This window comes from Ammospiza nelsoni, chromosome Z (assembly GCF_027579445.1).
Source record: "Ammospiza nelsoni isolate bAmmNel1 chromosome Z, bAmmNel1.pri, whole genome shotgun sequence".
NCBI classification, from domain to species: domain Eukaryota; kingdom Metazoa; phylum Chordata; class Aves; order Passeriformes; family Passerellidae; genus Ammospiza; species Ammospiza nelsoni.
In genome coordinates, this window is record NC_080669.1 from 36,183,401 (window position 1) to 36,327,579 (window position 144,179).

The 144,179-nt window shown below is 39.3% G+C and overlaps 2 protein-coding genes and 1 long non-coding RNA gene across 5 annotated transcripts in view; 1 reads left to right on the forward strand and 2 right to left on the reverse strand.

Moving 5' to 3' along the window:
* The first annotated feature begins 5,638 nt into the window (after positions 1–5,638).
* SLC24A2 (solute carrier family 24 member 2) lies at positions 5,639–110,870 on the forward strand. Of its 2 annotated transcripts, XM_059492391.1 has the most exons (10): positions 5,639–6,571; positions 59,509–59,547; positions 60,533–60,641; positions 76,693–76,743; positions 84,111–84,206; positions 85,839–85,924; positions 99,416–99,547; positions 107,677–107,766; positions 108,186–108,352; positions 110,395–110,870. In XM_059492391.1, exons 1-10 carry the CDS (start codon positions 5,639–5,641, stop codon positions 110,642–110,644), a joined length of 1,953 nt encoding a protein of 650 aa, XP_059348374.1. In that variant the 3' UTR covers positions 110,645–110,870. The 2 variants fall into 2 exon arrangements, with proteins under 2 accessions (XP_059348374.1, XP_059348375.1); XM_059492392.1 differs by lacking the exon at positions 76,693–76,743.
* On the reverse strand, positions 83,187–102,305 carry LOC132086590 (uncharacterized). Its single transcript, XR_009420428.1, has 4 exons — positions 102,216–102,305; positions 100,104–100,162; positions 83,464–83,603; positions 83,187–83,380 (listed from the first exon to the last, which is right to left on the reverse strand). It is a non-coding gene; the product is annotated as an uncharacterized LOC132086590 (long non-coding RNA).
* A 31,796-nt stretch (positions 110,871–142,666) lies between the features above and the next one.
* ACER2 (alkaline ceramidase 2) overlaps positions 142,667–144,179 on the reverse strand; it is a 19,050-nt gene continuing 17,537 nt past the window's right edge. For both annotated transcript variants that reach the window (XM_059492914.1, XM_059492915.1), the window contains exon 6: positions 142,667–144,179. This exon is cut by the window's right edge and continues 1,924 nt beyond it. The gene's annotated coding sequence lies outside the window, so the exon portion shown is untranslated.

The window sequence follows — 144,179 nt, forward strand, 5'->3', positions numbered from 1 at the left end:
CCCAAGAAAGCAGACCTCCATCATATGTGATGGTGACTAGGGAAAACAAAGACAATCACTAAGAACATTTCTTGTTTGTTCACACCCTGCCCCCCCCCCCCACCAGCTCTGTATGCTCAGCATGACACCACATAATCTGGGATATCTTTTGGGTCAGTGGCATTCAGCAGTCTGCATGTTTTCCCTTCCAGCTCCTTGTGCGCCCTCAGCCTTCTTGCTGGTGGAGTGGGGTGAGGAACAGTAAAGGCCTTGACGGTGTGTAACAAAACCAGTAATAAAGCATCCTTGACTTATCAACACTGTTTCCACCACAAATCCAAAAGATAACCCCATAGTGGCTGTTACAAATAAAATTAACTCTATCCAAGCTGAAGCCAGAACCAGTGTTTTAATTGAACCCTATGTTGTCATCTTTTCTATCCTGTTTCAGTTGTTAAAAATGGCAAAGTGTGAAATAATTTTTATATTTCAAATGTCACCTGTTCCCAACTGCAATTAGCATTCAAAAGCTTAACATCCATTTTCATTCAAATATGCCGCCTCTGTAGTCATGGTAACTTCCTCATCAGCTTTATCTTCCAGCTTTAGAAGGTACTGCTGGGGTACTTAGAGATGTTATTATTTAGGATTTCTCGACTCCCTCCTCCTTCCATTTCCAACACAAAAAACACTTCTGTTCTTGCTTTCACCAAGTTTAAGGTTTATAACAGCAACAAAACAAAAATCCTCCTCTAAAAACAAAACAAAACACCAAAACAAACAAACAAACAAACAAACAAAAGTTTTACTTCTTGGAGCATCCTGTAAACAGGAATTGGTAAAAAACAGTGGCTTATGAATTCAGACGACTCCTCACATATGATGCAGTAAACAACAGATAAGGTATTAAAAAGTCTATATTCAGCACAAATATAAATAAAAATGAAAACCTAGTCACACCCTCACATGTGAAAGAGTAGAATCTAAATACTTAGCAGAGGTACCTTCTCTCCTCTCTTTAAAGCAGAAACATTGAACAGCTTTGAGGTAAATGTTGTTCCACTCAAATAATTTAGTTGTTCTATCTAAATACTTAGCAGAGGTACCTTCTCTCCTCTCTTTAAAGCAGAAACATTGAACAGCTTTGAGGTAAATGTTGTTCCACTCAAATAATTTAGTTGTTCTGAATTTAACTAGGATATACTCTAATGTTTAATTTTGTGAGAAAAAAAAAAAAAGATTAATTTTATTGCTATTATCCTTCTTATACTAATGTAACTGTGCTTATTTAATTCTCTCCTGATTAGTAGGCAGCATTTATATGAGGATGGGTCAGCTGATTCAAAATGCTGAAGTCATTGGTAGAGATACCCATCTGTGAGCCACATAATTTTTGTTACAGATATTATTGTCCCTGGCTTGCAACACATTTTTACTGTTGGAAGAAAAATCTTTGCAAATACAGAGAAACAGATAGATACTAGAATTCAGTATCTATCTGTGGAGTTTCAGATAGTAGATAATATCATTATAGGGAATAAAATAGCATTACTATAGGGGATTTTCTACATATTCTCCCTGTGGTCATTTGTAAAAGTCACCTACTTCCAATTTTTAATTCATAAATTGACAAAATTGGGATACTATGCACATATCTCAGCCTGCCTCTGGACCATCTGTGAAGCTGTAAAACCATTTTTGATATTTTTCAAGTGTCCACTTCTCATAGACTGCAAGCCAACAATTCAGCAGTCACAAGAAATTTTATAAGCATACCTACCCTTAATCCCTGTCCCACTGTATAGCAGGCACAGGTTGAACATTTAAGATGTATCTACTTTATTTAGGTCTTGCATATGTGGATACAGAAGTAAATCTGCATTTTAATTAATTCTTATCTATGTGGAGTCTAGAAGCACGGTTAAAAGCAATCTCTACATGTGTCCTTGCATCCTCCTGAGACTCAACAAAGGCAAGTAGTGATAATCAACAAGCCCCTCCACCAACTGCCGGCCACTAATGACCACCTCCCAATATGAAACATGAAATAAAAGTACACTGCACAAGCAGACTCTGCCCTTAATGCACACTTTGCCACTCAGCTGTGGCTCTACCTAGAAACCATTGAAATTTTGGCAATATCTCTGTAACCTTCTACATCTCTTTTGTGGCCACTTAATTTCGAAGATGCCTGATGTACTTTGGTGTTTCCCATTTTGCCATCTCCTAAGTCTTTAGAACTTATGAATTTCCCATTAATGCCAAGGGCAAACCAAACAGCCCAGGTCCTACAAAATGCCAGTGTAGAAATATAAACAGACTGTGCATGCCAGGCTTACCCTAACAGTCTTTAATTTTTATGTGATGTCCTAATAATACCTATAATTTCAGTGTATTACCACTTAAGATAAACTCTTACATTTTTGTATTCTTTGTGAAGCACCAATTAATAGTTATTTTCTTTGCCATAGGATGAAATAAGAGTTCAAGATGAAGAAAGTAGACACTGTAAGAGGTTATTATTTGCCCCAAAGAGACTGAGTTCACCTCTTACAGTAGGGCTTTTCAGAATGTGCAAAGTATGTCATTGAAAGCAGAGAAGTGTTAGTGAGCTCTTTACCAAACTTTTCCCAGACCTCAACGGCTGTTCTTACCCAGCCGAGAGCAAATATCCTTGCTCTTGTCTGGGCACTGCATTTTCCAAGGACTTCCACATGAAGTTCTTCTTAAACAGCCCTGAACCAATCAGGGTCTTCCTGTGATGTTGGCCCGCCTACACTGGATTACTTTGGTTTATCCATGGATTACCAAATAGGTTTTTTTAACAGTGGCACAGAGGAGGAACGCAACTGGTATGTCAAAAGAGCATCACCTGTGTACTCTAACAGATCTCCAGCATACGTCACAGGAAATTAGCTACGGCTATAGAGCTGCATTTGTAACTGTTCCAATGTTCGTGAATTTTGAAGCATTTACTTAATGAAGTGCAGCTTATTGGGAAAATACTAATGTTGAAAACAGAAGATTAAAATAGAAGGGGACAGCTCTGGCTAAGGAATTGTCCTGTTTTCTCGTGTGTAGAGGGCATCTTTATGGTTCTCTTCAGCAACTTTGAAATGCAGTTTAAAGAAATTTCTGTTCAGCAGTAAATTAATCATAACAAATAACTTAATCATGGATATGTTGTCATCCTTAAATCAAAACCAAAATGAAACGTCCTTATCTTTCTTATCCTGATTTCCTTTCATTTGGCATAAAGGATATTTTGATCAGAAGGCCTCACCTTTTTAAAAGAGCCCCGCTCTTCGAGGCTTATTACCTTTGCCAGATGCGCTAAATTTTACCTCGCTTAAAACGGCGCCAGCTAACCCAGAACGAAGGGGGAAAATGAAATAAATAAATTCCGTGCCCCCCTTGCTCGGCCAGCGACCCCAGTCCCGCGGGAGCGCGGCGGGCGGGGGCGGGGCGCCGCCTGCCCCGCCTGCAGGGGCGGTCCCGCTGCCGCCGCCCGCCGCAGTCGGTGCCGCGGGGCTGCGCTCGGGCCGCCCGTGCCCGCGCCCGCGCCCGCCGCGCTCCTCCGCGCCCCTGCCGAGCGCCCGCGGGCCGGCGCGCAGCGCAGCGCAGCGCAGCTCCGGGTGAGCGCCGGCCGAGCGCGGGGCGGGGGCTGGGCTGCGGCGGTGCGGGGACTCCCATCCGCAAATTCCCGCCTCCATGGGCGGCACCGGCTGCCGAGTAGGGGCCACCGGTGCCCCGAGCCCCCGGTCGGTGCCTGCGCGGCTCTCCGCTCTTGCGGCTGGATCCGCTCCCCTTTCGGAGGTGGAAAAAGTTTGTGCGGCGTGGAGCGGAGCGCGGCGGAGCGGTGCGAACTTGCGCTGAGTTAGGCGAGGCGCTGCGGCATCTCCGCGGGGGCACGGGCACGAAGGCGGGGCGGCGGGGGCTGCGCTGCGCTCCGTCGGGTCTGGGCTGGGAGCGGGGTGGCCGAGCGGAGTGCCAGGGCAGGGCACAGCCGGAGCGCTTCTCCTGTGTCCCGTTCGCCTCACGGCCAAGGGAGCGCCGACACCGGCCCGCGGCCGCCGGCCGTGCACGGCAGCGGTGCTGGTGCCGTTCCGGTGTCTTTCCTGCTAAATGTTTTTGTGGCAGTCCGTCGAGTGTTAACTCTGGGGTGGGAGATAAATACCTCTGCTGTGCTGCTGCATCTTGCGGATGAAGTATGTCTCTATGACATCTTAGTGTGGAAACTGTTTGAAAAAAATCAGGAGAAACTGAGAATGACTTAATAAGTTCTAGGGAGATAACTGCATGTAGTAACTGTAATCCTGTATTTGGGAATACAAAGTCAGTTATTCTGCTGATTGATAGAATGTTCAGAATTCAGCTACTGCTACAAATTACTTGAATAAGAGATGTAACAAAGTATTTTTGGACAGTAATTGTAAAGACTAACATTCAGTTTGATTCAGAAAGTATCGTACATTTTGTTTCATATAAAATAACTGTGAAAGACATATATATGTAACTAACTTCTGTATTACAAATCTTCTTCAAATTTCTTCAGCAAAACACCTATTATCTACAGATATTATTTTTTCCTGTGTTAAAAGTGCTGTTAGTCAAGAATGCTCATCTCTGGCATATATGAGCTGTCATTCTTGCATAATTCCTTACTGTTTCATTTCTTTCAGGATCAACTCTTGTGTAAATTTAAACAATTTAAACAAACTCTTGTCTAAATTTAAACAATTTTCTTAAGTATTAGTAAGAGGAGCACTTTTAAAAGGTACCACATAGGTATTCTTAGTAACATCATACGTTTATTTCTGAATGCATGACATAAATCAAAACAGAGTGAGGGGAGACTTTAAATTTTGTCTTGACTCATCCAAGACAGTGTCCTAGCTCTGATCAGAAGGAAACCAAGTTCTCTCTGTAAACCTGAGCTGATTTTACAGTGGAGCTAAAGAAACTCCCATTTCAGTCCTGTTCCAGCATCAGAGTATTCTACTTGCACATCAATGACGGTTGCTCTGTGCATACGTAACATTTCAATTAATGCTGCCTCAGCTGTCTAAAGCTCTGATGAGATGCTTGTTAGCACTTTGATTGCTTTTCCTGGCACTATTGTCCCTGCATTTGGGATTTGGACATTACATGTTCATAGTGGAAAGTAATTACAGCAGGTAATAATCTTTGGTGTATCCATTAAAATAATAGTTTCTTCATTTTTGCACAACATCCGGGGACAGTTTTTACCTTCCACTAGGATTTTTTTGTTGTTGTTGACACCTGAGGAGAGCAGTGGCTCAGAGGCATATGAGAAGCATAATATGAGTATTGGTAAACTGTTATCCACAGGGTTACTGTTTAAACAAACATATAATTGCTGTGTCTGGTGGGATGTGATAGAGGTTTATGTTACATATTCTGCTTCAAATTTTAAATGTAACCCAGTCTGTAAAATGCTTTCATAAGTTTCTAATCACTTCCTGTTTCACTAATGTCAATGTTTGTCCTTTTAAGACGAATGAAGAAAATACGTCCTGTGAAGAGTGAAAGTACTTGATTCTGGGAAGACTCTTACAGTGCTTCTAACTTCAAAGCTGGAGGAAAGTATGAAGGAACAGTCTGTCTGACTCCCTCAGCGTTTCTCACAGAACACAAAATGGCTCTTCAGAAAAAAACTGTTGTTGGTGTCTTGGAGGAGTGGTGTTTGGCGGAACCGCTGTTCGGTTGCAGGTGGCACCAGAATGTCAGGAAAAAACTGAGACTGATACGAATTGTAGGGCTCCTTGTCAGTGTAGTGGCCATTAGTACTTTCTCACTTTCAATGAGTGCCTTTTTCAAGATGGAACCACATAGCATGGCGCCGGTCAGCAGCCTAGATAGCCAAAAGCTGGTGCATGGGCATCAAAGAACTCTCTTGGATTTCACAGAACAGAATGACAATGGCACTCCAGATCCACATGCTTCTATGAAACATGAAGCTGGGCAAGACAATGAAACAGATGATCATACGAAGGGAGAGTACCCCAAGGACCTTTTCTCTCTTGAGGAGAGAAGACAGGGAGCAGTGATCCTCCATATAATTGGAATGATTTACATGTTTATAGCCTTAGCCATAGTCTGTGATGAGTTCTTTGTTCCTTCCCTGACTGTCATCACTGAAAAACTGGCCATTTCCGATGATGTGGCAGGGGCAACCTTCATGGCTGCTGGTGGGTCAGCCCCAGAGCTCTTCACTTCTTTGATAGGAGTGTTTATATCCCACAGCAACGTTGGCATTGGTACAATAGTGGGATCTGCCGTGTTCAATATCCTTTTCGTTATTGGAATGTGTGCTTTATTTTCTAAAGAGATCTTGAATCTTACTTGGTGGCCACTCTTTCGAGACATGTCCTTTTACATCATTGACTTGATCTTGCTAATCATCTTTTTTCTGGATAACTTCATAATGTGGTGGGAAAGCATAACACTCCTGACAGCATATTTTTTCTATGTGACATTTATGAAGTTCAATGTCCAAGTAGAAGAATTGGTGAAGAAATTTTTAAACAGGAACAAGGTTGAGAAGGTAACAACAGATGCTGAAGGAAAGGTTGGTCAATTTTTAGTTGAATTATATGTACTAATGTCCTTATAAGTGCTAAGTCCTTCTGTAGCATAAGGGTTCTAATACAGTACAGTAGTCAATATAGAAAAGTTGCATGTTTTGCTCAAATGTCTTTTTGTTTAATCAAACCGATATTGAAAATAAAAAAGCAAGCAGCCTTCTAGCAAATCAATAACTTTTAACTCCAGAATTATCCTGATCACACAGAAAGCAAGAATTAAAATGGCAGCAAAAAGACATAAACCTTTACTCAGCATTTTGGCACATTGATGAGGTCAGAGCTATTTTTTCCCTAAGCTTTTGGATTAAGCTGTGACAGTATCTGGGGAGGATCTTGTGACAAAATTTGGCTTTCTAAAGACTTTCAATGCACTTTTTTCCTCAGAGAAGGTGCAAATAATTCAGAACAGTGTACAAAGGTATTTTTATACATGTTTTTCATCTACCCATGCTGATAATGCAACATTAACTTCCTGTTGTAATTAGTGGCAGTTCCATGAAAAAAAACTCGTGAAAAGAGTGACCGCTGTGGCAAAAGTCATAGGTTCTCTGTTTGAGGAGGGTGGTTTCCCATATGCTATTTGCAACTGTGTAAACTAATTTTTGTCCACAAGTAGATAATGAAATTAATGCACGGAGGGCTTGTTGAGTTTTCAGCAATTACAATAATCTTTTAAACAGCTTTCTTCTTAAAGCAAGCAACATTTAAGGGACCTATGAAGCTGAGCTCGTTAATACTTATGCATGTAGCAATGTGTTGGTTGGAATGTCTGCTTTTATATAACTTTGGGTATGTTCATCAGATAAGGATTTATAATGCAGTAATTATTCAAATTATCAGGGACCTAGCTGCTCACTGTTCTGTTTCTTTTGTTTAGCAGTCATATATAAAGTGGTTCAGAAGAGGCACAATCCCGCGCACAATATAAGTGAACAGGCACATAAACAGGAGGAGAGAGACATATCAGAGCTGGATATTTTAAAAGTTGTGACAGACACATTCAGTTTCAGGGCAAGCCACAAACAACCAAAATTAAAGCCCAAAAAAGTCTCATTTTTTCCCCTTGTATTCTCTAACCAGGTTTAACAGCTGTACTTACTTGTAACTTTATCTTTTCCTTCTTTTTTTTTCCAAAATCAGCATGCTCATCTTCATCTTTCCCAAAATGTATTATTGGGATTTTATTAGTAAATGAAAAGAAAGGTCAACACCAACAAAATACTTACCCTAATTAGCAAGGGGCTTCTTTAACTACATTAGTTGGTTTCTAAATAATCTAAGAGTTCATAGTGCACTGTAAGTCCTTTGACAGTTAGTGCTAAAAATATGTAATGATAGAAAGACTATGGTACATGTAGCCAACTTCATCTTTCCAAAACTGGACAGAAAATATAAATCAGTAATGGGTCTGAAGCAATTATCAATATGAAAAGCAACTGCCTTGTGTTGTCCAGGCCACAATATAAGGGAGAGTAGCTGTATATCAAAGTGTTTAATTATTTTTCGCTGAACAAAAGAATAAATAATTTGTGATCCGTATTGAACATTAGTTGTATTTGAAATACTCTAGATGGACTTGATTTTAAAAGGATACCTTTAGAACCACTCATTTGTTACTTAACATTTTAATTACTTAGAGTTTGTTTATAATACAGGTACACAGATTTCAGATGGGGTGAAAAAAATCAAAAATTGGCTACTGTTCCTAAAAACACAAGGTTTGCATGATATGTTTCATGAAAATAATTTTCCTGAATTAAATTCAATTAAAATAATAAAATAATGTATTCATAAATCATTGAGGAGTGAAGAAAGATGAAAGATGTTCTAATTTTGTTGCAGTTTAGCAAATACGTATTTTCTGCTTCTTGGGAAAAATAGCTTCTCAAGGTGTCAGACCATGTTTTTACTCTGTAAGCTATGCTGTAAAGGCATATTTTTTAATATTACACTTACACTTTGAAATTATAAGTCATTATGAATTATTTTATTCTTCAGTTGAACAGCATTAAGCAGGATGAATGAAATTATTTTCTTATAGCAATGATGTCACAGATTATGTTCATTGGATAATATCTCAGTGAAGTTCTCTATTAATTTTCTTGCTATTATTAGATTGCTTTTTAAATTAAAAAATAGCAAAAAAACCCAAACCCCAAACTATTACATGTAGTCCTAAGCCAGATAGAGATGCTTAGGACTTGAAGTTATTGTCTAAAGCAAAGAATAAAGTGCTTTTATTGTCTGAGGTCTGGTGCCTTGTAGTGAATGCAATGCATATGGACGTTTATTTCCTAAACATTGAGGTTTATAAGTATCACAGAAAGTATAGTCTTGGCTTTTGGTGGCAAAAAATATTTAATTCCTACCGTGTTAACTGTTAGCCTAGATTGCTTCCACTCATCAAGAGTGTGTATGTACAATTGTATGTATCAAATTAGTATACTGAACACAGAATTTGCAATCTCTGTTGTTTCTGATGGAGACTTTTTCACTCTTTTTTCCCCCACTGAGCCAGAGAATTGCTAGGCAGCTATCTGGAACTGGGTGTGTTAAAGTCTCTTGAAATATTTTAATTTTAAGAGAGTAGAGAAAATACTCTTTCCTCTAACCAAAACTCCCTCTGCCTATCTGTTGTTGATTCTGCTGCTGCCAAACTGGCAAGTATTCTGCTAAAAGAGCGTGTGTGTTGTATTTACCTTTAAGGCTGTTGTAATCTGAAAGCAGCTCAACAAATTTGAGAAGTCTAAATAAGGCATCATAAAGCTGGATAGTGAAGGGTTAGGTGGCTTATTAGCAAACGAGTACCAAAGAGTAGAAAACTGATCAGATAAGAAACCTCTTCAGATACTAAAATGTGTTTTAGTGTTAATTTCCATGCTTTTATTCTCAGTTGCCTGGAGAGGTTGAAGAAAGTTTTACGTTCTCAAGGACAGTATTTCCCATGAGTAAAGGCTTTACATATGAGCTGATTTTTTTTGTCTAGCTTTCATTTGTTCTAGGTGTATTCATCAGGTTGCTGGAATGCATGTGTACCTCTGTAGATGCCTTTTAGATTTCTATCCTATTCTTAAAAATTAAAGTACATCTTTCTGTGCTAGAAGACTGCAACTATTTGAACTTCTGATCTTATTTTCTTTAGTGTGTCGGTCGCTTGTACAAATGTGAATGCAGACAGAGTACTCTATATGAATTTCATTGTGCTCACCGTTTTCCTTCACATGCTTTCAAATATATGTAGTCTGGATTATTAAAGTGTCAGGTTGAGAAAATCTGGTAGCTTCAGTTTTCGGAACAATTTTGTGGCACTGGTGAGAACAGATTACAAACCTTTTTGCATTTAGAGTTCATAGGGTTCATTGGCAAGGCTCTGTTTGAACTGTGGATAATTCTGTGCCTCATGCCACTCCCTAGGAAGCCTGATGGCAGTCTGATACTGATGAACTCCAGAGATCACTGTGAAAAGGATGAAAAAAAAGGAGGATAGATGAAAAAACAAGACAGGATTAAAAGACAATATAAAAACCAGATGGCTGAGTTCTACAGTGTAGGATGGCGTATGGAATATGCAGATCAAGATGTGTCCCTAACAAGTCACACTGAATGGGCCCTACAGTAGTAAGTGCCATCCCACTGCTGGATATCCCCAGAAGTCCCTTCCAGCTTAACCTATTCTATATGGTATGATTTTCAGATTTTATGTAGCTATCCTGTGAAGAACAGATAGGTAAGGACTGAGGAATCAGCTGAACAAGGATATTTAAAAACATAAGACTGAAGTTGATTATAATAGGCAGGAAGAGAAAAACAGAAGAAGCTGATGGAGACAAACATCTTAAAAATAACACTTTTAAAAATTTTCTGCTAAGATTTCAGTCTATTCTTCATCATCTGTGTTGGTGAGGATATGTTGAATATATTAAGTCACATTAAAACATCATGTGGAACTACATTTCAGTTTTAAGTACTCTTTTTCCTTTAATGTAGCATGAAAATCATTGCAGAAATGCTTGGATCTGATTGTTCAGTGAATAATTCAAAACAGTTCTGTTTGGCAACTAGGACAACAGAATGTGGGTGGTGCAGGGATATTGTGCAATGACATCTGTTTCACTGACAGTACCATTTTAGATGAATAGCTTATGGTATATACAAGACAGTTGCAGTTTTTCTACATTTACAGAGAGCTACGTTTGGAAAATGACCTATTTTTACCAACACAGCGTAACTATTATTTTATTGCCAATTTTGTTGTCTTAAGAAACTTGAATAGCTTGTGTGTGATATTTTAAGATCCACAATGATCTCAATGTTGCCACAGTGTACTTAATGGCAGTATTTGCATTCTAAAGGAAAGTAACAGTATTTTAGGTACTTCTCTGCTTGGTGGTTGTATTAGCACTGCACATGTACATTCACTATTATAACGTCTGATCTAGTATGTGTTAAGGTAAAACACAAATGACCTGCATGCATACAAGAGAAACTGAAATCTCCTTTTTCAGGACTTCTTCATTTTGAATCCACAGACCTAGTAACTGTAACTCTATCCATAGAATAACTTTCTTTTCTTTCTTTGTTTTCACTACCAAGAATTTTTTTTTCTCATAGCTTTCATTGTTCATAGTGTTTCACTGTTCTTAGGAAGATCTGAATTTTATTCCAGAGACATTTCTCAGTCGGTCTACTTGTGCAAGCATGTGTGTGAATACAGAGCTATGAGTATCTGGATCTTGCAAGATAGGTGCATTGTTTTAAATACATGTTTGAAACAAAAGCCTCAGCACTGACATCAAACCGTCTCTTGTTTAGATCAATGTCTGGTTTTGTGTCCTGTTTTATCTGCTTTTATTCTCTCAGAAAACTTTCAATCTACTTCTGTTTTAATTTAATGTTACTACAGTAGCAGTTACTATGAGTTAATTTGCCTTGAGTTTTTAGCATTGTTTTTTCAATTTAGGACTATTAACTAACAGAACCATAGGCTGATACTTTGTATCTGGAACCATTAGTACAGTGAAATGGATACTATCCTCAGTTTCTTTTAATGCTTCTTAGTAATTTATTGACCACAAATCAATTATTATAGTTTTCACCCCAGGAGTCTCTTGGTTTTTTACATATGTACTTTGGTAATGAGCAAAAAGTGACAGCGTGCAAATGTAGTGTATATTAAATGCTCTTAACACATGGCCATCCACTTAGATGCCACCCTTGTTAAGTATGATAGAAAAAAGATGTCTAGAGGAGTGCCACCATTAATTAATAGCAGGGGGACAAAATATCCATCAGTATATTTAAAAATAAAAAGCATATGTAATTAAAAAGAAGTCAAATGATATATCTTAGAAGCTGTGTTGGCAAATGTTCACCATGCTGTGTTTCAGAACTCCAGACATGTTGGATTTGTTGTACCAGAAGCTGTACAAAGAGAGGATATCAGGGGACTTTATAAATGTTTTTCCCTCCATCATCTCAGTTTTGAATACTTTGTTCCAGATCCCTCACAGAATGAGAGCTATGGGAGACTGTAGGTGGAATGTCACCCCAAATCGGCATACCAGACCTCAGAATATCAACCAGTTTTGGAGTGCTTAGTCTCTGGAGGAGCTTTACTTTAAAATCAAAAAGAAGTTCAGAATCTGTTTCTTGCTTATAGGCTTGTTCAGAAATGCCAGACACAGGTGTAGCATTATGGTACAGCTTTTCTGTCTGACCCATATTCCTGTACTTTCCCCTCCAAGATAGTTCTCCAAATTTACCTCTCAGATAAATATTTAACAAAATCCAAAGGCTTTTACAAAGTCTTGATATTTTGGGGATGGGAGTGCTCAACCTTTATGAAATTACATGCAGATCTCCCACATTCATGGCCCATTTTAAGTTGATGTTGCACTCCTCATGTAGAATTTTTGAGAGGTAGGGCACCGCTGACTCCCCTAATTTTCTGGTCTTGTTTTAAGAGGCAGTAGTGCCCACTCCACAATATACGTTTTAGGCTGGGGATGTGGGATGTGGAAGCTGCCCTAGGGCAATGCTTGTTGCAGTGTTGAGGGTGCCACATTTGGAGTGTGTGATGCTCTGAGCACTGCTGACTTCAGAGTGACCTTGGCCTTTCTGAGTGGTGACACTCCCCAGGCAGCCAGCACTACACTGCCAGGGCCACAGGCCAAAAAATTAAGTTTGATGAAGTGCTTTTTTCCTGCTAATGATCTGCGGTTTTTTTGGTTTTATTAGCAGGAGTCAGTTCTCCACTGCTGTAGAGGTGTGAAAAGAGGCTGTAGTGTGTCCTTTCTGCTCTGATTTTTTTCCCCCAAGAATTAATGGATTTTGCTTTTGTAACTAAGGAATAAGATTATAACAAATTTGAATTTTTTAGTGGTAAGGGGTAGTATGTTCACAACAAAGAGAGCCCTGCAACAAAAGCGATAAAGAAGTGGAGATCAGGAAAGTTCTTAAAAATAAGGTATGTGTCCATGCTTCTCTTGAAAAGATCTGTGTGGGATGAATGAGTATTAAAAGTGTTTTATACTTGGCATATAGAACAGATGGGAAGATGTATCAGAGATGAGTGTAAATGAACAGCTGTAAAACCTTAACTCTTAAGACATTCTATCTAACAACCTCGTTTTACTGTTTATAAAATAAACTTCAATATAAGAAATAAGACTTCCTTATTTCTCCCCAGACATGTACCAAGTTTTGTCTAACCTGCAAATGGTGACTAGTGTGATGTTAATAACTCTGTAGAAGAAATGGTGTTTCCTCCACCTTGTCCTAGATCAGCCATGTTCTGTTGTTTTTCAGACAGCTTTTATTTAAACATCACTTTTTATTATTTTCCTTAATGGCTGCTTCCATTAATCTTTGCAGCTGTACTCGTGCTATTGGCACAAATCAGAGATTAAAATGCTTTTTTGGCACTGACAAGTTTTTTAGAAACTACAATGACATGATTGACCAAATACTGGGTGATTATAATTAATTTATCGTGCACAGATATGTATAATGAGATATAGGTGGCTTAGAAAAAGAAAGGTGACTGGTTTTGTGGTTTGTTTTTTTTTTTTTTTAAATTCAAAACTGCTCATTAAGTACTCCTGAAAATCACTATCTTCCTTTATCAGTGGAAACAAAATACCGTAATAATACTTAGCTGTCCATTTCAAAATGCTGGAAATTTGATCTCTCAAGTAGAATGCCTTAAAGAATGCTCCTGACGCTTTTTTGTTCTGAGACAGGCACATATTTTTCTTACTATTTTTAATTTTCCTACCACAGTAATGAGATGATAACCTGGTCTCCCCTAGACTAGGTGCTTGGATAACTGTTGGAAATCACAGTTTCCTTCCTCAGTAGACAGAAACTCGTCATGGGAAAAAGATAAATGTGATTCGCAGTACCTGATAAGTAGAATATGATTTGTCATGTATACAGCTTTATGTACATTACAGTTAGCATACCATCAGTCTTTTCCTCCTCACCCAAGCTGTCATTGAGTTGCTGATTATTTATTAAACATAGATGTCCAAGAGGTGATTTAAAGAAGTAGTTCATTTCTCTGTATGAACTTGCAATAGATCTTTGCAAGTGTCATCAATGAAATATCTGGTAGAAGGCAGCACCTTTTTGTATTACAGGGCCTAAGTCAAAACAGTACTGTTGATACTCTATTTTGCTTTTGGGGAAAATAGTCAGATCAGATGGTTTGGATTTACTCTGGTCTTGTTGTAAATTTGTGTATTTGAAATTCTTGCTGTTGTATTGTTAAGTGCAGGTCAGTGTCAGAGGCAAACTGAAAATCCTAAGTTAGAGCAGCCTTAGGGCATACTTTTGGCAAAAAATTGCATCTGACAGAATTTATATTCTAGTGCCTTACCACATTTTGTTATTTTGCAGGCAATACCTGTATCATTGAGGAAATTAGTTATTTGCTCTCATTGGTGGTTTGTTCATTTACCTGTGTTCTGATCTGAAAAAAGGAAATGAAAAAAAATGCTGTGTTGTAATAGCAACCACTGCCTTGCTGGCAACAAAAGTGGGCCGCAGGGTGGGGGAGAGCAATGAGAATTCAGTGTGTTGATCATGCATTTGTTTCTGCAGCAGGTGGACGTTCAGAGCTCACGTTGGCTCCGAAGCAGCTTTATCTGGTGGTACAGTACTGCCCTGCCCTTACCACTCATTCACTTTGGGTGATTTTGCTGTCCCTGTCAGGTACAATTTCATCAAGGCAGCTCAAAGAACAATTACTGCGAAGTTACTGTGTTTTGCACTGTTCCATAACCATTCCCTTGTCGTCCATGTTGTGATTTACATGAACAGCCATAAATAGCTGTGATCTTGGATGACTTCCTTTAAGGTGAGGGTGTGAAAACAGGCTTAAAGGTGTGTCTGTGCAATGATATTAAAATTGCTATGAAGTCCGACTCTCAAGAGAATAACAGATTGGTGCAGAATGGTTTTTTGTATGAGGAAGAATAAAGGTAGCAGGGAATTTGTACTACAAACTATGCTGACAAATTAATAAAAAAATTTCCTTGGGAATTAATCCTGCTTTATCACCTCTTAACTGCTTAATGCTGCGAGTCTAGTCTGAAGTCAGCAGTAATACCAGTGACATTTATTGCATAACCAGCTAGTGTAAACTCTTCACCCTCTCACATTGCTGTAAAACAGCTCTAGCTGATACAGATCGCTGAGGAAAAGGCACGTCTGCAGTCACAGCCTGTGTTTGGTGACCTTCAGGGCATCATTTGAGCCCTGTATAGTTATGTAGACTTTTGCCCAAGGGAGAAGGTTGAAGTTTGCGGGGTTTGTAACATTAGAGGATGAGCACCTCTTTTGGGATTAATCAGACGTTAATTTTGTTGTTTGTTTGTGCTGCATGCTTTTATCAAATTACTAATTAAAGTCCTTCTATTGCTGCCAGCATAATCACAAAGTTATCATTTAACTAAAATTTATGGCAATCAAATGTTTGAGTGGAACCCCCAGATTTAGAACTAAAAAAATTTCTTTGTCCAGGAGTTGTTTGAAATAATTCATATAAGTTACTTATGGATTTTTAAAGTCAACTGAAATAATTTGAAAGCATCATGCTGTCTTACAGCTAGTTTTGTTTCCATACATTTTTATTTAAATGTTTCTGGTTTTCTACTTTATTCCTAGTATTAATTGTATTTATTTACTACAATTTCTTTTCATTTAGAATGTTTCTGGATAGAAGCATATTCTGTTTGAAGTCTTCATCTTGGCTGGGTTTTTAAATGCTGCAGTGATATAAATATTATTAAATAGTCTGTAAAGTCTGAGCTAAGAAGTGGTTAGTGTTTCCTCTTTATATTGCAAATCCTTTGAAACTGTTAAGTTTTCCAGATCTGAGTTAATTTTTTGGAAGCAGATACAGCAATGCCAGTTTCTCTCCAGAAGTCACAGGCAGAATACCTGAGTCTCCTCTCACAACACTTGGCAAAATTCCTTTGAAATTTAGTCAGAGAATGATCCTGGGACTATATTGCAGAGGAATATCGCTGTTGTTTTTTGAGTTCCATTTCTGAAATAAAATCACTACTTGCTGCTGCTCCGAACCCTACTCTGGACATTATAATGAAGTGATTTTTTAGCCTTTTGATTGCCTCATTGTCGGTGTGTACTGGAGCCATGTCCTGTTTGTGTGTGTGTAGTGGGCACACCTGCATGTGCGTGTGCATGTGCGCATGTGTGCGTGTGTGCGTGTGTGCGTGCGTGTGTGCGTGTGTGCATGTGTGTGTGTGTGTGTGTGCGTGTGCATGTGCATGTGTGCGTGTGTGTGCGTGTGTGTGTGTGTGTGTGTGTGTGTGCATGTGCATGTGTGCATGTGTGCATGTGCATGTGTGCGTGTGTGCATGTGCATGTGCATGTGCATGTGTGCGTGTGTGTGTGTGTGTGTGTGTGTGTGTGCATGTGCATGTGTGCGTGTGTGCATGTGCATGTGTGCATGCATGACAGCCTACACGCTGTCAGTCTGAACGGCGCCACACAGGAGGTGAACCAGAAATGGTGCTGCTCTCTAGGATGGACATTCTCGTGCTTCCTTCACCATCTCACCTGTCTTCTGCCTAGCAACCCTTTTCCGCAGGACTCGCTCAAATATTTGGAGTTGGTGAGCAGCACGTTCCTCATAGGATTTTTCCAGATTAGTTATTCAGAGAAAAATGTCTGTGTTTTCTTCTTAAATATGTTCCAAGCAACAAACAACAATCCTGCCTGAGGCCGAGCACTGAATGTACTGAACTATGGACATACTTTACTGTACCTAATGTATCACATTAATGATTCTCTATCCTGTACTTCTGCAGAGATGGAAACAGGAGGTCTACATCACTGTACTGGAGTGATTTCTTGCTTTACAGTGAGGTAATCATGATTTGATTGTATCATGGGAATGGCCTATGGTGCTATTCTTTGCTACATGACATTTCGTGCAGAGAAAAGGCATTTCTTATTCAGGTGAAAGGCCAACAGCTGTAATTACAGTAACTAAAATTTGTTACATATAAGTAAGAAACTGTGCAGAAAGTTAGAGTGATGATCTATTACTTTCTTCATTTAAAGTTGCCTGTAAAGTGTAAGTCCTTTTAAGCGAGGTAATAGAAATGTTTCTGCACCCATTCCTCAATTATCTCTTGCAATATGTTTGCAAATATATTAGTAATTATTTACAAATATAAATCTTAAAAGTCAGTATTTTCAAATAGATCAGTATTGAAATTACTTGCCGAACTTTTTGGATAACTTCCTGTGTCCATTTTGTCCTTGCAAGAAACACCTTAAGTGTTTCCATAAAGTATAGTGTTTGTATATTTAGCATTAACAAAAAAGCCCCATTAAACCCAAAACAAAACACCCAGCCTCTTCTTTTTAGGGCTGTGGGAAATAAACGTTGATTTATAATCTCATACATAGACATGTGTGAAGAAATGCAGACACTCATCTTAAAATAATAGCAATAGGCTTAGTAACAGGCTGGACTGAATTGCTAACTCATGCCTTAGCTTTGGATCTAAGGGTCAAGATGTGGTTCTCTCATTTAATTGTCTTAGAAACCTGTGGTTTTCAAGCATCATAGAACATTGAGCACTGTGCTGTAGGAAAGTTTTATTTCTGGTTCTTTGATTAGATTACAGTATGCAAGATAAAAAAAAAGATCAGCATATTGATGGCAAAATGGTCTTGAGGCAAACCAAGAACACAGTGGCATCTGAGAAAGTGATGGTCAGGCTTGGTGGAAAGAAACCAGATAGCATACACGAGGCTCTCATTTTGTATCATGCTGGTTTTCAAGCATCTTGGTAAGCATGTCCTCTTTGCCTAAGCTTTAAATGTTAGTACATTTTCTGCTTAAGAATTCTTCCCATCATTAGCATTATTGCCCTTCCTTAAAATGTAAGGAAGGATAGTAGGGAAAAAAGTCAAATGGAGCTTGAATAAATCCTATATGTGCAGATTTTTATAATTTCAACATTTACTTTTTCTTCTTTTGCGAGGGAAAGGACTAAACTCAATGAAAGGTATCTTTGAAATTGATGACAAGTTTTCCTGTTGATTTTGATGAAAGTGAAATTAAGCCCAAAAGTCAGGACATTGAGATTTATGATCTGGATGCTTCTCTGTTCTCTGTGTGCCACTGTATGATTCCAAGCTTCTGAGCTGCTCTCCTTCCATATTAAATCACCCCTAGCAAACAAAGAAAGCAATTTCTTTTGCACTTGTAGCAAGGAAAACTGGCTTTATCAGCTTTCTTTGCCCTTGGACTCAAACTGGAAAAGGGCATTCAGTGTTTCACAGCATGATCTGTCCTGTCATGTGGATTATTGATAAATATCAAAGCAATTATTGTGTGGTGAGATGACAATAGTCTTTTCCCAGACCACTGCTAGAAACCACTGCTGGTTTCATCATTCTTAAGTGGTGTGTCTGTAAAGGGAAAGAGTGGGCATGGGAAAAGTTAGTTAATTCCTTTCTGAAAGGTAGGAAAAGCCATTAGCTGTTTTGTTAATTAGGTACACATACAGGCACATTTTTGTGAGTGATCAAGTGGAAGAAAACTTTTCTCTGTGAATTATGTGCTCTTCATATAGAAAAAAATATTCTGCAAAAATACAAAGACTAATTTCCAGGTTTAGTTGATCTGCATTCAAAATATCTAATGAGAAGCTCAAGATGTAGACAATTGAAGAACTCAGCTCTTGGCCGCAGATTCACCTGGCTTAGCTGTGCTGCCTGACCTATGAATATAGTCTCCTCATGTTACTTATGTAATCACTACAGAGAAATGGGCATTTTTATAGTGTCATAGATTCATTGAGGTTGGAAAAAGCACTTAAGATTACTGAGTCCAGCTATTAACATAACATTGTCAGCTCTACCACTAAACCATATCCCTAAGCACCACATCTACACTGTTTTCAAATATCTCCAGGGATAATGGAAGGCTTTCCCAGGCATCCTGTTCCAATGTCTGACCACCCTTTCGGTGAAGAAATTTTTCTTAGTACTCAGATGCAACTAGAGGCCATTTCCTATTGGCCTATCCATTGTTATTTGGGAGAATAAAACAGTCCCCACCTGGCTACAATCTCTTTCAGGCTATGTAGTGAGTAGTAAGGTCATCCCTGATCCTCGTTTTCTCCAGACTGAACAACCCCAGCTCCCTCAGCCACTTCTCACAGGGCTTGTGCTCCAGACCCTTCCCCAGCTCCGTTGCCCTTCTGTGGACACCCTCCAGCATCTCAATGTCTGTCCTGCAGTGAGGGGCCCAGAACTGATTTTGAGGTGTCTCAAAATTTGAGGTGTGGCCTCACCGGTGCTGAGTACAGGGGCACAATCCCTGCCCTGGTCTTGCTGATCACACTGTTGTTGGTGTAGGCCAGAATGCTAGGAGCCTTCTTGGCTGCCTGGGCGCTGCTGGCTCATATTCAAGTAGCCGTGGACCAATACTCCACCAATAGGATCTTTACTGTAATGTTTGATCCTCTCCTGACCTGAACTGGGCAAAAATCTGGGCTATCACTTGCAGCAATAGATTGGTAAAACCTGAAAAGCTGTCTCCTGTGCTTTTATTGCAATACCATGAGTAATTACCGTTGCTGCCTTTTCTAAAACCTGGAATTACATCAGGTTGTGTGAGGGTGATAGCCTGGTCTCATTTAGCACAGGGTCATTTAAAGTTACTGTTTTTCTATGCCAGCAAGCAAAATAAAATGCTTACATTTAAGTGTTAATCTAGTCTGTGAACATTGAATTTGCTCTCTTTCTACTCAGATCAGTATGTAGATATTACATATGGTTCCAAACAGGTACTTAGGGCAAATGAGCTATTAAGTGAATCTTACTGTTATTTATAGAAAAGTTATTGGCACTGCAGCCACAGATACTGTTAACATACATGTTTCATAGCAGATTGTTCTGGATTATCTATTTTATAAAATGAGGCATCCTTTTAACATTCAGAGAATTACAGTATTGGTTAACTACTTAATCCATTCTTTAATTGCTCAAATTTCTAACCTTCCATGTGGATGATGGAACATTTACAACAAATTAATGAAATTGCATAGAGCTCCTAAAATAGCAAGGAAATCCTTGTTAGGATCCAGCAACTCCAGCTTCCAATGGAAAAAAGAGTGGTTAATTATAAAAATTCAGATTACATTGTTCTTGTTCCATCTGCTTATAACTGTTTTGGGTGTTTTTTCTTCACAATTAAATGGTAATTGTTGTTTTCAAATATTTCACAATTTAGTGCGGGAACAGAGCCTGCTGTAAGGAGGTGTGTACATACAGTCCTTAACAAAAGGAAATCAGTTTGCAGTCATGGCTCTTTCAAGCTTGCTTGTTGAATTTCAGCAAGTAATTGATTTCACAATGTCTCGGATCTCCTCACAGTTGTAAAATCCTATGCCTGCCTTATTCATTTGTGAAAAAGAACCCAAACCCCAAATGTCCTTGGATGTCGTCCCATTAAAATAATGAGTGTTACAACATCTGCGTGAAGCAAGAAGATGGTGGCATTTCACTGATGAAATGTAGAGCATCATCTGTTTCTTCCTGTTGCAGTGGTTCTGACCATCACCCTATTTTGACATTATAAATGAATGTCAAAGTAATGATTACACTGTTATATCAGTGTAAGGGTAAAAGAATAAGGCGTAAGTGTAGGAGATTATTATCGAGAAATGGTATTTTTAAAATGCAAATTTTCTTCCATACAGTAAGGATTTCATGCCACATTTCATTGTTATGCCTGTGTTACTTCATCCACTGATACTGTTCCATACATATAAGTGTCCATTTGTTGTGGAAAACCTAAAATGTACTGTCTTTCCTTTGCCAATCACCCCTTTGAGATATGAGTACCTTCCTTCTAAATGTAGATGATGTGGTATGGAGGATTGGCCAGTTGTAAGCCTCAGTCCCTGCTTCCTGACCTCTTCTAGGGCCAATGCTGGTTGCAATTTGTTCACCAAGCCTCTTAGAGCGAGGGAAGAATAAAGAAAACCATCAGGTTCTCGACAAGGAGCCATTACCTACCTGATTTCCTAATATGTTGACGTTTCTGCTCCAATATGTCGGTTTTGTTGGGTGCTGTCAGGGACTGAGATTGTTGCATTGCTCTTTCCCAAAGTGTGGGCCAAGAAACGCTTTCTGGCAGCCTGTGAAAGACCACATAGCAAAGTGCATCTTGACATCAAGAGCAAAAGAATCTGTTTTTTCAACTCCAAATGTCAGCCAGAGATTGTGCACTGTAGAGAGCTGAACAGCTGCATGGGACCAGCTTTCTGTTCACAGCAGATGGATATCAGCATTGTTGGTTTTAATGGGTTTTAGATAGATTCAAAGGGCTAGAAGGACTTTGTGTAATTGCAGCTTATTCTGTGCAGAAAGTGCTGACCATTATGATGTCGTTTGACATCAAACATTGCAGAAAAAAGGAAGCAGTATTTTCCAACTTATAGTGATGTCCTGTACCTTTCTGAGGTTTTTGTATTGGAGGGGAGCTGTACTGCCCAGTATTAATCCCTCCAGCAAGGAGAATTTTGATAGAAATACAGTTTTTCTAGACTTGAACTATTACTATAATTTGCAGTGCTCCTGATATAAGAAACTTACTTAAGTTCATGAAAATATGTGGGATAAATATAAAGCTGAGTGTTGAGCAGAACTGCTAATTTATATGATCAAAAATAACTACGGAATGTATCTGTGTTTATGAATTTTACTTTTGGTAAAATGCAGCACCATTTCCTGTGAAAAATGCTGCTGCCTTTTTCAGTTTAATTCCAAAATATGGTGCTGTTACAGTGTCTGCTGGGTGAATTTATTCCTTGTAAAATGCAGGGCTCTCCCAGGTCTGTGGTGGATATTCTGTTGCTTTTTGTTAGTTCCACTTGGGTACTGAATGTCCAGGGAAACATGAACTCTCCAAACTGGAATTTAGGAGCAAACCTTTTGTTCAGATGACCAATAATATTAGATACAATACTTAAAAGCTAGGCTCCTTATCAGCACAAATAGTCATGCTTCTGGTGTTAGCCAGTGTTTTTCTTCAGCAACTTTGCTAGCTTCCCCAGTGTAGCATGTAGGCCAATAATATACTTGTCATGAAGTAAACTTCTTTCATTAATTCTGCTCTCACATGAGTCTCATTCAAGATTATGAAAAGGTGACTCGATTTTTTCAGAAAAAAATCAGTCAACCTTGTGCAGGTCAGGACTTCTTGTAACAGTTGGCCATTTTCATCCAAAGTTCATGGCCTGTTTTTTGTCCTGTTTCACCATTTATGAGTTTGTTGAAGTATAAGATATAGTTAACAAAAAAATTGTGTTGTGAATGGGATATGTGAAAGCAAAAGAATAATTTACTAAGTCTATTTCTTTATTCTGTGAGTCAGGAAAGAACTGTTAGGCAACTTGTATAAGCTTTCAACAAAGCTGTATCTGAATGAAGCTAAAAAGCATCTACAACCTTGAAGCATTAGCAAGTCTAAATTACTATTTCAAATTATGCTTCTTACAGGCTATAGAACTAATCATGACACACATATCAGGGGATCACAGATTAGTAGCCGTAGAAATGAGCAATGGTTTTCTGTTGTAAAATACATATAAAATACATATCAGGAGTTGTTCAGAATATTTGTTCATGCTGTGGCAATTAGGAGTGTCAAGGTTAATATTTCTGCTCATGTTGTTAAAAGATGAGCTGAGGACAATCAAGAGAGGTTCAAATGCCAGCTTTCACAGTGTGCAGTATTTTTCTGATAGGTGTGCAGATGCATTTTAATTGGGTCCAAGAAGCACCTTGGATATGCTAGCTGTCTGTTAGTATAATACAGAAAAGTATTACAAGTATGCCTAGGGCTTTTAATCTCTCTGCAATGACAGCAGAGGGTTTCTCCTTACCAAAGAGGAAAAATCAGCATAGGCAAATGTGTGTGTGTTCCTGCTGTGATGTGCTCCCATTACATGCTAGTCCTTGAGCAGAGAAATGCATAAATAACAGAACAGTCCGTACCTTTCCTCTTTTTATGTCTGTATTTAAACCTGCAAAAGAACATCTAGTTCTCAGAAGACAGTTCCTCTGGAAGAACTTGTTACAGCTGCAGAGATTAAAATCGAGATGCTACTTGTCACACTTGCCCCAAATAGATGTAATGCTACAGTAATGATAACACCAGTTCTTCCACAATTAAAAACTTTCTGTGTGAATTAAGAGACTGAAATCAGGATGACAATGTGTAATAGTGCCATCTGGTGACCTTCTTCCAGACTGTGCAGTGAAAATATGTGATTCAACATAAGACATTCCACTTAGAAATAAAACAAGCCTTTGTTTTTTTGAATTCAAATTCCTGTGAAATTCGGAGTTATTGAGAGGATATTTTATCAGCCCATTAGAGATAAATGAGGTTACGCTCATGTGTATAAAAAATTAAGCACGTGTATAAAAAATTGGAGTGTTTGTTTCTCTAGTGATACTGATATTGAAAAAATACAATTTTTACATATCCTGATGGGTGTATGTGTCTTCTTGCTTCAGCTGAGAACTGTGCTACCCATTCAGTTTGATGAGGAATTCAGATTATTCTTAATGCACTGTTTCTTCAGCAAGTCAAATGACACCTCCTGTACAGGCCAGTCCTGCTGTTGCTGATTAGAGCTGATCTGTCATGGCATATGTCATAGGGCTTAATCTCCTGTGGGAGCAGCAGATTCTGCACACTGCTGCAAGCCGTGTGGCTCTCAGTCTCTTGCTTGATCCTGAGATAATAGGGCTGAAGATCCTTTTTAACTTCTCGGCTGCAAAGAGCCACAAAAAATAAAAATACAGCCCCCTGGCTTTGCAGATGGATCACCTGGAGATCTCTGAAGTACTCCTGCTGGGCCTACTTAGAGACAAGATAAGAAATCTGATAATGCAGCAGCTAATTGCTCGGTAGCAGTTGGAAAACAAAAGATCATCTTAAACTTTTTCCTAAATATGTTTCCCATTTTCTCACCTTGTTTCTGAGGCAGGGCAGAAGTAAAGGAGACACGGTTGATGTGTAATAACATGTACACTGTTATTACTATAAAATATGGTATCATATTTCCTGCCCTGTAATTGTAGTCATTTGTGATAGGAAATGTCATTCACCTGTCTTTACAGATATTTAGTTATCCATGCTTTAGGCCAGAAAGCATTAAGTCCCATCACAGATCAGTCATCAGGTGTATTGTGTACAGCAAATAAGTTCACATAAAGGCCCAGATGTATGTGGGGTGATTTTCAGTAGGTTACCAATGTTGCAAGTATGAACAGAAATGTACAAATAAGAACTTTTAGCAGGCAAGACTGTACTCACAAACACTATGGTATTTTTTATGGCAGCAGTAAAAAAAGGTACGCACTAGCAAAAGTATTTTATCCTTCAAGTCCTTAAATTCTAGAAGTCAGACACCTTTGTTAAATTTTGTAAGCTTGAAAGACAAGATGAATGTAAGTTCTATTTTTAGCTTTCTTTTGTTGCTGAAGGAGTTTGATTGAATATATTGCCCTTCTGAGCACAGAGACTGTAAGCAAGCTTATTGAAATGAACAGCTTTCATTAAAGTATCTCTAATGAGGTTCTCCATTTAGAATCACACCTGGGTTGAGGCTTACCTACCTCTGGAGCTTGTGCAGACTCAGCCCACCTCAGGCAGCTCAGCTACTATGGGTCATGTTGGGGCCATACCTGGTTGGACTTAGGAACCTCAAAGGAGAGAGGATCCCCCACACTGCCTTAGGAAATCTGTACCCATGTTTGACCACCCTCGTAGCTCAAAATAATCTTCTTCCAAAGGTTAAGAAAAAATTTCTTGTATTTCAGTCTGTGCCATTGCTTTCTGTCCTTTCCCTGGGCACTGCTGAGGGTGTCTGGCCCCTTTACACCCTCCTGTCAGGTACTTACACACATGTGAGAGCTCTCCTTGAACCTGCTCTGCTCCAGACAGACCAGGCCCAGCTCACTCAGCCTCTCTTCCTATGACATGATCTGTTCTGCCTACTACCCTGAACATCTAGAATGGGAGCAGGCAATTATTTTTTCTTTCCTATGGGCAAATTCAAGAGTTCGGCCTTTTTCCTGAGGCCAAAAACTGTCAGTATTTTAAGGAGTTATTTTCATGTCTGAGTATTCGTTTTCTGTGGTGTTTCGATCCCAACATTAATTTTATACAGAATCCCCTCACATTTGTTTTATATTTGAAATTAAAAGGAAGCAAGAAGGCAGATTAGGCTGAGTTACATGCACTTCATCAAAGTAACTAATTATGTATCAAGCAGAATTCTTGGTGGTAACCTCCAAGTCCAAAACTTCTACATTTTTAGCCAGGGCAACACCTGTTCACATATTGTGTATTAAGTGTTATAGATGCTCTTGCCTCAGGTCAATGTTTTAGATTTTGCAGAATAAATTCATTTCAGTATATTTCAGCTTAAATCACTTTGGAAAGGGCTAACTTGCTCTGAACAGCATGAGGTTTGGGGGAATGATATGGAGAGTTACTTTAATGTTGATCTGGACTTCTTGCTGCCTATTTGTGGTATCGTAGCAAAAGCATCAAAAATGTGTCTATGGAGAGGCGATAAAAAACCTCATTAACTGATGTCCATGAAGAACATGACATAAGCCAGAGGCGAACAGGTTGTCCTTCTGGTGCAGATGGAATGTGGATGAGTTGGGAATGCAGTACTTACAGGGCCAATAAGTAAAAGATGTTTGTTGAAAATGCTTAAGACATGCTGCTTTTTAATAGCACAAACCTATTCCTGCGGGTCACTTTGGCTGTCGTGTTTGGGACAACCTCATGGCTTTCTCTTGCTGAAGAAACCTTGAGCAGTGCAGAGATGAATTGCTGAAAGGGGTTGAGTTGAGATTGAGATATTGATTTTTTGAACAAAAAACAAGGTGCCCTAGAGCACCACTAATGCCAAATTCTAGAACATCTGGTGTCCATTATAGAAGTCGTTTTATATCTCTGATTTCTGTTGTTCCATGAGCCTGGTATGAGATATCCTTGCAATTATGACAAAACAAGTTTAACTGAGACTAAACCTACTTTTATTTTTGTTTGTGTGGTTATATTTTAAACCAGTCAGCCTAATGGCATCATTTTGCCTTTTTTAATTGTAGACACTTATATAAAATGGCAACAGTTAACATTTTGCTTGCAGAATCATACCTTGCAGATATGGCCATAGGAGAAAACAGATGAAACAATGATGAGCCTGTGTTCTGTGAGCAATTTTTTTACCAACTCTCAAATCTTATAGAAAAATGTACTGATCTCTGGTGAACTTTTCTTCAGGCACAACATAAATAAGAACTGAATGAGTTGTTTTATTACCTTGTACTGTCACGATGAATGTCGCAGTGAAAACCAAACGCTTTCTCTGTAAACAATCTGAAGTAAAACTAGGACTAACTCAATGGGTCTGTTTTCCATAGAAATGACATCTCATTGAAAACTTGGACTTCCAAGCAGCTCTAAACAGCATTAAAATTCAGATGTCTGCCCAACCTTCCCCCCATTTTTTTTTGTTGAAATTACTTGTAGAAGAGCTTGTTCCTGAGAAGCTGATATTTTTCTTATGATATGAAAATAAGTTTATTATCACCCTTATCAACTGTTTCTTCCTCAGTGTATTTATCCTCTGAGCCTCACAGATTAAAATACTTTATACTGTATATGCTAAAATATTTATATAAATTTAAAATACATTATATTTATTCACAGTTACAGCAGCATTTAATTTTGTAAAGCAGTAAAAATACATAGAAAGCCACATGTACACTAAGATGAGATTTATCTGGCATAAGACTCTTCTGGTATGGATATTATGACCTGACTCTCATTATAGTCCATGAATAGAAGTAAATGCATCTGCAGTGTGTATCTAAGAGAAAAAGTTCTGTGTCGCACCAAGGACGTGGTTTTTTATTTTGTGATGTGTAAGGAAGCTATAAAGGTCCATCAGAGTTTATTACTACATTGAAACTATCTCAGTGACCTGAGCAAAGTTTGTCTTTAATTATGTACTCTCTGCAAGGAACAAAATGTAAATCAATTTCAGGGCTAACTTCAATTCATTGAATTGCCCTAGTATCACCTGATTTCTACTTACTGGACCATGTCTGACAGTCCCTAAATGTCCCTAAACATCCTTTGAAAGAGACAAATAATCAAGCAGATATTTGAGACATGAGGTGGGGTGCTGCACCCCCCTTTTTAAGGTCCACCTTATTCCCCAGGAAGACTCTTCAGACATGGCTTCAGAAACAGTCCTGATCAAGGTTGCTAATACAGGATTGACCCGTGTCTGGGATCCTTTTAGCTAGCAACCAAGATGGGCAGGTAGGACACGATTTTCTGGCTAATGTGTGGCAGGTATTAGAATCACATTGCCATGAACCCTTAAATCAGACTGAATTTCAGTTATTGCAAGAAAGTGGTGAGTACCTTCAGTATCTAAATCACAGAGCCACAAGGATTTCAAGAATTCGCAAAGATTTACCATCCCCTTTGCTCCCCAGCAGAAAGCACATCACCACATCAGGAGTAGAAAGGATTAAAATAATTGACTGACTGCTGAATGCAAATTGTAAATTATCAAGATGTGGAAGAGGGAGTAGAAAAATCAGCTGGTAGATTGTTGTAGCATTGCTATTTTCTATCTTCTGTATGCTCATGTTAGAAAAATATCCCTAATCTTTGTGAAAATATAACTAGTTTGCTGAAGAGTTAAACAAGATGAATGGCAGCCAAAAGGGTTAATTTCAGTTTTAATGAGTTATTTGGGAATAGGCAGGAACAGGCAGTGGCTGTTGTCACCTTGGCTGAAATAGACACACACAATTTACTTATTTCAAGTTTTTCTACTCACAGCTTTATGCCTATGTCCTAAATATGGAGGTATTTATAGGAAATCCTCTGTAGATACACCAGTGCTTAAACTTCCATAGATATGACAGCACACTATAAGCACCAGGACATGATGCTGAGAGCATGGAAACTGAAGTTTGCTTATGTCTATCTCACCAATATTCAGTGCACTGTAGTGGTTTCAGCTGCCTGCAGCAGCTTGCTGTGGCCTAGCAGTGTTCTTTGCATTCAGTAATCAAGGGGCAATTTAAAGCAGTTGCCTTGTTCAAATGTGGTAAAATTTGAATTGTTCTAGCAGGCAGATTTCTCTGTGTAGGAGGCCTGACTGAATTAGATCTAACTAGGCATGCTGCACAAATCACAGTGTGACCAAGTAATTTAGTAAAGGGCTTTATGAGGCTGTTATTCAGCAAGGGTGGCAGAAATCTGTATCTGTTCCACCAAACACTGTTGTAGTTCTGTCCTGCAAGAAGACTTTGTGACAAGACATACTTGCTGTTTGTAAGAGCAGGTCCTTCTCTGGTAGCTTGTCCAGCCAGTGGCAGGGTGCCTCATGGTGATGGGCAGTGTGCAGTCACTCAAACGTGATGTAAATGGGAGTATTGTGGTAAAAGCCTGCCCAAAAGCAGCTTTGCATCTGAGGATGCTATGGCATTTTATCTTTATGTCTTACTATAAGATAAAGGCAATGGATGAGGGTAATGGTGAGCTAAGACTGTATGATTCCTGACAGAAAATGTTTGGGGAAAATTAATTCTTGGGAAAGACCTAAGTACTGCTAGATCCTATGTTTATTTCTTATTTCATGGAAATGTGGAAAGTATCTGTGAAGTAGGTTCTTACAAATACAAATAGAACATAATCTTTCTGTCTTCACAGGCAGAGAGTGGTGTTTCACCCTGTGTAACGAACACAATATGAAAACAGAGACATTCAAAGCAATACTACCTTCCATTTGTGACCCCTACTAGACCTAATCTTTTTAAGTTCTTATGGGAGGTTATTAAGACTTGTATATGATAGCTGAGGCATAGGATGAGGAGAATATAGAGGTGAAGACAGCTTTATTATAAAGGTCCTTAAGGAGTCCTCACACCCTGCGTAATCATATTCTTTGCAAAAATCTGGGGTACATTGGTGAATAATAGGTAATTAATTTTAAGGAAGCTAGCCAGCAAGGATGATGATCTCTTTGTCATATTAGAAGGATAGAAAGCCTAGTAATTACTTCAAGTGAGTGTCTACATGACGTCTAGAAATTCAAAGCTGAATTGCTTTATTAACCAGTAGTATCCACATACCTATCAGGTTAACCTATGCTGGTTAACAAAACTGGGAGGGGAAGGAAAATCATGTTTCACAGAATATCCAGTTCTGAAAAGGTCAGTGTGTCCTGGTGATTCAAAGCAAAGCTGTCTTTTAACATGCCTTTGTCTTTCTGTAGAAACATCATTTATTCCAGCCATCCAGCAGGAAGCAGAAATACTTGATTTAGTATCATTTTAATCTCTTCCTACTTTAGGCACTGCTCTGCACCTTACACAGACTTAGCATTCATCAGTGCTGTTATGTAAACTGAATTATACACCACTTTGTTGAGTGGAGCCCTGTAGAGCAGCTTGCAGTCACAGTTCCTGGTACCTGAACAAACACCACATCCTGTAGGTTTAGCTTGGAATGGAATTGTTGACATTATGAGGAGCCGTTACTTGTTTCTTAATTAAAGTCTATATTTGGCAGCACTGTCAATTTGGAAGGGTGATTCTTTCACAAAGTCAAACAGCTGTTTGAGTATCTCAATAGAAGCAACAGAAACTACAGAGTCTGTCGATAGAAACAATGAAAATTTTAATTACTAAATTGCTGCATTACAGTATCTGTTATCTCATTTAGGTATTGTGCTGATTCTAACCATCAGATAAGCCAACAACAGCACTATGATTCCTTTTATTCACAAGCTGATTTTTCTGGAAACTTCACTTGTAGATGAGTGATGTTAGCCAAGAGCAAATTTCTAAATTTCAGTGAATATTGTTTAGACAGTTATTTATGTAGAAGTGTCTGCACCCCATCATTTTTTAATCCTTCATTTTTATGGACCTGGACTGCTCTGTTTGTCAGCAATGGAGACGCAGAGGATGTGGAGAACCAGTGAAGTGAACACAGGGTCAGGGGGGCTGTACTGCTGTACTGTTTTTCCTGGGGACCTTGGCAGCAGTGGCAGTGGCGGTAGCATGGTGCTGCAAACTCTGGAGTGCATTGCTGCACTATGGTGCTTTTGGGTGCTCCTGGAATGTGGGCAGCAGTACCAGAACTGGCTCTTTGGCAGGCAGGAGCTTTCTTAGAGCCAGGGCTGACATTCAGAATCCAGCCATAAGCTGGGGCATAGAAGCAGAAAAGTGCATCTTCCTGACACCTGGCGGGAAGGGGGAGGTACAAAAACTTTCTTCTGTCTGTGTCACCACACTCACCATGTCCCACTGTCTGTCCCAGTAGGTTTCCCACTCATGAACATGCACTGAGCAGGACTTCATTTTGATGCACTTGTTCCATGCACTGAGTGTGAAGCCAGTAGGCCTCAGTTAGGAATTTGGTTGCAGGTTTCTGTCCCTAAGATCCTCTACTCTTCTAAGACCCCATCTGGAGTATTGTGTTCAGCTCTGGAGCCCTCAGCAGAGGGAGGATATGGACCTGTTGTGCTCAGAGGGCTGCTGCACCTCTTCCCTGTGGAAAGGCTGAGAGCTGGGATTGTTCATCCTGGAGATGAGAAGGCTTTGGAGTTCCTTACCTGTAGCCTGCCAGTACCTGAAGGCAGCCTGTAAGAAGAATGAGGAGAGACTTTTTAGCAGGGCCTGTTTTAATAAAACAAGGGGCAATGGTTTTAAACTAAAAGAGGATAGATTTGGATTAGATATTACAAGTTTTTTTAAAGTGAGGGTGGTGAAACCCTTGAACAGGATGCCCAGAGAAATCATGCATGCCCCATCCGTGGAAACATTCAAGGCCAGATGGGATGGGGCTCTGAGCAATGTGGAATAGTGGAAAATGTCCCTGCTTCTTGCAGAAGCGTTCAACTCAATGAGTTTTTTAAAGTCCCTTACAACCCAGACTGTTTGATAATTCTAAAATGTGTTCACAGGCCTGAAGACTTTTGGAGCTGTCCACAAGTCTTTGTAGTCTCAAGTATGATTTTGCTCAATGTTTATTGCAATGCAGCTTGTTTGCTGTGCTCTGCATGATAGTAAGGAAAGATGTGGAAAGAGAGGTTATTGAAGGTAACATTACATTCAGGAACTGATAGGCCTGCAGAGGAAGAGCCAAACAGATTTTTTTTTTCCTCATTCATTTAAAATAGGATGGTTTAATCAGGCCTCAAATAGCTCACAATGGCAGGTTTTGCTACAGTGTGACTTGCAAGATAGTTTAAATGAATACTCCTGTTCCAAGAAAATGTGATGACATGTTTAACTCCAGAAGTTCTTGGCTCACTTGGAGGCAATACTTTTAACTGAGGATTTTCCAAATTCTGCAAAGAATTAATGGTATGCATCTCTATGAGTAATTCCTGTATGTCCAAAGTATAAGCAGAACTCTTGGTAAGATGTGAAAAGAAAAGTTATGCTTATACTGTATTTACTGTCAGAATTTATCTGATTTTATGATGTTTATTTTATTTCCTGGGTCTTTCAAGTTTTCACTTATAATTCATCAACTCAGTTTGCAAATGAAAAGTTTTCTGTTATTTAATGTTTTTGTTTGAATGCTCACTTCCTATATAGAGAATATTGTAGATGTTAAGTAAAATCTGTTTTACTAGATAATAGGCTGCAATAATACAGTTGGTTAGAGTTTTACTGCTTTTATAAATTATGTATTCAACAAAATATTTTAATATCATTATATAAAACTGATTGGAAGTTAGTCAGCTGTTGTGGAAATATTAAATTTTTAAAGATTTTTTTAAAATTAAGTGTTCTTTGGGATCTGTTAACCATAGGATTAATTTTAAAATAATTTAAATTTAAAAGATTACTTTAAAGTAGTAATACAGCAGACCCACAATAATCCACATATTTCTAATTCACACAAAAATTGTCAGTGTCTCTCCTGTACTCAGGAAAAGAGGAAAAAGGCTTTCTCAGGAAAAAGCCTTCTCATCAGGTTTCTGTAGCCAGGATTACTAAGCCATTGCTTTTTATGATGTCTGTTTCATACAGCTAGTGCATTCTGATGTGTTACCATAAATAATTGCTGAACAGCATGTAATTCCTTGTGCCAGTGCTCTTTGTGGCACCTGGGCACCTGTGGAGGTACTGAGCTACAGTTCCCTACAGAGTTCCCCATTACTAGCTCTGATGTTGAACTGGTTCATTTATTCTTCTTGAAATGTGAAATTCCATTTTTGGCAGCAATGGGAATAATTTCTGAGTATCCACATGAAAGGTTTTCTCCACTTTCTGCTCAGATTTTTAGGCCTCAGGCATTGCAGAGAAACTGTGTCACAGAACAGTTTGGTTTGAAAGGGACCTTGAAGATCATGGTGGTGTTCCAACCCCACTGTCATGGACAGGGATGCTACTCACTCACTCACTCACTCACTCACTCACTCACTCACTCACTCTCACTCACTCACTCACACTCACTCACTCACTCACACTCACTCACTCACTCACTCACTCACTCACTCACACTCACTCACTCACTCACACTCACTCACTCACTCACACTCACTCACTCACTCACTCACTCGCTCACTCACACTCACTCACACTCACTCACTCACTCACACTCACTCACTCACTCACTCACTCACTCACTCACACTCACTCACACTCACTCACTCACTCACTCACTCACTCACTCACTCACTCACTCACACTCACTCTCACACTCACTCTCACTCACTCACTCACTCACTCACTCACTCACTCACTCACACTCACTCACTCACTCACTCACTCACTCACTCACTCACTCACTCACTCACGCTGCTCAGGGCCCCATCCAACCTGGCCTTGAACACCTCCAGGATGGGGCATCCACAGTTCTTCTGGGCAACCTGTTCCAGTGACTCACTGCCCTGTTAGTAAATAATTTCTTCCTAACCTATTATCAAAATCTCTCTGTTTTTTAGTTAAAAACCATTGCCCCATGTCCTATTGCTCTCTGCCTGTGTGAAAAAGTCCCTGTCCCCATTTTTTATGAAATCTATGTTTATAAAATATTGATGCTATTGATGTTAAAACCACAGGAAGGGAAATTATTTCCAATAATAATAAGACTAAGTTGTATCTGTGCAGTATCAGATAGTGCTTGGAAGTGGTTGTATTTTATCTCACTTCATGCATTCTTACATTCAGGTGCAATAATGTGCAGCAGTTTTCATTAGCACATTTTATATCCCCTTTTTTAAAATAACACGAATGAATTATTTGTTCCAATGATGCAACATTCTAGGGGTTTAATAATATTAGGAGGTTGCTGCATGTGTCAGCAAAATGTTTCTGCTTGATCTGATGGGAGGTCCTAGGGGAAGGCCATAGAGCAGGCATCATCAGAAAACTGTTGCACAATGGCTAGTTTGTGTCTGAGGCTCATTGCAAAAGTCATGAAATATAAATCAGGCTCTTTCCCCAGACCTTGAAAAAGAAAAATAGGCATTCGAAACCATTATTTTTCTAAAAAAAACCCATTTATACGACATAATTTCTGATGTGGTGATTTAATTCCTTCCTTCTCCTTGCTCCAGAGACATAACTGTTAACAGCTACAGTCTATTCTAGCTTCCTCCCCCCACCCCACCCCATCTCTGTAATAACTTTATACATGCTTTTTGAACTTTTGAAATATTAAAGCAAAGGTCACAGTTTTATAGAAGTCCATGTCTCTGTCTTAGTCAAAAACTTACTACCATGCCACATGATCACATTGCAATACTGTTGATGGCAAAATAATATAAAGGCAAAAGTAGTGAAAGAAGTAGATTGGCTATGCGTTTTCCCCAGGACTATATGTGTACATTTTAAAAAGAAATTTAGCTGCTATTCTTGCTTGAATCTATTTTCAGTCAAGGATTAAAAAGAAATCAATTATACATTGAAATAACTCTGTAGGAATGCTATGAAAAAGTGAGTAGATGCCATTATCAAAAAAGCTTTTTTGCAGTAATTCCCTCTTTAATCAACAGGCAGACAAAACAATTGGAAAAAGGGATAGACACTGCTACACAGTGAAGCCTTGCAGCAGGTAATCTCTGAGCTGCAGGGATTGAACTTTTGATCCCTGCTGAAGAGTGGAGGAATAGAAAAAGGGGGGAATGGGAGGAGGAAAATTTTAGACATAGTTAACGTTTTTTGTGATAAAACTTAACCCTTTCTTTTTTCATAACCTTATACCTGAGAGATAAAACCTAAGAGAACAGTCTCTGAAGAAGTATTGGGACAAAAGAACATTTGGCCACTGGAAAAAGAAATATTCTCTTGAATTTCATATCACATGTGCAGTTTTTCCCAAAGATACATCCGCTTCAACTTTCGTTGATCCCATTTCTAAAGGTTTAAAATTCTGCCTTATCAGAAGTTTTAGGGAAAAGTGAATGAGGGTTTTTGGACTAAGTGGCAGAGATAGGAAGATTTTGCAGTCAGTTTCCTTGCCTGTCTACTTCTTAAATCCTTAGCATCCATGGATTAGGCTGCAGAAGTGTTTGTGAATGAGTTTAAGGTACCTTGCCTTGCCTGCTGTGCAAGGCAAAATGGGGCAATATCTTAAAGGTGTCTTCAGCCACCCAGGCTCCTTAAGGAACCTGAGCTTTTGTCGTTTTAAATGTCACCTGGTTTCCACAGTTCGATACCATCCAGACCCCAGCGGTATGACTCAGAGCAGCACGCTGAATGCTTGCATGAAAATAGGGAATGCAAGTTGGGGGTGGTGGTGGGATTTTTAAATGGAAAAAAAAAATTTAAGAAATGGTGACATCTTCATCTTTTAGCACTGTTTTAAGGTACATTTTCTCAGCAGCATTTGGACTTAAATTGAAGCATTTAAGCATTAGGTGCTTGCACACTTTAGCATTAGTGATTTTGATGTTTCATAAAATTAGATAAAACTGACTCATTAGAACTAAATGGGGGTTTAGGAGTTGGGGTTTTTTGGCTTTGCTAACTCTGTTTAAAACCATGGACAGCAGAGTGCCAGTACCTGTGTATTACGCCAGGAATAAGGGGTTGTGACATTAGACTTTCAGCTGGAGGTCACCTAAATGTTCTCATGTTCAAATTAGAGCATTCAAGGCAGTTGAATACTCCTGCTGTACAGTGTTTTATTTCTTATTTTTATTTAAAGGTCATTATTTCATATGAAAGCATATTATATCTGTATGGCCACTTTGCATTCAAATTAATAATTGCATTCTTTTTAAGTATCATACCACCTATTTTTCTTTATAAAACCCAAATTAAATTATCTGGTTTATTATTGAAGCATTCCATTAATATTTTTTGGGGACTTCTTGTCATAATTTTTAGTTTGGCCACGTGGGTTTATTTCACAAAGTGTACTTGGTGGACTTCTCATTTGAACACAACAACTCAAAGTATTTTTGTCAAGATACAAATTTTTAAGTAAATTATGTTTGCATTTTAATTTTTTTGGGACTTTTTAGTATTTTATCAATATAGCTAAATGTTTCAGTGGACAAACATTGTGATAAATTGAGTATAATATTACATTTATACACTTAGTCAACCAAATTATTTCCAAGGAAATTATTACTGTTGCAACATATATACATATGTTCTGCCCTTAAAATTAAGTGCTAGTATAACACAGTAAAGATGGCCTTTTGCAATTGCTATGATGGAAGGATTTAAAAGGAAATCTGTATAAAATTCCCTGCTGAGTCCTTTAGAAATAGTTGCTATTTTCCATGGCTTAAGCACAAAATACCCCGACTTGGTAGACATGAAATTACATATAATTTTGAATTAATGCAAATTAATTGTCACTTCACATCTAATTCTAGTTTGCTCATAGTAATTCTGACTATAGTAAAAACTTGCGGAGGTTTTTGTTTCAAGTTTGTAATTTAGTGTACACAGAGGAAGCAACTATATGAACTTTATTGCTCTTGCATCATGAAAATAAGCAGATTTCTCAAAGTGACACATGAGCATCACTGATATGCAAAAATGTACTCACTTTCTGTCACTGAGATTTATTTATGTAGATGACTACAAAGCTTTCTAAAATAACCTTTCTGTCCAGAGTTCCTTCCTGGAAAATAATTTACCCCAGTTTTTCAATCTTCTCTTCCCCATTACCATACTTTAAATGGGGAACAGTGACAAGATCCCATCCTACCATGAGCCTGCAGGAGTCTAAAAAGTGTTGAAGTGATGAATCACCAGGGAATTGTGTAGACTAGAAGACAATTCAGAAAAGGAAGGTTTTGCTTATTAAAATAAAATGTTGTAATACTAATAATGACAATAAAAAGAACAACAGTAACAACCTCCAAATCAAAACCACAAATTCTGCTTCATGCAGAATGTAGTGTTGGAGAGGGAGTGTCTACTTACATGTTTTGAATTTGCTTTTATGAATATCAGCTGTTAACAAGAATTCTGTTACTTCCATATCACCAAGTCAAAGAAATATTCTTTTGATAAATCCTAGTAAAATTCAAATCTCTTCCTGGTTTTTCATCAGGATGTGCTGCAAGTATTCATTGCAGAACCTGACGACATAGTGCTGGTGTGGATTTGTCCTGGTGCAATCAGAGGCAATTATTTTATGCTATCCTTTGTAAACATTTCTCAAAGCCACAGGAAAAAGGCAGATTCAAGTGTGGGTGCTCAGAATTTAACCATTCCTATATGCCAAGCCCCTTCTTCTTTCAAGATTAATTGTTTCTACGACCAGCTTACAACCTTTTGTTCTGCCCTTGTTTCACTGATAAATTTTGGAAATGCCTTTGTGTTCTCATTCTCCCATTTTTACTATATAGGGAAATAAAGCTTTGAAGTCTCCTCTTTTCTCCTGTTCACTGGTGCCCTTCCCAGCATGTGCCTTAGTCAGAACCCATATTTCCTCTAGGCATAAGACCAGAGCTGTTCACAGTCTTGCAGTTGAGCCTTTGTCAGTGCCTATTTGAAGGGCTGCCAGTCTCTGCTGGAAACACTTTTATTGGCACATCCTAGCTTTTAGCTTTTCCACAGTGAAAATGTACATGGCTGATCATCATCCTGTGACAGAGTATGACCTTTCTCCTTTTCTTCAATTTCTAACTGATAGTTCCTTGCAATGGTTATCTTGCTACTTAATGAACTGTGATTCCCTGGGTTTTGATCAGCCTAATTGAGGTAATGGAATGTATTTATAAAACCCTTTCTCTATATGGACATAATTGTAGAGACCTATCCAAAATATGCAATCTGTTATTTACTTATCAATTTAATTTCAGTGATTTTCACTGTTCACTTACTGTAGGTGAATTCCAAAATTATATGGCAATCCTTATTTTAACAGCAAGCTGCTGAAGCCAATGTAGTTCTGTGCACCAAAACATCATTAGAAAGCATGCTAAAGAATTCCATTATAATTTTGCTGAATTTTAACAATGTTTAAAAAAAACCAAAACTTCTGAGTTCACAGATCTGATTTGAATCAGGTTTGGCTTCATCAGTACTGAAGGGCATGAAAGTGCTTAGGCAGTGAGACAGGGACAATATATATTGATTTGCAGCTTTCTGCCCCAGTAAGTGTCTAAGGACAGACAGCATGAATAGAATTTTATTTTCCATTGTCTTCTCATAGGTGTAGTTGGTGCCGTGTATTTTGTAACCAACATGTACTTTAATAAGGTTGTAAATTAGGTTCTGTGAAATTATCAAAAGCTTTACAAATAATAAAAAAAAAAGTCTAACTCATACACTCCCTTTTTCAGTGTCACAAAGCAATGCAAGTGAAAACCAGCAATACCTAAGTATAACTGAGTATTTGAAGGCAACATTCAGTCTCTTTCTTTGACCTTTTCCTTTCCGTTGGGGAATATCTATGCTGCTTTAATCAAACAAGGACAGACTTTAGCCAGTGTTGTCAGCCTTACCTCACAGCAAGAACCATATTATAACACATGCAGGGAACAACTTGGACTGATTTCCAGCACATCATTGGTACAAAGAACTCATTAAATAACTGATACTACCAAATGTATTACTTAAGCTTCAGTATTCTACATGAAGTCTAACAAACCAGAAAATGATAAAAGACAGTTTTATCAGAAAAAAGCTGTAACATTGTTTTGGGAGAATGAATAATCTACTTAAACAGAACAAACCAAAACAAAAATAAAGAACCTCCAAGTTTTGAGTTTTCTTAGCCTTAAGTCAGTAAGTAAAGCCAAAAAAAACCCACTCAAACAATTGGAAGACGCACTATGCATACACCTGTGAATATAGTAATTTTTGCAGAGCAAGAAACAGCTATGACCATGCACATACATTTTAGTAATTGAAAAGCATATATGTAAACTTCTGGAAAATGTGAAAAGAATGTTATACATATTTATTTCACCAGTCTGGTGATGATTCTGCTTACATTGATTTGGTCCTGGCTTATAACAGGTTAACATGTTGGTTCATGCTTGCTGCTGTATTGTTACAGTATTGAAAGGAATGTTTGTTTCGCAAATTTCATACTGTGAAAAATAGATATTTCTGAAAATATTTCTAATATGCATTGAATATCTTCTTCAAATTTATACATGCATTGCAACAACAAAAAGCATTCTAGGCATCACACAGAAATAGTAGTTCTTCAAATGTTTGTTTTCATCACTGACCAAAAAACACTGCCCAAGATGCATGGGATTTAGCTGGAAGCAGATGGAATTAGAAATATCTATTAACAAGAGAGTAGTGAAGATGCTGGATGATTAATCCAATATTTAGTTCATTCTTTGCATTTTTGTGTGTGTGTGATGAGCTTTGGCAAAGCTCTTTGCAAAAAGTCCATATTATTATCTTAAATTTGCAGATAGGGAAACAAACAGCAATACAGTACATCAAAGGGGTAGCCCTTTGGTGTCAGTAAATAGTGCTGGTTTATGGAAATGTAAAACTCTGTAGTTTGTTCTAAATCTGCAGCAATGGTGCAACACTCTCCAGAAGGAAAATCATTCCAGAAGAGGCAATTTTATCTCTTGGCAGGTTGCTCTTGTTCTTGGAATATTTTCTCTGGCTAATAAAAAAGCTACACATTCATTGAGGACCTGCTTCACAAAGGTTCTTAAACACACATTTTAGTGGTATCAAAGATACACTTAATAAGATTTTTAGTTTCAAAATAGGCCCCTCAGTTTCCAGCATTTTGAGCAAGCATTCTGTGGGGCTGCAGAGCCTGCACATGGAAAACAGAATTTGCCAGTTATAGGGAGAAGTCAGGTTTGGTTGAAGCCTGAAACCAGATTTGGTTTTAGGCTTCAACTAACACTGTATGACCTGAGTGTTTTACTGTATTTTGTTAGATATATCACGAGATGCACTTGTAAATGCCTCTGTTATCTTCTCCACCTCTGCTGGGACTGCCAAGGTGATCCAAATCGTACCTGTCTTGAGAAACAATAAAGCTCTCAAAAAAGCCAGGATTCTTGTACTTTAGGTCACCACTGTCCTTGCAAGCCAAGAAAAAGTGACTAGAGAGCATTTTTAAACCTTCCATTTATTGGCAAATGAAGAGCTTAGATCAGCTTCGGCCTTAGAAGAATATAACCATATTGCCTCATATAGTAATGCTCATCATTGAATCAATAGTGGTTTTCATTTTGCATTTTAATGAATTAAATAAATCCTTATAGAAATTCTACACAAGTGCCTGCTTAGATACTTTCAAACTGTAAAATGAAAGCTTTCAGTGGCTTGTGTGACCATTTTCTGCCCTCAGAATTGTAGAAATTCTGTCCTTACTTTTGCTTATAAAGGTTGAGAAATGGCAGGACATACAGGATTCAGCAGCACTAACTGGTGCTGTGTGGATCTGTTCCATTTAAACCAAGAATTTAGCCACAGCATAAAAAATGTAATTGTAATTCCATTTTCTGCCTAGAAACTGGAAAATAAGATCTAAATCTAGATCAAGATGTTGACACGTTCTTTGTCAGGTTTCACTTTTCTTTCTAGCTCTTCCTTGTTGTGCATAATTGAGACCACTTACCTGCCCAAAATGAAGGAAATGCTAAAAATGCAAACCTATAAAGCACTGGTATGAAGTGCTGTTGCTGCACTCCTTGCAGCCGCTTTAGGGCTTTGTCTGACCATTCCCCCAGATGACAAATCTGTGACTCTGCCTTCACTTGTAAACAGCTCATACCAAAATGCATAGACTAACAGAAGAGTACCCCCTTTTTAAAGATGATGTTAGTAAGATATGGTGCACTGAGCCACGTTCTGTGACTGTTGTGGGAAATCAGAGGCTGCTTTACTGAGGTGAATGGGGTTCCTCTGTGCACAGTTGTCTGGTATCTAAGTAAAACTGTGAATTAACACTGTTTAAATAAAAATGTGGGGAGGGGAAGAGACCTTTCTTATTATGGAGGTAGCATTAGGATCCCTTGTCTCCCAGCAGACCAGAAATGTAGATACATAAGGCTATACAAAATTGTGGTGTGGGAGTAACTTTTGTCTTTAAAAATATGTGAATGAGTTTTGAGGCTTTTAAGAGAAAAGAGCTGTAGTACCCACAGACCTGTGCTAGTACACTTGGGAGATATCCAAGTATAAATACATTCTTATTCTAATAGAAGAAATGAAATCAAGGTCTTGTTCCCTCTCATCTGCCAGGCAAGGTTACGCCCCAACTCTGTCCCAGCAAATCTCAGGGAGGAAAGAGATGTCACAAATTTGTCTGGTCAAATGCCAGATCCTGATTATCCTTTCCATTTGCATAAGGGACAGCACAGCTGATCTAAGCTGACTGTAAAGCACCTCTGGTAAGAGTGATTTGGATAGCCTAAGGATCTTATATTTAAATGCGACTTAAGTCCACTACTAATTTTATTCCATTTGAAGGAAAGATATTTATGCAAAATTACTTAGAACTTATCTAGCTTGTCCTGCACAGCAGAATCCACATAAAGATGCGAGTGAGATTTCGTCTCACATCATCATTGTTTCTGTGGGTCCTTCAAAGGACTGTAGAAACAGTTTGCAGTTTTCTTCACTAACCCTGCTATTCCCCTTCAGTGCTTGTCATCTGTGTGGGAAAAGCAGCAGATCAGTTTTGCCCCAAGTCCATAGAGGACTACCCTTGTTCTCACTTCAGTGGTTTATGGTCAACTGCAGTCAAAAAGCCTTAGCCAAATTTCTGGTATGTTGGTCTAATCCGGTGATCTACGCAGACATTCATTGTATTTAGATGTAGGAGGGGACACAACAAGGAGAATTATGTGACTCCTGCCTTTGGTTGTGTGTAGCTGTACCAAGGATGCTGTGAAAATCAGCACACAGCCAGGAAAGAAGCCTCATTAATCACAGTGTGGACATGGGCTTCCACTGAGATTTGGCTTAGTCTTCCTGGAATTTATATAAAAGTCTTTTAATAATAAAATATTGGAAGGAGCAATTCATGTTATCCAGAAAAAGATTCAATATGAGGAACACTGTAAAATAGATGTAGAGTACCTCACAAACTACTTGACAGGTAGGCAAAATTCATGTGAAACACAGCAGCCATGTGACAACATACTACAGCAGTGTGCGAAAATGTAAATAAAAATGAAGATAACTGTCACACTCTTCAATGAATATTTAATATAGTCCAAATAGCCCTGGTTTTCTAAAGTGGTTTTTATCCTCTCTCTCTGTCTCAAATTACTGTGTTGTTTTACAGTGAACTCTAGCTGTCTTTCAGAGAGAAGGAAAGGGATTTTCTTTGATAGACAGAGGGAAGTAAAGTTGTTAAAGTCAGTAGATGTTTAACTTCAGGAGCAGGCTTAGTGGTTTTCAGTCCGCTCTTTTAAAAATGGTTTGTAAAATAAACACAATCATTACATTACTTACATAAGGCTTAAAAGAAACAAAATTACTGAAATTTCAATGTTACAGTCTCTTCTCTTGAAAGCTCTCTGACTGAACAAATCAAAGGCTTGGTGTTGGGATATGGGTACTTTATTTTTCCTTGCACTGTAAAAATATTTTTATTAATTTTTGTGTTGTTGAGACCAAACGTATCTGTATCTGAAAAAATATGAAAACCATCTAACAGTATAACAGTATAAGCACTTAACAAGTGCTTATAATATATCCTCAAGAAGTCCAAACTCACCATGCTCAATTTTCCTGAGTACTACTCAAATGTGCAGATGGTGAGCACTATTTAGTGGCAATAAAAATTATTAATATGGTAAAGGAATTATTTTTGTGTCTGCTAAGTTCATCCTCCAAACAAATGGTCTGAACCACTAGTCTTTGTCCTCTAAGACTTTCTGACACATACTGTCATTTGACATGTTGTGTTGTTACAATATCAGCTGGCATGAAAAAAGTAAAGAGGAAAAACAATAAAACCAGTGTTACCTGAGAAGATCAGCCCTGGCATGTTGTTGGACTCAGGCAAAAGATGACTTAAGTAGAGGTTTTGTTTATTGCTGCAGTACCCATGTCTAATATGGTAGTTACATTTTACCATGGAAACAGACTCATCTTTTTATTTCCAATCATAATCAGTATAGCATTGTTTGGTTGACTTATCTGTAAAGCATTTCTAATTGTTATTTTTGGATTATAATTGCACATGGTCTTGAAAGTTAAGCTTTCCCAGATCTGGGAAAGGAAAGGCAGTTAAAATTAAAGAAAATGTAAAGAAATAATTGTGAAGTGCCCACTTTGGCAAACTAAGTAAGAAACACAACATAATTTTACTGAATGGCTTAATTTTAACTGCATTTACTAAAAGGACAAAAGAATGGCATTTCTGTGACTCTGGAATAATAAATTTTTAGAGATGAGAAATACTAAACATATTTCTGCCATGAATGCTGCAGGAATTAATGAGTGGCATTGCAGTGATGAATACATTACCATTTTTCCTGTCATTTGATTATGATTATTTTGAGATATGCATATGAAATCTCAAGTCTGAGAAAACAATTTCACATTTATAAAACCAGTGCTGTAAACCATTTTCATTCAGAGGCATGAAAGTTAGGTTTTAAATATAAATTAATTGACAGCCATTGAGGGTAGCAAATATCCACCTATTTGCTTATGGCTGAAAAGCTAGAATTATTGCTTGTGATGTTAGCACATGACACTTAATAAAAAATTATAAGAAATATATTCTAAGCTAGCCTAAGCTCTGTGATTGGCCCTACTTGATGTACCAAAAGAAGACAAAGGCCGAGAACATTAACACTTCACTGGGTTAAAACAAAATAGCTAGGATGCAAGATGGCAACCTCCAAAGAACATTAGCTAAGAAGTTCCTTTTAATTTAATTTTGTTGAACTTGTCTGTTATGATGAGCACAGAAATTTGTCTTTAAGCAGATGCTGAGTGAAAGTGAGAAGAGTAAAAAGGAAAGAAATGCTTGTGGAGAACATCTGAAAAAGAGTGTGGAGCACTAGTCACAAGTAGAGCAGAGATGGCCATGGGAGTGATGCATTTTGCAGCAGGTGAAATAGTGCAAACTAGTAAAAATATAAATAGGCTAAAGCAAGCAGTGTATTTCATCTTCTGGCTTAATGAATGAAGCATCATTTTAAGAGAGAAGGCATTTTCAAATATTTAAAATATGACTCTGGTATAACATGTAAGTACGGAAGAAGTTTCTGGGATTTATATTCTTTTCTAACAGAAGTTAAAACATGAAAAATTGTCTTACAGAGAACGATTTCTTCAGTCTTCTTTGTATCACTAAGGAGGCTTCATGCTGAGCATTTAGATTGGAGGCAGATCAAAATGCAGATGCTTTATTTGGTTACCTTAATAGCTTAATAGGCTTTATGGATTATTACTCTCACAAGCCTTTTTGAGCTTATAAAATCCTAATGTATTTGCTATTAGAAATTATGAGCTCAGGCCCAAAAACTCTTACTTGTATGAGCCCCTTGGTGACTTGCCTGATCTTTAAGGGTCTGCAAGATGGCCATTCTGTGGTACAAAAATACTGCAGGAGACAGAAAGTGCAAGAAATTCCCAAGGGGAGCCAGTTAGCCTATAAAACTACCTTGTTGCACTCCACTCAGTCCCTTGTTAAGGATTTCTGCTTCATTTGCATTCATGCTAACCAAAAAACAAAGGGATTTGTGCGGTAGACATTAGTCAAAACTGTACTTATTTAAAAACTGTGGGTTTCAGTGACACTGATAAGGAAGAGGAGTCATCACCTAGAGTAGGAATATCAGGCTACAAAGTCTGTTCAATGGCATTTGAATTCTGAAATCCAGCTCTTCACATGCATACACAAATCTACTCTACAATACATCTTCCCTGGTTTGCCATGGCTTTCCCGAGAATAAAGTTGCACTGCTGTTATCCCCTAAACTGCTGGGTGACTTTCTGTTTGTGTATTCTAGCCTTGCTGTTTGTTTTGTTTTATGATGTTGATATTTTTATACTAAACAAAGTCCCCTTGGCCTTGAAGTTGATATCAAGTCCATTTATATTGTCATCCTTGGTTCAAAATTGATGTTCATGAGAGTTTTGCCATATGACTACACTTCTGGCTGGAGCAACTACACCAAAAGCCTTAAAACATCTTGGAGTGGAGTTACTTGAAAAGGTGTAATGAAGAGTTAGTTATGAAACTTAATAATTTTTCAGTGTTCAGGGCTCTCTAGTTGACAGGCTGCTTTTTGGTTTAACACTGACAACTGTTTGTTCTTTGGATATTTTAATAGTTTTTTTTTTTTCCCATATGTTTCTTTCACTCAGTGGTGTAGTTCAGGGAGGAGAGAATGACCAACCATTGCTGCAGGATGTGCTGGCTCAAGGAGCAGGAATGTGTATATTTTAGGGTGAACCAACAGGGGTTACAATTGCATCTCTCCATGAGGCTTATTCAAATCAAATTCAGCAGACAAATTTAGTGCCAGCAGAGTAGTTCAGTCAATCTTTGAAGAAGTGACATTTGCACCGTATGGCTTTTCCTTCCCAGGTATTTAAAGTTCTGTCACCTCTTTCTGACCACAGCAATGGTCATATGTAACTTCTGGTCCTAAAATCAGTGACAGACCTTGCAGAAAATCTGGCAGTTTTACAGAGAAGTGCAAGACAAGGCAAGTGAACATGTTAGTGCTATAAAACTTAAAAATGAAAAAGAAAAAGTAAGAAAGAAGTAAGATTGATTCACTAAGTGTTGAGGGGGAAAAAATAACAGTTAATTGGTCCTTCTTCTGAGAGTATCAGACTGAAGACCAAAACCAAACTAGACTAAGAATCCTGAATTAAGCCTTTTCTGCAGGAGATTCTGAAACCTTTTTCATTAGGCCTATGGGATGGGATTATTTCTTTTTAAGACCCTAAAATTGTAATTCTCTTTAAAGAATTTTAAAAAGGCATAGGAAAAGTTTTGGTTTTTTTTTCATGTGCATGAGTGAGTCACATACTACTGAAAGCTGAAGTTTCCCTTAGAAGAACCTAAGAAACTTAGAAAAAGTAGCTATGAAGAAGCCAATACCTTTTACCCATAACCTTTTAAGGAACCATTGCTCTTGGTGCAGTTATTGCTGAAAATTTTTCCTTATATTTTGGGGGAGATAAATACAAAAATATGGGATATAATATATAAGAAGAAGGTTTCCTTCTCAGAGTATACTAGACTAGGTCTTGCACGTAGCCACCCCACCATGCTCAGCCCTTTACTGCAGAAATGAAACTTGCTTGCTTTAACTTGTTTAATCCTAATAAGTGGTTTATGGCTATCTACGTTTACAAGGTTATCCTCACAAGGATAAAGCAGCAAAAATAGAGTTTTATAAGTGAAACTGAGACTCACCTTCGTAGTTTCTGAAATCAGAAGAATTTGTAGGTATTAGACACTAGGTATGACTTTGAGGGAGTGATAAAGGCAAATTTAGAGGATGTGAATGACCTAGAAGATTAAATTCTTTTCTTTTTCCCACCAGAAGAAAACAGTTCACAAAATTTAGATCACAGAGCAAGTTTTCTCTTGAAAGAAGGGAAAAAATAAATTGAGAAAATCTAATGTATTTTTTTCTACAAAAGTCAGGCGTGTAGACACAACAATAAACTGTGAGGTCCTACATGACAAAAAAAAAGTGTAAAAATTATTCCTCTTCTCCTTTCTATAGAGGGCTACATATTCTGAGAGAGAAAATGCCTGAAGTAATTAAACAAAATTATCTGTTGGAAGAATTACATGAAAATTGATAATAAAAGACTTGCTGCAAAGGCTTTAAATCTCTCTATTTCAATTAAATAGCAAGTAGGGTATGATTATAGGAAATTCATACTGCTTTGATGCCAGTGAAAAAACTTCTCTTTCCAAATACACTTTATGTAAGTATAATCCACATTTTTAATCCACAATTTTTAAAACTCAGTGTGTAACATGACTTCTTTCTTGCAGAATATGTGATGAAAGTGATTAGGTTTTGTTTGTTTGGAGCATTTCTACTTCTGGTTCTGTTGGTGTTCTGATATACTTAATTACCTTTAGCTACAAGATATGCAGTGTCTTTCTTATTAGGTTTTCACAGTACCTTCATCAGAGACATACACAGGCCTCTTTGTTGGGTATTCTTTCATGGCCCCAGAAAACATAATTATAATTAACTTGTGCCGTGAAGTTTTCATCATCAGTGTGGTTTTCATAGAAAAAGATGCAATCATAGATCTCAGGATTAGTCTACCTTGGGAAGTCATGGTTGGAAAGATCTTGCCAACAGGTCTACATTTCTCAGGAAGATTTCTGTCCTGTGTTTCTGAGAGATAAATAGCATAAATCAGTTCCTTCCCCAGAAAATCAGTGGTTCAAATTTAGCCTGCCCCTGGGTCTGTGATTGCTTCTCAGGCAGAAAACAAACACTTTACATATAGAAAAAATTATAGGCAGTCATTTGATCTTTTATTTAATAAGACGATAGATAAGAGAAAAACACCATTGATTCTGTGGATAGCAGATTTTCTTCAGGCACACAAAAATTTGTAATTTCTGTGTCTTGGAAGCACTTCAGCCTGTTTTAGTTTTCCATCTCTTGACTTGTTTTCATCCAGGATACCATGTCATTTTATGTGGCCTAAACCAAAGAATGCGTTCTTCTGTATTATATGCAATTGCAAATTAAGCTGGTATAGTTATATTAGCCAATTTATTTCCGTCAATTAATATATGTAGCTTCTCCACAGAGCTAATAAGAATCTGGAGAGCAGTTTTTCCAAAGGGTGTACCAAAACTTTGATTTTATGTTGGCGTTTAGGTCCAAAGTCTTTGGTGAAATGACCAGTCCATCCCTATGCAAATCTGTGTTTTACTGTTTTCTAGCTGTGCCCAAAAGATTGGTAGGGCTTGAAAATACTGTGATAGATTCTGTTAACACAACAAAATCACTCAGGTCGATTCTCCAGTTCTTTTTTCACAGATGGCATTACTAATCCAGCAGACAGGAGCAGCTCTTGTTTATACCCAACCTGAACAAGCCTTCAGCTAGAAATGAGACATGAAAAGGTTGGAATCCTGTTATAGTTCCTGCTTTGCCATCCTTTAATGAGCTCAGGGAGTGGTTTATCAGGTTGTCCTTACTGGCCTGTGGCTCTGGCTGTGGTGGAGGCCAGGAGTGAAAGCAGTGAGTGGCGTGGCACGAGGCTGAGCCCAGCGTGACTACTCGGTGCTGCGTGAGGCTGCTCTGCGTGCTGCGCTCGGAGCGGCCTGGCGCTCTTGGTCTGGCAGAAACACCAGCACAACACACCGAGTTCGCCATAGCCTGAGGAGAGCAATTATAACTGTGCATTGTTTTTTTTTTTAAACAGCCATTGCTGTGAGAGCTGACTAGCATAGGTAGGATGTGAAGTGGTTTAAATGCTTTTTGCAGAAATATGTAGGGAATTGGACTTGTTGAAGCAGTTGAACTCTCCAGATGCAGTTTGATCTGGCTTGTCAGGGTAAGTAACTCGACCTTGAGCCCTCCGTTTTCCCAGCTCTCAGTGTTGTGTGTCAGACACTTGTAACTTCAAACTACACCAAAGTCTTCAAAATTTTGCATCTGGCTGTTTGCTGGGAGAGGCTCCAGGCTGAGCTAGCAAAATCCCAACAATCTGCAGGGTAGAAGTAGAGCCTGACTGTATGACTTCAAAAGCCCTTGTCAGGAAAGGTCTGGGAAAAGGTTTGAAATAGGAGCACATCCTACAGATAAACTTTATTATAAACATAATGAAACCGTAAATTTGCATTGCAAAATGTGTCTTTTATTTTTACTGTAGTTTTGTTTTATATCTAACAAACTATGAGATGGACACCTTCTTTCAGCATGCTGTGGAATAAATATCACCTCTTTTCCTGCATGCACAATCAGATCCTGTTCTCAATTAATTTGGTTTTATGCTAATGCCATGAAATTAATTCCAAGCAGTGTGAAATCAGACTTTGAGCCAGGTTTTTTTGTTGTTTTGATCTGTTGGGCATATGCCAGTGTCCCCTGTACTTGTTATTTTTTTATTAAGATTATGATTTTACCTGATCTTCTTAATTTTTGTTATGTAATCTCTGTGAACTAGAATGCAGAGGTTTTGATAATTCAGATTTAACTGGAATATTGAAAACCATTGAAAACCATGATTGGTTTGAGAGAAGATTTCTGTGATTGTTAATAGGAAAGTTCAGTTTGCAAAAAAAATACTGTCAGCAGGAATTGAACAGTGACAAATCTGATGATTCTGTCCCTTTCAATAAGCATGGTTTTGAACCAGAAGGAAAAAAAAAGATTTAGTAATAAATAAAATTATTTAATAACAAAAAATATGTAATAATAAATAAAATAAAGCAAGTGCATTTCAGGTATCGCCATTAATATACACAGCACATAGCACACTAACTGCATACTTCTTATGGAGCGTATTAAAAATGTACATACACAGAGATGTCTAGTGTAAAACTGCCAGCAAAGCTAGTGTAAAGCAAACAGGATGGCAGACAGATTTCGGGAGTTCTAATCTGTGTTTCTCCTCATTCTGTCCACACTCTGTTTTATAAATGGAAAGATGACTCTAAAAGATTCAAATACATTTATTCCTTTGACTCTCTTAATCAGCATCACTAAAACACAAGAGGTTGATGTAAAAGACCATGTATATAAAAAATATGAAGACCATATAATAAAAGACCATATAATAAAAAATAACTTAAATTCATAAAATCCTGATTTGATATTCACAAACTCTCCCATAAAAGTACCATGCTTACTGACAATTTACCTTGAAACAGACTACAATTGTCCAAATCTCAGATGAATATTGTGAAAATAATCATCTGTGCATTGTTCACTAAAGTTTTTATATACTTGCAGAGTGATTGCAAAATTAGAAACATGTAGAGTCATAGCAATGGGAGTCTGGATTACTTCCAGATGGATTAACAATGCTCAGCATATAGTGATTTCTGTTTTGCCTTAACTAAAAGTTTTCTTTTTATGACTAATTTAATTGTATTGAAATAATATCCTAGGGAACTACGTTGTTCCCTCCTGGAGCAATCAGATTTTTGTAGATCCAACAGTATGTGTGCTATCTGGAAACACATTTCTTTTGGGATGTTAAAACCAAAAACATGCTAACCTAGAACATAGTTCCAGGAACTGGCTATTAAATAATCCACAAATGTATATACTAAGGCTCAGAACATGGTTTTATTTGTCATAATAGAATTCATACCCAGTGTATTTCCTTATGAGGGTCCAGCTTCACTGTGCAAGTTCAGCTCTTAGTTTCAAATCCCCTCTGTCTTGGGTGGCTTCACTCAATGCAAGGGTGTGGTTTTTGTTAAAAAACTCAGCCCAGTCCTTCCATTTGGTGTACCTTTTACATTGAAGAAGGGCTGTTTGGGCTGGGCAATATGGAAAGTAAGGGGATGTAATAGCCCTCTTGTTGCTAAGTGCAGATAGTTATGAGCACACTTCTTATTGAAAGCAGATAGCTGAAACAGTGGGAACATCCCTCTCAGGTACAGAGGTGTGCCAGTCCCTCAAACAGAAGTGTTCCTGATGGGCTGGGTTTCCATGAGCATTGTGTGATGTGCCTGCCAATGATTCAGGAGGAAAGAAAAGGCACCAGGAAAGTCTAAGACACAATGAAAGAAGCACAGGTTCTGGAGGAAAAGTCAAGGGAGGAAAAGACCTCCTCGTCACTGTCTGCTACGTCCTCTCAAGAGGAAGCAGAGGGCCAGGCAGCGATCTCATCTCTCTGGTGACCAGCAACAGGATCTGAGGAACGCCATGAGGTTGTGTCAGGGAAGGTTTAGTTTGGAAAAGGTTCTTCACCCTGAGGGTGGCTGGGCACTGGAACAGCTCCCCAGGGCAGTGGTCACAGCATCAGCCTGACAGAGCTCACTCAGGAAGCATTTGGACAGCGCTCTCAGGCACATGGTGTGACCCTTGGAGCTGTCATGTGCTGAGGCAGGAGTTGGGCTTGATAATCCTTGTGGGTGCCTTCCAACTCAGCATATTCTGTGATTCTGTGATTTTATGATAGAGACAAACTGCATTTGGGGAGTAACTGATGGCTAAAAGAATGCTTGCAGCTAGGAGTAATGGCATGGTTTTGTGCTTGTGACTTCTGCAGTTAGAGACTGCAGACTTAGAGATACCAGACTTTAATTTTTATTGTAGTGGAATGGAATTAGATAAAAGACAGATGGAGTTATTGTGAGTTTCTCTTCTCTTGCTAATTGAAAGACCTTGCAGGCTCTGATTTTGGCTGGTGTCCAAAATAGCATTTCTCAGCAGAAGTCTCAGAGAAACTTCATGTTTTAAAGTGAAGCTCATTGGCAGCTTACAGGTGAAGAAATGATTCTGCCATAGGCTGTAAATGGGATAAAGAGGTGAAATACAGCTAAGAGCTGTACCTCGGTAGCACCAGTACTAGCACCCTCGCTACTTCACCATGAATTTTCTCTTGCTTTCCTGTAGCTATGGCCTCCTGTTACATATCCATGTAAGTCCTTCCTAACTCCACCACATCTTCTTTCCTGAATGCCTTATTCTCTTCCATCACAAGGGGAATTATCCTTGGAGCTGTATGTTTAGCTTAAATATTAATTGGAAGCTGTTTTGGGAGGGCCAGACTTTGCAGGGAAGAGCAACAGAGACACTGGCCATGATTTCCTTTCAGGCATCTGGTTCACAGTTGTAGGGACAAATCAGTAGTGTGAAAGGCAGTGTGAAATAGCACTGATGAAGGAAGGTGAGCACAAAAATTTTCTTTCTATCCTCAGTTATGTCATAAAGGGGGGACACAATTTCTCTAATGATCCAGACACCGAGAGCCAAAATGGGGGAGGTCTGATTTAAGGTCTGAATGTTGTGACCCTTGGTTTAGGAAGAATAGTGTCATTTAGATCTTTCTGCCTCAGTTTCATATCTTAGCTCTAAAAGAGTTAAAAGTAACCTAGCACGTGCCTACTGCAGATTGTCCAGAACATGTCTGTTGGTCTCTAGAATCCCAGCACACTGGTACGCTCTTTCAGTCACAATTCTTAAATCTCTTTCATCTTAATGCCAAGCAGAACACTGTAGAAAAACAGTTAAAATCAGATCTAACAGAGTAAGAGAGAAGCTAATATAGGCCTCTTTTTTTCTTGTCCTAATCTGAAGAAAACTTTATTTTGTAGTTGTAGACGAAATTTGGAAATCTGACTTGCTTTTCCTTCCACAGCTCCCTCAGGGACACTTGCAGTACAGTGCTGGTTTCTTATCTGCAGATTCTTTTGTAAAATTTCTTCTCTACTTCTTGATAAAATATTTTCTCCCTACCATTTCTTAGCCCTGAACCAGGTATAAGACAAAACCTTGGGTGGCATTTCCATGTTTCATTTGATAAGAAGGACCTAAGAGGCAGTGATGGAAAAGCTGAAAATGGTTATCTGAAGGATTAATATAGAGGCAAATGGTATTCAGTGTCTGTTAGGAGGACAGGGAGCCTGAAATAGTCTTGAGTTAAATAGGTAAAATTAAGATATTCTTTTAGTAATACTTTGTCTTGGACATGATGTCTAGTTTCACATTGTAAAACTGAGAACATGTAACATAATCCAGTTGGTGGGTGAATAAAAAAAATTAAACCAACATATTTTAGTTTGTTTCCCTCCTACAATGTTGAAGAATTAGTCTAACATCCTAGAGCATGTAAAAAGCACTTCTACATCCTATGGGATGTGCAAGTGTTATGTGTGCTTTGATTACATGAATTCTTGTATAATCTTGTAAACCCTAATCTAGGTTCAGACTTGTTAGAGACATAAATAGCACAAAAAATTTTAACATCTTAGATGTTTGTTAGCTAAAAAAATGTAGTAGGTGTTACATATTGATCCTTCACCTATAGTTATTGGAGACACTGGTCTCAAAGAAGAGCTTATTGAAAGCTTCTTATTGAAGCTTATTGCTTTGTAGCTTATTGAAATGAACCTCTATGTTGTGCTCAGCAGGACATACAAATCCCAAATGAGCACAGTTAATTTCTGTAGAGAGGGCAGTTATACCCAGTAACCTGCCCCTAAAGCAATCAGCTTTCTCCATAAGAAAAAACGTTCTTTACAAACAGTGTCTCTATTCCTAGTTAACTAATGAGGAAATGGAGGAACAGAAGCTGACTGCTAGATTTTGCCCGTTACACTGGTGTAAAACTGATACCCATGTTCCTGCAGCCCATAGGTGCCATCATGCTCCCAGGGATGATGATTTTATTTTTTGGAATACAGTTATTTGGAATGTTTGTACCTCAATACCAACTATATTGGTGATGCTTTCCTTTAGACCTGCTCTCTCTCTCTTTTTTTTCTTTTTTTTCTTTTTTTTTTTAATATGTGAATTGGACCACTTTTAATGTTATTACTGCTTCATGGAGAAGGTAGTCTCACAGGATAGCCAAGACTTTCCCTTTGGCCAGTGTTCTGTGTTCTAGTCTCTGTCCCTTTCCAATACAGTGGGAAACATCCACTGTTAGCAATACTCATCTAGTTTTCCCAATATCATGAATTATTGTACATGCCTCTGACACATTTGCTTATCCAGAGAGCTCAATCAGGCATTTCTGCCTGCTGACAATAAAGTCAGTCAGCAGAGATCCTGGTAACAAAAAAGTCTCCTGGAGGGGAAAGGCAGATGTGCAATAAGGTGAGAGAAGTGAGCAGATCTTGGTGGAACAGGGACATGATGAGGGCAGCTGAGGATGTGTTGATTCAGCATTTCCTCCCTATGGGCTGTGCAGGCTTCTTCTCTGCAGCTGGAGCTGTCCTTCAGGATCTCCAGGATGCTTGAGGTGGGAAGGCAGTGGAACTGCAGCCTTCTTGCCCATGTGATGAATCCTCTGCAGTATACAGCCAACTGACTGCAGTAAAATTTATTCAGGAGCTGCAAATCAATGTAGCAGCAGCCACAGCTGAGATTTGTCAAACAATTTCCCCTCTGGGAATTATTGTGACCACTTCTAAGGCAAACTCTGAAACCTCCATTATCTGTAGCAGATCCTTTGTGTATTTAGGCAAGGAGAAGTTCCAGGGAGTGGGTTTTTTTTGCTGGCTTATTACTAAGCCACTCATGTTTGATTGAGTTACAAGAAATGAAAAGCAAGCATTTCCTGTCAGTGTCTCTGTGGTGTATTTGTAGTTCAGATTTAAACCTTCCCAGTCCCCTCCTTACATTTTGCTTCTTTATTTTTAGGTGATTTTACTTCCAAAATTTCTTATGTTTCATGAACTTATACTGATGCACTCACTTGTGCTTTCTCATGTAATGTTGATGCAGTAGCAGCATATTAAAGACTTTAAGTCCATGTATTTTAAAGTTATCCACATAAATCCATGCTGAAGTACTTAAACCGTCACTTGTGAACACATGTTTTGTGCATGTGTATCTAATGACTGCTAAGTACCTAGATTTAGATTTTTATTTATTTATTTATTTACTTATTTAAGGATTCTTTTGCCCCCCTGAAAGTTACATAGACATGCAGAGCTGTGGTGCTAAATTATTTGACTCAAAAAACAGCAAAAGGTGACTTCATTAGTAAGTCTTGAAATGAGGGTAAGAGGGACAACTTAAAACTGCATAATTATTTTTGACACTAAGGTGATTAAAAACTCCTGAAGTCTTTAAGCTTGAGCTATTACATTGCCACCCTAAGCCAAAGATACCTGACTTTAAGCAAGTTCAGAGAAGGTAAGAGACATGGGGCAGACTCTTCCTTACACATGATGAGTAACTAAATACCATATAATTGGTTATACAGTCTGACTAGAAGAGCCTTATTTCACACAGTGGGATGCACAGATATCTGGAATTAAATAAGTTGACCTAACTTTAGCATGTGATTTAGCAACTGATGGCTTACACCATCTATTTGTCACTACTCAAATCAACTAAGATACATCTCTCCTGAACATTTATGAGGATTCACTATGTGTATGCACATTGGGTAATTGCATGAATAGACTGGCATAAAAGAGACAACTGATCTGAAATAACAAAGTCATTTGCTTGTTCCAGAGCTACAGCTTTCATACTTCTAAACAAGCAGTTATAAATGTAGCCAGATATTCCATTTTGGTGGTCCAGGTTAATGTCTTTGGAAGTTCAACCTCTAATTTAATAAATTCTTTATTTTGATGAGTAAAACAACTTTACAACCTCAGGTTAATTTTGGGTTTGGTTTTGTACTTTCTTCAACAGCACAGAGATCTGCTTCTTTAAGTTAAACTTCCTGTTTCATTTTATATTTAGGAAAGGTGAAAAGAAGAAGGCAAAGTTAAAAATAACTTTAGTGTATTTTTCTATAGTGTATTTTCTATTTTTCTTCCTCTGTTTTAAATAAGATCCAGGGTTCTATATGCAGTGTTAATCCACAGTCTGGATTCAGATACTGATGTCTAAGCAGTAATATGTAAGTTAAAATCTTTACCATCAGTTTACTGTAGAGGTATTCCCTTGCAGCTACTTACAGTCTTTCTACAGAAATAATCTAGAGAGTGGGGTAATGAGGTGTTCACCTTCAGTTTAAAGTTGTACTGGCTCCACTGCAGCACCTCACAGAGGTACTGCAGGTGGTGATGGCAAACTTTTATTTCCATGGATACCTAGAATTTTAGTGCAAGTATATAGAGACCGCTAGGATTTGATCTTTTGAGCCAACCATCAAGTAGGCAAAGATTATAAATTTGCATTGTTTTGAAGTATTGAGAGAAAGGAACTCTAAGGGATTTTCTAATTTGGTAAAATTCAAAGATCTATGCATTAAGAGAACTAGATAAAATAGTAGCTTTGTTTTTTGATTCCCTCACTAAGCTTATTAGGCTTATTTCTGAAATCTACCAAGCTGAATTTGTTGCTAGGATTTTAGTTATGTCTTAACTTGACTTACCATATAATTTCAAAGAAATGCACAACAGTTCTATTCCAAGTGCATTACTAACACTCCTTAGGACACTGTTTTTTAGAAATTACACTAAACTGTCTTAGGTTAACTAGATTGACTCCAGTGGCTGGCTTGGAAATCTATCTCATTTTTCTGCAGTTCAGGCTAGCAAAATACCCTGCAGACCTTAAGTGTAAGATTAGACAATCCTAGACAAATGCACCAACAAAACTTATCTTCTCTAATTAACTTGAGAACTTACAAGTGGTGACTCACTGCCAGCTGTAAAGTTGCTGTGTCCAGAAGCCACTTTTTAAAGCAGGCATAAGAGAGAACTGCAGAAATCCTGGGCTTGAAAGCATCTTGAGAAAATTATGCAAATTCCTGTCTGGGCTCATAATACAATAATTGGAGACACAATATTGCATTCAGCACCACACTGTGAACCAACAAATATCACTAAAAGCCATTATTGTCAAAAAAGATTGATTGATTGATTGATTGATTGATTTTTAACAGCTTTTCATTATTATATTTGGAAAATGTTTATCAAGCAGAAAAGAGATGTGAACGCACACTGCAGAAAGGGTGTTGAAATCCCATTACATTTTTACTTGCTTTTGTTTGACAGCATACTTTTCTCATATTAGGAGAAGAGAATGTGCAGTTCAGTTCACTGATTGTTTCTGGCTACTGAACCTTTAATATGGAAGCTTCAATTAGGGCAACAACTGCTCGAGCTGCAGACAGTCAGCTTTCTGATTCTGGCAGTGGACTACACACTCTAACAGATTATTCTAGTTACTAGCCATCTTTTTTTAACAGGGATGCTCTGTGTTAAATTCCTAGAGCTTTTTTAGATTCTGCTCCTCGTTTGACTGTTATGATGCCCTTTGTGTCAAAGGAAAGCACTGGGATACTCACCGGGCACTTGGTGAGCCATCACCTCTTGCATTAATTACTCAGAACCCTGGTTTTCAATAACATATGTTCCCAAACAAGGCAAGGAAATTGTCAGGCTCAATCACTGATGAACCTAGTTCACTGAGGAAGAGAGACATATAAAAAGAATTCCAGAAACCATTTCTCCACAGGAAGTAGGCATTTTTAATTCATCCTTCCTGAAACAAAATGTTTTAAGACTTTTAGCTCATCTGAAACAAGCTGAATACATGATCGTTGATGGCAGCAGAAGGATGGACAAATTCTTATGTCCTGCCATGGGGAATGGGAGAACTAACAAATACTCCATTGAATTCTCTGAAAAAATTAGTGATCTGTTTAATGATTAATCATTTTATAATTCTGATAAAAAACAGGATAATTGATTGTGCCCCAAACATTTTGAATAAGAAGGTATGCTAGAATGCAATTTTTTCACTTTGCAGAATCATAATAAATTCATGGTTTTAAAGAAATTAAAGCATGCAACTGCAAAAGATAATTTTTACTAAGAAATATTTGTAGTTTATAAGATATGGAACCTTCATTTCTTTCTGATCCTAAGGGAACTAACATGCAACAGTTGCCATGATTTAAGAACAAACCTATCTTTGCAGAAACAGTGTATTTTCTTTTAAATATTATTGTTGAATGTCCCACAAATGCAATATTTGCTCCCAGTGCAAAGAACACCACCAACTGGACCAATTTTTAAGTGTTGCCTCAAATTAAGGTGGCATAAAATGCCTGAATACTCAAAGTTTCTGTAAGCGAAAAATGATACTTTAAGATGTTTTCCCATGCAATGTATGATACCGAAACTAAATAGCAAAGACCATGTTCAAAATTTGCTGTGAACAATAGTAAAATAGTTTAATTTTCCATCCTGGTTTGGACAAAATGCCATCCAGTACTGTGGACAGTAACACTGAATTTTTCACTGTCATAGTTTAAGACACTATTTAAAGGAGAGTTTTTAAATTGTTTCTCCAGGACAGAATCCAGGAAATATAAGTATTTAATATCTCCAGAATGAAAAACAATTGTTTCGTTCCTGTTTTTGAATTGTCCTGAATATTTCTGCTAGAATATAACTTGACTGGCAAGTTAAACTCAGAAACAATTACATGGTTAATCAAGTGTGGAAAAAATAAATTAAAAAATCCATTTCATGGTGTATGCCCCAATTTGTATTGGCAAATAATTAAATTATTTCACACTTCTGTTTCCTTAAAGCATATGGAAAATGTGTTTCATTGTTCTTTTTCTTTTTTATATAATTATCTTTTGCTAATTGAATTGTGTGGTGCAAATTATCAACTAGCTGTTTTTAAGCATTCATTTAGCTTCATCTCATTCTTTTTTCAAATAAATGAGAAATGTTTTGTTCAACATGAAATTTTGAAAAGTGATAGTCTTCAGACCTTTTTCAGGTAGAAAGTACAATTTACTCAGTTTCATCAATTATACATTCTCATGTCTTTCAATATTAAAAATAAAAAATGGATTTCCTTTCTTCAGAGAATCAAAGTTTCAAATAATACATTTTTTGAACTTCTAATCAAGTTCCAGTTCTGCACATTCATCCATCTATCACAGACTTTACTTCTATAACTATAGCCACTGATCCTTAGGACTCAACTACCCTAAACCCCTTCTTCTTTGGAGACAATACAGGCTTTCCCCAGCTTGTCCTTTTTGCCTCCTTGCAAATTTTGCTGCAAGATGGATTTTTTTTTTTCCATTTTTTTGAAGGTTCCTCAAAATACTCACATATAAATTGTGGATTTGCTCATTTTTGTGTGTTTGTATCTGAAACGCATGAATATGTAAAATATATACCCATATATACGTACACATTAGGCCAACATTTTCTGAGATGCATCTACTTTTAAAATAGCATTTTAGAACACAGATTTTGTGTTTTCTTTTAGTTTCATTTTCATTCCTTTCAAAGTTCTTTTTGTGATAGTTTTCTTCAATAGAGCATAAACCCTTTTTCCTATTATTTTCTTATACAAGGATAGATTTATTATAGAGGTGAGAGGTGCTCCTTTATTAGAACAAAGATGTTTTTGTTGTCTGATTATCTTTTCTTTGAGTTAATAGTCAGAGCTGCAGCAGTACATTTTTGACAAGGAGTTTGGTTCTCATTATTCTTGTATTTATTATGGAACATAAAGGATTTGCTCTGTCATCAGTGTTTGTTCATGGCTGCTTGCCTTCCACTTAACCTTCAAAGTTAGTTAACCCCAAAGGCATGCCCAAAAAATCACTGTTGATGTGTGTCCAAAAATGGTGCTTCACTGAATGGGAGAGATTGTTCTGTGGAACAGTTGTGATGTAATTTGTTTTCTGTGTATTACATAGCACTAAAGAGTCTTTGAGATGGAGAAAATAATTTAACACCCATTCAGAGTCTCATTTTCCTTCATGGCAGGGCAGTGTGTGCCATGCTGCTTGCCCTTAATCAGAGCTAAATGGTAATTTGTGGGGTGTTGTTAAACTGAAACACATTTTTTCATTTCCTTGCCTAGTCTCTTGCTGCAAAATACAAAGGTTACTCATTTTTAGGCATTTTTTTGTGGAACAGCTGGTCAATCCTGAGTTTCTTGTTGCCCTTAGTCTTCTATCTTCACTCTCTCAAACTGGTTTCTGTACAGGGAGTTTGCCTCCCTGGGTAATTTGTATGAAGTGAACATAGGGATCTGCAGCCCAGCTGCTGCTCCAGGCCTGAAATGACAACAGTTCCTGTCCAAGAAACTGACAAGAGTAAAAGGCGCTTGCACACTGCAGTGTGAATTTACTCTGATTTACTTATCAGTGGGATGCCTTGAGTTGTTCAAAAATCTATCACAACAGAATTCATAGGATCAGATATGTGTGATGTTCTATTGCCTTTCCATTCCCTATGTACTCCATCTGACACTTCTTTTTGTTCTTTTTCCTATTCATGCAGTCACCTAATGCTGGAGACAAGGATGACCAAACGTTGACGGTAGGCAGCAATTATACATCTGAGCATTTGTTTCTCAGGAGGGTGGTGAGACAAGCCTTACATTAGTTTGCTGTGCATCAACATTTTTCTAAATTGCTGGGATTTCTTTCTCCTCCTATACTGCTATGGAGTTGAAATAATTTATTTCCAAACATAAAGCAGTGAATTAATATTCTTTATTGTTTTCTATAATTTCTCACTTTGTATGTGTACAATACGAAAGATTATTCCATGTATTTTTGCCAAATATTATTTTCTTCAGTGTTGTTTTTTTTCTCTAATTGGAGTTTAGGGTCTTTCTAGTCAGTAGTCTGTTGGCTCTCACTATCTTTTTATTGAAATACACAGCCACAAAACAGTCTTATTCTGTGTATATACAATGCATTGATTATTGTACTAGACAATTGCATGGGGAACAGAATCTCAGACTATGTTTTGTATTTCATTACAAGCATGCAAGAGATGCTTGTACATTAGATTTGTTGCTGCAGATGTCTGAACTGCCTTACCACACTTTCAGTCTCTTTTTGCCATGAGACCAGTGGATCCAGCCAAAATGAGGAGCATGTTTCTGACTGAGTGCCATTAAAAGGATACTACTGTCTGCCCTTTTTCTCCATAATTTTGATCATACGCATATTTGCAATGTACTGAAGTAATAAAAATTATAACTTACTTCAGGGATTTAAGCAAAAGGTTCTACAAAGAAAAAAATTGTTAGATCTTCCTGATGCAAGTATGAGGTTTTCATTTCCTTAACACTTCATGAGTTTTCACAAAGAAAGATTCTTTTTGCCATATTTTTTCCTGAGTCCTGAGAGACTAATGGCTGTTCTGACAATCCATCCCCTCCAGAGAAATTATATCCCCTCCAAAAAATGTTTCATCGTACAGTGAGGTGTGAGATCAATGCATATTGTTTCGGACATCATTCCACACAGAAAACAAAAAGACCCTAAATTCTTCACCATATTTTTTACCCTAGACCAAGCCACGTCTCCAGCGGGGAGGAAGCTCCGCATCTCTCCACAACAGTCTAATGAGGAACAGCATCTTCCAGCTCATGATTCACACACTTGACCCACTGGCTGAAGGTATGCCTATTAATTTTATTTTTTTTTTGCTTTCCTGATGCAAAAGCAAACAAATGCTTTATTTTTCCTTTCTCTCCATGAAACTGTTTTTTGCATTTCTCTTGCTTTCATCAGTCTTTTCTGATGTCTAGATTTTCTGAGAGAGTTCCACACTTTTATGGTATGATTTACATACTCACACCAAGACTTCCAAACTTAGGAAATGTGTTCATTACAGTAAAACTAAAACTGATCACTTGGTCAGTGCATAAATACTGATTCTCTTCTCTTCTGGCTTCAACAGCAATGTAAAAGCTACAGAAACTGCATCGTCCTGTACTTTCATGAAGATTTTTTTTGTTTTCCTCCCTGATTTTGATTTTATTTAAAAAGAAAGTCACAATGATGGATAATTTGTCATGAGCACTGTAGGAAAGAATGAGAATCTGTTGATTTGACTTCGGGTTGTTTAATGCTGACTTTAATAAAAATGCAGCCAACATACCTCTGTGTTACATGTATGCAAATGATTTATTTGCTTTATCCGAGTGTGGTGTGATTTATTGTTTCTTTGACAAATTAGCAAGAAGACCACTGCTTTAATCTGAGAAGCTGGCAGATACTGACTTTGTAATTGTGGAGTGATCTGACTCTCAGATTCTAGTAGAAGAATCAAAAAAATTCAAGGCCGTGTGTTATTTGATGTCTGTGTGTGTCGGACTTCTCTTGCTGCACTAATAGTTTTCTTGAGAAATAGCACTTGTGAAAGAATAGGGATGTTCTAAAGAGACCTAAAATATTACTGACAGACCTTTCAAACTTCAGTGCCCAAAAACTATGTATAGCACTTCACATGAGTGTACATAACAGATTGAAGACTACAAGAAAGCTAGAATAGTTGACTGGAGCACAATTTGAATCTAATGTAAATTGAGAATAAAATCATCTCTCAGGTACTTTTCAATTGCTCAAGCTTATTTCATTTGTTTCCCATACATAGCTTGTTCGGTGTTCAGACCTGTCCACTTTTATGCTATACTAAGCTTGTGCTGTGTAGTGTGATCCAGAGGCTTCCCCCTTCATGACAGTGAAGGACAAAAGGAGTTTGAAATTTGAAATTCTTCTTGAGGGAGACAAAAACCCTACACTTCTGACAAACAGGTATTGCTTATAATTAAGTCAAATAACTCAGTTTTGGTTTTCATATGTCAGTAAAACTATTGATACAATTCAAACAATAGATTGACTGTTGATTGATAGAGATATTTGCAATGCATAAATCTAACTTAAATTAATCCAGTAACATTTTCTTCAGGGTTTTTTTGCATGTAGTACTTCACTACTTACAGATTTTTTCCTTTCCAAAGTCTTTCATTTGTCCTGGGAATAATACTCTTTTAAAAAACTGGGAATAGAAATGTATTCCTGCCTTCAAGTAAGTGCATTTCATTATCTGGACATTTCATTAAAACTAACACACTAAATTTACAAAGGGGCAAAAGAATCTACTTACCTTTACAATAAACTCTGTATTTGAATGCAAAACTTCCTTGAAGAAAGGGCCAAAAAGCTGCTGGGAAATAGCCTGTGTATGTGCAGATATTTAAGTTGGTGTAGATAAAGAAGCCAGTATTTCAAGTTTTTGCTGACTTTACAGAATTCAAATTTTAGCTCATGAGAGCATGAAAGTGCAATTCATTCAATTGCATGTGGAACACTGGTTTTAGCTTTTTACGAACAGACTTACGACTCTAGGAAAAATTTGAGAAAAATGCATCCATGTTTCTGTCACACATTATTAACCTTTTCTGAGGCACCACTTCATTTGTACACAGACTCAGTTTTCAAGATCTTTTGCACAGCAGGCAGTTTGGAGGGCAAACATGAGGAGTACTGGATGTGTCCACTGAACACACTAATGTTGTTTTCTGAGATTTTAAGCTTTTGAGTGTCTGTATTAATTATTCTGTATTCACCTTATTCTGCAAACTTCCATTAAGGAAAAAATTCATTTTATGTAAATAATGTGTCAGGTTTGGGCAGGTAATGCTAGTTAATACATTTGGATGTCATTGTATTTTAATCTTACATTCACTTAAAAACTATGTGTGAAAATGCCTGTGGGTACCTACTGTATACAATATTAACTATCTACTTGGATCTGTATGAATTTTAACGACCAAATTTCTCCCCGTCTTTTTGTGGTTTAAACTGTGTATAAGACATTGAAGAACCAAACTGGTGCATCATCTTTATTTTAAGAGCCTTTTACCATGCCACCTAAGTAATTTTTTTAAGCTGATAGCATTTCATTATTACAAATTGAAAGAAATAATATTTATTAAGTGTCTGAGAAATCAGTCCTTTGCTCTATAAACCCATTATCTGGGGAGATGTAGAAATGTAAATGAGTACCTGGTGCCTTCTCTGGCCCATGTGACTCTCTCCAATTTACACGTCCTTTCCTCTAGCAAAAAAACTCAACAGTTTGGAGTTTTGCATAAGCAAAGAAAATTAGCTCTGCTACACTCATGTAATGGATGATGATGGACCTGCTGCACGACCTATGGGGCTAAAGGGTTTCTTCCAGATCATTTGATGCAAGTATGGATCAGACTCAAAGGAAAAGTAGAAAGATGTTATAAAAATTTTTCATTCTTGCTTTAGTCAGCCTAAATTTCCTCAGTATTTCTGCCAGATGAGGACTTAAATCAATTGGTCAAAAACATTGCATCCTTTGCTGAGTCTGTAGGATTTGCAGAAGAACAGTTTATGAGAGCATTAAAAAGTGCCACTCTGAAATAAAAAAATAAGTTTGAAAGGTGTCTATCAAAGCTACCACATACACAGGGACCCTGGCAGGCCCTGCACTTGGGCATACTCCTGACATCTTCCGCCTTCTTGTCTCATTTCCTTTTTCTGCATTTCTCTAGCAATTACTTCTTGACCCTTTTCATACTGGATCACACTCCCCTGCACCCTGCTGGCTCCGTTCATCAGATCTCTTCCCAATCAGCCACCCGCCACACTGCGGCTGTCACAGCCACCTGAACTGCCTGCGCAGTGCCTGGAAAAGTGTGGCTAGTCTGGGGGCTCTGCGCTTGGTTCTTGAGGGCTTCTAGATCACATATTGCCTTCAGAAGTTACATTTCTAACTTTTGCACTGCTGCAGAGAGATACAGCTTTTCTTTCTCTTTAAGTCAGTAATAAAATTCATTGTTACATTCCCTTGAACAATTGCAAGGGAAATGGGGGCATCGGAAGGCACACTGCACTGTCACTTGGAGTTATGTGGATTTTGCAAGGGTGACAGAGAAGAAGTCCATCTGCATCCTCTTGGTAGCAAAAACTGTATAGAGTGTATAAACAGGCCATGTGACTGTTAAAGATCAGCTTGACCTACACACCATTATTACTGCATTAACATTCAGTGTATTTATAGAAAACCAGCTCATCAAATTTACTTCTGAATAATTCATTTGTGAAGTCAGAACCAACCTCTAATGCAATTGAAAGCATATTAAAAATGCACTTGATTGCAAGTAGGATAACATGAAATGAGAGAGTAAGCTTTACTTTCCAAAAATGTCGATAAACAGAGCAGTCCCTATATACTATTGCACACTTGTGAACCTATCCTTCCTTGTCCCTTTTCACATAATAAATGTGGCTTTATATGGCTTGTGGCTGTCTTGTAAAAGCCAACTTGCAAACTCTCCAGAATCAGCAGGCTTGCAAGGTGTTCAGCCCACCTCTGACAGCTGAGTAATATCTGAGATCAGTGGGAGCTGCTGGATATTTGGCTCTTTATAATCAGGCAGGTGTGCAGTCATGCTGTGGATTTAACAGTCTAGACAAGGAAGGCTTCTCCCCTTCAAAATCTTGGTCTCAGCATAAAGCTTATAAGAAGATAAGAGTTCGGCCACTCTAGCAGGTGAATGTGTAGGATGATTGTTAATGAGATGTGAACTTTACATTACAGCTGAGACATCATCATTCATTAAAAATATAAATATCTGTATGACATTAGGTATTTGTTTGCTTTTATCTTATTACAGAAATAATGACCTTGATAGACATAATTTCTGAGGATTAAGATTAATGACTGCCTGTGTTTCTGGCTATCATCAACTCTCAGCCAGTCATTAATCCCCAGGAAATCCTATGCCATATTTGCTTCTGCTTAAGTGCTAGTCTTGCAATCCAGCTGGTCTGTTCATAACAACATTACCCGTATGAATAAGGATGGCATCATCTGACCTGCTGTGTTGGCCAGGCCCCAGTCCAAAATCCAAGCAACCTGAACATAAATCATGACAATCATTGATCATTTGTAGCTGTTTTCTTCTGGGTCCTGTACCTCAGATACCTTTGTCCTAGTTTTGAAAGGGATATTCCTGCGTTATGAAAGTGTAGGTTTTGTAAAGATCTCTTTACATTTTTTAATAGAAGATGGCTGTTTTTTGCAGTGGGAGCAGGGCAAGAATAAGATAGTAGGTATTTTTTATGAAAGTGTGCTGTGAATAGTAATCCTACCTTCTCCCTGTCAGCCGCAGATTGCTGTAAAGATGATTCCTTCAGAAGTGTGGAGGGAGCATTTTCTCTCTGGAGGCTTCTGCAGGTACTCTGTTGAACAGGGAAGATTCCAGCACTGAAGTGAGGATTTAGAGCACCAGTGCAATCTAAGACTACATTTTTTTTCTTGCACAGCTTTATCAAGACGCAGGAAGAATGAGATTTTTTCATTATCATAGCAGCCCTTTTCTGCCTGCTGATAAGGTGCTACAGGCCGGCAAAACATTTCCCACAAGTGAGGATTTAGCTAGTTGCTGACTTTCTTGCTCTGTGTGACAAGGCTATAACTCATATGTAAATGACATCCTCTGCATGAAAATGGGTGTGATATAAATCACTGTCATGGCTTAGTCCCCAGTGAGAAGCAGATATCTTTGGCAATTTTCTCCTATTCCCGTCTCAAGTCCTATTTCCAAAATGGAAAACTACAGGACGTATTTCTGCAGAAAATTAATTGTTTATCTTCTAATCTTACTTTTTTTTTGAAGATATAAATATGGTTCATGTTATTGGTAAGAGAAGTAACCTTCTCTTACATAAAGCTGACATTACAATTCTGTCACTTCCTTCACTGAACAGAGAAAAGTACAGGACTGTCGCTGTTCTGACAAAAAAAAAAAGAGAAAACCTGCATTCATACCTCGCAGGAAAATAAAGAAGAATACTCAAAGTTTTTGACATAGTAGTGAATTATTCATAATGGCTTGGTAGGTGCTGTTCTGTTCCTACGTATTGGTGTTAAGAATTTTCCAACTTTTCCGTTCACTGTGAGCTGTTCTGCTTCATTTGCTCCTGCTGCTTGGGTACTTTTCTTAGATGTCATGAAAACTGTCAGCTCACCCAAAAGACATCTGGCAGAGGCTGGGTAGCCTTTGCCTGGACGGTTACTCAGCAGCCTCCCAATTTTTGTCTCATTTTGCAAAAAACTCATCTTCTTACTCAGCCCGTGGCCTAGGTGAGATGCACCATCATGTCTGTGCTCACTGCCATTGGTGCTGTTGTTTGCTTGAAGCTGTTTATTTGCTGTATCTTCAGAGAAGTAAGGCCAGGCAGCTCAGTTTACACCAGCTCAGGGGTAATGCTCAGCTCCTGCATGTCTGAAGTAGCCTGAGCACTTCCACTTCCCTCATCTCCAGAACATGGGTCTCAAAAATCTTTTTCTACCTTAACCATTCTTTGATTCTGTTATGCAGCAGGACTTGAGTGCACTTCACAGAAGAGCAGAATCAGAGAATGATAGAATGAACTAGGTTGGAAAAGACCTTTGAGATCATAGAGTCCAACCTACCACCTAACACCTCCTCATCAACTGAGCCACGGCACTGAGTGCCACATCCAGCCTTTTAAAAACATGTGTAGGGATGGTGACTCTACCATCTCCCTGGGCATACTATTCCAGTGCCCAATCATGCTTTCAGTGGAGAAATTTTTCCTCACATCTAACCTAAACTTCCCTTGGCTCAGCTTAAGACTGTGTCCTCTCATTCTGTCAGTGGTTGCCTGGGAGAAGAGATCAACCCCACCTGGCTGCAGCCACCTTTCAGGAGATTGTAGAGAGTGATAAGGCCACCCCTGAGTCTCCTTTTCTCCAGGCTGAGCCACCCCAGCTCCCTCAGCCGTTCCTCACAGGGTTTGTGTTCCCAGCCCCTCTCCAGCCTCGTTGCCTCCTCTGGATGCGCTCAAGCGTCTCAAGGTCCTTCCCAAACTGAGGGATCAGAACTGGACACAGCACTCGAGGTGTGGCCTCACCACTCCCTGGCACCATGCCAGAGAAGAAAGAAATACATCTTCAGAATTATATAGGCACAAAAGTATTTTATTTAACATGAAGAAATATGCAAATCTAGACAAAATTTATAGAAGTAATATTGTATGTTATTAACTATCTCTGCTTTAAATAATTAATAAATCTTGAGCATCCTTTAGGCATACCCATGGGCCTGCAAAGAACCTGAGCATCCTTCTTCTTGCACCTTTGTTCTTACTCTGCTTGTCCTTGGCTCTTCTTCTGTCCCATCAAGGAAAAACAGTCCTCTGAGCACAGTGCTCAGACCATTCTAGCTCTCCTCTCAGCTGCAGACTGAAATGTTTGCAAGGGATTTCTGCCAGAGAAGGTGGGGCTCCCTGCCAGCCTTGGATACATATTAGCAGCTGTTAATCAGAATACAGTGTTTTCTCTTTAATTCCTTCCCGTGGTATTCAGTCTGATACGATGGTGAGAAACCAATGAAAAAGACAATTAGGCTAACTTTCAAAGTGTAGTGTCATGTCAGGCAGATACTCAGACTCTTTTTATGTGTCTAGCTTTCACAAAAGTGAGGTGGTTTTGCTCATTAAGGTTGAAAGGGACTTTTTGCATTACAGAATCCCACTAGTCCAATTCCCTGCTCAAGCAGGATCAGCTTCAGGAGGTTGACTATGAGAGCTTCCAGTCATGATTTGAAATGTTCATAAATGTTGATAAATGGAGACTCCACAGTCTTTTTGGGAGACACATTTGAAAATTCCATCCAGACACATATTAGGATGATGAGCAAACACTGCTCATCATCCTAATACGTGTCTGGATGGAATTTTCTGGTTTTTAGTTCATCTCCATTGACTCTTCCCCTGTCAATGGGGACTTCTGAGGGAAGTGTTGTTCCCTTTGTTCTTTCTGTCCTATCAGGTGCTTATACATGGGGATAAGAGCTCCCTGAACCTGCTTTCCTCCAGGCTGAACAGTCTCAGCCTCTCCTCTGATGAGAAGCGTTCCAGTCCCCTCATAATCTTTGTGGCCCAGTGCTGGACTGGTTCTGGTATGTCTATGACTGCCCTGTACTGGTGAGCCTGGGACTAGCCCCAGCATCCACCTATGTCTCATGAGCACTGGTGTAAACAAAATTCCACCTCCTTGACCTGTGGCAGTGCTCTCCCTAGTGGAGCACCCTAAGGGTGCTGCTGGTCACCATTGCTGCAGTGGCACTTTCCTTGCTTTCGGTGGCATGACTCTCCACACAGTCATTTGCAAGAAGAAGGCTTTTTCCTGGGAAAGTTTTCAGACATCTAAATGAGACAGGTGAAGCAGTGAGGCACATCATTCTCCAGCAAGGTCTTCTTTCACCTTTCGCTGCATTTCAGCTATGGTAGAGACCACCAAAATTGTGCTCCTAACTTAGATACCTGTGCTTCCACGATAATGTAGATGAGATGAGTATTTTAAAAGTATCTCCAACATCAAACACCCCATAATGCCAGAGCCAGCAACAGCATAGGTAGAGTAGAAATCCACATGGGCTACATGCAACTAAGAGCACGTCTATTTAAATAGGCAGAGACAGTATTTTAGATAGCCTAGTTCGTATCTGTCAGAGAGACAGAGAGCGACAGAAATTAGATAGCTGTTTCCTCCAATATTACTTAGGACTTCAAAGCCAAGAATGGATAGCACTTGTATTTACAAACTTCTTTGTAACACACAGAAGATATAAATGTCACTGTAACAGCTGTGGAACCTGAGCTGTCTATAAAAATGTCTGCTTTTGGCATAGAGAAAAGTGATGTCTTGGGCTAGTGAAGAGAATTTTATTATGAGGTTTTGGTTCCACTGACTTTTTTTTATGTAAATCATTAATATATAGTGATGATCAAAGAAGTAGATATTCAAAGTCTAAATTATTTTACTGAGTGGATCTATTTAGCTTACGTACAGGAACCATTTCATTCTTGTCATACTTTGGGCATGTAGGTCTTGTTTTTTCTAGGTAGCAGAGGTTGCACTTCCATGACTGTAGGGTAAGTGGGCTTGCAGCTTTTATCCTACCCACAGATATTAAAAACTCTCTGTGTTTTGGTTATACATAACTTTGGGGGCAATGAAAGCCTTGCAGATTTCTCTCAGAAAGGGCAGTTCAGTGGGAAAATTCAGCTCTTTGTTAATGCTCTCCAACTCTGTAGCAGTGTCAGATCTGCTTATCTGCAGAGGTTCCCAAGACTCAGAGAGAAGGCACAACTCATTGTTGTGTTAGTTTCATTGAGAAGATTTCTACTTACATAAAATTGAAGCATAGGTCTCCCTTTAAAATCTGTATTGATCTTTATAGGTGGAAAAATTTAATAATGAAAATTTTCTGATGCCTTTTTAATTTAGTTTTGAATCTGAAATGTAGTCCTTGTGTTGGTTTTGTTGTCAGTTTTCACAATTTACTTCTGCATGCCCTGTTTTGTTGTTTTAACTTCAATCTACTCAAGCTGTACACTGCAGGCAGAATTCTTGTTTCTCTTCTTCAAAATTTTGTATTGCCCTGTTCTTCAGACAGTGTATTCTTGGGATTTCCTACAGAGAATGCAAGGAAGACATATAGAATACAAGGCATGATCCCAGCACAGGGTACAGTTGTCCTGACTATGTATTTACATGCTTAATGGCTTTAGCTTCATTTTAAGTTTCTTCCTAACTCCGTATTTCTTTGTGAAAAATATGAACAACAGAGAACATAAGCAATGTATAAACCTGTACAGGTCAGGGAATAGTAGTGTCTGTGAGGGACTTTCCACTGAAGCTGAAAAGGGGGAGATTTCCTTTAGTACAGCTTGTACATGACAGATGACTTCGTCATGCACAAGTTGGTTGGATTTTGTGACTGGCTAGTGGAAGGAAGGCGTGCTGTCTGCTGTTGTTCTCCTTGGATATGCTGGAAAGCAAAACAGCTGAAATTTGTTCAGTTGGAGTTGTAGGTTTCCAGACCCTACAGTGTCTGGGCCAACAGACACTCAAGGAAATCCTGATCCCACTAGAATCAGTTGTTGCACTCCCAATATCATCAGCAGAAGGAGGTTTTCACTTCTACGCCTTGAAATTCCCATTTTCATGAAGATTTGAAGGTAAATACTGTCTTCAAAGTCAGCAGGAATTGTGTTTGGTCCTGGCAAAGTGAATTCTGTTATATTGGTTGTCTTTTGGTGTTGCTGCATTGTAGAGAATGTTTGACGCTTGTCTTCAACAGTTGATGGCAGATGGAAAAAGGTATCTTATGATGGAAGAAGAAACAAAGCTCTCAACAACAAGCAATTTCATGCTTTTCTTTAATTTAAGCGAAATAAAAACACCTAAAAATATCAAAATCGGGGTCTGACATGCAATAGTAATTTAATTTACTTTCTGCTCCATTGCATATGTCATTGACCATCCCCTTAAAAGCATTTGCTCTTCAGCCCATATCGATTAAAACCCCAACAAACTTCCATTTGTCACCACAAGGAGATTTGTTAGGTGGTATGGACTGAAAACAGTGGATTTTCACTTTTCATTTTAAATGTTACACTAAGAGCAAAATAATAGCAACTTCTGGATGTGTCACTATCTTAAGCTGCCCAGAACTCTGCTGATATGATTGTAAATTCATTTAGTTATATTTCTATTCACACTCCAGCTTGATAAAATTGCAATAAATCAATTATATAAAAGCAAACAACTCTAGTAAAATTATTTTTAGGGCAAAACCACCTAAAATAAAAAAACAAAACAAAAACAAAAACAGGGCAAGGACACATGAGGACAGAGAACAGGAATAGAAGGCTTGCGATTTAAAGGGATGAAAGGTGACCACGTTACTAGATGTGGTCACCTTTCATGATGCACAAAGTAGTAAATGATTTAGTTACTCTCAATGTACTGCCAATAGCCAAGTACCTGAAAGACTTTATTTATAATATTTTCTGAATTTGTTTAGGACCTTTAATAAAGCAGTATTAGTAGTAGTATAAGCAAAAAATATGTAATTCTGAAATTCAATGCAATTTTAAACTTTATTACTTCTATCCAAAAGGGATCTTTTTGTATTTTCCACTGAAATAGCTCAATGGCAAAGCCTCCATTTTTGAAAAACTGGCAGCTGGAAGGTCCACAAGTGAAAATGTAGGGTACAGCATCTGATTTTCCAGATGTAGTAGGAGAAGAAGTATTTTACTTTTTAAAAGAATTTTTGTTTCGTCTGCATTCTGCAATGATACTACGTACAAACTCCCACAGCAGTCCCAGTCTATCCCAGATGGGATATAATTACTCAGTAAGAAAGCTAAGATGTTTAGGAAGTTTGTAAATGATAGGAGTCAGAATAAGATTAGATTCACTGAAAAAAATTATTTCCAATAATTGTTTCTATTTAAAATTCACTATTCCTGCTAGCCTTCAGTTGGTGGGACTTTTGTATATTTTTCCTCTAATAGTGTAAGTAAAAAGGCATTTTCTTTTGTTAAAGATCTGTTAGAGGTTAGGACTCTCGTTTTAAAACTGTAACATTTAACAGTTTTAATCTTCACTCGATCTTTCACAAGTTCTTAGCATCAAGAGATCTTTGTTCCTAATGTAACATCACTGCTGAAACCAAATCCAACTTTGATTCCAGTTTAGTTTGGATAGTCACTGCAACTTATCTAGAAAAGTTTTAAAGTGGCTTTCTTTTTCTGTTTTTGGCTGAGACTGATCATCTAATCAAATTTTCTCAAAACCTTGACGTCTAGCAGAAAAAACAGTAAAGACATCCTTGTGCTCCTTGATGTTATCATATGAATTCCTCTAATTCCTTTGACCAAATTTTTTGCCTTCTTTTTTAAAAAGGCAAATTAAAGAAGCCTTGACACCTTCATGACTGTAGAAGTCAAACAAAAGGAGTGTCTAGTAAATACAACCATGTAATTGTGCTAAAAATTATGGGGTTGCCATCAGTAATTTCTCTTTACCAGTTTTGTTTTAGATAATAGATATATCAACTTTGAAACTTTTAATGATCTTGGAGGAGTGTGACATGAATTCTCATACAAATATATTTTTTATGGAAAGTGAAAGTCTCATGCTTGTTGAAGAAATCCACAATTAGTTTCTTTCAGTCTGACTTTACATGAAGGGATACATTTCTCACAAAAGTCAGATTCTGACTTTTCCATGAAGAGATACATAACTTTAGTAATGCAGGTTGTTGTATCTAAAATAGCTGTATGGTTTATGAGGAGTTCTAGAAGCAGGCTAATTTCTGGCCTTATTTGGGTCAACAGCAGTCTGTAGCCAAGATTTTAGTTGCAGGAGAGTGGAGAGAAATATTGATTCTGCTTTTCTTCTATGGCAGCCTGGGGCTGTATACTTAAAAGACAGAAATTAGTATTTCATCACAGACAGTATGTACTATACTTAGTGAGAGTAAAATAAGCTGAGTTATTAGCTATCTTATTTAATAGAATCATAGATTAGTTTGTTTGCAATGGATGTTTAAAGATCATCTAGTACCATCTCCCTGCAACAAGCAGGGATATATTCAACCAGTCAGGTTGCTCAGAGCCTTGTGCACCTTGACTTTGAATATATCCAGGCATGGGGAATTTACCTCATCTCTCTGAACAGTCTGGCCCATTGTTTCAATGCCCTCCATATAAAAATTACCTTCCTTATGTCTAGTGTGAATCTACTTTCTTTCTACCACAGCAACTCCTACTAAAAAGTTTGTCCCAATTTTTTTTGCAGTTCCCCTTGAAGTGACAGGCTCTATGGTCTTTTCAAAGCCTTTTCTTCTGTATGCTGAACAACCCAAATGTTCTGTCTTCTTAGGAGAGGTTCTCCATCCCTCTAATCATCTTGGTGGCCCTTCTGTGGACTCTCTCCATCAGTTCCATGTCCTTGCTGTGCTGGGACCCCAGAGCTGATGCAGCCCTGCAGGTGGGCTCTCAGCAGAGCAGAGCAGAGGGGCAGAATCCCCTCCCTGGCCCTGCTGCCCACACTGCTCTGGATGCAGCCCAGGACACGTTTGGCTCTCTGGGCTGGGAGTGCCCATGGCTGGGTCATGTCCAGCCTCTCATCCCCCAGCACCCCCAAGTCCTTCTCAGCAGGGCTGCTCTGATCTGTTCATCCCCAGCCTGTGCTGGAACCAGGGACTGCCCCAACCCAGGTGCAGTGCCTTGCACTTGGTCTTGCTAAACCTTTTGAAATTCCCATTCCCATTTGTCAAGGTCCCTCTGAATGACACACAGTCCTTCAGATGTGGCAACTGCATCACTTAGCTTGATGTTCCTCAAACTTTCTGAGAATGCACTTGATCTCCCCTGTCAATGTAGTTGATGAAGATATTAAATAAGACTGATCTCAGAGGGACACCACTCATTGCCAGGTGACCCTCTGGATGCAACCATCCAGTCAATTTCTTTCCACTTACACAGATACATCTCTCTCCAATTCAGTGAGAGGGAACATGAGAGGATCTTACAGAAGTCCAGGTAAGTGACATCTGTAGCTCTTCCCTTGTCCACTGATGTAGCCACTCCATCGTAGAAGGCCACTAAGTTGGTCAGGCAGGTCTTTTCTCTTGGTGAAGCCGTGCTTGGTGTCTTGAATTTGAAATCCCAAACAACATAGCCCTATTAATCAACAATATTTTCTGTTTGCTTTGATGTGGTGTGACACCTACAAACACAGTAGAGAACAGTACATAGTAAGACAAATGTTGCTGTAATCCTTCAGGAATGTCAGTCAGGATTACTAGGAACCTTCTGTTCTTTTCTGGTGTAAAAATATGCAGGAGGGAACAAATTAATTCAGTGACTCTGTAACTGTTGGGGATCAACTGTGAAGCTGCATCTCTGCATCCTCTTTGTTTCATGTGACCAGCAGGGATGCAGGCACTGGCTGCCATCCAGTCTATCTACTATGACCTCACCATGGGAACTGCATAGCACGTTCACAAAAACGGAATTGTCAAATTTTAATTGTGTTGGATTAGGGGATAATTTTTCAAGTACCTTTTTCAATTCCATTTGAAACAAGATTACTTCTAAAGCTATGAAATTTTTCCAATTTAATTTTTTTTCCTGAAAAGTACTTCATTTTCTATTTACTCAAAGTTATATTAAACAGGGTATGTCTTGGTTAATGGGAGAACTCAAAAACAAAGAGCATATTTAGTCTAAATTTTACAGCAGAAGTACCATATATTGGAAGCGGACTGTGCAGAGGCAGATCTGTCATGCTGCCAAGCAGCACTGACCTAAGTAGTCCTAAAACCCTCAAGTATAATACATGCAGCTGATGTTTTCTGTGTAGTGCATTGCAGTCAGTGGGCTGATGATTGTATAAAGAGTTCCTCTCTGGGTATAGGACTATAAGCTTTGGAGAGCATAATCTCACCAGCAAGATTGGAGTTTTCCTGGAAATAATTTTGCTAACTGCAGGAATTAACCTGGTATAATCCTTGGTGTGTTGAATTGCTGGAGTTCCCAGAACATGATTATCATCAGCATCATTAACTGTCATGCATCACCTTGTTTCTCTTCTCTTTTGGTCTCTGTAAGGTCAGATTGACCCTGTTTTTCTTTACTGTTTGTCTTTTATCTCTCACTTCAGATGGGAAGTAAATAGATTTAAATGGGGTTCCCAGTATGTGAAATGTCCTGCCTTGCTTCTGCTCCATTTTTTCAGTTTTTTGTTTTGAGATTTAGAATTCACAGTTGATCTTGGTTTCCTCTGAAATCTCTTCTGTTCATCTGCAGAGTCAGAAGCCTCATACTATTCTGTTAATTCTGAAGTTTGTTGTGTGGTGCAATGCTCTCCTCAACTTTGTTCATGCAGTCCCTCTCTGCTAACATTTTGGTCTCCATGTGCCTGCATTTATTTTTTTACTTTTACCCTCCTTTTGGTGGACTCTTTCTGGCATGTGTGTTCCAGTCCTGTCCTCGATCTCCAGTGAATGCCTCAGCCCAGGTTCTAGCAAAGCAGACCCCAGACCCATGAAGGGTCAGTGAGAATAAGTAGAAGCAAAGGTGCTGCCCATAGATTCAGCAAATATTGAGCCCTAATTAAATAGGACAAGTAGCTCCAAATGCTGTATATAGAGCACCTATATTGAAGTTATTGGGAGCTCTTTCCAGGTAAGGACTAAAATTAGTATGGTAGGACAATAGCTTCTTATATGTACTAGTAGCTGCAAAGATTTTGTTGCAAGACTAAGAAAATTTTAAAAAACAGTATATACTTTCTTTATTGCTGTAAAAGAATATATTAAATTCTGTCTTTAAATTACATTTTTCTTTGCTTTAAGAGAGACTTAATGTCCTATTCTATTTGGCTTACTTACGGGCAAGTAAGACACTACATTTTACTAGCAAGAGTACATGAATACTTGTAAGTTTCTTTGTAATATGCCTATGAAAAATTATTACAATCCAATCATACTTACTAAAAAAACCCAATGATAATATCCTGTATATTTTAGTTACATGGCATAAGGCATTCTCTGTCTCTGGAAATGATGTAAGATTTCTCTTTTTTTAAATGTATCTCTCAAAGTGTCAGATTTGATAACATCCCAGTATTTTACAGTTAAAAACTAATAGCCACATCTCTACTGAAATTCACCTTTGTGAAAAATTGTTGAAAAATCATCATGCATCGTTGAAAAACAAAATAATTGGATATCATTTTTGCATTTAATTGCTTAAGGTGTTTCATAAATATGAATGAGAATATTTGCAAAGAAAAAAGCATCATCAAACTGTTAAGTATTCACTTTTTAATGGTTACATTCTGTCAAAGGTTAGATGCTCAGAAACTCAATTGCAAATCTTTTCATAAAAATGATGCGTGGTCATCCACAAATTCCTCAGCCAGACCATTTACAAATTCCTCCTTGAGACTAATTTTTCATTGTCCTGTTTTGTAGGTTTATATTAATTATTGTGTTTATGCATACAATAACACGTATGCCAAATGTTAAGAAAAAAGCACTTCAAAAAAATAGTGTAAAGCCACTGTGGTAAAAAGGTGATTTTATGCAAGATTTTATCACACAGAAACAAACAGTAGTAGCCCTAAAGATCTGGAGGCCTCTGCATTCCATTCTTTTTTCTGCTCTGATAGAATCTAGTAATGCAATATTTTCAGATAGATTGAATGATTTAATGAATTAAGGTGTCATTTCACCTGATGAGGCAAGTAAATATTTTTCTGATTTCACAAGTGACAAGAGAGTGGTTTAATTAAGTAGCCCGTCTAAAGCCAGGCAATATCAGCACTAGTATCAAAACACTGTTTGGGAGACAGCATTATGAGCAGCTCCTAAAATTACATGTTTTGAAATTTTTTTGTTTAATTTGGATACAGACGTATTTGAATGTCTGACCTGGGGAATGATAAATGAGCTTAGTTTGCAAAATTGCTGCTCTTTAGGTAGTCTCAAGGTTTATTATCTTTTCCCTGATGTAAAGGCACCAAATGGCAAGAAACTTGAAAAGGCTAAATTTTAGATTTCAGTGCTTCTCCTACATCTCACTTTAGCAAGTTTAACACTTTAGCTAAAGTCATTGACTTGTGAAATTCTGGAGGGGGAAAGCAGTGCCATTTCTGTAATCTGTGTTTCGTTGTCCTGGAAAATGTTTTGCATAATCACTGTTCCAGTTTATGAAGCACATGCAAAAACATGTACATTTCTTTAATGTCTGCTGGTTCCTTATCTCTGTGTCTTTTACTGTGATGTTATAGAGCTTGGATCATATGGAAACCTAAAATATTATGACACAATGACTGAAGAAGGTAAGAAATATTTTAGAATTGTTTGTATGAGCTTTTTTTGAAGCCCTCTGAGTGTCTTTTTTGTGTTTACATTTTTCTTTGTTTTTCTTGGTCCTATTTTCATTTTCTCCATTTTTGAATAACTCATTTTTTGCATGTGTTTATTGGTGGCTCAATCAGTTACAACTCTTTTTTCAAGTCTTTGTTTTCAACATTTCAGTTCTGCTATTTCAGGTAAGAAAATACAAGGGGATACTTTTTGCAAAGAACATATGCAAAACCATACTTGCAGATTATATGGCACAGTATAACATAGATTGTAGGTGCTTACTTGATGCCATGTTTTACAATGCATTCAAGAAGAGAAATTAATTTATAGATTTTCCAATCAATTGAACAATTGCTAAGTGACTTCAGTTTACTGTATTATTGAAGAGCAATGAATAACCTTTAAAAACTGGGCATGTTTATTCCTGGAGTATTAATTGTATGCTTGATTGCAATGCAAAAAAATTGCAGTTTGAAATCCTCATTCTAGCAATTTAAGAAGGAAGTAATTAGGCTCAGTGAAATCTCAGGAAACTTTTCTGCTGATTCAAAAGCACTGCAGTTCTATCATACTAATTCAGGAAAGAAGCTAACTCCATAATAAATTTCCAACACATGCTTTTTGTCCTAGTGTGATTAGCATTTCTACAATTTGGAATTATCCCTGAACTGAGACCTGATTGTCTGTAGGATCAAGGCCTCTTGTCCGTCCTTCTGATTATAATTCCAGACAGATGTTTTCATTATGTTAAATTTAGAGATTAGCAGCATGTTTGGGGATGGGGAAAATCTTGAGGCCTGTAGAAAAGTTAGCTACCTATTCACACTTGTTTTTAATCTTGGGGATTTAGGACAAATAACAGTATTTGTATAATAACAGTGTTAATTCTCTCTTTTTAAAAACACAGTTCCTTTTTAGTGTTGAGTAATCTTGAAGATTTTAAGAGAATCTTCATTGCATGACTTACTCATGATCATTCCTCAGGGAGGATGGAAAGTGATAAGGGCTGTTTCCCTCTTTCTGTATTTGCTGTTGGTACACCAATGTAACCACCTGGTTCTGGGGCAGGCTGTGGGAGGGGTCCCATGCACCTTTGTACCAGGTGTTGGAAGATGCTGTTTTCATCTGTGGCAGGCCTGAGCTCATAGAATGGTCTTGCCTCACTTCGCTCCATTGCCCAGATAAGCATCTGGTTCACAGGGGTGGTACCAATATAAAAAAAGATGTCTGAAAGTAGATTTTAACAGGCGGACAGTGGTGTCTATGTTGCTTAAATACACCTCTCAAGTACCTGTAAGGAGCCATTAACCTGGGCCACTATGATATGGCTACCAGAGATAAAGCTTTGCAGTGTGTTTTACTTCAGTCTTCATTACAATCAAGATAAAAAGGCAATTTCTTAGTGTAGCCTTAAATGTGAATATGTTAAGATTTTTATTTTTTATGGCGAAGTATCATATCTGTTATTTCAAAAGTAGCCTTCTGAGATTCATAAATACTCTATTGGCATCTAAATGTAGTTGTAGGGAAACACTTTTTGCAGTATAATACATACATGGATATATATTATTCCTGTGCCTATGCAGAAGTAATGCTTTTAATATTCAATGTCACCTCAGAATGCATTTCTCATTAATAAATATTTCAGAACCATAGTATAGCCACAGGAAAAATCCAGTAGCAGAAATAAAAAGTAAACTCTTTGTCTTTAGAAACACTAACATTTACAAGAGTCTATGATGCAGTTTACCTTCTCAAATACAACCATCATAATTTTCACTTGTCTTTCACGAGGCAAGTAATGGTAAGTGTATCTCACAAGTTGTATTTTGATCAAAGTGTACTATGTACTATGTTTTCAGCTTTCTGTTTGGATTTTCTGAAGTTTAGTTGCTATCACTCTGCATCACACTTACTTGCGTTACCCATTTACTTCTTTCTCTTCCTTTTTGTGACTGAGGTTTTTGTACCTTTTGCACAGCAGCTTAGTCACAGGAATACATAAATCCAGTTACAAATTCATTGATTTTTTTGTGACATCCTTATGTCCAGTCCTCAAGCCTGGAGTAGAGATACAAAATATTCTTTCAGTTCTCCAGTAAAGAAACTCAGGTGCCTTTATTCTTCCTGCTGCATCAGAACAATCAGGGACAAGAATCAATGGATAAGCTACAATACACAATCAGATTCATCCTAATGTCCAGAGAGCCATTGTGCTCCATATATTAGAAACTGATTTCTATTGTTTTGGTCATTTCTCTTTGGTCTGAAAGTGACTTTAAGTTAATTTTACATTAATCAGGTCAAACTGAGAGAGTAAATGTGTCCCACAAGATGAGAAGAGACCCTCACTCTAATCTTGTGCTCCACCAATTGTCTACACCATGACAAAATTGCATGTGTTTTCATTTGATACTTCTGCTTGATCTTAAACGAGAAAGCATGTAAGGTGGATTTCTGGATTTAGATTGGTAGTCACTCACTAGTTATCTTCCACAGCACGTCATAAGCAGAATTAGTAAGTATAGTTCAGAGTGCTCAACAGCCACAGATTTGACATGTTCAGGCTCATGAAAGCTTGGCTATAGCTAGATAGATGCAGTATGTTTCCTTTGATCACAGACTGAAAACAAGGCAAGTGGTAGAGTCTTGAATTTTTTAAATGAGTGAATTTCTGAAGAACTGTTTTCACATCAAATCAGATATTTTTCTGACCCAGGGAGCCTGTAGACTGCAATTTAGTTTGTAGATAAAGGATTGGCTTTTTAATATATCCTTTATCAGGAGGAGAATCTCTGCCAACTGATGCCAGCTAGAGTTACTCATGCAGATCAACACATATCTACATTATACAATAATGATTTGTTTGTATCTATTCAAACAAAAACCAATGTAGTTTTAAGCTACTTTCTTTGGTAATCATCTGGCCTTGATCACCTCTTCCTTCTGCTTCATTCTTTGCAAACTAAAATAGGCTGCCAAATCTGTTGGAGTTTAGTGAACCTAGATTAACTAAGAATTTTGCTGTGGCGATCTGTCCTATTTTAGGTCCATGGAAGCATGCATTGTCATTCATCTAAACTCTCATTATGCCACCTGTTGTGAAAAGCTCTGTTACATAGTCAAACCATAGTACATAGGACTGTTCCAGAGGAAACACAGGCACCTACCTTCTAGAAATAAGAACAGCGACATAAAATGCTTGCTTTTTTTAATGACCCCACCTAAAGATAAGAAACAAGACACGAGAGAAGACCTGTGCCTAAGTTGACCTTTGTGGCTTTCTGAAAATTTGAATGACTTAGATACATTCTCAGGTGGTCCTTTTTCTTGGTGGCTCTGTGCTTCCCCTTAAGTGAAAAAGTTTTGGTTTAGTTTAAAGGAGGAAAACGGTAGAGAAAGGGAGGGAGGGCGGGAAGGAGCGAGGGGGCATTGCTCTGTGGTCTTTTCTATATTTCAGTACTGTCTTCATGCAGGCCAGTACTACTGGTTTTGTCAGTTTCATGTTTTTGATAGTTAATTATGTTTTTTAATAATTTCCTTGCACTTTTGTTACCTACATAGAGTGAATCTAATCAAAGGTAATGATGTAAAACAATGTAAACTGAATAATACATCTAGTGAGAAATAAAAATAAAACAAAAAACATTTTCCATTGCATGTGTTGATTTTAACTTTCATGATAGTGACTTACAACTGTGGAACAGTCTCCTGAATGAAATGGTGTAACTCAAAATCATTAAAAGTCAGTGTCAGAAGTTCTTTCTAAAGTTGCTGAGAGGTTTTTGTAAAGGCGAAAAAAATGGATGTCACATTCAATTAAACTAATCTAAACCACTGTGAATCTCTGTGAAGACATTTTCTTTTCAGTTCAGTAGTGGCCATGTTTCTCTGTTAAGAAAACCTACGCAGCTTCACACAGTCTCTAATAAAATACTAGAATATCCTTAGGTTCTTAGAATATCCTTAACCTCTAAAACTGGACCTTCTATTGAAAGGTCCTTCACCATCTTGGAATAGGTGGGGACATGGATGGCTCCACAGATAGTTTTCAGAAATGTGCTAGCTGCATCAATTTCATTGCTTGCATAAAATGCATTTCTATATATGTGGCATCGCAAGCTGAATTCTCAAACATATAATGCTGAATTGGAATCTGAAAGCTAGCACAATACTTCAGGAGACTGAAATTATATCAGGCATCTTTTAATATCTACTCATTCTTCTGGATAAGTAGTTTTAAATGCTGCTACTCTTTCAAAATAAGTTAGGAACCACCATGACTCAGCATTTCGGCCTAAAATATTTGAGGATATGATTCATATTTTTTTCTGTTTTTTTCTCTTTTATGCTATCACAAAAAATTCCTGTTCTTTCTCTCACTCTCTCTCTCTTTAACTCTTTGTTACTTCTTCCCATTTAAATAGAATCTCTGCCTCTTACCCTGTGCAATGAAATAATGAGATGCCTTGTTATTTATGATTGTGTTCTATGCTTAAATACTATTCTGTAGGTGTTTAACTCTGGGTGCCAAAAAATATAATATTTGCAAAACATTGTGAATTGCTAATTTTGATTTTTGATTTTTGATTTTTTTTTGAGCATGATGTATTTGTGAAAAGGTGAGGACTGCAGAAAGGACAGTATAGTTTATTAAATATTTGTGGTATTTTTATTACTTTCCAAGTGGTTTGCTGTTGAGAAATTAGTTCCACTTCCCAGCAAATGATAGCTGCCTGTGAATTGCTCATATGCTTCTCCATGTACAAAAGTGTGGATACAGGGGTGTGAAGCTTCCATTTTAAGCAGGGAAGAGAGGATTTCTTTCCTGACTAATGATTTATTCTTGTATGCTTGGAATTTCTCCAAGTTTTTAGCTTGGCAAGAAGTGACTGTTATCCAAATAACTGAATTAATTCATGACTTCTTACTTTTACTTCCCACTGTTAGTCTTTCATATAACTCCATTGAAATATCTTCTGGTCTTAAGTCTGTGCTGGTTTTGCTGCAGGGACACCAACAGTTTTCAATAGAATTTTTTGACTGGAGATGAAGAATTAAAAGAGCTACAGGTCCTGTATTATAATAGTATTTTTAATTAGGAAATGTGCTGTAAAATAGCCACCAGTTAAACGTCTAAAAATATTTTAAAATGCTTAAAGTGCAATAACAATCAGGATAAAACAGTAAAGGCAGATACATCAACTTTCTACACATCATAGGCTGTCATAGGATGTCCAAAGAGTCCTTACATAGAAAGAGCTATGAAGGCAGAAAAAGGTTTCTTTTCACCTAATATTGATGTCTTTGACATTACCTTGTTTTAGTGTATCATTTGGATGCAGTGGTCAATAAAGAGTGACGAAACCTGGGACTTCTGGAGAGTGTGTTGCCCTAGGGAGTGTAGAGGTTGAGCTGTGTGATTAACTTCATGGCAGACAAAAAAAGCCCCAAACTGGCAGGTTTAGAAGAAAAAGTATCTCTGAGAATCTGAAATGAAAATCATGTATTCTGGGGACTTCTTCTTCCCCTTCTGAATCACAGACTATGCTGAGTTGGAAGGCACCCACAAGGATCATCAAGCCCAATTCCTGCCACAGGACAGCCCCAAGAGTCACACCATGTGCCTGAGAGCACTGTCCAAACACTTCTTGAGCTCTGTCAGGCTGGTGCTGGTATCACTTCCCTTGGGGAGCTGTTCCTGTGCCCAACCACCCTCTGGGTGAAGAATCTTTTTCTAACATCCAACATAAACCTCCCCTGACACAGCTTCAGGCCACTCCCTCAGGTCCTGTCACTGTCATCACAGAAAAGAGCTCAGTGCCTGCCCCTCCTCTTCCCCTCACAAGGAAATTGTAATGGCAGTGAGGGCTCTCCTCTGTCTCCTGTTCTACAGGCTGAGCAGACCAAGTGACCTCAGCTGCTCCTCACACAGCTTCCCCTCAAAGCCTTCCTACATCTTCGTAGTCCTCCTTTGGACACTCTCCAACAGTTTCATGTTTTCTCATATCGTGACACTCCAAACCAGCCCCCAGCACGGGAGGTGAGGCTGCCCCAGCTCAGAGCAGAGCAGGACAATCCCCTCCCTTGCCCAGCTGTGATGCTGTGCCTGATGCACCCCAGGACAGGGTTGGCCCTCCTGGCTGCCAGGGCACTGCTGACCCACGTTCAACTTGCCAGGATCCCCAGGTCCCTTTCCATGGCCCTGCTTACATCACCTCTGTCTGTCTGTACATCCAGGGTTGTCCCATCCCAAGTGCAGAATCCAGCACTTTATCTTGTTGAATTTCTTATGATTGGTGATTGCCCAGACCCCTGATTTGTCAAAGTTTCTCTTCAGGGTCTCCCTGCCTTGTGAGGGAGTCAGCAGCTCCTCCCTTTTTGGGAACTGGTTGAGTATTCCTTCCAGTTCCATGTCCAAGTCATCTATGAAGATGTTGAAGGGCAGAGGGCCGAGCATGGGGCCCTGTGGAACCCCAGTAGTGACAGGTCCCCAGTCTGATGTCACCCCATTCACTGTCACCTTTGTGCCTGACCCGTGACTCAGCTGCTCACCCACGCCATGATGTGTTTATCCAGCTGAGGCTGCACAGTAGGTCCAGAAGGATCCTGTGAGAGACAGTATTTGAAAATCTACTGAAATCCAAAAAGATCACATAAATTAGTTGCTGTTTATCAACAGGGTGTGTTACCTTATCATAAAAGGAAATCGGATTCGATAAGCAGGACTTTCCCCTCATGAAGCCATGCTGGCTGTGATAAGTGGTAGTGTTGTCTTTCAGGTCTTTTTCAGTAAATCCCAGAATAATCTTCTTCATAATTTTACCAAGCACTGAAATGAGTAGAAGTCACAGACACATAAATAAGTCCAAAGTGACAAAACTGCCCACACTCACTCTAATGCAGTATATGTGTTAATATGAAATTTTGTTCTACACTACTACTAATTGAGAACTGAAACTGTTTGTTTTTATTTATGATATCTTGATTCATCTGTATTCATTGTCTGCTTCAGCTGAATTCTTACACCAGCATATTTATAGGTGAAAGTGTACTGACTTCTTCCAAAGAAAAATCATAGCTTTTGGTTTCAATTTCTTTTTCTATTCATTGCTGAGTTCTCAAAGAAATTACATTTTCATTTCTACAAAAGAAAGAAAGAAAGAAAAAATCCTCAACCCTGTATATGGGAACATGAGATAATGTTTAATAGCATATTTGCTGTTTGAGGAGGAATTGAAACGGATTCTCAGCAGTGATCTATGGAGACTAAGCTATGGAAAATTAACTTAGCGTCTCAAAATGGCTGCATTGTAATAATGACAATGTTTTCTTTTAGGAAAGTTCAAGGAAAGGGCCTCAATTCTGCATAAGATTGCCAAAAAAAAGTGCCAGGTGGAAGACAGTGAAAGGCAGAATGGAGCGGCTAATCATGGTGAGTGCGGCGCTTGCAGATTTATCACCTGCCTGAGAGTCTCTTTCACTGTTTTATTTTGTTTGAAAATTGTTAATCATTACTTTCTCCTTCATTACATATGCTATTTTAGTAAAAATACTCTGGTTCTCTGTACCAAAGAATATGAAATTTATGGATGGGACAGAAGTTAAATGCAAGAATAGAAAGCCAGTCAAGGCATATAGAAAGCCTCCTAGGCAGGTTAAAGAGAAAAAAGCAAAGCTGATTTTGGTTATGGGTTGAAGTGATAGACAGGCAAAACTTCCTTGCGGTATATACAGAAAAATTTATTTAATTTATTGAAATGCTCTAGTAGAACATGTGTTTTATATGGTACCACCCTCATCACAAAAAGCATCACCTTCATATTTAAGGTTTGATTTGTCTGTGTACTACTTTCTGGGAGTCATTGAGGCCCATCTATGCAAATTGTGGAAAATTGACTTGCTAGAGTTTGCCATTCAGGCAAGAATTTTAATTTTAATTCCAAAGTTTCTATGCTAAAGGAAAATCTGTACCATGACCTGTTTTCTCTACTTTACCTCATCATATTATCTGCATTAGAAAACCAGATACAAATGTGTCCAATAAAATCTGAATCATTTTATTACTTGACACTTTTTCTGACCTTGTGTTATGTTTACATAGTATTTGCTTCCAAAATCAGGCAGTTGGTTGGGATGGTCTGTTAATAAACCAAAATGCTGAGTGAGGGGTTAAGAGACAACACACATATACTGAAATAATTACAGATAGTCTGGCACTCTTCTGTGGCTGTGATCTCAGATTTTTAATTTAGAAGAATCTCAGGATAGCAGTAATGTAACTAGACAGCTGTATTTACTTCTATGCACAAGAACATACCATAAGGCATGTTGAACTTGAGTAAGGCATTTCATATTGCTATTCCCCCTTACTTTGTATTGTCTAAGGTATTTTGGGCCACTGACACATTTATGTACCACATACTTACAGAGGTAATTACCGCTTAGAGAATTCCAAGATAGTCAAAGAATAAATTTGAATAAATTTGGCATCATAAACCTAAGGCCTAACTTTATTCCTTTAATTCCTGTGCAAGTTTAGAACAAGGACTACAGGATTCTGGTTTAAAAATCGTCCTCTATTATTACATATTATTACACCATATGTTTACTCCTTCCCACATTTTTGCAGGGAAGACAGCAGGATTACAGCTTCAAAGCTTTGAATTTACTAATTGCAGGAGTTAGTGTGTTATAAAACTTTTGTTGCTGAATATATCCCCTCACCTATATTCAGCATGGTGCATTCTATAAAGTCAGGGGTGAATGCTCTATGTCACTTTCTACCTGAACTATTAGGCTCGGTGCATTTAGCATAAACAAAGAACACTGAATATTGCAATGAACTTAAATATTTCTCAAAATGTTACTCACTGCTTATAAGATTTTTATTGAAAATGGGTACTAGGCAAATTCTTTTCCTTCTCTTTTAACACAGATGTTGACTCAACATTAGTATTTGACAATTTGCTCAGACTGAATATATGACAGCTATTTCAATAGTATATTTGTAATTTAATATTCTGTTCTGTTGTTTTCCCTCTCTTATCTATGGATGGTGCCACAGAGAAAGGTGCAAAAGTGGAAGTTGCAGTAACACCACCAAGTGATTCAGGACCAGTGCAGAATGGAATCGCCCATAATGTTGAAGAGGTTAATGACTTTTTTATTCTTCTTTTTATTCTTGTGTTACCAAATATATTGTGTGTTTGATTGTGCTTTTCACTGAAAGCAAACATCTTAATAGAAAGTAGCTGAGAGTATGAAGTGACTACATAATATTTAGTTTTCATTTACAGCTGAACCCAGTTTGCCATATGTAAAAGATCTTGCCTTCTGTCCCTGCCCTTTAGTGTAAGGTAAGGTAGGACTCTGGAATCTATTCTTTTGGGAAATGTATTTTTACTTTATAGATAAGATGTTTGAAGCCATAAATATAGCGAATAGAAATTGCTTGTCACATTGCACAAAACCTGTTCTCTTAGAGAGAACCTGTCACGATGTGCATCATGAAATAGTCAAAATTCATTATGCAAGAGGACCTGTACACAAACTTCTGCATCCCTCCTTCTGTTATCTTGCTTCATAAGGTTTTTGTCCCACTGAGTATGTTCAGTGGAAACAATGAAGAAAAAGCAATCTTAAGCAATCACATATCACAGCAACATCCACATGTTTTTAATTTACATTGTAATAAAACATTTCCTAGGCTTCAGAAATCTGCAAGGTCAAAGAGCTTTATCATTTGAGATAATTTTTTCAGTCTCAATCCACTGCAGGGGAAGAAGGGAAAATTATTGCAAGAGTACATTACTCAGCAATGTGCAATTCCTTTTATCTCCCTTTAGACAGTTTAAATTTGCAGTTATGCAGGCTTTGGAACTTTTATGTTAATTTCAGCAAGTGTTAGGACATCCTGAACAATGATTCTGCTCTATTAGATGTGGGATACATTATTTATCCGTATCCAAATGGCACAATAGAACAAAGCAGGGCAGTTTGTTCCTCCTCTGGAGGAGGAATGAGTCTGCAGATTTAGCTTCATCAATCTGAATGAAAGTATTTCAGGTATCTGCTGTCAAAATAAAAATTAGCAGTCTACTAACAGCATTTTGAAATGGTCCATGCTGGATTCCTCCCCAGTGGCCTTTCCAATTTTGTCTTCTTCCAGTGGTAACCTGACAGCTTTCTTAGGCTGCTTGAGTATTGCTGAAACATATTTTGTAATTTAAAAGTACATGCTGGAATTTTTGAGAAGCTGTAATACAAATAGTCTACTCATCCATGGAACAAGTAAATAGGCTTCCATAATACTTAGGACCCTGCTTCATTGTCAGGGTCTCTGCCAACTCTGTAGTGTACCAGAGGCTCCCCTCAATGCATGTCTGGCTTTTTGTACATGGCTTCCTTAAACACCTTTCCAAACTCTACGTCACTCTGAAGCTAACACTGGGGGTTCAGTTTCCTTCCGCTCTGTGTATGGACTTAACCAACACTAATAAGATTACTCTCAATTTATAGTAGACAAAGTTTGCAGGCAGCAACAGAAGGCCACTCACAGCATTTCTGTGACCATTTCCATTGATGAATATTACAATTTGAAGAAGGTAACTTGGTCATTGCCCTCCTAGGCCTTCTTTTTAGCTTTTCAAAACTTTAACTACAAATTGTCTTGAATTTTGATCTTTTTGTAACCAGGTGTTCTCCATTCTATATTGATACCATTTGCTTCTGTTTCGAAGTAGAATTCAATCAAGCAGCTTGAAATTTAGATTATTTTTCCTTACTCTAATGAAAAAGGCATTGCTGTAGTGCCAGAATTTGGAAAGACAGTATAAAATTGCTTGTCTCTGGTTTTCCACTTGTGTAGTCTAAGGATAAGGTTTTGTGATCCATAAGTTCTGCTTAGAAAAATCCCTCCAAAAAGCTGTTTTGCCTCCATGTTGTGGAAATGATAATTTAGAACTGAGAAACTAGAGACAACTGTCACTCTGGACTGTCAGTCTGTACTGACAAAGCTTCAGGTATGCCTTTGAGGGGAAAAAATGCTGTCCTGAAAACCGCAGGATGAGAAATGGCTCTAGGCTCTAGAGCAGATCAATGTGAAGTGTGTTTACCATGATGATACAGAGGATCTGCATAGGCATCTAATTCTTTCTCCTCCATTGTCAAGTTCCACTATGGTCGTCATGCTTTCCTGTCTTGCAAAACAAGCATATTTCTGGGGTTTTTCTTACTTTTTACTGATGCAGATTATAGTGTCTGGGTCTAAATCCCTGGAAACAAGCATTTTAGAATAGCAATCTCTGTATTAGAGCTAGAATTGTCTGAAAATAAGTACATTAAATATTCTATGTTACTCTAGTAAAAACAGAATATGCACATAAGTCCATTTTACTTATAAATTCCCTATTATTTTAAAATTACAAAGTTGAGGAAAAGACCCTTGTGAAAAGATGGTCCAGGCTAAGACTGCAAGCAAAGGAGAAAAAAATAGCTTTCATATTGTATTTTGATTTTTATATACTTGAATTTTTTTTTTTTTTTTTAAGGATAATACTCCCATTGCCACAATTTAGTTTCCTGGTTTCTTTAGGGGCTTTTAAGGAACCTCTTTATATTTTTTCCCAAATTATTTTTCTTTCTTTCTTTCCTTCTTTTTCAAAAAGAAGGAAAGGCTTACACAGAGCTGGAACACCACACAAGACAGATGCTAGGACACTGTCAAGTTAATGACTTCTGCAAGGTGTCATGACTAGGTGGATTTCACCTAGTTTATTTGGGAGTTTGTTTTGTTTTGGCTTAATGTCTTCATTTCTCTCTTCCAAATTCCACTGTCTTGCTTTTCCCTTTCCCTTTTTCCTAGACTTTAACTCCCATTTTTCTTACTCCATTGTGCTCCACGGAAATTCAGCTGTTCTCTTTCTAGTTCAAGCCCTTGAGCAGCAAGGAAAATTCTGTCCTAATGCTACTTGTAGAAATTCAAAAAGGGTGTCCAGAAAATGTACCCAGCAACATTTCTATTTCTGCCAGATAGTGAGACTTTTATCACCCCACTTTACTCTAAGTAGCAGCTGATATCCTACTCTTTGATAAAACTGGGATCATCAGCTAAGAAGGACAGACGGCTATGGTCTCCTTCCTATTTTTTAGCCAGCACAGGAGGGAACAATACCTCCTCCCACCATACCATCTGTATGACATTACTGCTTTATTTGAAGTCAGAAATTGCCTTCCTTTCTGCTGGATATTGCATCTTCCTTGGGGATTTTGTTCTACTTACAGCATTCTGTCTCTTAACCTTTAGCAGGTTGCCACAGAGGAGAAGACTCTGTTATATAATACCACTTCATAGAGTGGTACCAAACATGCACAAGAAAATTAAGGAAGACTGAAAGGACACTTACTAGCTCATTAAATGTTTTATAAAGTGCCCTTCAGAATGTGATCCTTCTGAGAAGTCCAGTTCCACCCCCTGCCACCTTCTTAACTGGCATTTGGTAGCTGTTTTAACCTGTGGCTTACCTAAAAATAGTTTCCAATCTGAAGATAACACCTTTTCCTGCCGCCCCCACACACACGCACACATGCACGCACATACACACACGCACACGCGCACACATGCGCACCGCTTTTCCTGTTTCCGTGGAAACCCCACCGGAAAGTGTTTACATGCCAACCATGACTGAGATAACTTTTCCGTAGAAATATAAGGCAATTTTTATGTCATAGGAGAGTGGTGCAAAGGCTTCATTGCTTGCATTGGATTTAATCCACTTACCTGAGCAACAGCCTGGCAAAGCATGTTTTGTCTTCCCCGCTGAAGAGCAGCAGCACCATTTCAAGACAGAGCATTGATTGGGGCATATCTCCCCTGACCTGGAATACTTATTCCATTCACAGCAAATTAGCTTGGTGAGAATGTGAGGAGCATTGGATTCTCTGTCTCAGGGTATTAATCTGAGCTACGTTAAACATTACTATTTCATAGAGAGAGAGCGTAGAGAAGATTAATGCAGCCTTTGTCGTAAGGCTGTGATATAGTCCAGCATCCCTGGTAGTTATTTGATTCATCATAAAAAGGTTATTTTCCAAAGCCCAAATATTTTTTCAGTTGCCACATTTGGCCTTAAGGAAACGTCTCCATCTTGTTTGCTCATTGCAACTTAAAGAGTAGGTGCTGCTATCAAAATGAGTAGATCTTTATTTTCACAATGTACTCAGTTGCCTACTCTACATTTTTTGCTGCTGTATGACCCGTTTGACTTACTTGAAAATTAAGACTGTGCAAAATGGCATGAAGATGAAGTATTATTCTTTAGAAGTATCTCCATGATACCATAGCTGTTATTTCTCCAGGTGAGCTCACTGCAGTTTTGTGTGTTATATTCTGAGAATTTATTCTGAAATTCCCCTAAGAGTGCTGGCAATAACATAGCATAAAAACTAGCATATCGGTTTTGGAACCTGTAATTTTACTTATTTCTTCAAGTGCCCAAGAGAACATAAGCAGCAAGAGGAGAATATGAACGAAACACCTACCTGACCTTACTCCTTCCTATAGGGTCCACTCTAAAGGTAGCTCTTTTCAGCTCTTTTCAGTAGTGGTACAGCAAGGATTAGCTGTCCTAAGAAGAGTATACACATATAAAGAATGCATTCTGAAAGCTAATGGTTGTAATATTATTGCCTGGTTGAATTTTACTCAAGAATTTGTGAGGAAAGATATTGCTTTCTTAGTCACCCCAGAAACTGCATACTCTTCTACTAACTTACTATCTCACCTTCTTCCCTTTTTTTTTTAAATTACTTGTAGGAGAAGAAAAATGAGGGATGAGGCTTACAGATAAGAAGCAGAAGGCAGAGACTTGAGGCTGTTCATAGAGTATTGCCTACACTCTCTGCCTTTCTAGTGAAATAGATTAATGTGAGATGTGCCCTTCTAAAGAAAAAATAAACCTCAATTTTGAAAATCACTATATACCTCTGGGACAGAGAACATTTGAGATGACAATCACATCTGTTTTTCTTGACTTACTCATTGTGAAAAGTTGGGTTCTACAGACCTCATTTCCAAAAAAAAAACCTCACAAACAAGCAAACAAACAAACAAAAATCCACCCCAAAACAAAAGAAGGCCTGAGCAGTCTTTTGCAGCAAAGAAAGGAATTGCCTCTTTATAGGTAGTACAATGTCCCTACTATAGCATAAGCAAATGAAACTGTGTGTAATTCCTGTCTTGAGTTTCCTTTCTTCTTTAGACCTCATGCTAATTCTTTATTGATTAATTGTATCAGCATTCAGAATGCGCAAGAAATGTACAAGGATGTGAATTTATAGCTTAGCTCTTCATTTTAGGTAGACTAAGATTAATCCTCAGAATATGGTATTTATAGTTCATATGTTATAGCTGTTATACAATAGGAGTAGTTGGTGAAGAGTGGCAGATTCAGTATTTCTGGTAAGTATGAGGTGGTTCTTTGTTCTTGTTTTCTGTTTCCTCCTAATGTGTGGGGAAAAAGTGTAAAATTCTGTTTCATTGCCAGAAAAGCAACTGTTTTTCCTAATGCAATATGACTGTAAGGCTCTATGGAGACGGTGATTTTGTGATGCTTGCTAGGAGTGACTACCTTGTGACTTTGGCAGATGAAGCTTGCTATAAGCTGTTGTTTATAAGCAAAATAATTGTGGATTAAATGTCACCATATGTTTGTATTGTTTATGTAATGTGAACACACCATCATTTCCTCTGTTTGGAAAAATTTTACTGGGAAAATTGGATAGATTAGATTAGATACTAAGAAGAAATTGTTTACTCTGAGGGCGGTGAGGTACTGGAACAGGTTGCCCAGAGAAGTTGTGAATGTCCCAACTGGAGCTGTGGAAGTGTTCAAGGCCAGGCCGGGGTTTTGAGCAATCTGGTCTAGTGGAAGAGGCCTCTGTCCATGGCAGGGAGGTTAGAACAAGGTGATCTGTAAGGTTCCTTCTAACCCACACCACCCCATGTTTCTTAAAGAGTCCGGATCAAACCAGTAAGTGCTTTCTTCCCTGGGATTACAGGTAAGTATTTGATAGATGCTCTTGCATAAAGAACTGTGAAATATGGAACATCCATAGATTTTGTCCCCTTTTAATTGTTTTTAATGATTTAAATAAAAGAAGAGCTGAAGTAGCAAGAATAGAGTTTTGAATGTATGTAGATTGGTTTAAAAGAGTATTTTTTACAGGTGTATGAAAGAGAACACTGAGCAGAATAGCACTTCTAATCTCATTTCTTAAGATGCAAGGAGGGCATTTTCCTAATAGAGGATTCATTTCCTTATTGTCCTTAATAATAATAATAATAATAAAATATATGCCAGGGTACCACATTTATCCCATCTAGGCACTAGTATACATTTGATATTCAGCACTGCAGATGTCTCTATAACAAAAAGACAGTCTCAAACATCAGCAAGAAGAAATTAGGATCCTATGCATAAAGAGTGAAAAGAATTATGACAGAATTATTAAGGGTTTCATGGAAACACAATAATAACTATTATATGTGAAGATCTAATGCAGCTCTGCCTAAATCTTGACTAGTTAAGAGATGAGGGGTACAAGTATGTCATTCTGTATTCTTCCAGTCAGAGGACATGATGCTGGAAGAAACAGGAAGACGCAGAAGGTCAATAATTTGCTCCAAGAATGGTATCACCAGCAGAAATTTAGGGGGTTTTATCATAGCTTGGCTTAAACAAGTCTGGGCCTGCTGATGACAGACAGGGTACACCTGTCTCAAAGGGGCAAAGGGTTAGCAGGGCTTAGTGAAAGAGCCTTAAACTAGATTTGAAAGAAGAAAGGAATGAAAGCAGGCATGTTAGAGATGAGCCTAAGAGTGGCACATCAATGTTTGAGGAGCAGCGTGCTATTGCAGTCCTGGATTCAGTCTGCTCCATCTGCTGAGTACACCAAAGCACATTTGAAATGTCCCTGTCCTAATTCATGTTGCACCTTCACCATCTCGGTGCCGGTGGAAGGTCAAGATCCATATACAGCTGGAAAGACCTAATCATCATCAATCCATTAGAAACAACAAGCACCTGAGAACAGTCACGTAGTAATTAAGGCTCCTTCCCACCCAATATATGACAGGACTGGTAGCCCACCTAAAGTGCATCTACACCAATGTATGCAGCATGCACAACAAACAGGAGGGCCTGGAAGCCATTGAGCAGATGGAAAGCTATCATGTAATTGCAGTAACATAGACATGGTGAGATTACTTACACAACTGGAGTGATGCAATAGGTGGCTATAAACTCTTCAGAAGGGATAGACAAAGAAGAAGAGGTGGCATGGTAGCCCTGTGTGTTACGGAGTATTTGACTTTCCAGAGCTTGATGATGGTGATAAAAGGGCTGCGTATGTATGGGTAAGACTAACAAAATCAATATCCTGGTGGGAGTCTAGTATAGACCATCCAACCAGTTCAAAGAGGAAAACAAAAATATACTAAAAGCAGTGGAGGAAGTCTTACAATTGCTGGACGTTTTTCTTCTGGGACACTTCAGCATATCAGGCACCTGCTGGAAATACAACATAGCAGAAAGGGGACAGCCCAGGAGGTTTCTGAGCTGTTTGAAACATGCCTTGGTACTTCTCTCACGGTGGGTGAGGAAGCCAGCCAGGGAAGGTGCCCAGCTGGACCTGCTGCCTGTGAACAGAGGATTAGAGGGAGCTGTGGTGGCCAGAGTCCATCTTGGGCACAGAAACCACAAAAGGAGAGCCTCTTTCTATTCCCAGAGCTGTAAGGAAGGGGTCAGCAGAACTGCCAGGATTGCCTGGGACTTCCAGGGGGCAGACTTTGGCCTGTTTACAGGACTGGCTGATAGCATTCCTTGGGATGTGGTCCCAAGGGGACAAGGGACTGCAGGAAGGCTGAACATCGTTTGAGAAAACAATCTTAAAGGTGCAGGAGCAGGCTGTCCTTATGTGCTGAAAGAGGAGCTGTCTGGGAAGAAGACTGGCCTGGCTGAACAGAGCTCAGGCTGAACTCAGGAGAAAAAGGAGAGTTTATGACCTTTGGAAGAAGGGACAGGCAGCTCAGGAGGACTACAAGGATATTGTGAGGTAATGCAGGGAAAAAAATAGATGGGCCAAAGCCCATCTAGAATTTAATTTGGCTTCTGCAGTTAAAGACAATGAAAGGTGTTTCTAGAAATGAAAGGTGTTCTAGAAAGACAACATCAGCAGAAGGAGGCTTAAAGACAATCTCCATCTTTTCTTGGATACAATAGCAAACGTTGCAACAAGGAATAGGAGGAAGGCAGAGGTATGGAATGCCTTTTTTTGCCTTACTCTTTAACAGCAAGATTGGCTGTCATCAGGGTCAATCAGACCCCTGGGCTGGAAGACAAGGATAGCGAGCAGAATGAAGCCCCCGTAATCAAAGGGGAAATGGCCATTGACTTGCTGTACTGCTTAACACACATGAATCTCTGAATCTTGAGTGGATGGGATTCACTCAAGTGTATTGAGGGTGCTGATGGAAGTGCTCACAAGCCACTTGGCATCATTACAGCAGTCCTGGCTAACCAGGGAGGTCCCAGTTGACTGGAGTTGGCAAATGTGATGCCCAGCTGCAGGAAGGGTGGGAAGGGGAATCTGGAGAACTACAAGCCTATCAGTGTGACCTCAATGCCAGGGATGGTCATGAAGCAGATCACCTGAGTGCCATCACACAGCATGTGCAGGACATCAAGGGGGTCATGCCCTGCCAGCCTGGGTTTATCAGACACAGATCCTGCTTGACCAACCTGATCTCCTTCTGTGACAAATTGACTCATATAGTAAATGTGGGAAAGGCTATGGATGTTGTCTACTGGAGCTTAGTAAAGCATTTGACACCATTGCCCCCATCATTCCTCTGGAGATACTGGCTTTCCATGGTGTGGAGGGGTGGACTGGGTGTGGACAGTAGGGCTCAGAGTGGTGGTGAATGGAGCTAAATCCAGCTGTCAGTCACTGGTGGTGTTCTCCAGGGCTCTGTACTGGGGCCAGCCCTGCCTAATGTCTTTACTGATAATTTGGATGAGGGGATCTAGTACAGCCTGTCACTTTGCAGGTGATGCAATTTGGGTGGGAGTGTTGATTTTCTGGGAGGTCGGAAGGCTCTTCAGAGGGGTCGGACAGGCTGGATCCATGGGCTGAGGCCAGTGGTATGAGGTTCAGTAAGGCCAGATGCTGTGGCCTGCCTTTGGGTCAGAACAACCCTATGTAACAATGCTATAGGCTGGGGAATGAAAAACTTCATGGTGGGAAAGAAGGGGTCATTTAGTCTAGATCTCCAGAGGTCTCTTCCAGCCTTGATATTCTGTGATGCTGTGATTCTGTGCTGGCCTACAGCAACTAATCACAAGCCAGCTGTGTGCCCAGGTAGCCAAGAGGTCCAGTGGCATCCTGACTCATATGAGTGATAGTGTGGCCAGCAGGGGCAGGGGATTTTCCTGATGTACTGATAAGGCCTCAAATCCTGTGTTCACTTTTGTGCCCCTCACTACAAGAAAGACATTGAATTGCTGTAGTGTGTCCAAGAAGGACAATGGAGCTGGTGATGGGTCTGGGGCACAAGTCCTGGGAAGCAGCTGAGGGAGGTGGGTCTTTCAGCCTGGAGAAAATGAAGCTCAATGGAGACCTTATCACTCTCTACAACTGCCTGAAAGGAGGGCGTAGCCAGGTAGGAGTCAACCTCTTATCCCAAGCACCAAGTGACAAGACAAGAGGAAATGGCCTCAAGATGTGTCAGAGAAAGTTAGATCAGAGATTACAACAATTGCTTCATGGAAAGGGTTGTCAAGCATTGGATCAATTATCGAGCATAAAAGGGATTGTGCCACCATTCATGGAAGTATTTAGAATATGTGTAGGTATGGTGGCTGGGGACATGATTTCATGATGCAGCTGGCAGTGTTCTCTTCATGATTGGACTTTATGATCTAAAATGTCTTTCCCAGCCTAAATATTGTTATGATTCTATGAATTGGTGGAAGATGAAAAATATGCCATATTCCAATGCTTATTCTCTGAATGCCCATATCTGTAATATACTGGTGTAAACTGGCTTTTGTTCTGACCTAATGCTGCATTTCTTTCTAATGGATTAGCACCAGAGTTCATCATATCAGGTGGTGCAGCTTTCCCATATGTCCAGTCCAGTATCATTGAAGTTAATTAGCTACTGAGTCATAGCAGGGAATGAGATTTGGAGTGGAGATGGGTAGGTAGTAACACTTTGGCTGCCCTAAAAAAACTGAGATCTTTGCGCAGTGGTGGCAGGTGCGTCATAAAGTGAGCAGAATATCCTTCACTTCTGTTAGAGCATGTAGAGGTCAAGGCAGGTACCAGAAGGCATCTAAAATGGTACCATCGTATGTGTTTAGGCAATTGAATTCCTCAGTATATATCATGTTATAATTGTGCTTTCTTCTTAGAACTGCAGAATATGCTCCGACTGAACATTGCAAGTACAGAGTTTTCATCATACAGAAATAAAACTATATTTTCAGGATTAGTTTGTATGAACTGTGATAGCGCATATTCAGTATGTATGTGGCTGGAGCCACAGTCAGTGCATGCAGTCTCTGCCATAAATCTGTGCTGAGTCATTTCCTGTCGCTGCTGCTTAGTCCACAGCATGACACTCGCATTTGTGTGGTTTTAGAGCTACCGAAATGATTTCCCATTCTTTTCTTCAACATCAATGGAAAATTTAGTATTGCTTTGAAATTCATGGAAGCTAGATCTACAAATACTTTGAACTTCATTACTTCCACTGGTTTCTGTAAGGTCAGTGTTGAAAATCAGATGCCAAATCCAATTTACAAAATGGGAAAAGAATATCCATTCTGCAACATCTGTAATGTATCCTGGAGTTAAACAGCAAGAAAAAGTGTTTTGCCTGCACCATGAGCTTGTGTTTGACATTATAATTTGGGGATAGTTGTCTTGGGGAAAGGGATGATGGAGGACAACTGGAAGAGGAAAAATCTTGAACAGATAGATCAAGGTTTCTCAGGAGACATCTGGCAATGCCCAAAAGCAATTCTTTATGGCTCTTTGCAACAGCCACTGACACTGCCTCTGTGCTCACGCACACCCAGAGATGTTTGACACAGTCATGAGAATAGAACAAGGCCCATTGTTGAGCCATATGTGTGTACTGTACAGTATTGCTTGAACTAACATAGGCATTACTGTCTAGATATTTTTAAGACTTATGTGCAAACTCAGACTAATATAAAGTTTTGTTGTGATTAAATATAACTGCTAATCATGGCTAATCTCTAAAGATGGCATTTCAGGAAGTACTTTGCCACTCAGTGCTGTTTATGCAGCAGTCACTTAGAAAGCTTTATTCCAGCTGAGTTGGCTGATTGAATTACACAGAGGCCATTCAGAAAGAGTTACCTAGGCAACCCTTCAATTGGTCCTTTTGCGCTCAAATTTTATCTCAGTCATCATAATTCAAAGCTGAGCCTGTGTCTGTGTTTCAGGTTGATTTGCCCACCTCAAAAGCATCAACCAGAATGGAAAGTGAATGGATTTGGGTTTGGGAAGTAGCCTCATAAACTTCTCCTCTAGCATAGTTCCTCTAAAGTCAGGCTTCGGTAAATTTCCAGCAATGAAGCATAGTGTGTCCATTTCAGTGAGGAGCTGAAAGCTAAAGGCAAAAGCTAGCCTCTAAGCAGTTCCAGAGTCTCTGAAGTACTGTGTTGAGTGCTACAAATTGTGGTCATACATTTTTAAAATGTTTTTAATGATTATAGCCATTATGACCTGTGTACTTTACTGTTGTCATACAATTGTGCAACTTGGGAGTTTCACAAAGTATAGGGCTTAGCAAAATATTGTCCTCTGTTAACATTAACACGCAACTCAAAAGTAGCTGCAACTCATTAGTGTGTCAAGAGGTAAATAGGAGTTTGCTTTCAGTCCACTGATGTCAGGTGAAGAAGCCCAAGCTAAGAGCTGAGCTTGCTTCTGTAGGTACTGATCAGTTCAGGCAGTTCAACAATTCGGAAGTTCACAATAGTGGAATAATCAAGATCAGTTCTTCAAAACTAGCAGTAAATAGAATGTTATTAACAATACCAACATATGGTGATGTTTCATCGATAACTCTTTTGCTTAGAAAAGAACAACTGGTGTTAAAATTTGAATGATTGCTTTATATAGCATTGTCATAAGGTTTATGTAAGCAATCTTAATATAGGGCAATAACTGAAAAGAAACTGATTATAAATCTATTGGGGGAATAACATGCATATTGTGGACATATCTCAATTAGTATCTTTTTTTCAAAAATAAAACTCAAGAACACTACCTGAATAAGTCATCATTATATCACTCATGTTGTCAAACAATTATCATTGGGTGCACTTTTTCAGACTTTTTTAGCTTTCATTGAGCTCTGTAGAAATCTTTCCAAGGTTTAACAGCATTTGCATTGTACGCATCTGTTTGAAAGTAGTATTCAGGCTGTTTTTTCAGTTGCCTGATTCTGCAATTTATGTGCAGTTCTGGAGACATCACCTACCTATGTTAACAATTTAAATGTTATTTTAATACCTGTGTGCAAAAGGCTGAGTCATGCCCACTATACTTGCTCCATTTTGTTAGCAGAAGCAGTCTAAGGAAAGAGAAGTGTGTGGAAGCCAAATGTTTGCTGTCATAGGAGAGGGTTCCTATACACCTACTCTATAACAGGGATGACAGGTGGGCAGCTGACACATAAATGGAAACTAGGGACCAGTGTGAAAATCAGTGACACAAATTGGAGAGGAGTGTCTTCAGTTTTAGCACCAAGTTGTTAGGAACACTGCTGTGTTGTGACTGGTCTGAACACATGAGTCTTTGGGTAGAGACAAGGAGAAGTCCTTTCCTCATGCAGACAACCTGGCAACAGTGTTGGGGTTTAGAGAAGCTGGGCCATCACTGTCCTTGTTGGTTTCACAGTTTGAATGGGCAGAGCCCTGAGCAGCCCAGTCTGACCCCAGCAGCTTAGCACTAGAGCTCCACAGGTGCCTGACTTACCCTACCCACCTGTGGAGAAGACCACACATACCAACATACATGTGCATGTATATTTAATAGTAAGGTTTCAAGTTACTCTCAAAAGCTTAAGTAGTTAGGTACATGTACATATCTACATGCACACGTAAAGGTGTATGTGTGTGTGTGTGTGTGTGTGCGCGCGTGCACACAGGCACGTGTGTGCACACGTGCTCTCTCTCTTGTCTGTGTGGCCAGGCTTGATGCAGCCCAGACAAGTCTTAACCCATGACTAGACTAGCCCACATCCCAAGGGAGAGCCATGGGAACACCTGTCAGAGACACCCTGTGCATCCCAAGGGACCACCCACATTGTCAACCAGTGGACATGCTCAGGCAGCCTGTGCCGTAGGGATCCCTCGCAGTCTGGCCAAAGTCTCTTTTGGTGTGTCCTGGCTAATGTTGGTAGGTAGCTGTGGTGTTCATGCAATGTTTTCAGACGTGTTGTGTTCTCCGGGAAACACAATGCTGTCCTTGAACTCCTTTTGAAAGAATCCCTAACTTCATTCATCTACTTTGGTAATCTGCTCACTGGAGCTTTTCTTACAGAATGAAGAGGATGAGGAGGAACAGCCTCTCAGCTTGGCCTGGCCCGAAACCCCACGCAAGCAGGTCACCTATCTTCTGGTGTTACCCATTGTTTTTCCACTGTGGGCTACCCTGCCAGATGTCCGAAAACCTGTAAGTAACTTACAACTGTTGTTGTAAGTCAGTGTGTACTGCACAGAAGGGTGGCTCTCTAGTTAAATGCCAAAAAAGAACAAGAGCTATCAGGTTTTTCTGATTGTTTCTTCTTTGAAGAAGAGGTCACAATGTTAGCATTCAAATCTTCAAATGGCAAATGGGTGTTTATGAGCAGCTGGTTGTTAGTAGCTCTATAAAGATTATGATTTGTATTCACTTATACTGTATGATATAAAGTGAATGGTCTGAAAAATTCTTTGGGGCCTTCACATTTGTATTTTTGAATCTCTGCAGAACACATGAGTGCTGAGTATCTGTCTGTCTGCAGTGCCCTAAAGGATATGACTGGAAGGCTTTTAGAGACTAAATCTTTTCTGTAGTTCAAACATATGTTCTATTAGACCTTTTTCTTTCATCCATAATCTTGTAATTTTCATACTAGGATGAGATTTTTAAGTCCTCATGAATAAAATACTTACTAGTTTTTTCCTAAACACAGCTTGAAGTAATGTAAGACTGACAGGTTACCAAGGCTTACCACTTTTATACTTACATATACAAATAGACCTGACTGGGAAGGCTCATGGAAAGCAAAAGAGAGAGCATCAAGACCTGAAAAAAAAAAAATTAGTGGCATTTGAATCTCTTTTCCTTTCTTGATCAAAAACAGGTTAAAAACTGGTGCAAGAGAGGCATGCACAGCATATAAGTTTATAAATCAACACCCTGAATTCTTCTTTCCTCCTCACACATAGTGAAAAACCTTCCTGCCATCCCACACACTGAAAAACTGCAATTCAGTGCAAGAAAGAAGCTGAAATAAGATCTCTGACTTTTTTTAGATAAAAGGTTCCAAAGGCTATAAAGTGACATTTACCCTTCTTTCCCTTCTCATGCTTTTTCCCTTTCCAATTTCTAAGCTTTCTTTTTCTTAAAGATTCCAGAAAACTCTGGAAATCGCTATTGTTACATAACACACAGAACATATTGCATGAATTTAAAAATTATTTATTTCTGAATGTATGCCCTCCTTTCATCATTCAAAACTATCCTTGTAATTTTTTTCATAATCTGATATAAAATTAGCGAGGAATATTTATGGGCATTGTTTTGAATTTTGAAAATCTGAAGCTAATGAAAGTAGACCTGTAGCTTTATTCAATATTCTGTAGTGTACAAATGAGAACATTTTTTCAAAAATAGCTTTGGGAAGTGAATATCTTGACAAGTTGCCTGCAAGTTTGTGATGCATGTAATTATTAACACTAGTACCATTCACAACAGAACTCCATGCTGACATCCAGCAGCTGGAACACCTTGCCATACCACAAAAGATAAACATGGATGCATGTTCCAGATAGGCAAGTTTTAAAAACAAAGTTTTAAAACTCCATTCACTGAAAGGTGTAGTTTATACAGAAAAAAGTGTAGTTTGTAATTACATGTAAATTAACAGAAGAGGTGATGGGCTGTATCAGTATGACAAGCTGCTTACTTTGAACATTGGTGTCAAAGAATTAACCAGACAGTTGCATAAACTATCTAACATTTTAAGTATGCTTCATTAATGTATCTTCAAAATATTCTCACTTATTTCTGTGTGCCATCCCCACTAATCCCTTCCTAACAAAACTGATGCCTGCTATCACAGCTCAGCATGTGCATCAGAAAACAGTTTTCAATTAAATCTGTGTCAAAGTTTTGACACTGGCACAAGGCCAAATACCCCCACGAAAATACACTTTCTCTGGTGTCTGCTGTGAGATTTTGACCAGGAATAAACAAAGCAGGCTCCCACTTGAAAAAAAAGAAAAATTTATTAACTAAACTACAAAAACAATTACTAAACTACACACAAAAGAAAAGGAAACACAAGGAAAATTAAAACCTCACAAAAATACTCTCCTCCTCCTCCCCCCTAAATTCCAAATACAATACGTCTTCCAAAATCACCAATTCTGGGTCCAGCACCACCCCTTTAGAATGCTCAACTTTCAGTTCCTCAAGAGGAGAGGGAGTCCTTCCATGTGTCGTGGTGGCCTTTTCCGTCCTTGTTCCGGTGCTCTCACCACTGAACAAGAATCAGGGCTGCTTCCAGGGTTGTCTTTTTAAGGATGCTTTGTCCAGTTCCAGAAAAGCACAGTATCTCACCTTTGGGACATCCGTCCCCCCCATATTTTATATAACCCCTGAGGCCGAGGGGTACCCACACTGAATCTTCTTTGGCTCTGGGACATTTCTCCCCCTGGACTCAGTCTCTGTATCACACGGGAACATGGCTCTGTCCATGGCTACACGAAAGAGTCCAGCATAAAATGCCACTCCCTCTTCTCCATTCTTCCAACATCTCTCACTCTCTCTCTCTCTTGTCCAGACCTTCATCACTCGTCTAGGAAGGGTTAATGTTCTGTGAAGTTTTCATTGTCCAAGAAGGGTTAAAAACTCCTCCAAGCAGCTGGATTCCTGGCTGCACACCCCCCCCCCCCCCCATCTCCTCAGCCGGGCTGCCTGCTGCCAGCACATGTTTACTGAATTTCAAGGTAACGGCCACAAACACAGGCTGCACTCTCTCTCTCTGTCTGTCTCCAAGGGGGGGAACAGGCTGCCCATTGCTTCCCGGCATTTCTTTACTTCTTCCTTCCACCCTTGGGGGGGCCAGGCCTACCTCTCCCGGGCCAGGCCGCATGGCTTTTCCCCTCCCCCTGCCCAGCCAGCAACTGGGCCGGGGGAGAGACCCAACTCCTTCCTGCCGGAAATCCAAAGAGAAACTGCCAGGGGGAGAGCCCTGCTTTTACCCTGTGTTCTCAGAGGTGGATCCAATGCCCAGTGGTTGGGCCAGATGGCAATATTCAAATCTGAGCACTCATTGGCCCTATCTACAGCATCCCAGAAATCCTGTGTCCGGGTCAAACCATGACAATCTGTGAGATAAAAGTTAAAGCAAACCTAAAATCATACTCGACTAGACATTTTAGACAGGTCTGCCATAAGGGGCTCGATTTCCAAGTGTGATAATTTTAGTCAGAAACCCAAATTCTGCATCAGGATGCTCAGATTAGCATATGCATATATAAAGTGAATGCTTGTGTGCTATATACAGATTTGAAAGACCATATGGAGCCTTTGGCATCCTCTGTGGGTGTCCACTTTTCAATAAGTTCTTCCTTCTATCTAGAGTCTTTTTTCTAGTGTATATTTTATCTCCACACAAAGGAGATGGTTTCCCTGCATTTATTTGTACTATTCTGAGGTACATTTAGTTCCATGAAACCCAGAAGCTCTAGGAAAATTATTTTGTAGACAAAGTCTCTGGTTCTAAAGTTAGCGAAATCCTGCTCCCTTATTATGCTGTTGTGCACACATATGCAGATTTTTGTATACTTAAAGTGGATTATGCATTAGTTCAGCTAACTGTCAGCTGATTGACTAGCTTAGATGTTTTAATGTGTTTAGTGCCTTAATAACACCTGCTCACATTAAGCCAGTATATATTAAAATCGTTACTATAACATCAATAATGTTGTTGGCATATCCCAGAGGTAGGTGTGCCCTTAGGGAATTTTTTCCCTGAGTTCTTGCTCAGGTGTTTTGATCACTAATGGCTGTTTTTCCTGTACTAATGGCTTGTTTCCCCAGTGGCTCTGTAAAGGTCACATATGTAACTGCCCATACCCTGGAGTAACAGATGTTGAAAGAATGAAAGAAAAATTATGTGGCCAAGACGCCCCAGTAGGTCAGAAGCAGATACTGAACACCACCTCTTTTATTATAACCTTACTCCACTGTCCATCCCTTTGCATTACAGGCCATAAAAATGGCTCTTGGGGCTCCAGCCCTGCCATCACTGGACCCATATGGGGAAGTTCCTTCTATCTCGGCAACTTCCCATTATAAACGAAGAGCTACAACTTGCATGAACTCTTGTTGCCATACAGAGATGCACTGTTACCAAGGGGACAAGGACAACATGTTCCTGTACAGATTCAGTTAGAAGAGCAGATTCTGAGTAATCAGAGTTAAGCACTGTTAAGTGTGAAAGAAAGATCAAACTTTGCAATGCAGATACATTTATGAACAAGACAAACATGTGAATCATTCAGGTTAAAGATGTTAGTAATAATGCTGGCTAAAATTAAAAAAGTTACCTTCCACATTATTCAGCACATACTACCTTCCAGGATCAAGTTCTTAGAAGAAAAGCCTTCATATCTAGATTATTTTTGCTACTTAAAGCCCTGTTTTTCAGACATTGGCACTAAACAAATGTATAGAAATGTATCAAGAAAAATGTTCTTAAGGTTTCTGATAGACAGGAACAGTACCAATCCATCTAATCTACAGTGGAACTACAAAATCCTTCTGCTTTTGTTAAGGGAAAATAGCAGATGAACTGAATGAGCCATGGCTTCTCTCATTTATCTGTTTCTTCAACCACAAAAGAGCCAATTGCTAATAAACCCTGCACTCTGTCTTTACCAGACAACCACCACAACAACTACTGAAAAAGATGGAGAGAAGTATTGCTGTCTCTGACTAATTCTTCTAGGAAAATGCTTGGAATTGGCAGCTCTTGGTATTTCAAAGAGCTAGAGAGTAGAAATTACATAAATCTATATACATAAAATACATAAAAGAATGCTGAAACTAGTTACAAAACAAGCATGATATTTATTGTTACAGTCTGGAATAAAATCCAGCATACAGAAAAGAATCAGCATTCTGGTTATGGCTTTTTCAAATTTTCATCTATATGCATATTGTAGAGCAGTATCTGTGGATTCCATTTTTGATTTCATCTCCTGTAAAATAGACAAGCTTTTAATTTTGCCCTTTCTGAATTTAAATGCTCCCCATTTTAAAATAGGTAATTTAAGCGTTAAGCCTATTAAAGTATCTTGGACTGCTGCTTATCAGTTAATTTTAGTGGGAGAGGATTAGCTAAGACAGGCGAGGAGTACACATGCTGCAAAGTTACTGGCTCATAGTTCTTAGCCATCCAAATTCTCTGGGTGTCTGACTCAGGCAGTCTCCCCTTGTTTTGCAAGAATCATTTGATACATACAATCACACCATCAGAGAGCTATTACTGATCAGCATGTATTGTATTAGTTTTGCTTAAGCCAGGGTATGCTTAAATCTTGAGTATTGTGCAGTGATCATTCAAATTGCAGTGCTGCAAGGTGCTCTGTGCAGCTTTTGTGACCAGTTCCAACAAGTTTATTGCTTCATTGTCTCATTAACCATATGTCTTGCCAAAAGATCGGAGCTTTTACAAGGAACATGGAAAATGTTGGAAGCCGGAAAAGTTGACTACGAGGAATGGTGAAAAAAAAGTGCTAGCTGCTCAGTTTTAAAAGAGAAATGGCTATTAAGATTAATTTATTTCTACCAGTCTTAATTCTGCTCCCACTGGTGTCAGATCATTATAACAGCCATTGATATGTTTCTTTCTAATTGTATTCCTTTTCGCATTAAGGTCTTCTGTACCCCAACGCATATAAAATTTTGATTTTAAACTTAAAATTCCGTCTGGGTAGGTTCCATCATAAGCTCATTATCATATTTCCTGGTTTGACAGAAATTTAGAACTCTCTTTTGACAAAGTAACTCTGTAATGAGTTAAGAAGCAATTAAGAAATAGATCAACCAAAGTACTCTCAGTACTTCTGAAAACAATGCTTGTGACAGTAGTGGAATTTATATGAAAAGGATGTTTCCAGGTGCTGTGGTGATTATTTAAGGGTAATCTCTTTAAAACACCTACTGGACCACTTTTACTCCCACAGGTGTTCAGTTATTTATATTATGAGGGAGTTTAGAATTATAGATTCATAAAATGGTTTGGATTGGATGGGAACCTTAGAGATATCTAGTTCCAACCCTCATGACATGGGCAGGGACACATTTCACTAGGCCAGATTGCTGAAAGCCTGGTCCAACCTGGCCTTGAGCACTGCCAGGGATGGGGCATTCTCAACTTCTCTGGGCAGCCTGTTCCAGTGTCTCACCACCCTCATACTAAATGCTTCTTCCTAATGTCCAATCTAAACCTTCTTTTTTTCTACTATTCTAGTCCTCTTGTCCTGTCATTACATGCTCTTGTGAAAAGTCTCTCTCAGAGGCTTTCTGTAGGTACTGGAAGACTGCAATTAAATCACCCCAAAGCCTTCTCTTCTCCAGGCTTTCTCTTGCCTTTCCTCACAGAAGAGGTGTTCCACCCCTCTGGTATTGTTGTTAAATCTGTACCATTTTTAATGTGTATTTCTGTGTATATTCAGTTGTGAAATTTTATAGATTGTGTTAGTCAACATGCTTGGTTTTCAGGGGGACATTTAGCATTATGCAAAGTACACACAGGGAATGAGTTAGTGCTCTGTAGCACTGCCAGCAGCTGCACCTGCTGATGGAACAGATATGGACCTTCTATTTGTCCCATGCTGTAGACGAGTGTGCACAATTGGCACTGCTAACTTTACCCTTTTTACATCTGTTAACATGCCGAGCTCGTTCCAGTTCCATCAGCAGAAAGTCTACACAGTCTCATTGAGTACAGATCAGCCTCATTGTTTCCAGGTTCAGCTGGCAAAACACAGTGACATTCCTGCTTGACCAGCTCTAATGGCCAGCCCAATACACTGATCATCTTTTAGTCTACAGCCACCCTCTGATTCTGTGCTAATCAGTTCCTAAATGTGAAACTGTTTCATACAAATGTCTGTTGAGTTTGTTATATAAGGAAAGCTGACTGTGCAGCTCTGTAAACTCCCTAAAAAAAGAAGTGTTTATTATGGCTTGAAGAATCTGAATCAGAACAAATGGTATTTTGGACACACTGAGGGAAAGCCCTGCAATCCCATATACTTCCACAACACCTAGGAATGATCCACAGTCTTAGTGAGCCTCCTGGTGCAGCAGGGGCATGACCTGCAGTGAAAGGGGGCACAAAAATTCTGGAGTGGAAGTGGATTTAGCGAGGACTAAATGCGAAGAAGTACTACAGGACTGAGCAGCAGCTGCAAGAGGCATTTAGAGTGGTATAACTTACTTCCACAGGCAGTCTTACTGGTTATTCATTCAAATTTGTACAACTCTGCTGGTCGCATGTCAGAAATCATCTAGGGTAAGATCTGCATTCAGAAGGTCAATGACCACAAAGAAAGACTGTTAGAATTCATTCACAGGACAAATTTAATTTTGAGTACTAATTTGATTAGATAGTGTTTGCCTGGTGCAGTACTGCAATTTTGTTCCTTTCCTTTAGTAGTTAGCTTGACCTCTTTTTGTTACATAGATTCAGTTAGTTAATAGGTAATATGGAAAATGCATAAGATTGGAAAGAACAGAAACCAAAATAAATCATTAATGTGAATATAACCCATTCGCTGGCTGCAAGAACACTGTCTGTTCAAAATCTGACACAAGTAAGGGAAACAGTGAAAATGAAAATTAAGTTAAAGAGAGTTTTTAATTCATTGAAAGGCCTGGCAGTATGTTTTGCATGCTTTTATAGCATTATAACATTACATTTCTCTGCAAAATGAAGCATGGAAAATTTGTGTTTAACATATCTTCTATTGAGAAAGTGTGTAGTTTTCAAGCAGAGTAAATGCTGTAATAAATTTTAGGTGTACCTATTTTTAGCTCTGCCATATGGCAGTCTTTTTTATACTGACTGAAATTTGTTGCAAAAAGTTACTTATGTAGGAAGGAAAGATATTGGCACCTGTTGAAGCAATTTGAAAACATTCATTCTGAAGAAACATGAAATTATTAATAAATTTAGAAGTCAAACCACTATTGAGCTAAACATATATGCAAACTGCATCATAACAAATAATGATAAAAATGACAACCCAGAACTTGCCAGTCATCATACAAGTTCTTAGGAAATCTTATTTTATGGCTGAAGCAATTGGAAGAATGAGGTACATATATACCAATGTCAGGGCTTCTGTTTCTTACTTTTCTTGACAGGTATTTTGATCATCTGATGATGATCAGAGCAGTTGCTTAGAACAGGCCATCAGAAAAAATGAGAAGCCACTCTCATATTGAGAAGGAATTAAGAGTATGGCATATCACCCTTCAATATAGGTTTTCACTGTTCCTCCTTCTTTCTGTTTCAGACATCAAGAAAATTTTTTCCCATCACGTTTTTTGGTTCTATCAGCTGGATTGCCTTCTTTTCTTACTTGATGGTCTGGTGGGCACACCAGGTAAGGAGATGATACTCTTACTAAATAAAAGCCCTGCTTTTTTGTTTTGCACTGTAAAAGATCATTTCTAATCAGAGTCCATCTATCTCATGCTGGGTGCTGCTTTATTTCAGGAGCTGTAGCCATGGATAAAGTAAATCAGTACTCACTAAATGAAAAGTAGCTCAGAGAGCTGTGGTTGGCCTGACCACAGGACTTGATCATTCTTGTAGCATCAGAACTATCAGCAACTGCCTGTCAATATCTTATGCTTCTGTTTCAAAGCCTTACCTTTCTCCTGATACATGGGAAAATCCATGAAAACTAGAATTTCTGTGATCTTGCCTGGTATTTTCCAAGGTAGTGGGAAAGCCCAGGACAGTTGAAAACATTTCTTCACTGCAGGAAACTTTTTTCTCGTTTTATTTAAACTCTTCTAGGTTGGAGAGACCATTGGTATTACTGAAGAAATCATGGGACTGACTATTCTAGCTGCTGGCACATCCATACCTGACCTTATTACCAGTGTTATTGTAGCACGCAAAGGTCTGGGGGACATGGCTGTATCCAGTTCTGTTGGAAGCAACATATTTGACATCACAGTAGGGTAAGCTCTACACCAAGAAAATTGTGTCTATTTTAAATAAGTCCTTTGTTCTTAGCACATTGCTGTGGTATTGCCCACAAGCAGCAATCTTTAAAAAGCAGAGTAATGCAAATAGGAAGCGAATGTTACTGTGGCAAGTGCTCTGAAGTTTACAGATGTCTGCATGAAAAAATGTTATAAATTTGTTGCCTAATCCTTGCTTTGATACGTTACAGAGAGGCTTAGGCAAGTGAATTGCACTTTAAAATTGTGCAAGGGCATTGTTCCGAAAAGGAATTTCAAAGCTTTTTATACTTTTGTGAGGTTGCTGTTTGCTTTCTGCTACCACTCATTGGGCTTATACTAGAGCTTTCTTTATAAATGATGATCAGGAATAATTCATTGCCTCTGCAGTATTCAACATGTTTGCTGTAATAACAACAGAAAGTCATTGTCTTGTATAACTGGTTTAGGCTGCTGTTGCCATGTGATTAATTTTTTTTTCTATACCTGACAAGCCCAAAATTACAAACCAATTCTCTGTTAACAAAAAGGACCCTTTTTATAGCTCTGACAATGTGAAGGTACATGAGATTGTGCAGAAGTTTTATATTTACACTTCACTGCTTCATGGCAGCTCTAGGGTAATGATTTGTGGCATAATGTTGTAATTCAAATTCTTTTTTGGTCTTTTCAGACCAAGGTAGATCAGATTCAGAAAAAGAGTAATCCATGCCTCAGTGATTCAAAAATGTGCAGGAAATACACAGGTAAATTCTGTCTTTGTTCCCACATTACCATCTTCAACACAGGAGGTACTGAGAATCATGTCCATATTTTCAATTTCTCCATCTTTGGTTGTTTCTTACTATCACATGCAAACAGAAGAACAGGTCTAGTCATAGTTACAGTGCCAGACAGCCTGATTGTAGAAGAGATCCTGGTTTTCACAGCTGGAAATATACCAGCATCTGCAAAAAGGTACAAAAAAGGATCCCGAAGTTTGAATGTATAGTAAATATATTTTTTACTTTATCTGTTAGCTAATGGCAGTAGTTAGACATAGCAGGAAAACTTAGCCAATTTTCTATTAATGCAGAAGCATTCAGTCTTTGAAATATCTATATGCAGCAAACCTGTAAAATGCATGAAAACCATGTCCTCCAATTTGGAGTACAGAGCATGCATTACAAAATTATTTCTCTTTTGCAGTGCTTTCTTACTTTAAAAAAATGTTTAATCTTCCTGCCAGAGGAAATGGTTTTGTCCTGCACCAGTCTGCTACATTTACAACAGAAATGGCACAGCTGAGCTGTAGACTGGTGTAGTTAGTACTGCAGCTGTAATAAATTATTCTCTCCTGAGCTGCTTATTCAAAGTTTTAATGTTGTGAGCTTCTGACAACTCACTTCATGCTTTCTAAGCCTGCTAAGCTCCAGTCAGTGTCTTAAATATTTATTTCAGCTTGACATCTTGCAGAGGGATATTGTCTCCTTCTGTGGCGTGAGAGATGAGAAATGCAATGACAGCAAGCACAGAAATAGAAGTTAAGCTGAAGTTCAATTGAAGTTCACAGTTTAACAGAGGTTTATATAGTAAATGTGGACAAAGATATTTAAGGGTGAAATTTTGCAGGCAGTGCCTTGCAGAGTGCTGGTTCTTCATGGCAAGGTCATGTTTCTTTCCAACCCACCCTCCTGTCAGGCAGGCTCTTGGAAAGAGTGTGCAAATAGCTTCAGCAGATAGTGTGAAATCTAGAAACAAATGAAAGGGGTTTTCCTCTTCACAGACAGGATGCCAGGTGATTTGCCAGCCAAGGGATAAATAATTCACTACTATAATAGGTGGAAGAGTGGGGGGCAAAAAATCCCGTGTTTTCTCGTCAAGAACCATGAGAAAGCTTACAATTTATATTTATGCAATTATTAGAAGAGTTGAACATGTTCCTGCCTCATTTTCTGCGGGAAGCCTTTGGTTGTCTTTTGATTTGTCACTAGAAACCTTCTAGTGCTCCCTTCTGGACTTCTGCAATGTTTTAAATTAATTTTTCTGTTTCTTAACAGCCTTCCTCTTCCATGGCTCCTGTATGCTGTGGTTAACAGCTTTGCCCCGGTGACAGTCAGCAGCAATGGTCTGTTCTGTGCAATTGTCCTCCTCTTCATCATGCTGCTCTTCGTCATCATCTCCATTGCCTCCTGCAAGTGGAGGATGAATAAAATCCTGGGTTTACTCATGTTTGGGCTTTATTTTGTGTTCCTGATTGTCAGTGTCCTTCTGGAGGACAAAGTGATCCAGTGTCCTGTCTCCATCTAGTGGAAAGTGGAGAGTGGAAAGTTATTTTTTTCTCAACAGAAAAAAAAAAAGAAAAACCAAAACATATATATTTATTAAAGAAAAGATACATATGTCAAAACAAAACAGTGAAAAAAAAACCACAGTGGAAAATTGCAGCAGGAAGAACCCATGGATCTGTAAATTTTCTCTTCCTCGATTTTGAAAGAATGAAAGAAAGAAAAGGACATAAAGGATCAGTCTCAGAGCTGAAGAATGGCTGCTGCTGGACATTGCAGTACTGCCTGAAGGGCTGAGTCTGGGAGCACCAAGGGTTCCTCTGCTGCAGAACATCCTCGCTGCTCAGCACTGGACACGCACCGTGCCCGCGGCAGCAGTGAAAATTACTGCTTCTCCTCTGCCTATGGGACCTACCTGCAGACTTCTCCTTCTCTGTAGTGGTATACACAGACACACTGTGTGCTCAGCTCCTAAAGCTCTCCTCTTCCAAGGGGAATGCTAATGTTAACTTTGTGGAGGCACCACCCCCCACACACCCTGGTACAGGATTTTTCTGATAACCTGCTGAAACTCCTGAGTGGAAAGCATACACCAAGCGATGAGTCACAAACAGGGAAGGGCTTGTATGTCTCTTCACGTAAGTGGATTTATGTGATGTGATTTCAGCTAAGCCAGGGAATTCATCAGTGTTTTGATCATCTGCATCACAGGTCCGTAAAGGCATTCAGCAGGATGTTAATGGTGGTTTCTTGCATCTTGCAAAACTCTTCAGGTTCCAGAAACTCTGGCACTGAAGGAGCCATGATGCCTGACCATTTTGTAACTGGTGCAGATTTTCATTGCATTCTCATGCAAAGACCAGAATGGGGATAATCTTTCTTCTCTAATAACAACGCAGCATGCAGTGACATCATACAGCTATGTGAACACACTATTTTTTCTAATGCAGCAATATCAACAGTACCAATGGCTTTCAGATGCTGTTATGAGTTTGCCTTTTCATGCCAGAATAAAAAGGCTAATTTGCTTATGCATAGTATTTCATAAAGAAAATAGAAGTAGTTATAAAGTGGCAGCCTAATTGCTAAGTGAATATATACTTTATAGGCTTTCACTATTACTTGGAGTGTAAGGACCTTCACAGCTACATATAGTTATTTGCTGGAAGAGATCTCCAGCTGTTGTATAAAGCTGGGGAAGTTCACATTTGCTGTTATAAATCTTGAAACTAGGTAGGAGAAACACAATTTAAATACAGTGGAGCTGCAGGAAACTTACATGAAAATTCTTCAGTATTGCTGGAAGTGTACATGTCTAAAGAAAGGAAGGAGTGAATATGCAACATCCTTTTTCTGAGCTACTGAGAGAATGAGAAGGTCCAAACCTAGAGCAGAAAAAGCCAAGAAGGGAGAAAGAAACTAACTTTCTGTAGTTTGGCTGATTTTTTTTTTAAATGAGAGGACTGGAACGAATGTTAAGAACTTATTTCAGATAATCATCATTTGTTTGTTTAAGTCTTTTGTGCAATTAAGAGTTCATGAAGTTTCAGTGCATTTCTGTGACCTGTTTCATCATTGTTTTATATGTGTATTGTCCTCACAATGGCAATGCCATTCTCACATCTGTGCAACAGAAGTCTCAGCACATTTTGTCTTGGCTGTTTTTCTCTGCTCCACACTGTTTGTTTCTCACTCATCCCCTTTGTCCTTTACTGTTTTCCTGTTATATGTGTTTTTATATAAGTGTATGATTAGAAAATAAGGACTTGACAGAAAACAATGGTAGAGAAATCAGTACAAAATTCATATTAGTTATATTAATATTATGTGATATCATGAAGAAAAAAATGAGATGTTAATGAAATAAAGGAAGGATACTAGGAGTTGCAATGTCTGCTACTCATATATTTTCCTAAGTCCTAGCTACATGCAGAATCAGTATTTGATCTTAACCATACAACAAGCAACATTTCTTACTTCTTAGTGCTGTTTAGAGTGAGCTTCTCACATCGAGAGCAAAAACTTGTCTTTGTATTCAAGACCCTTCACTGGTGCAGAATCGTTACCTGTACTAGCGATAGGGCTGCCCATCTCTAACATTTGTTCCTAAGGGTGTAGCCATGGAAAGGTGGGTGGATATACAGGCCTGTGGTATATACACAGGATATACACACCTGTGGTGCCCTCTGCTGACAGAACAGCAGCCTAAAGCGATTTGTGACCCAAATTCTGACCTCAACCAAAACGTGTGTCCCAAAATACAGAGCTGACTCCGCAGTACAATCTATTCCAGAGGAGTGACCAAATGCTTTTGTTTCTGATGACAGTGCTCAAAACAGGTAATCCTTTCCCAAGTAAGCGGAATCATACATAGGAGTGACCCAAAGTAAGGGCTGTGTATGTGGGCACTTACAAAATACTACAATGCCCAGATTTCACTGATCTGACATTTCAAATCAAGAAACCAGACCAGTGTCCAATCTCTATGTAGTACACTACTTTTTTTTTTTTTTTTTTTAACTTCATACCATCGTGGTGTAACAACTCCCACATTGGAAACAGAAAGCTCCTGACCTTCAGAGGTCTAAGAGCTCTCTGGTGCACTCAGGGCATCAGCAGCAGAGACTGCTGCCCCTCTGAGGACAGATAGTAAGTAGAGAGTAACTGGCATCAACAGCTATAGGAAGACCTTTATGTACACCATTAAGGACTGATATTCTGTAATGGCATTTCTATACTGTCTTAAAATGTGTCTCATTTCTTTCCCATGTCTGTTTGTCCCTATCACATCTTTATCTAAGAAGGTGTTATAAACAACTTCTCCTTCTCCAGAATAAGACACGTCATGGCTCCCACTGCCTTGTATCTGTTGGGCAGATCATTTTTCAAATGGTTGAATAACTGTGCCAGTGGTACCTCAGATCCAGAGGTAATAGGACAGATTCCAATTGTGTGGTGCTTTCTGTGAACAATGATTATACTTGCCAAGGCACTTTTCTACTGCTGGGGTAAACTATTATTGGATACTTGGATGCTGATATGCTCTTTGATTACAAGACAACAGCTCTGCTGGCTAGTAAAGAGGAGTGGGATGGAGGGAGAAGCTTAGTCCCTTATCCTGTACAGAAGGAATTCAATCTTAAACTAGAATGCTGAGAAAACAGTCAAAAGCTGCTCCAATCCAGTGACTGGATGTCAGTGAGTTGTCCAGACTCGATGCTGCCAGAAACACACACACTTGTTGCAACATTCCTGTTTTACAATTTCAACAAATTTCCCAGCATAAAGTGTTTCTCATTGTTCATAATTATTTCAGTGTAGGATCACGAACTCTTCTCAACATTGCACACCCAGAAATCAAGCATACCTAAAAATCAAAGTTCTATTTTGTTCAGCCAAAGTTCTGTATAACTTCACTAGGGATCTGGTCCTTCACACTGCCCAGATTCTATAGTGAGCTGACTGGCATTGAAGCCTTTTCCACCTGCCTGTATGCCCATGCTCACTAGCTCAATCACTACTGCTGTCTGCATAGTCCTTACGAAGTATAAATGAATAACTAATAGAAAAATTGGCATTGATAAAGATCCTGTTCTAGCTTAGCACTTTCAGGACACCAGCTTGGAAATATGGAAGTAAGATAACAATGCAACTTCAGATTAAAAAACCAACCCTCTGTGGCACCATCATCTCTGAATGGAATCAGTGTTAAACACAATTTTTGGAAGGGATTTCTGGTAGCATTTGAGTAGATCATGGCTCAGATTGTAGCCAGTTTTAAAGGTCTTCTGCACAAACTTCATTGGAATTAAATATGAGAATGGGGCCCATTGGTACAAAATACCATTCGAGTCTTACAACTATTCTGTTTTCCCTCTGCATAAGCCACCCTGGTCACAACTTGGCAAAAGCTATAGAAGTGTGATTAAAAGTGTGGTGTGAAGATTCTCTCCTTAAGAACTCCATGTAGACATGGAAAAATCTTTCAGCAAAGCTCTATGTATTTTAAATTAACTATTTTACTGAAAGCTAGTGCTTTCTTATAGTGCAGATAGGCTCTTGTGTCTGTATGCTTCTGCTTATGTATCCAGTTGATGTGGCTGACTGCATAAACTTAATGAAGCATAAAGCACAGTGGGTGACAAGCAACCTTATCTAGGTGTCATTTGTTTGTAATGGCAATGAACCTACCATATAATTTCAACATACACTACTCTGAAGTAGTTTATGGTCACTGTCACTCATGGTACTGTTGTGTGTGGATATGAAGGTCCACAAAGTGGTAAGTTAAACATGTAGTTAATCCAAGTACAGTGAAAAAATAGATGCTTAGAAATATTATTAATGTTTGGGTGTTTTTTAAGGGATTATTTCTCTGGTTGTCTTTTACTTCATTACATATTTTGCAAAAAAGGGGATATTCAATGTTTTTAATTATTATTCTTTCCGCAGTAATTCCTTAAAATAGCATCTTGTGGTCCATATAACTTATGTTCTGAGTCAAGTATGAGTCTGTATCAGATGGTTTTCTTTATTTATAACAAGGAAATAATCCCTTCTCTAAGAACTGGCCCAATGAAATACAGAAGAATTCTGCCATTAACCTGGACAAGATAAAGACTTTTATCTTAAGTTCCTGTGTTTCATAAATGCAGTACCTAATTGTCCTGGGAGCTATGTACAAAGAGATAAATTACATTCACTTGTATTCTTGGAAACAATTTTACCTCTTGTAAATAACAATGACACAACTAACTGAGCAGGTGATTCTTTTTTTTTCTGCTCTTCCTGGAAAGTTAAATTGAAGAAAAATACTTGCAGAAAGTGACTTTGAGATTATCAAATGGGATAGTTTGCAACAGTGTGGAGAAGAATCCTTCTCCAATCCTCCAAAAGCCATGGGTTTCATGCCTGTTTGATGGCAACTGACCTTCTGGGTCTGTTGCCATCAGTTACAGGAATATTGGCATTGAGATTCCATCATTTCCATTGGAACTGTTGAGAGTCACGTCCCAGCTGAAGTTGTGCAGTTCAGTGCACCCATCAAATGCAGCAGTCACGTGTGGCTCAGAGCCCTGTAGCTGAGACAGGCCATCCTGTAGGTCTGCAGTGTGTTGCTGGGTGTCAGTGTGCAGCATCCCAGGACTTGTCTGCCTGGATGGGTGCAGGTCGTTTGAGCCTTCCCCTGCCTGTGCTCCTGCTTGACTGGATGCAAGCCGTGTCTGCTCCAGAAGTCGTGTTGTCACATTAGCATGGCGCTGAGCCCATGCTCCAGCCAGCCAGACACAGGTCAGCCCCAGCCTAGAAGCCATGTAATCCCTTGGAGTGTGGGTAGACCAGGCACAAAATTGGCCATATCGTTCCTACACTAGCCATAAGTGAAACAGCCCAGGACAAGAATGAGTAATTCAAGACTGGTAAATGAACTGTACATTCATGTAGATTTATTGTAAATTCTCCACTCATGAAACACAAAACCAATCCCAACAATGAAATTTGTACACATTTTTAAAGATTGTGCACTTTACTATTTTATTTTTATTTTTATTTTGTCACATAGTTGTCTTAATGCAAAAAGAAGCCATAAAGAACCCAGAAGACTAGTATGGGGTTTCTAAGTAAGGGGATCATTAATTTTAAAGTAAAGAATCAATTCCATGTCTCTGTTTAAGGTATAATGTCAAACACTGACAAATAAATGTACAGTAAAGCAGGATCTGGTTTCGCCTTAGTGATGCTGTGAGTAAGTCAGGGGAGTTTGCTCCTCATCCTCTTGAATTTTCCTGTGGGGCTGTACAAAATGCTGCACACTACCTTTGCAGTAGGGACTCAATCCTGCTACCCTTGTTCACCCCAAGAGAAGGAATAAAATGCTTGCAGAATCAGGCCCAATAAAGCAATTAAATCATTCTGCTCCTTTGATGTATTCTCCCACTGAGATCAGAGTAAAGGAAGCTCCTTATGTTTTAGTAAGTTTGTAAGAGATGATTTGCTTCTGTCAATTTTTCAAAAAGTTTCCAGGGTCAGGTTATCCAATAGAAATAAATCAATTATTTTAATCCCTCATCAAAATTAAGTAATGCCAAAGGATTTCACTTGGTTTTGTGTTCATTTCCATTATCAAGATCTCTGTTGCAGTTTTAGTTTTGCAATCCTGACTCTGGGGAATTGACTTACATGAGTTAAAATTATTTCTGTCACTTAAGATGGCAAGATCAGGACATGGTATTGTGATGTGAAAATAGTGTGTTATAATTGACAATCAAAGGCTATTTTTGTAATAAAGTGTTTCTAGCATGTTTGTTTCACTTTGTAGTTTTCATACTCTTATCATCCATAATTTTCAGCCTATTGTAAGAAAAATCTGAAGTCCCCCATCTTTACTCATTTCAAACTTTAAAAGTAAAAATACATTTCCATGTATTTTTTATTTTGCAAGTCCAGGCAACCTCCTGAAAATTCCAATTTTTCTCATGTGTTTAAGTGTATGGATCATTATTCACTAGATTATACTCTTGTATCTCTGAATCAGTATATGCTTTGTGAATATAAGTTTGTATATAGTATGAAAGTTACCTTTATTTGTATATAGGCTCTTGGAAATAATCCCTTCTATCAAGGTCCTATTTTACTATCTACAGAATGTTTCACTGTGGCGTGTACACTTTCTCACCTTATCATACTAATACAGAGTTCTTCATATAAATCACTTAATGTAACTGAGTTGTCTAAGTGTGAATAACAATAACAATAAATACTAATAAAAAGAATGAAGAGTGTGTCAATTTGCTCAGTATCTTTTGTCTTGGGTCTTGGGCTTGCTGTTGCTCTGAAAATAGTATTTTAACTACCTTCTCCAGTTTCAGTGATGGGCTGCAGTGCTGCTCATCATTACTGGTGTTCAAGCTGTGCTGCTTGCCTCTTGCCATGTCCCAGTGCTACCTTCTGTATATACACAGAGTAAGGAAATTGCCTGTCTTTCAGTGAGCTTAAAATTTTGTTAGACAAGGATTTTTCATTTACTGCTCAATGTGAATCCAAACTACCTGGAGATGTGTATGTCTGGAGCCCTGTCGTTCTGTTCAGGATCAAGTTCCCTTACATTTCTTTACTGATACATTTGATCACAAGATGTTTTGAGTTCCATTCTTTACTTTGACACCTTGTTTAATCTCCAGGCTGCACAGTCTATTGTCCTTGCCAGCTAGGCTTTTTGTTCTGTTTTGGTTTTGTTTTGGTTTTGGGTTTTTTGTTGGTTTTTGTTTGTTTGGTTGGTTGGTTTTGCTTGGGTTTTTTTGTTGTTTGTTTGTTTTTTGGTTTTTTGTTGGGTTTTTTTTGGTTGTTTGTTTGGGGGTTTTTTTGTTGTTGTTGTTTTTTGTTATTTTGGTTGGTTTTTTTATGGTGGTGGTTTGATTTTTTTTTAGTCTGTCCTTGGGTGAATTATGCATTTAAAAGATCTTCAATAAATTACAGTAAAAGAAAGTCAACAATACTAGCATTTTCTCATAATCAACCAAAATTTCCATCTTCACAAGTTACAAAACATTGCACATGAACATTATTACTTAATATTTCTCCCATTGTAGCCCAGGAAGTCCTCCTCCCCAATGAATTAAGGTGATTTTTGTGAGGCATCATGCCAACGCTGAAGGTGTGAGCTCAGGAGAGTGGTTTTTCATTCATCTTTAACTTTACTAGAGCCTTAAAATTTTATATTGAAAACAAAAGAAATTTGCAGATAGCTTAGGAGCTGAGAATGATGATTACCCTGAGACAACCATGCCTGCCAAGCAACAAAAAACAACAAGGTAAAACACATCTTACAAAACCTAAAATTGGCTCCAAGTCACAGAGGCACATGTGGGATGATTCAAAATTTAGATTGGAGATGGAGAGTTTGTAAAAAGACATTTGTCTTTATCTGAGGAGTGAACATGCATACATACACACAGAGGTGTTCACAGCTTTGCTCTATGGGTGTGTGTTTTCTTACCCTACTGCTTGCTAACATTTGATCCCTTCCTCAACTGCAGTGACTTTTGTAAAACGGAGGACTTTAAATCCTTCAGTGCCACAGCAGGCCTTGATGCTATATGACTGGGTTGAGCAGGAAGAAAAGAAAAACAAATTATGTATCCACCACAATCCTGCCTGGGCGAATGAAGGCAAGTTGCCTTACTATGTGTCCACAAGCAAGTACTTCACTGCCCTAACTGTAGTGCTGAAAAAACCATTTACTATAACTTTTCTCCTTTACAAGTAGTTGCAATTGGATTGTTAATTGACAAGGAGAAAAGCAATGTGCCCATTAAAACTGAATTCAAACTTTCCTTCTGTGGAAACACTTCAGCATCTCCCTTTAAAACAAAGAATTCCTTTTCTGTCAACACATACCTCAAAGAAATAAATATTTGTGCAGAAACTTGCAAAGAGTACAGATTTTAGCCCTGAAGAGATGTTCCTCCCTTCATCTCTTATTTATGCAAATTTTCACATCACGGTTTGAACAACACATCTATTTTATGGACAACGGGATGTTTTTTGGCAGGATGAAACCTACAATATTGCTTCTGAGGCATCAAACCCAAACCAAACCGTTTCTTGTTAGGTAAATATGAAGATAGTCAGAGAAGTTATCGGCATCCTGTCAGTTTAAATCACTCCAAATAGGATGTTTGAACAACAGTTTTACAGTGAATGAAACTTCAAATGAAGAGGTGTCCCACAAACCCTTGGGTTGCTTGCAATCACTTTTTGCCTGTCCACCAGCAATGATGAGCAAATACTGGCCCTCAGCTACAACCTTCCACTAACTGCTGCTAAAAATGTGAAACTGCAAGTGCTGGCTCTGCTGTGCTGGAGGATTCCCCGTAGTGGGGTTGTGTCAGAGCAAAGAGCAGGTCTGGGCTTGCTGAGTGGGGCAGAGGAGGAGGTGGGTGGGAAGGTGGGCCCTGTCTAGCATGGGAAAACAGGCCACTTCATTGGACCTTGAATTCACACTGTGATCCAGAGAGCAGGAGGGAAGACTATGGGAAAAACTGACATAAAATTCTGTTAAAATTTATGTCTAAAAAGACATATAATAGGTGTTTTTCCCTCCTGGCTCTCTGCAGCCCAGTTTAATTTTGCTGTAAAATGAAGGAGTACAACCCTGAGTAACATTCTCTAGGGGACACTGTGTAAGCAGGGAGGTTGGACTCGATGAGCCCAGTGGTGATGCCTTCCAACCAAATACAGTGATTCTGTGAATGGTTTAGTGAAAAAAATGCTCCCACTGCCCATTCCTCATCCCCACTTATTTCCTATTCTTTGTTACCAACTAGTATGAGGGGAAAAGGAAATTACTCCCAGAATTGTCTAATTCCCTGTGAAGATCTGGACCTGCTCTTGCACTGTACTGCCCGCCTGCTTGCCTGCCTACCTTGATACCATGCCATAGTGATGGTCAGAATTTGTCTCTCACAGCAGAGACCAACTCCTGCCAATTTTGTAGCTTGATTCTCAAGACTAAGAGATTGTAATCTGATCCTCTGGAACTAGGACATACTGCTGGCCAAAACTATCTCGAAAGAGTTTCACTGAAGTTCACAAAACACAAGACTGTTGAAGAAAAATCAGTTTGAGTCTTGGAAAAATTAGCTAGTTCCAGGCTAACGTGCTGTAGGATTCAGCATTTGCGCCTCATTCAAAAGTATTAGTAAAACCATTTTCTGTTGTTATATAATGAATTTTTGAAAAATTATTCCCTAAAATTCACTTTATTTTCCATTCAGAAGAATATCTTTCAGCAAAGATTTTACCAGAAACTGACTGGAAACAGAAATTGCTAAAGATTCATGATTGTTAATATGCAATTTTTCAAAAAAGAAATTTCCTGGACAGCTTTTCCCCACCACCTGTCCTGCTAAAAACCTATTAAAACATGCCAGGGTGTTGTTGTTCTGAGAAAAGCCGGGACAAGCATGGTGAAGCCAAATCTTCCCTGTCCTCAGGCCTGTTTTTACTGCTCTAGCTCCCTCTACACTTCTGTCCTCTCTGTTCCTCACTCTACTCAGCATCCAAAAGAATTCCTGTCACAAATGCTGCCCCAGCAAGTGGAGGCAGGTGATGCTCAGAGTGAGAAGGTCTCAGGCCAGGCAAGGCCAGCTTTTCCCAGCTGGCACCACAGCTGACACCACTTCTAGCTGTCTGTGGTATCACTTGGCAGCTAAACACAGAGCGGCAAGGTCAGCTCTGCAGGTACCACCAGGCACTGTGGAAGGACCAGAGAGCAACTGGCAGAAGCAGGGCGCCCTCAGTTTCACAGTGGGTTTGTGCAAAGTCTGGGTGCCAACAGAAAGGTGATGCCGAGCACGTGCACCCACTGCCTCACCTGCCCTGGTGAGCTCTACCATTCCTGCCCTACAGAAAGTTTACTGGCATGAAGGTACTTTGGCACCTGTACCAACCTGTCTAGAGCTGCTAAAGTAACAAACCCCAATATGCATGCCTTGTGAGTGGACACTTCTGGAAAAGGGGAAAAAAAAATCTCTTCATCACCAGGCCTGCCACAAAATCAAGAAAAGATGAGCACAGTGATCTCCCAGAGAAACATTAATCTTGTAGAATGTCAGGGGAAGTAGATGGACTGAAACACAAACAGGTCATGTCCTCAGTGCATGAAAGGTGGCTTATCTGGATTAATAACTTGTGCTGGCATGGTTGCTGAAGCTTTCATTTTCTTGGAATTACCTTAATAGCAAAGTGTCTGGTAGCAGGTGTGCTTGCGGACATTTGCAGGCAATTATCTCTGCTGACAAGGAGATATAATAAAACCCTTAATGCAGGAAGAGAGCAAGGCACAGCCAGGCAAGGACATTAAGCAGGGCAGTACATCTCATCATGTCCTTGTTCCAAATATATATTTAGCATTACAGCAGCTGTTCTCCAGTCAAAACCCCGGCTGGCCTTCATTGCAACAAAAGCATCCTCCTCTGGGCTGATCTCAATACTGAATGTTAAAGAATAAGGGCAGTGATAGAGATCATAAAGAGTGCAGTAAATTGTTATTACATTTGCCAATACAGGGCTGGTACCTAAACAAATCTCCAGGTTTCTCTAGGCTCCTGCACTAGCCCAAGTTACAATAAAGAGCAGCTGGGCTTGCATGGAACTTTGCCTTTTGTTGTAAGGACCCATGTAGGGAATGTCTTAACTCTCACATGGGGTGAATTTTCCTCAGCCCCACCAATCACCTCTGAAGAGCTGTGAATTGTATTTCCCTTCTAGACTGAAGTTCAACAGATTTCCTTCTGTTCACTATGTGTTCTGGTTGCCATGCCAAGTAATGGAGTGAATCCCATCATTTCCTGGGGAAGGGATGGTGAAGGTCTCCACACCTCCAGGAGGGCTCTGGGTGAAAGCACACATCTGCTCAACATTCTGAGCTACACAAACCCACTATGCAGCATGCAGCCTGCCAGCAGGCTGCAGGGAACAACTTGTCCAGACTGGCTGCATCTGAAAGCCTTGCTGATTTTGATCTGTGTTCTGAACAATGAGTCAGCAGCAGAGTAAAATTCTGATGTCTTTGAGAAGCTTGTCAAACTACACAGAGCTAGAAACTGCAAAAGAAGTAGGTTCAATCAATCTCTCTCTTTCTTCTACAGTGCTGTCTGGTTTTAATGTAAGTTAATGTGCAGCTAATTTGAAAGAAATAAAAAAACAGGAAAGTCAAATTCATATAAGAAAAGTAATTTTTCTACCCTAAACTATACACCTTCCTCAATTTCTCATTTATTGGGTAGAGAGTTAGTCTGAGAAGATAACATCTTTCTTTGGCACCAGAAAAAGCAGTCCAACCACAACTAGGTGAAACCAAGTGAGTGTATTTAAACTGGCCTTTCTGTAGAATTGGGAGACAATATCTGGGCATGAATTTCTTGCTTGGAAGTTCGGCTTTGCATGCTAATAAAGGAGATATTGTCATGAAAACTGAAACTCTCCAACAACATCTTTTCAGTGTCAGAGAATCAAGACATTACCTCATTCTGGCCAGGATGTGCAACTGAAATGATTCCATGCATCTTTACCAGACTTTTCACATACCTATACTGACAAAACCTAAAGAAATTCTCAGAAATTCATCTTAAATTACACAGTTCTTAGTATTCAGTCTCCTATTGGCTATTGATCCCTTCACCTCCAATGCTGACTTGGTCCTCCCTCTTTAGTTCTCTTATCAATCTTTTCCCAGACCAGGTGTCTCATCAGGGGATGATGTTTGGGGTAATATTTGTTAATGTTCATTTCTGTCATGTGCATCTTCTGGCTATTCCCCATCCACAGATCTTAAACTCATCAGGCCTCTCCCTGAGAACAGAGTCTTTTGTAGAGAAACTTCAATTCCCCTGCCCCTGGGCAAAGGGAAACAAACCCTTTACTAAAGTTACATTAAAGAATATTAAAAGTCATATAATTTCCAGCAAAGTCACCTACCTCAAACCTGTTTTGGTGGAGGAAGCTTTGCTGTTTGCCACATCATCCCCTGATGAGACACCTGGTCTGGGAAAAGATTGATAAGAGAACTAAAGAGGGAGGACCAAGTCAGCATTGGAGGTGAAGGGATCAATAGCCAATAGGAGACTGAATACTAAGAACTGTGTAATTTAAGATGAATTTCTGAGAATTTCTTTAGGTTTTGTCAGTATAGGTATGTGAAAAGTCCGGTGTTATAAATGGTCTCAAAAAGAGTAAAATTTCCAATTTGAATTTATTAATTCATTGCATACAGCATAAGCAAAAGATTCAGCGCTGGGCGACAGGGGAGTCTCCGCTCCACCAACTGCCGCACCCCAATGTATCACAAGTCCCCTTTTTATAATAGTTCATTTCCGTAGGCATGGTCTCCTCTTGGCGCATGCTCCAGTTGTTGCTAGGGGGTCGTCTTCTACCCTCTGGTGGTCGTTAGATGAAGGCTTGAAGTCTTCCTCTGGCCTGTACTCTTGACCCCGGAGCTCTTGTCTTCCTTATATGGGGAAGGTTTGGCTATTTCTTATGGCTTGGTCAGCTTTTTCTTAGTTCCTAAAATTTTAGCCTTTAGCATGGTTAGTGTTGCACAAGACATGGTTGAGCTATAGCAAATAATAGCAACTTGATATATATGTATTTTTAGGTTATGCGGTTGGGTATTTCTTAATCATATGGTTGACTATGTATCCCTTAATCACAGTCATAAGGCTAGCCACGTATTTCTCAATCACTTAGTAGCCTATTGTGTAACGAACAAGAGGTTTTATCTGTTTCATCTGGTAAAGACGCATGGAATGATTTCAGTTGCACATCCTGGCCAGAATGAGGTAATACCTTGATTCTCTCACACTGAAAAGATGTTGTTGGAGAGTTTCTGGTTTTCCCAGTTTTCATGACAACTTGACTGATAGCATTTCTGTTACTGACTTTTCTTTAATCTGATACCACAAGCTCTAACATGCATTTCAGATTGTTGTCCACAGCAGTATGACTGAGAACCCACGAGGAATGATGAACTCTCCTTCCTGAGGCACCTACCCGAAGCAATACACAGTACATTTTTGCAATTGACAATGTCTGAAGGAAGGTATTTCTACTGTGTATAGTCAGTGCTCAGTCCTGGAAGCTGAAGAACTGCTGTGAGTTCTCCTAACTGTAGGATGTTATTTGGGTCAAGGGCAATACTGGGAATCATAGGATTAACAGAAAGGAGAGGAAAATGTTCCCTGAGCAGCTGCAAAGAACAATCTGTTCATTTTACCTACAGTGCCTTTGTCAAAAGGACAACTAGGGAAAGTTCAGGAGGCAGGAGACTTCAATGACAGAGCACTCTAAAGTCCTCAGATCAAAGCCACAGACAGTACAGCTGTTCTGCCTGAGCGATGATCACCTTCCTGCAAATAGGTCAGGGAGAGAATACAAAAGGGAAAGAGTTTTCTTCATGACACAGTCCCTTGTCTTGTTTCTGTCAGGTCTACAGTTCTTTGTTCCTTTAAACTGGTCTGCATTACTCCTACTGGAGTCTACATTCCCTTAACTTTGTGCAGTGCAAACTCAGTGCAGCCTGAGTTAACCAAGCTAGCTTATTTCACAGTCTGAACAGTGTCTACTGGCCTTGTCATCAGTCATAGCAAAATCCCCATGGACTTCACAGTGGGAGATGAAGTAGATGCATGAAGAGTGAGCCTGAAAGAGTGACTTCTCTTACTTGCTGGACTGTTGCATTCAGAGATTGCATGAAGAGAACTAAAAGCAAGATATATCCATTAGAGCCAACAAAAGATTAAAACTACTCTCAGATGGATATAATTTGTGCAGTACTTCTTCATGAACAAAAGGGCTAGGGTGGCAGTACAGGAGTTCAAATTCATTGTGTTGCTGTAGGGAAAAAAAAGACAAAATGCATCCTGTGGAATGGTAATTGCTGATTTTAGACAATTACTTCTGTCTTCCAAAGTATAATGAAGAAATATCCAGAAGGTATGAAGTCTGCTGCAGTCAAAAGAAGTGGGGATCAACTGAAAGGGATTTCCCAGTATCCCAGTTATCTCTCTTTCCTTTAAGAGTCTGATATGATTTCCTTGGAAAATATGACAGGATGCCTGCCTCTTCCAGTGACGACATATTCTTGTATTTTACTCATTGGCTAGTTTCACTCAGATTTGACACAAAGGTGAAGACCCCAAAGGCAATCCAGTTTCCATGAGCTACATGGAAGCAGATACCTTAGTGCAGAGCAAATAGTTGCTATCAAGTGCCTCTGTTTAAAAAGAGGTCAATGACATTCTGCACTTTTAAGCGTAGAGAATTCATGGGAGGGAGAGACAGAGACATTATAAATGACATGAAGGCTTTCAATTTGTAAGGCAGAGAACTGTTCTAAGTTCTTCAGCTTGTGGAGCTCCCTGTTTGCTTTTCCTGCCTGGCTAGCTGGCTGGCTTTTGCAGTAACTAAAGCTTTTTCTGTAGCAGCAGTCATGCAAGTGTTGGGGTCAGCAAAAGCAGGGAGTGTTGGAGGGTATGGTTCTGAAGACACAGATTACCTGCTACAAGCTCCTACCCAGAGACCCCAGGCTGGGGCTGAGGTAGGCACCAGTCCAGTGGCAGTGCCAGCTATAGGCAGGCAGCAGCGGGTGGAGGACTGATTGTTAGCCCAGGTGATTGCTCCCCAGCAGGGCTAACAGTTTAGCACTGCTGCATATACAGTCAGTCTCCTCAGTGGAAGAACTATATGAATTTTTAAACAAGAAAAACCCGAGCTGTGTATCATGCTCCGTTGCAATGGGGTAAGTAGATGCCTGAGCCTGCAAGACATGCCCAGAGCCTTGAGAAGATAGAGAGGTCAGCAGGAGAGCATCTGAAGGGCAGCTTTAAGGAATTCCAGCCACATCAGACAGAAAGTCAGCCTCATTGGGGGCCCAATTTAAATGTCTCTATGCTAATGCAGACAATGACATGGGGAATAACCAGGAGGAAAAAGAAATGTGTGCCCACCTGCAAGGCTATGGCTTTACTGGCATCACACAAGCATGGTGAGATGATTCCTATGACTGGAGTGTTGGAATGGAAGGAACAGGCTCTTTAAGAAGGATGGGCAGGGGAGGCAGGGAGGCAGTCTTGCCATCTATGTCAGCGACCATCTGGAGTGAATGGAGCTCCACCAAGAGCTGGATAAAGAGCTTAGAACTTATGGGTCAGCAATAAAGGGAAGGCAAGGACAGGTGACTTTATAGTGGAAGTCTGCTATGGGCCACCTGACCAGGAAGACTAAGCAAATGAGGCCCTCTAAGACAGAGAGGAGCAGCCTCACATTCACAAATCCTGGTCCTCATGGGGAACTTCAACAACCTGACATCTGTCAGAAGGAGACTTGGTTGCCCAAGACATGGAGAGGGCCAAGGTATTCAACTGCTTTTTTGCCTCCATCTTCACCAGCAAAAGCTCCAGTTGCGTAAAGGTGAGATCAGAGACTGGGAGAATGAAGAACCACCTGCTCTAGAAGACTGGGTTTGAGACCATTTAAGGAAAATGAAGGTTCACATGTCCATGGGACCTAATGAGATACATCTACAGGTCTTGATGGAACTGGCCGAGGAAATAGGTAAGCCACTATCCATCACATTTGAGAAGTCATGGCAGTCTGGTGAAGTTTCCACTGAATGGAAAAGGGAAAAAAGGGGAAAAAACACCTCCTCTTTTAAAGGGTAAATAGTCATGTGTGACATCCTTGTCTCTCAGTTGGAAAGACATGGATTTGACATATTGACTATTCAATGGATAAGGAATTTTCTGGAGTTGCAGTCAATGGTCTGTTGTCCAAGTGGAGACCAGGGATGAGTGGGGCTCCTCAGGTGTCAGTATTCATAGCAGCCCAGTTTAACATCTTTATCAGTGTCATGGACAGTGGTATTGAGTGCACTCCCAGCAAGGCTGCTAACAACACCAAGCTGTGTGGCGCAGTCAACATGCTGGATAGAAGGGATGTCATCCAGAGGGACCTTGACAGGCCTGAGAGGCGGGCATGTGTGGACCTTATGAAGTCCAACAAAACAAAGTGCAAGGTTCCACACCTGGGTCAGCGCTATATCAAGTACAAACACAGGCGGGGTGGAGAAGGACTTGGAGCTGGTGATGGATAAGAAGCTCAGTATGACCTGGTTTGGTGGTTTGACAGGAAGTAGGTTTTTCTGGGATCCTGTGGTCAAACCAATGGGTGCTTAGATTTTAATACTGGCACCTACTGTGGCCACTAGGACATTGGATCTGCCTCTGAGAACATAGGGGTTAAAAGCAGAGCTCTCCCCTGAGAAGCTTTCTTGGGTTTTCTGGCGGGAAGAGTTCGGATCTCTCCCCCGGCCCAGCTGCTGGCTGGGTGAAGGGAGCAGAAAGCCACGCGGCCTGGGAGAGGTGGGCCTGACCCTGAGGGGCCCAAGGGTGGAAGAGAGAAGTACCAGGAGGCACCAGACAGCCCGTCCCGTCCCGTCCCTGTCCCCCGACCCCCTGCCCTGGGAGACAGAGAGAGAAGGCAGCCTGTGCTTGTGACTGTGTTACCTTGAAACTTGATAAACATGGGCTGGCAGCAGGCAGCATGGCTGAGAAGGAGGAGTGGGGGGGGTGCACCGAGGAGTCTGGCTGCTTGTAGGAGCTTTTAACCCTTTGTGGACAATGAAAACTTTGCAGAGCATTGACCTTTCCTGGAGGGGAGATGGAGAATGAAGAGGGAACTGAGCAAGTGTTGAAGGTCTGAGCAAGGGAGAGATATGAAAAGAATAGGGAAGAACCTTGGGTGGAAGAGATAATGGAGTGGCATTTTTGCTGGACTATTTTTGTATAGCCATGGACAGAACCATGTTTCCTAGTGATACAGAGACTGCATTCCCTCCCCTCCTTGCAGGGGGAGGCAAGGCCTCAGAACCAGGAGGGTTCAGTGTGGGTACCCCTTGGCCCCAAGGAGTGAAAAAATGTGGGGGGGACAGGTGTCCCAAAGGAGAGACTGTGCCCTTTTTGGAATGGGACAAAACATCCTTAAAAGATGACCCTAGAAGAAGCTCTGGTCCGTGTTCAGTGGTCAGAGCACTGGACATGAAGGAAGAGGTCACCATGGCACAAGAGGGACTCCTCTCCTCTTGATGAACTGAGGATTGATTGTCTAAAGGGTGGTGCTGGACCAAGACTTGGTGATTTTGGGGGATGTATTGTATTGGAGATTTGGTGGGGAGGAAGAGGAGGAGATGTATTTGTAAGGTTTTCATTTTCCTTGTGTGTTTCCTTTTTTTTCTTGTAGTTTAGTTAATAAAGTCTTCTTTATTTCTAAGTGGGACCCTGCTTTGCTTATTCCTGATGACATTTCACAGCAGACACCAGGGAGAGTGTATTTTCATGGGGGCACTGGCATTGTGCCACCATCAAACCATGACACCTGGCAATACTGCACACTATACTGGTCTGTACTACAGTACTTGCAGTCCAGAGACACATCTGCATCCTGGGCTGCATCCAAAGCAGTGTGGCCAGCGGCGAGGGATTTGCTTAACATGGTAGGATTTTTCATCCGGGTACTAAGCAACTTCAGACATTAAATAGACTGAGAAACGCCTTACATTTCAGAAATTTTTTCCACGGTCTTTATTAAAAAGGCTATCAGGATTATATCAAGAAGGAAATTTGACATCCGTTTTCTCCTGTTGAGGACATATGGAAAGAAACATACAGAAAGACAGCTGACCTTTATATTTGAACTGCAGACTTAATACTGATGGAGGGTAACAGTTTTGTAAAGTCTTCCTTCTCCAGTGGTTGCCTATGTGGTTAACTCCTAGTCTTCTGATTAAAGTTCAACTAAGTATGTTTTGAGGGACAAAAGATACAAATTTTCTTTCTCTAGTGAGAAACTTCAATAGAAATGTGTGATTATCTGCCACTTCTCGTGGTTTTATCATGGATCTCTAGTGGCAGAGAATTACACTGAGAAGACATTTCCAGAGGCCTTTCCCCAATGGTGACTGAAAGCAGGAGAATCCTTGCAACCTGTCTTCCTCCTAGTATCCAATTAGCAATGGCCTGATGAATTTGCGTCATAAGCCTCACCTACTGAGGTTTTATTTGCTTTTAATACCTTCCTTCTTGAAGCAAGCTGTCGTGATTTGACACCGGCCAAAAGCCAGGCACCTACGAAAAATTTATTCACTCATTCTCCTCTGCTATAGTTGAGCAGAGAAAGGGAAGGAAAACTCAAAGGGCTCATGAGTTGAGACAAAAATGAGGAAGAAAAACTCTAAGGGCAAAATAGGCTCAAATTTAAATGATATAGATAAAATTTATTAATAAAATTAAAAGATTACAATGATAACTAAATTAAACCTTTAGAACATCTTTTTTTTCCCAGTCCCTCAAATCTTTCTTCAGTTTGCTTAGGGAAAGGAGGGGTTTTTTTCTGCTGTGCTTCCCATGGAAGACAGTTTTCTGTGAGCTTCTCCGGAGTGGTTTTAATTTTCACAAGCAGCAGTCCCACCTGACCTGCTGCAATGTCAGTCCCTCCCCCCCCATGGGGAAACAGTCTTCCCACAATTGTTTTGCATGGGTCATTAGTTTCATGGGGTGTAGTCTTTTAAGGATGAGCTGTTCTAGTTTGGAAGCAAGGGTCCTCTATCTTCTCTCTCAATTTGAGTTTCCCACTAGATTATAGCTTTTCAGTATCGACTCTCTCTAGTGTAACTGTGGCCACAGCTCTCCACAGAAAGCAGCAGGCACAACTTTCCCTGGAAAAATCCTGGGGAAGGCTGTGAGAAAGTTCAGCAAAAGAAGAAAAAACAATTCTTATCTTCACTTGCTGCATCTGTTGTTTGGCACATGTGGAATGTGTTATGGAGATTGTTTACCAAAGAGGGATTTCTTAATTGGACTCTGGTGATGGTTGCTTGGATTGATTGATGAGTTAGGTCAAAGCTGTGTTGTGACTGTCTGTAAGGGGTTTTTCATTAGTATAGTATTAGTATAGTAGTAGTATAGTGTAATATAGTATGGCTTAAAAAAGCATCGAACAGCCTTCTGCAATCATGGAGTCAAAGTTTTTTATTCCCTGACTGGGGGTTGCTCTGCAACAATAGATGAGGACCTTTACTCACGGGCTGCAGGTGAATTTTGCATCCCCCCCTGCACTTCCTGAATTACAGGGGAACAGTTTGTTGTATTATAGTCCTCACCACAGTTTGCAGAGGAATCTCACTTCCAATGTTTGGAGCACCTCCTCTCCCTCCTTCCCCTCACTGACCTTAGTGTCACCATGTTGTTCTCCTCATGTGTTTCCACTTTTTATTTTCTCTGACTCAGGAGAAAATTGTTGCCCGCAAATTTGTTTGTTCTCAAGGTCCATCAATTGAAAAGTTCACACAGGGTTTTCCAGTGTTGAAAGGTTGATCTCCTCTGGGCTGCATACCAGGGAATTGCTCACCATGCTCTTTGCTGTTGGCCATGTGGTCCCCATCAGCGCCAGATGGGCAGTGCCAGACTGTGCCACAGCAGTGCCTCCCTCCATGCAGGGCGCTGAAAAGGAGAAGCTGCTGCTGCTGCTTCTGCCCTTCTGCTGGCAGCACGGCTGGTTAAAAGTGGCTAAGCAGACAAATTACCTGACGAGCCACGGCGGTGGCCGCATGACCCGAGTGCGTGGTCCCGGCTGTGACGCCTCAGCCGTGTGGGTCCAGCATGGCCTTGTGGTGCCAGGAGGGCCCCAGCCATGGCACCTCCCCACCCCTCCCAAGGAGAAGGACTGCTGGTTTTTTCCTTCTTAAATATGTCATCACAGAGATGTTACCAACTTCTCTAATTGGGCCAGCAAATGTCCATTGTCAGAGCCTTCACAGATTGGCTCTGCTGGATATAGTAGAAGCTTTGAGGAGCTGTCTCTCTCAGAAGCTGCTCCATGGCGTCCTCCACCCACACTAAAAAGCAGCACACAAGGAATGAATAATCTGCCTCACAGAGAACCAATCTTGCATGCTGTCAACAAGACTTCTCTAATAGCTAGCATGAATTTGGTACTCAGGTACTATGGTGTTTACTGACTGTGTTACCCATTTTTCTTAAAGCTTTGGCCTTATAAAAGCAGGACTGTACAATTTTTCACTTGCACATTTATACAGTCACAAATCATGCCATATATGCTTACATTTACCTATGCTTTACATGTACAGTATATGCTTTACATTTACGGTTTTCTATTGTAGGAGCGATCTTTTTCCTAAAATGAACATTTGGGGTCAGAGAATGGAGGAGCAATGGAAACAGAGAAAAAAATGAGATGACTACAGAATATTTCAAAATTTTTTTCTGCTAGAATATCCACTTTTTCCTGAGAGTGTGGTTATTGCTAGGAACAGTTTAAGGGTCAATCATATATTTCATTATGAATGGAGGAGTAAACAGCTGGTTTCTCACAGAGAGAGCCTGACATGAGGTCTCCTGGAGCACCTAAGCTGTCATTCAGCTGCAAACGTGTCAGTGATTTCAAAGCTGTTCCACAGTTAAGGCATTTTTTTCTATGCATTTTCTTCACACTATCAAGATGCTATCACCCACATATTCCAGTTAAATGTTATAAAAAAATGACAGCTCATACTGCAGTTCTGCCCTTTCCATTTCTGATTCCAGCTGAGAGACTAAATGGGCTGAAATTCCCGAGGTTGCAGTTACTTCCTAAATGCTGTTTAAGAAATAACATCACTGATACTGCATACAGAGTCTTTTCTAAAATGTAATACTTTTTTCTGCCACAAATGCCACCAGGGGAGAAGACTTCTGTGATTTTCCCTGGTCCATCTTTCACTCTATGTTACATTTGCCAATGTCCTGCCTATGCTACAGCTTTGATTGCTGCAGTAATCAGTGAGATCACAGAGTGACTTGTATTACTAACATCACATCCAACCTTCCCAAAAGGAAATAGCAATAAAAGCAGATTATACTGTACTCTAAATAAGTAAATAAAATGTGGTTAATTAAGATAGTAAGAACTATTTCCTTATTTAAATGCTCAACTTTATTAGAAATAGTCATAGAGCCTTATAGCAAAAACTAACACTTGCATTCAATTTCTGACCAGGATAAAACATGCATTTTTAAGCTATCTTTATTATTATTCATATTGCAGATAATTATCAGCTATGACTGACCTTTACTCCTCAGTTTTACAAGTTGTCTTGGTTTAGAGGAAATTTGGGAGGAAACTTTCAAAGGGAAGTTTTCCTCTAGAAAGCAGATTCAAGCAGCACCCCACCCCCACCCCCCCCCCCCCCGCCACTGGTTCAGGAAAAGATTTCACCTCATGACACAAGTATAAAAATATTGAATAAAAAACATTTAACACTTGTAAAAATGAACAAAATCTCACACTTTACAATTAAATTCTGGTATTCACAGTTAAAGTTATATTTTATTTGAGTCAGGCATTCATCACCAGTCCACAGTGGAGGACTAGAGGACTAGCATTTCATATAATTTACAGCAATGTGCAGTATTAAGATAACATAGTCTTTAGAGAGCAGCTGATCTCCCCCTTTGCAAGTGATGCAACACCTTTCACTTTCGGCAGAGCACTGCTTGTGGAAGGTCTTTATATTATGACTTACATTAAAATTTATTTTGTATGCTCAGGTCCAATGTATATTATGTATTTAGACATTTCTATGCTGCTGAACACTGCAGCCACAAACTACCACCAGTATCAGCAGGTTAGAAGGTATATAACAGCTCTGCTGTCTGTATTCATTCTCAGTGTAGCAATCACTGGCAGTGGTTGCACAGACAGAGAATTAAAGATTTAAGAACTCAGTCTAGGAGAGGTATGAGTTTGAGAGCCAGGACACAGGAGTTTTATTTGCTGTGGTGACTAAGAGAGAGAGGAAAAGAGAACTACAAAGACACTGAATTGTGAGAGCACACATCAGGTTAACTAGCAAAATAGGTAACTAGCAAGGGAAGATTTGATGAAAAAGTACCAAGCAGTAAGGTCAAAGGACAAGGCTGCTGTGCCACATAGTCTGCGATTGCAAAACACCATGAAAGTGCTCACCAACATCACTTAGGACACTGTGAAATATTTTCCTTTCCTATGCATTTTATTCCTTGTGTATTTCTCCCTTTCTGCAGTCAAGCTAAAACTGGTATTGTCAATGCATGCTGCAGGTCTTTTCTGGCACACTAGCTTCTTCCCTCCCCAGGTGATTTATTCCTTTCCTTCAGTGGTAAGACATACTGCCATCCATCATAGTTCAGGGAGTGACAAAATTAACACAGACATGAAGTAAGAAACAAGTGTTTGTTAGACAGATAGCAGATGCAACCTTGCCTTTGGTGGATGCCTCATGTCATGCTCTATGAGGCGCTGCAGTGCCATTAACCCTCTCCTCCTCCCTTGTGCTGTGGAGAAGACATGAGCCACTTACCCAGTTTGCTCCTCATGATCTCAACTGAACTGACTTCCTGTGACAGACACCCAATGGATTTTTGTCTTCAAGAGAAGACCATTTATAAAGACACCTTAGTTTGACATGGGTACAGCACTACAGTGTGAAAATAAACATGTGTTAAGCATGGATTGATGCCATGCTACAGTTGAGAGACCAGGAGAACCCAAGCAAGAGAAGCTCTGGCTTCTTCATTCATTCTCCTGAATGGGTGAAGGATGGGTCACCCTGACTTCTTGATGGTAGGCCTCAGTTCTGCATATGGATTGTGATGTCTGGCTCCACAGAAGCAACATGAACTGTTACTTTAGGCTCAAAGATATAGCTTTTACTTAAAACAAGGAATGGAAATATTGCATGAGTGTGTAAGGTAATATCAGAAAAAAGTCTTAATTGTCTAAGCTTAAAATAGTGTAGCTTTTGATACAAACTTCACGATCTTGGGGAAAGACTCGCAATAACCTATATAGAGCCTGATTGGCTTGACTTCATACCTGGTCCTCAGATGTCTAAGATACAGGACGTGTCACTGACTTGAAAGGGAAATCACCTGCAAGCAGAGTTGGACAGCAGCATATCAGCAAGTCTCTGGAGTTATGGGATATGGTTACAGTAGCATTTAATAGGATTCACACAAACCCATATTTGAATATGCCAGGGTGGTCCTATTGTAGTATGTTTTTAAAGGTATAGGAAACTGATTCTGCACTGCCAGAGGAAGGATATACTTTCAAAGGTAAGATAGCACCTTAACACAGACAAAAAAATCAATTCAGTAGCTCTTCATAACACTGCAGCTTCATGACTACCAGGAAAACCACAAGTTAGGGCATCCAGAGATAGAGAATCCTGCTCACAGGTTTAATTAACATTTCATTCTTCCAGCGGCCCTAATAACTACCAAGAGTTTACAGTAATCAAGATAAACAATTCCATTAATAAAACTACTGCAGGCTCTGGAATCAGATTGCTTCAATCCAACTTTCAAATTAAACTTTTCTTCACATCACTGCCTCTTTATTTATTTCAAATAACATAATAGTACTACAAAGATAGTCCAAATTATGTACTCCATTTTTCAGGATCAGGGTTTATTCAGATTACGGAAGTGGATTAGTAAAAGTCCTGTTGTGATTACACCTCTCTATTTCTACAGGAAGATATAATAGGCATCACTAACATACTGAGTGACTTCTGCCATGGCTTTTTTTGGTTTGTTTTTTTGAGGGTTTTGGTGGTTTTTTTTTGTTTTGTTCTTTTTTGCTGTTTTTGTTTCCTTTGTGGTTTGTATTTTTTCGTTGGTTGGTTTTAGGGTTTCTTTTACAGTTAAATTCAGAAGGCAAGCCTAAGTTAGCACCTTCTCACCCGTAGCCTGATCCATCCCTTTCACTGCAGTTCACAAAGGTGGCAAACTAGCTAGCATGTTACCCAGGGGACTTCTGCACCATTAAAGCCCTGACTCAGCCAGACATGTGAATGCAGGGCAGCAGGAAGCCTTGCCCTACGAAATCCTTCTTCCTCATACTGCACAAATGTGCTGGTAGTAAGTCTTGCACTCTGTTTGCCCACTGTTCCCCTCTGACTGTGTGACTGGAACAAGGGGAAAATGTAGCTACTGCAGCACTGGCATTTTTGAACAGGCTAGGCAAAAACCTTCCTGAGGCTTTTTGAAGGAAAAAACCTTTTGAGGGGCTGAACTTGCTTTTGAGCTTCTGTTGATTTACGTGACTTCCTGAGATGATTTCTAGCCCTATTTTGGCATCATTACATGACAGCAGACTTACACACGGGTTATACTGTATTGATCAACTTCTCTCCTTTTAGCAAAATAGCTTAGCAATTGACAAAGGTGGTCCAGATACTGTGAAACAGACCACACCACTTTGCTGTGGAGATATTATGTGCAGCTATGACAGCACAATATTAAAACACTGAGTTGTCTGTTTGCCTAAGACACTGCAATCCTTGCTTGGTGCACGGCCAGCAGAGAAGCAGACCACAGTTCTGTAGACAGACTTATAAGGAGTGCATCACTCCAAAATGTGTTCATGTGGAGAATCACGTTGCAGTGCTGTATGGGTTTCTACAAAAAACTAGGTCATCTTCCCTCCTCTGCAGTCCTCTTACAACGCCCACACTTTGTTTTAGGTTTTTCCCTTCATAGTCTCTCCCTAGGCAGCTGTCTGCTTGTGACTTTTCCCCTCCTGCCTACCAGTAAGCCCGTCATTCACAGCTTCTTTCCCACTTCTCTCACAGACAACTTAGCAACTGACCTCTTGTCAGCAGAAGATCTTCCCTGAACAGACAGTCACCCCTATCACAGCCCTCTTTTCCCCACAGATGTCTAGTAAGGCATTTGTTTTGCATCCCAGCTGTTAAGTAATTTCTCCAAGTAGTCATTATTTTCAATAACAGGTATCACTTCTATACAAACACAATATCCAGCCTTGTACAGAGTTTGCCCTCTAGTGCATTGTTCAAATATGCACTCTTTTTTATTTCTCTCAGAAAACAGGTTTCTTCATCATGTCACTCGTCACACTGTAAACTAGCATCTGCAAGGGCTTGTAACTTCCTTTTTCATGGAGAAAGTCTACCCGACACACATTGTGACAACGTGGTCACAAATGATACATTACAAGCAGAGTGAAGTCCCACAGCAAATTACGTAAATATTGAGTGTATGTAGTGTTTTCAAGTAATTTTTATCGTTTTTCATTAAATATACATTTTCTTTTATCCAAGTGCCTTTCCTTCTATTTTGTACCTGTGTGGTTGCTGAAGACGTGTCTTTCAATACTTGAATTGTTCATGCTGTGACCATATTGCACCATTCTTTCTTGATCAAAATATGTTTTACCTTTCATCCAGTCCCATGAAAGTCAACTAGAGAAAACTTCCAGACCTTTTATATTCTTTGAACTCTTCACAGTCCTCATTGATACCAAGGTTATATGAGAATATGAGGATCAAAACAACTCCCTTAGAATTTCGTTCTTGTTTTTGTAGGTTGTTGATATTTTCCTTCTTTAGTATTTATTAAATGGATCACTTTCTAATTCTAAGAATGTTTTACATGAGCTACATGAAAAACAGAGTTAACTGACTGTGTTGGTTCGGCACAGCCTGGTTTTTGGCAACAGTGGGGCCACTGTGAGGAGTTGCTAGAATCTTCCACCATGTCTGACAGAGCCAATTTCTGATGGCTCTGAAAATGGACATGCTGCTGGCCCAATTAGAAAGGTTGGTAACACCTCTGTGATAACATATTTAAGAAGAAAATCTAAACAGTGCAGGCGGAGTTTTTTTCCAGGGATGGTGAAGCACCATCACTGGGAGCCGTCCCCGGCGCGGTGCATGGCAATGCGCTGCTGCAGCTGCCACCATCTTGGTGCAGCCCGTGGCTTCTCCCTGCCTGGCTGCCCTAGCCAGCCATGCTGCAGGTGAAAGGGTGGCGTGGCAGTGGCAGCAGCTTCCCCTTCCTGGCGCCCTGCAGGAAGAGAGGTGTTAAATAGCACCAGCACCACAGCAGCCACCACTGCATTGCAATGGCAGTGGGGTCATGTGGCCGGTAGTAGATGAATGACAAGTGATTTCCTGATACAGAACCTAGACAAAATCAACTTCTTGGCACTGCAGGATCTGGCAAGAATCTTTGAATTGGTGGGACTTGTTGACAATGGTGCCTATAAACAGCAGTTTTTCTTCTAGTCAGAGGAGAAAGGGAGGACATGTGAGGGAAAACAACATGGTGACACCAAGGTCAGTGGAGAAGAAAGAGGAGGAGAAGGTGCTTCAAGTGTCAGGGCCAAGATTCTTATGCAAGCCATGGTGAGGACCATGGTAAAACAAACAGTCCCCTTGTAAGGCACAAAGTCCATGGGTGATGCAGAGATCCACCCACATCCCATGAGAAAACTCCTCACGCTGGAGCAGGTGGATGTTAGAGAAAGCTGTGATCTAGTGGGAGACCCAAAGACAGAAAGAGAGAGAAAAGGCCTTTGCTTCCAAACTAGAGCAGACTGCACACCATGGACAAGTGACCCATGCCACAACAGTTTTGAGAAGACTGCCTGTGGGAGGAACCCCACAGCATAGCAGAGAAACTACTTGCTTCTGCAAGTGAACAGAAAAAAATGCCTTCAAATTTGAACATGTTTTGCTCTTAGAGTGTTTTTTTCTCCCAATCCTTATCTCAACCCATGAACCCTTCATTAATCTTTTTTCCCTCTCCTCTGCCCAACTATAGCAAAAGACGGTGAATGACTATCATGGGTACCTGGTGTTTGGCCAAATATCAAACCACAACACTGACTTAACAGAACCTTTGCAACACAATAAAGCGCTATACTTACTTTGGCATTGAGGTAGGAACCCTGGCATAAAAATACTTAAGATAATGGGAATAGAGACAGACCCACACTACTTCTCAAAATGTTTTGTAAGCATCTTTAGAGAATGGTAGACTCATAGAATGCTAGGGTTGAAGGCATCTTAAAGATCTCCTAGTTCCAGCCTCCCTGCCCTGCAGAGGGATGCCTTCCACTAGACCAGGCTGCTTAGAGCCCCATCCAGTCTGGTCTTGAATGCTTCCAGAGATGGGGCATCCACAGCTTCTCTGGCAAACCAGTTCCAGAGTCAAACTGTCCTCACAGTAAAGAATTTCTTGCTAACATCTATGGTAAGTCTCCTTTTTCAGTTCATTTCCCCTTGTCCTGTCACAACATGCTCTTGTAAATAGTCTGTCTTTAAGTTCCCTTCAGATAGGCCACAATTAGGTGACCTCAGAGCCTTCTCTTCTTGAGGCCTAACAATTCCAATTCTTTCAGCCTTTCCTCATACAATAGGTGTCCCATCCCTCTAATCAACTTGATCCTTCTCTGGACATGCTCCAACAGGTTCATGTCCCCTCCTGTGCTGGGGACCCAAGAGCTAGACACAGAACTCCAGGTGGGCCAGAGACTGAAATGTTACAATTCGTGGCTCAAACACTGTCATAAAGATTTTTGCCCATTATGGCGAAATTGTATAACAAAGCTGCAGCACCAAAGCCCACCCTGAATGGGTCTCCTGACTGAAAACCTTAACTGTGAGTTAAACTGCCTAAGGCTACTCCAGATAAAAGTGACACTACTGTTCAAAGCATCTCATGCCGAGGAAGTAATGGATAAGGCTAGGAGAGCTTTCATAGAAGCAACAAGCCCAGCAGCTTCGGGGTGGAGGTCACAGCTCCAGGCTTATCTGTTGCTAGATTTGTACAGACACTCCACCAGGGGGGAGAAGGAGGGTTTTGGCTGCATGTGAAAACCTCTGGTCAGAGGGAGTGAGCATCCATCCTCTGCTGTGCACATCTACACAACGTTCACATGAGGAGTAACAGAGTGTGTCATGGCCCATCAAAGGCCCCCCTAAAGGGTTCCCTAGACCCTGCACCAGAGCTCTGCATGTGATGCAAAATAATACAACTGATCCAAAGTTGAACCTGGCCATGGCTCTTCTTGAGAGACAACACTCCATACTGGATTGACTTACTGATGCAGAGGGAAATTCCTCCACCACTCCTTCCTCCCCTGTACATTCTGAACAGCCTGCAGCCATCCACACCTGTACTACAGAAAGTTATTTCATGGGATTCATCCCACCAACTTTCAGTAATGGCAGCAAGATCATAACTTTCTAGCAGCACAGTGGCTTCCAACTCCAGCTTGTTGCCCATGGTGTGAGGATTGGTATAAAGGCACCTCAGCTGGACTGTCAGCAGTGCCGCCTTCTTAGAGGTGCACCCCTTAATTCTTTTGAGATACTTCCTGGTGTTTCTCTGTTGGCTCCTCTTACCTCAGGAGTTTCTGGCTCATCTCTGTAAGACAGCAGGTGCGCTCCAGCACAGTTCAGACTCTGAGGGCCCTTGCCAGCACCCTGTCCCTCTAACCTTTGCCTCTCATCCTACAGCTTGCCAGGGACAAGACTGATACTGTCCCCCTCTACCATCAGGTCTAGTTTAAAGCTCTGCCAGTGAGCCCTGCTAGCTCCCAAGCAGTCTCTCCTCCTTTGCTGAGGAAAGTGAGTCCCATCTGATGTCAGCACAACCAGTGCTATGTGGGCCTTTCCATTTTTAAAAATTAGCTCAGTTGGTTAGAGCATAGTGCTGATAACACTATGGTCAAGGTTTGATCCCCATACAGGCCATTTGCCTAAGAGCTGGACTCAATGATACTTTTGAGTACCTTTCTAGTCAGAATATCCTGTGTGATTTTGTGTATTCTGTGCTCCCCAAACAGACTGGACTTTGTAAACTGTCAGTATCACAGCAGATTTCCCATAAGCATGACCATGGCTTGACCTTTGTGCTTCTGGGGTCTTCCTAACCTAAGAATCTACACAAATTTCAATGGCAATTAATTTCCAGTAATGCCCACAATTATACTGTTATGTACAGGTGGTATTGCTCTGCCAGTGCAATCAGGCCAAGTACCCATCTTTACCTCTGCCCACAATCCATTCTGTCCAGCCCATGGGCACAACAACAAGAGGAAAAAAAATATCAGTTTCTGAGAATCTGGACTGCCACCAACCCTGGAATTGTTTTAACCCCTCAGGAAAATCCCAAGGGCCTTGCTCTGGAAGCATATACAATAGAGTCTCCACCTCAGCTGAAAGAAAAGGCTTCCCCATGGAGCCTTGCAACACTGATCCACCTCAGTTTGCCTTCCCCATATGTCCCAAATTCTCATAGTTTCTCCTTTCTCTGTTTCCTCATTGGCTGTGGTATCCCTAGTGGCCAGCCCTGTTTTCCCTGTAGGCCAATGACCTTTATCCTGTCCCTTGTGCTGCCCCTGTGCCCTCAGACCACTGACCCCTACTTAACCTTGTGCACACCACATGGCCTAGTCTTTTGTGGCTGATTTCCCCTTTGGGATGCTGGAATAAACTTTAGCTGGAACTTATCATACAAAAGGCCCTTCTGCCTCTCTTCACTGAGCTAGCCATGGTGAGTGTGGTGTGTGGACTTGACTTCTTTGTCTGAATGTCTACCCAAGCGGCTTTTCCACAGGAGATGCTTATTGGGAAAGAGGTAGCAGCATCCACCATCTAAACGCCCCTGCAGCTACAACCAACTACTCCATATCTCTCTCCCAAGGCAGGATCAGCCGTCCATGTCCTACACAAATGCCTACAGCTTCTCCAATTGCTCCTTAAATATCTGTCTTCATGAAGAGATAGAGATACTGACCCTCCACAGTCTAGTCCTGTTTCCTGCACCTACCCTCTCCTAATGCCTGACTCTTTGCACACTTCCTTCTACATACTTGCATCATTCATATCTATTTCACACTGGTTTTTAAGGCTAAGTTTCTTTCTCCATACATGCCTTTTGTTTTTTCCAATTGTTGGTAATCCTCACCAGTACACTCTGAAGGAAAGGATTTCTTCCTGTCTTAAAGGATTTTTTCAGAATGATTTTGGGTTTTTTCTTTTTAATGAGGTGATATGTTGTTGTATTATATTTGGCTCCTGATCCACACTAGTCCTTCAGTTCTTGTACTAAGAACTTCTCCTTTCCTAGTTATTCTGCATTTGGCACTGTCAATAATAACTATACAGATTCAATACACTGTTCTTGGTTTTGGTTCTTGGGGTTTTTTTCACAATTCAGCCAACCACCTTTGAATTTCAGACTTCTTTCTCAAGGTATCCACAAATATTCCAAGACTTTATCAGTAACTTTTAGTGTGCACTGCTAAGCAATTAACAGAAGGTGACCCAAGAAGGACTCTACTGAAGTCCACTTTGTACTTTTTTCTTATTTTATAATGGATCATCTAGGACAGCTCAGGAACAGCTATTCAAACAATTTTACATAAATCCACAGACAGAACTTCTACCAAAAACAGATTTTCTAGCACTTTCATATTAATGTCCTGTCAAACCATGCTAAAATGCTTATGTGTCAAAATCTAACAGTTCAGTTTCTTCTATAGCCACATGGACAGAAAATACCCCGTTGTAGAAAAAAACTAAATTAGGTAGACACAACTTGTTTTTAACCAACACCTACTCATCTCCTCACTACATACTGGAAGTTTACAAACAGGTTTTTATGGTTTCTGAGTTTGTGACGTGGAAGTCACCTCCTTCAAACTGCAGTCTTTCTCAGCTTGCACTGTGACAGCCTGGAGCACAGCAATACAAGACATTGCCAACCAACCTCTTGATGGAGTTTCTGCCTTGTAAGTTTGGAGCAAAATGTTGATCTCTGTGTGTTACACAAGAAAGTAATTCCTCTATCTCTGGAACAGAAGCATGTGAAATTCCTTCCATGTGTAAGGAACTCCAGATGCTGTAGCTGGTACAAACTACAGGAAAAGCAAATCCAGAACCTGAGCACTGCTTAGATTTCCTTCCTGGGTAAATTGTCTATTATTTTAACAATAGCTTGTCTCAGAGGCCTGGCTTTTTTACCTGACCATCTTTTGCACAGTTAGTAGAAAATTACCTGCAAGGCTCTTGCCTTTGTCAGATTTGGACAAAATAAGCATGGAGCTCTGAAGCTGTCGGGGAAGTGTAGTGGTATGATGATGTTCCTCTTATCTCCATGGGAAACCATGTCCATAAATTCCACATAAGAGCAGACTGAGTGACACAACAATGTATGAACCAACCCACCAGCTGTTTTTGAATTTTTAGCAGCTACAGACATTAATTCTGAGTGAGTAACATTCTTGAATTACAGCTATGCTTTCACACAACAGTTATTTCTAGCTTGATTATAATTGCTTATGAGGACCATGAATGTCTCAAAAATGGTCTTTTAAATGATGTGAGAGGAACCATGGTAAAAGGGAAGCAGGAGGGGAAGGGAGGGGCAAGGCTACCATGTAGCCACAACCTCACTCCCTTAAATTCAAAGTGCAATCTTAGGTAACACTGAAGATCCCCACTTTGTTCTCCCAGATGTACACACTCTGACCCAGTTTTGTCTATTTGTGGAAATACAGGCCACTTATTTTTAACCATTTATTGCTACTTGCCTTAATTGATTCACAGGCTTGCAGTTTTCAAATAGTTGTACTAGTTGCAAAAAACCGTTTGATACACAAAGAAATCACTATCTCACTAATTAATGATCTTCTATTTAATGCAGTCACCCCCTTCCTCACTGAGTCAGAATTGCTGATAACTGTAAGGAAACAATTATCCTTTTATTTTAAGGCATTATACTGGCAGTTACATTCTTCTCCACAAACATGATGCCTGAAAAAGCAAACAATATTTGCTCCAAATACAGTTTAATGTTGCAAAGTATTACATGTTTTCCACAAACATTTAGTATACAGACTTAAATGGAGACGGAAGGAACCCCCAATCCTACACCAGTCCTAACAGTACTTCTTGAGTTGTTAATGACTGCAAACTGGGTGTTTGCTACCACTGAAAACTAACCATCCTTTTGTAAAAAAACCTAAGTTCAACATTCAAGGAATGATGGATATCACATGTCAATATTTACAATACTGTGTTGAGTGTATTACATCCCACAAAACAGACTAAAATACCACCTGAAGCTAAACACCAGGAACTACTCACCTCCTGCTGGCAGGGGAAGAAAACATTCTGGGCATTTAAAACCTGCAGGTGCATATAAATTACTTTATACTGCAATGTAATACAGCTCCTTGTGCATTCTCTATCAATCTGTACAATCCAGTGCACAAACCCTTCTGTATGTCAACCATATACTTGAGTACTAATATTATTGTGTAGGTGCAATCTGTAAAATTGTGAATCTTGTAAAAATTGTATGTTTTTTATTTTTTAAAATAAGTGTAGTTATGTAGTTTCAGTTATATATGCTAATACTAATTAAATGTAAAGTGTGATAGCTAAATAGATGATAGCTAAATCGGAAAGTGGTGAGCTGCTGCTACAGAAAAATACTCCAACCAATTCTACAGTGAAACTTTGAACAACACATAGTGGCCTTTGTTCACAAAATCTCCCATAAAGGATAAAAAGGCTAGATAATAAAAATACAGAAGGTTATTCTTGGCCTGTTATCTGCATTTATTTACTTCTTCAATAGCTGAATGCCCTACAGAGATTTTTTTTAAATTACAAAATTACTTCTTTGTGAGTAGTCAGACCCTGCAGAATAGAAGACAGCAACTGACAGCAGATTAACTAGAGCCCTTTGAGTCAGAGGTTGCTTTCAAGCAAAATATTAAGTAGAAAGGCTCAAATTTTTTGAATAGTACGCTATGTCCGCAGTTATTAGGTTCTCAAGCAATACTGAAAAAACAACTCACTTACCATAACATAATAATTTAGCAAACACTATCAAAAAGTCTTACTCAAAGTAGGACCATGTTAGGCATCAGAAAACTTAGCTGGGTTCCAGCCAGCACCCTACCTGTATAAGGATCTAATAATAGAACTTTTAATACCTGAGAAGTGTTTGAAGCTGAGCATTTCGTAATTGGGGGAGAGGAAGGAAAAGGAAAAAATAGCTGTGTTTCAAAGAGTAACAAACATCACTACATACATTTTTATAAATAGGTTTCATACAAAAGTTGTATCACCTTGTGTCAAA

What these genes read in the sequence shown, in the direction of transcription:
- SLC24A2 (XM_059492391.1), top strand. Translation starts at nt 5,639, where the DNA reads ATGGCTCTTCAGAAAAAAACTGTTGTTGGTGTCTTGGAGGAGTGGTGT. An exon ending in AGGATGACCAAACGTTGACG is followed by an intron (nt 59,548 to 60,532) that starts GTAGGCAGCAAT and finishes TTTTTACCCTAG; the next exon opens with ACCAAGCCACGTCTCCAGCG. An exon ending in TGACACAATGACTGAAGAAG is followed by an intron (nt 76,744 to 84,110) that starts GTAAGAAATATT and finishes GTTTTCTTTTAG; the next exon opens with GAAAGTTCAAGGAAAGGGCC.